Source organism: Oryctolagus cuniculus, chromosome 2 (assembly GCF_051225735.1).
Source record: "Oryctolagus cuniculus isolate XC-2025 breed Fujian yellow rabbit chromosome 2, ASM5122573v1, whole genome shotgun sequence".
In the NCBI taxonomy this organism is placed as follows: domain Eukaryota; kingdom Metazoa; phylum Chordata; class Mammalia; order Lagomorpha; family Leporidae; genus Oryctolagus; species Oryctolagus cuniculus.
In genome coordinates this window covers 178,862,091-178,979,305 of record NC_142868.1, presented here as the reverse complement: position 1 = coordinate 178,979,305, position 117,215 = coordinate 178,862,091, and the positions used below count along the sequence as shown (strand labels likewise).

The 117,215-nt window shown below is 55.4% G+C and overlaps 2 protein-coding genes across 7 annotated transcripts; one reads left to right on the top strand and one right to left on the bottom strand.

Moving 5' to 3' along the window:
- The first annotated feature begins 10,019 nt into the window (after window positions 1-10,019).
- TOGARAM2 (TOG array regulator of axonemal microtubules 2) lies at window positions 10,020-70,901 on the top strand. 6 transcript variants are annotated; one of them, XR_016229513.1, is made up of 21 exons: window positions 14,741-14,964; window positions 24,983-25,115; window positions 25,706-25,819; window positions 27,030-27,317; window positions 30,308-30,477; window positions 31,095-31,285; window positions 36,395-36,441; window positions 37,956-38,125; window positions 39,373-39,523; window positions 40,403-40,564; window positions 43,828-43,981; window positions 44,602-44,707; window positions 45,421-45,656; window positions 47,155-47,313; window positions 50,494-50,611; window positions 50,964-51,058; window positions 52,449-52,665; window positions 53,892-54,108; window positions 64,007-64,093; window positions 69,893-70,066; window positions 70,415-70,551. XR_016229513.1 is itself a non-coding variant. In XM_051839897.3 (20 exons), exons 2-20 carry the CDS (start codon window positions 25,088-25,090, stop codon window positions 70,729-70,731), a joined length of 3,027 nt encoding a protein of 1,008 aa, XP_051695857.3. In that variant the 5' UTR covers window positions 10,020-10,207; window positions 24,983-25,087; the 3' UTR covers window positions 70,732-70,901. The 6 variants fall into 6 exon arrangements, 3 of the variants coding, with proteins under 3 accessions (XP_051695857.3, XP_089182743.1, XP_089182742.1); XM_051839897.3 differs by lacking the exons at window positions 14,741-14,964; window positions 69,893-70,066 and adding an exon at window positions 10,020-10,207 and having other exon boundaries at window positions 70,415-70,901; XR_016229515.1 differs by lacking the exon at window positions 69,893-70,066 and having other exon boundaries at window positions 14,733-14,964; window positions 50,971-51,058; window positions 52,473-52,665; window positions 70,415-70,901.
- Window positions 70,902-73,590: 2,689 nt separating this feature from the next.
- Window positions 73,591-94,216, bottom strand: PCARE (photoreceptor cilium actin regulator). The gene is made up of 3 exons (XM_089326615.1): window positions 92,842-94,216; window positions 90,570-92,793; window positions 73,591-86,356 (listed from the first exon to the last, which is right to left on the bottom strand). The coding sequence occupies exons 1-3, from the start codon at window positions 94,214-94,216 to the stop codon at window positions 86,128-86,130; spliced, it is 3,828 nt and encodes a 1,275-aa protein (XP_089182741.1). The 3' UTR covers window positions 73,591-86,127.
- Between the last annotated feature and the right edge of the window lie 22,999 nt (window positions 94,217-117,215).

Here is a 117,215-nt window from a genome sequence, read left to right as displayed (position 1 = left end):
GTGCTGCTCAGTCCGTCCGTATCACTCCCCCTCCGCCATCTTGTCCGCGTGTGTCTCGATCCTGATGTTCCTGCGAGCTCTCAGGTGAGGCTGCTCTTCATCCTCTGTTCTCGGCTGCGCCCCAGTGACTGGAGTATGGCTTCAGTGGGTCGTGGGATGTGAAATGAACTTGTGAAACGTAATCCTGTAGGTACAGATGAGCCTATGAGTATGTTTTGATGGAAGTAAACATCAAAGTGGGGAATTTTTGAAACTTTGGTGCAAAGAAGCATTTGAGGGGCAGACGTGGGGTCTTGTAGGGTGAAGGCTGCTGCGTTGATGTGACTCAGGTTGTTAGAATCTGACAGGGAGAGTAATGTAAGCAGTCTGTATTCATTCATTTTACAGATGGTTTTTAGTGATTGCCTATCTTGCAAGGTATTGTTCGGTTGCTTGATACGTCAGTGTTGTGGCGCAGTGGGTTGAGCCGTGGACATCCCAAATGAACCCCTGTTCAAGTCCCAGCTGCTCTGCTTCCTACCCAACTCCTGGAATGGAAGATGGCCCGAGTTTTTGGGCCCCTGCCACCCGTATGGGAGACCTAGGATTGTCAGGGTCCTGGCTTTGGCCTGGCCAACCTCTGGCTGTTGTAGCCATTTGAGGGGTAAACCAATGGATGGAAGATCTCTGTCCCTCCCTCTCAGTTACTCTGCCTTTCAAATAAAATCTATTTTTTTTTTCTTCTAAAAATCCATTCATCTGCCCTGGAGGAGTTAGTGACAGATGCCAGCAATGCATCACGACTAAGTAGGCTCGCCATCGTGTGTTAGAAGATGGTAACTGTTAAGGGGGAAAGAAACAATTATGTGGCCTGGCTATGCAGGGTACGGAATTACGTATTGAATCAGGTAGGGCCTACTGAGAAGTAGAGATGGTAGCACAGAGCAGAAGTGTTAGGCAAGGGACATGTGGGGAGGAGTTGTAGGCGGAGGCCCGAGGCCAGCGTTGGGTGGTGTGTTGCATCCTGGGAGGTGGGTTGAGAGGTTGCAGAGCAGTGTCTCCAGGCCTGGGTGCACCCGCCCAGCGGGCAGAAAGCCCATTAGCCGACTTTGGGGTGGTGGCAGAAAGCAAGTGTCTATTTGCGAAGCGCAGAGCCAGGAGCCGGCAGCTGCGGCTTCATTCCCTGGGCTCCCCGCGGAGTTAGGGTGAAGGTTCTAGGGAAGTTGGGGCTGAGAGGGGCGTGTTCAGGGCGTGTCCGAGTCCTGGTTTGGCCAGTGGTGCTGTACTCTTCAGAGAAACGTGATGGTGTTCCAGTAACTTCAGTAAGTAAGTAGGACTTCAGTAAGTCTGGGCCGTCCGTGCAGGTGGTAGTTGTGTCTGCCCATCAGGTCCCCCTGGACGGTACGGGCCAGCAGGTTCGGATCCTTTGGAGAAGAACCGGGTAGGGCCAGCTGCACCTCTCAGGTGAGCGAGTTCCTTTAGGCACCCCAAGGGGAGGGCAGGTAAACCTTGAGCTGGGCGCGTGAGGCTGGGTCCTGGTGATGTTTGCCTGTGCTCTGAGGGAGACTGAAAGGTCCGAGTCGTAGGGGGGCTGGCGTGTTGCTGGGCGTCTGAGCTGCAGAGCGATGCGGTCTGGCCTCTGCGCTGAGGATTCAGTGTTGCCTTCCCTGCTGTGTTGAGGAAAGTTGGAGGGAAAGCTGTGGCCATCCAGGGGAGGGCAGACGGCCTGGCCCGGGAGGTGGTAACGGTGAGACTTGGTTGGTTCTGGGGTTGTTTGGGTGTGGAGCTGACGGGATTTCCCATGGGAGTGGAACAAGAGGACCTGGGTATGATCCCCAGGTGTTCCCAGCCAGAGCGCCTGGACGCTGTAGTGGGGTGAAGGGGAGATCGGGCATCGAGTCTGGCATGTATTGAACTGCTGAGTCCCGCTAGGTTGCACGTGGGCTGGAGACTGCAGGTTGCTGCTCACGTGGATGTGGCGGGAAAGCCCCGAGACCGGGGAGCTTCCCAAGGGAGTGGTGTCAGCAGAGAGGAGCCCCCAGGCCTGGGTCTCCCGGATGGAGCAGGGCAGGAACAGGGGGGCACCCAGAAAGAGGGACGGGGGGTGGGAGGGGCTGGTGTGGAACGCACAGCCCAGAAGGCCCTGGTTTTTATGGTGCCCTGCATGTGGTCATTTGTTGATCCTTCCTTTGAAGGCAGCTCAGGCATAAAATTAGATTTTCTTTTACTCTCATGTGGCGATCTTAGCTTCTATGGCCCCTCAGCACTCTGGTGCTGACAGAGCAGCAGAATGAGGGGCCTGAGTAGTGTGTGTAGACGGATCAGCAGCAGTGTTCACGCTGGGGACCCTGGGAGAAGGCGTGGCGTGGCTGGTGCTCGGGCCAATGGTGCCAGCTGGCTCAAGTGATGGAGCTCCATGGGCCGCGCTCCCAGGGGTGCTGTGGGGAGGAACAGCAATCGGAAGTCAGTGCCTGGAGGGCCGTGCAGGGTGCCGTCTGCTTGGTTGCAGTCTGTCTCGCTTCGGGAGGGGAGGGGTGTGAAGCGACAAGTCTGAAAGTCGGAGCTGGTGTTGTGTAGCAGGTGACGCCGGTGTCCCATGTGGGTACCGGCTTGTGTCCCGGCTGCTCCACTTCTGCTTCAACTCCTTGCTCATGGCTTGGGAAGAGCAGCAGAGGATGGTCCAAGTGCTTGGGCCCCTGTACCCACGTGGAAGACCTGGATGAAGCCCCTGGCCCCTGGCTTTGGCCTGGCCAAGCTCTGGCTGTTGCAGCTATCTGGGGAGTGAACCAGCAGATGGAAGACCTCTCTTGTGGGGAGCAACTGAGACTAGACTAAGTTACTGGAATTAAGACTTATTCTATGCATCTGCTCTCCCACAATATGGCGCTGGGGAGGAGTAAACTTCTACGCAGCTGCCTCTCGCCAATTTGACTGATAAGCTGCAGGAGCTGATCCTGCCCCTGATTGGAGGAGAGCAGCGTGCTCGGCGTGTGGGCAGCAGAGTTGGGATTGGTGGAAGAGGACTATAAAGGAGGAGAGAGACAACATGCACCAGGAACATCTAAGGGGAACACCTGTGCAGCCCCCGAGAGAGCCGGCCGGCGGTGTGCCGCTCCCCTGCAGAAGTGGGGAAAGTGACCAGGGGGAACCACCCTTCCACGGAGGTGGAGGGGCCGGCAGCCAACCCGGGAAGGACCAGCAGCAAACCCGGGAAGGGCCGAGCAGACGAAAGAACAGCACAGGGTCTAGTGTCATTCCTCTGCGAAAGGGGAAGCGACACTCTCTTTTTTAAAATAAATAAATCTGTAACAATAAATACTTAAAAATTGTCTGCTAGGGCCAAGGCATTGTGGTGCAATGCCTAAACTGCTGCTTGGAACAGCCATATTCCTTATCAGAGTGCCTGGTTCAAGTCCCAGCACCTCACTTGCTTTCCAGTTTCCTGCTCATGCGCATGAGAGACAGCAAATGATGTACTTGGGAGACGTGGAGTAGTTCCTCACTCACGGCTCCAGCTGTTCTGAGCATCTGGGGAATGAACCAGCTGACGGAAGATACCTCCCTCCCTCTGTCTTTCTGCCTTTCAAAGAAAAAGTTTTAGCAATATGCCCGGTTTGCACAACAGGTTAAGCTCCTACTTGTGATGCTGATGTCCCATATCGGAGCACTGGTTCACATCCCAGCTGCTCCACTTGCAAGCCAGCTTGTCTACTAATGCCCCCAAGGAAGCAATAGAACATGGCCCAAGTGCTTGGGCCCCTGCCACCCATGTGGGGAACCCGGATGGCGTTCCTGGCTTTGGGCTTCAGCCTGGCCCAACCCTAATTGTTGTGGCCATTTGAGGAATGAACCAGCAGATGGAAAATCTGTTTTGCTCTACTTTTCAAATAAATACATCTAAAAGATAAATAAGTGCCTGCCATATTCTTTCTCGGTAATAATGACTGCAAAAGGTAATGAAAATGTTTTGTCCTGGGCTTGCCCTACTGTCCTTTGGTTTATTGCAGTTAGAGTCCCCTGGAGCTCGGGCTGGGGGTGGGGAGAGCAGGGCCGCCTGGCACGCACGTGTAGCCACTGAGGCCGGAGCTGGGAGTGTGTGGCCCTGGGAGTTGGTTCCCTGTGCTCAGGATGCGGCAAAGCTGGGCAGGGCTGTGCAGGCTCAGAAGCGGGATTTGGCTGTATCTTGGAGCTCATGCAGTTTCCCACGCTCCTGTCATTGAATTGTCTGCATGATGGGTTTCTTCACTGCGAGAAACACCTCTCCTGCGGGCAGAGTGTGCTCGCTGGATGGAGACAGTCTCTGCCCCGGTTTATGATTGGAAGGTGGCTTTGGAACCAGAGGTGCAAGTGGGGTAAGAAGAGCTGGAGGTGACAGCACTGTCTGGATGGCGCTGGCTTGCTACATGCACTTCCTGTCGTGCCAGCTCCCTCCACGCACCCTGACTCTTCTCTGCTCCTTTGTCACCAGGACGGTGAGTGACATTGAGCGGTGAGTGACATTGAGCGTGGGTATTTCAGGTCTCAGACACCACTAAAGGCTGCTGACTGGGGTGTGTGCTGATCATTTAGATGGTTGGTGACCATGGTTATGCCCAAGAAACAAACTTGTTACATTTATGCAAACGTTGACTTGGTTTATTATCTAACAAAAATCACTGTTCTAGCCATTTTTAGGTGTACAGTTCATTGTGCAAATGGCAAGTCAGCTGATGTCCTTTGTAAAAGGCTCAGGTAAAGGAGGTTGGGAAGGCAGACAGGTGCTCCTTGACTTTGCATGGGGTTACATCCCAACCTGTTGTAATTTGAAAATATAACTCAAGGGGGCCAGCGCTGTGGCATAGCAGGAAAGGCCACCGCCTGCAGTGCCTGCATCCCACATGGGCGTTGGTTCAAGTCCCGGCTGCTCCACTTCCCATCCAGCTCTCTGCTATGTCCTGGGAAAGCAGTGGAAGATGGCGCAAGTGGTTGGGCCCCTGCACCCGCGTGGGTGATCTGGAAGAAGCTCCTGGTTCCTGGCTTCAGATCAGCGCAGCTCTGGCTGTTGTGGCCATCTGGGGAGTGAACCAGCAGATGGAAGACCTCTCCATGCCTCTCCTTCTCTCTCTGTGTAACTCTGACTTTCAAATAAATCTATCTATATATATATGTATGTGAGATATATATATATATATATATAAAACTCAAATGCATTTGATGGGACTGGCATGTGGTGCAGTGGGCTAAGCCATCCCTTATCAATGCCAACATCTCATATGAGCACTGGTTGAAATCCTTCTGCAGAGGCTGATGCTGTGGTGCAGTGGGTTAAAGTCTGGGCCTGCAGTGCTGGCCTCCCATATGGGCACCAGTTCGAGTCCCGGCTGTTGCACTTCCTATCCAGCTCCTGGCTAATGTGCCTGAGAAAGCAGTAGAAGATGGCTCAAGTCCTTGGGCCCCTGCACCCACATGGGAGACCCAGAGGAAGCTCCTGGCTCCTGGCTTCTGATTGGCCCAGCTCTGGCTGCTGTGGCCATTTGGGGAGTGGGCCAGCGGATGGAAGACCTCTCTGTGTCTGCCTCTGTAACTCTGCCTTTCAAATAAATTTTTTTTTAAAAATGCTATGTTCACTGAAGAAATCTTGGCAAATACTGGAAGGTATAAAAGGTAATAAAGTAATATGAGGCTAACCATTTGTCTTGGTCTGTTGTGTCCTTTGCATGAACACACACAGATTTTGTGTAAAATTGGAATATTCATTTTATGACTTTTCACCTAGTGTCATGTTGCTAATTATCTTGAAAGGATATTTGTGGCTCTAACTGTTCCACCCATGTACACTTTAACCGTTCTCTTGTTTTAAGGAATGCTATAGTGAGTGATTCTTGGACAGATTTTCCTTAAAATATATTCATAGGAGACGTGTCCAGGAGTAATACTACCGAGTGAAATGACATGAATATTCTCCTAAGACTGAGAAGTGGGTCACGTTACTCCCCGAAAGGTTCAGTTTCCAGTTCTGCCAGCCGTGTTTTATTTCCATTTCATCATGAGTCTGCGTTCAACTCTTGCTTTCATGTTCAGTTCCATCATTGTTTTTTTTTTTTTCCATCATTTTTTTTTAAAGATTTGTTTATTTGAGAGGCAGAGAGAGAGAGGTCTTCCGTCTGCTGGTTCACTCCCCAGATGGCTGCAGCAGTCAGAGTGGGGCCAGGCAGAAGCCAGGAGCTTTGACTTGTTCTGTGTTTTCTGCGGCTTTCATCTTTCTACATCATAAAGCGGAAGATTCCTTGGGGTGGGGGGCAGCTTAAGCTAAACAAGTGTAAGGTTTCCCAGACCCTCAGGCACCCAGGCCGGAAGAGCTGCACCGGGAAGGCTGCCTGGTGGGAGCGCGGAGCCTCCCGTCCTCTGTCCTGGGTGGCCTGACTGTCCCCGGGCGCCAGGCTGAAGCCTGAGAGCCGCGTTTCTCCACAGCCCCTGGATACCTGCCCTGCACCTCCCTGTGCTCTGCGCCCTTGGAGCTCGGACCCCACCCACAGCGCCAGCGCTCTGAACAGATTGCTGGTGGGAGGGAGGCAGGTGAGCTCCCAGTGTGGGCCCGTGGTTGGGCAGGTGCAGGGCTGTGGCCTGCCTCTCCCTCCCCGATTGGTTTCCCCTGCGCCTTTGCAGGGAGGCCTTTCAGGGCTTAGCTCAGCCGCCCTGTGCATGTGCGGTTTCCTGCTGGAGCTGGAGCTCAGCCGGCCCCAACCCCGGCTCTGGCCGAGGCTGTGCGAGGTGCTGTGGTTGTGGCCACCCGTGCCCGGGCAGGGTCGAGCCTCGCTGAGCGCTGCCGGGAACTCACCCTGGGAAGGGCGCAGTCTTCAGGCCCAAAGTGGCTGCACTGGCAGTGGAGCTGGTCTTTCTCACGGCTAATGTCCCTGTTAAGGTTTTTTTTTTCTTTTTTTCTTTTTAATTTATTTTTAAAAGCATTGTGATAAAATATATCTCATGTAAAATTGACCGTTTTCACCATGTTCAGCAGTGTCCCCACAGTTTGGTGGCAGGAAGTAACCTCAAGCCGTGCAGCCATCCCCCCCTCTCCCCCCCGCCGCCCCGGCCCTGCACCCCTCTCCCTTCCACCTCCCAGAATTTGACCTCTCCGTGTGTCCTGGTAAGAAGTACGCTTTGGTTCCTGGTGTAGGGCTATGGAAACATTTTTGTGTGAAAATGTGACCGTGTTACAGGTTTGCTGAGACTGCGTCCTCCCGCTGGTGCCCACTCCCTCTCCGTCTGACTGTCCTCCAGAGCTGTCCCTGTGAATCCGCACACGCCCAGATGCGCCCTCAGGAAACAAGTGCGTTGTCCACCCACCCCACTGACCGTGTCCAGGCTGCAGTGTGCTGATGTATTCTGGAGCTGTTGACAAGCCAGTCACAGTGAAGCCCCCATCTATTTACATCAGGGTAGTCACAGGGCTGCGGAGAGCACATAGCTTTGCCCCCCCGCACCCCACCCCGTGCTGACTTGGTTGGGCAGGAGCGTGTGTTTCCAAGTTCCTTGGGTGACACTGTGGCTGCTACTGTTGTGTGACACTTTTGAGAGCCACTGGTGCAGATTCAGGCCGGGGAGCTGTTGTCTGACAGCACACTGTTTCCAGCTTCTGTCGGGGCTCCGTGCACCTGTGTCAGGGATCCATGCACCTGTGTCGGGGTTGTCCCGGGGGGTCTGGGGGTGGATTCCAGTCACTGGCTACAGGTTCTGCCACATAGCCTAGTGGGATGGCCATGCTAATTTATTTTTAAAGAAAGATTTATTTATTGCTTTGAAAGGCAGAGTTACACAGAGAGGGAGAGATACAGAGATCTTCTGTCTACTGGTTCATTCTCCAAATGGCTGCAATGGCCAGAGCTGGCCTGATATGGAGCCAGGAGCCAGGAGCTTTTTCTGGGTCTCCTACGTAGGTGCAGGGACCCAAGGACTTGGGCCATCTTCCACTGCTTTCCTAGGCCATTAGCAGGGTGCGGGATTGAAAGTGGAGCAGCCATGACTTGAACCGTTGTCCATATGGGATGCCAGCACTGCAGGTGGAGGCTGAACCCACTGTGCCACAGCGCCAGCCCCTGCCTTTGGCTTTTATAGTGCACACATGTGTGTCCCTCATCACCACTGTCTGAAGTGGTTAGAGCCCGAGTGCAACTATTGCACCTTCCTATGCCTCCCTACCCGGTCATCCCTGCAGACCGCCCAGGCTGCACGAATGTTAACATAAACATGACCACTAGGTGCCAGGCTTGCTTTGTGCAAATTTCTTATGCAGGCCTGGATACCTTCCAGAGTAGCTGTGATAGACCACCGCTTCCTGGGCCAGCTCCCACGGAGGGTGTGGATCTGAGTTTTCTGCGGAGCTCCGCAGGGCTCCCGGCCCTTTCTTTTCTGACCTGCGGGTCCCGGAGCAGAGCCCAGGAACCTCCAGCTTAGCAGTGAGGGTGTCTGGCTTCGGGTGGGGGCAGCGCGACCCGGGGGCAGACTGCTGGTCCCCTGAACCTTCCTGGACCTGCCGCCCGCCCTGTGGGCCTCACCTGTGGAGTGCCGGCCTGCTGGGCACAGGAAGCTGGACCAGATGGGCCCCTGCTGGACCGTCCCTGTGGGCTTTGTCTGCGAGCAGCATCCATCTGCATCTTGTCGATCGCAGAGGAGGGGGACAGGATTTTGTTTTTCATTTATTTTCCCCAACTTAAGAACATTTCAAATCTACAGAAGAATTAAAAGAATAGTTAGCTACCTAGATGCAGGCCCCTTGAAGTGAGTGGTTACTGTTTTGCTGTCTTTTGCCTCCTTTATGTTCGTTTTTGCTGACCTGTTAGAACAGAGGCTGAAGAGCTCCTGCCACCTTACTCCTGAATACTTCAGTGTGAAGTCCCTAAAAATCATGGTCTCCACCATAACCACAATAGCATTATTATAATAACAACCCCGACAATAATTTCCCAATGTAGAATATCCAACGCCTGTCATGTGTTTCCCAGTGTCCCCAAAGGGTGTGTTTTGGGTGACTTTTTTCACCCCGAGTCAGGGAGGGTCTGGTCGGCTTCGTCCTTGGTTTGTTTGTCCTGTCTTCTCCGCTCCTGCTGGTGTCCTCATTGGCCAGGAGCAGGCCAGCAGGTGTCATGGAGGAGCCAAGGCCCGGCCTGCTGGCCTCCCTGCTGTGGGCTCAGCACCCACTCTGTCTTCTGTGTCCTCTGATGTCCGGGAGTTCTGTCAGCTCTCTCTGCGGTGGCTGAAGCTGTGTGATGATGGAAGTGTTGCTGTGCTGTCCCGTGTGGGAGTTACTCCGCATGCGGTTAAAATGAGGCCAGGGGGGCTGAGGAACCGAACTTCTGGTTCTGTGCAGGTTTCATTAATTTACATGTAAGTAGCCATGGCCAGGGTGTGGGACAGCACAGAGCTTCAGGTTTGATTAGATTAAGGTTTGGACAGGGTTTTGAAATATTTATTTACTTATTTATTTGAGAGAGAGAGATGGATCTTCTATCCACTGGCTCACTCCCCAGATGACCACAAAGTGCAGGGACGGCCCACGCCCAAGTGTTTGAATCCTGGCCTTACCACTAGTAGCTGAGCGGCCATCTCTGAGCCTCAGTCCCCTGATCTGTAGAAGGAGAACAATGAGAACATCCCCCCCCCCCCCCCCCGTAGGTTGTTGTGAGGATGGCGGAGTTGGCGTGGGAAGTGCTTAGACTGGCAGACCTCCTTCCGGGGGCTGGTTGGTGGACATTCCCTGCATGCTGCTGTAGGGGGAGGGGGGCTCACCCGAGTCTCCGGTTACTGCTCCATGGCACGTGAATCCGTGCTGCTGGAGCCAGGCTGGGCTCCCTGGAGCTAGGCACCTGCTGGTATCCAGGCCCAAGCGTGCTGTCGCCCCGTCCCCGTGTGTGTCTCTGTCCGGCTGTGGTTCCCAGGAACATACTCTTGATATTCAACTGGCGACACGCAGTCACCAAAAATTGATTTATATCCATGGCAACTGTCACCCAGGGAACGGCAAGAAGCAGGAGTCCTCCTCCCACTGACATCAAACAGAGCCAGTGCCCAGAGCCCAGCGGGCCTGGCCGTCCTCTGGCTGGCCCTGGCTTGTCCACCCTGGGAGGATGTGAGGGTCTCCTTCCTTTTGCCTCGCCCCCTGCAGGGCCCAGCGGGCCTGGAGACCACAGACCCAGCCTCGGGACCGCCCAGCCGAGGGGGCTCTCCTGAAACCTGGCTTCTCAGCTAGCAGGTGGGATGCCGGGGGTCTGGTTGCCAGGCACACTCTGGAGGGGGCCTGGCCTTGGACTGGTGGTGGTTCCGTTTCCTGAGAAGGGATTGGTGGTGGGGCGTGTGGGAGCGCACGTCAGTTCTGCGGTGGGAGACAGGTCCTCTCCCGCTGCCCTCCGCCCCTGGGATCCCAGCTTTGCTGCCGTGTGTTTTTCTGCACATGCTTTCCCCTCTCTTTTGGTTTCTGATGCCTTCCCTGGAGGGTCCCTGGATGGGCTGCGGAGAGAGATGCACCTGACCATCGCACACCTTTCTTGAGGTCTGCTTTTTCTCCATGGTCCCAGGAAGCAAAATAGTCTTTGAATGGAATGATAAACTTGTTATTGGATTCTGCTCAAGTTCTGGCCTCGTTACCTTGGCAACTTCAGATTACAGCAGAATTTTGGACTATGTGTTTTAAAAATTCTGGTCTTCAGAAATATTTCATGAACAAACGGGTCTTTGCGGGCTCACAGGCCTGGAAGCGGCCTCCCACCCGGCCCCTTACCGGAGCGTTGCATTGCATGCGGCTGCTGAAGACGCTGAGGTGGGGGCTGTGCAGGGGCCGCCTCAGCGTTCTGTAAGCCGGCGCTTCCCATGCTTCCTTTGCCGTGGGAGCTTTCTTCTTCTTCCCATTCACGTGGTGTCCCACACTGCACCTGGGGAGTGGCCGGGGGGAGATGCCCTGGGCAGGGTTGGGCAAGGGCATAACTCCAGACTGCAGCTGGATTAACACACAGGACCCACCTGGACCCCAGGGACTGCTTCTGCCTCGCCCATGTTCCAGGACCACTGAGCTGGAACATACAGGCGTCTGTGGGGGAGGGTCGGGGCAGGAGGAGACTGATGTCCCTAAGAAACGCCCCGGAAGGCCACTCTCTGGCTTCTTGAGCACCTCTGAGCCAGAGAATTCACTGCCATCGCGGAAGCCAGTTGCTGATAAGCTTACCCCTGGCACACCGTGAGGTAGCGCCTGAGCCCTGGAGCCGGTGGCCAAGCCCAGTCGGCCAGCTGCTCGGGCACGGGTCCCCTCTGTGAATTCACCGCTGTTGAAGTGACGCGGCCCCAGCCCCTCCTTGTCCTCCACCACCACCACCCCCCCGCACAGGCTGTGACTTGCTCGTGTTCTTCCCACAGGCGATGAGGAGTGGGTGGGAACGCGGCCTCGCCTCTCGCCACAGGCGCTGGGGGCGGGGCTGCCCTCCTGCCGGCCTCCTCCGAGGGCAGCTGCTCTTCTGTGTTGGGGAAGGTGCTTGGAGGCCGCCCCATGGACTTGACTTGTCCTCCCCTCCCAGGCGTGCGAGGCTTTGCGAGCCTCTGACCCAGTGGAGTGGCAGTGAGTGCATTGTCAGCTTGAAGGGACAGGAAACCTCCCTGGAGTGCCTTCAGCCATCAGGGGCCTTGGCACGGGGTGGCATTCAGCAGTGGGGCTGGAAAGTTGCTTGATCCCCAGATGTTGCTCCAAACCCCCCAGATACGCTCCTGGACATGGTCCCTTGAGGGTGTCCAATTGTGTGAGCTGTGCTCGGGGTTTTCTGGGGCTTTCGGACGCTCTGTTTCACCCTGTGTACCTGCCCTGCTCCGGGGAGGGAGGAATAGCCTATTAAATTCACCCCTGTGCTGTGCCTGCTGTCCTTTCTCCACTCCTAGGGTTGCACATTTCCTTCTGCTATCATTTCCTCCTGTTGGAGAACTTCCCTTAGCCATTCTTTTCTTTTATTCGAAAGGCACAGAGAGAGAGAGAGAGGAAGAAGGAGAGATCGCCCATCCTCTGGTTCACTCCCCAAATGCCTGAAATGGCCCTTAATGGGAGCTGAAGCCAAGAGCCTGGAAGCCAGCCCGGCTCTCCCATGTGGGCGGCAGGAACCCAGGTACTTGGGTCATCACCTGCTGCCTCCCAGCGTGCGCATTAGCAGAGGCTGGATTGGATGCAGAGCTGGGACGCACACCGGCGCTCTGAGATGGGTTGAGGGTGTCGCAAGCAGCATCTAACTGCCGTCCCAAATGCCATCCAAAGCATGATGGGTTTTTATAGGTGGAGATGTGGGAGCACTTTAGGAAGTGTCTTATTTTTTGTATGCTGTTATAAAAATGAATCAAATACCTTTTCTCTACTGGCTGCCAGATCTTTCCTCACCTGTTGGTTCCTTCTCTCTCCATCTTTTTATTTATATTCTCTCTTTAATTAAATTAATGAATTCATTGATCTATTCACACTCATTTTCCTCCATCCTTCCTTTTTCCTCCCATCCATCCATTCATTCCTCCACTCATCCTCCCATTCACCCATATTCCCATCATCCTTCCATCCATCCATCCATCCATCCTTCCATCTTCCCATCCCTCTTCCCATCCATCTATCCATCCATCCATCCTCCCATCCATCCATCCTCCTATCCATCCATCCATCCATCCTCCCATCCATCCATCCTCCTATCCATCCATCCATCCATCCTCCCATCCATCCATCCTTCCATCTTCCCATCCATCCCTCTTCCCATCCATCCCTCTTCCCATCCACCCATCCATCCATCCATCCATCCTTCCATCCTCCTATCCATCCATCCATCCACCCATCCATCCCCCATCCTTCCATCCTTCCATCCTTCCATCTTCCCATCCATCCTTCCATCCACTGTTGAAAGAACGGTGTCCTCCCTCCAGTTCTCTGTGGCTGTGGGGTGTAAGCTGCTCTTCTCTGACACTTCCTTTTTTGGGAATGGGAGAGGAGGGTGGGAGGGGCATAGCCCGTGTGGGGTGAGCAGTTGGATTTTTTTGGGTGAAGCCACTGAGAGACAGCTGGGCTCAGAAGCAGCAAAGTCAGGTGGCCTTGGGCCTGAGGGACCTATCACAACCACTGACTGTATGTGGGCCTCTGGGCCTCAGTTCTCCTCATCCATGATGTGAAAGGTTTGGTTGGTGCTCTCTGGTTTCGGCTTATGTTGCTTGTAATGATTTGGAGCTTCCCAGGGAACAAGTCAAGCAGAGGGAAGTGCAGCTGGGTGAGGACGGTTCTGGGTCCTTGGCAGTGCCTGAGCGCCACCCTCCCGCCAAGTTCTCGGACAATTAGTGCCTCCCAGCCCTCCAGGCTGGGGTAGAGCAGGTGCACTGGACTGAGAGGATGAGTCAGCCCTTGCAGAGTGCCTGTGCGGAGACAGTGCCTGTCCAGAGACGGTGCCAGCCTACCTCCTGGAAGGGAGGGGGCTTCCAGGCTGGGGCAGGTCCCAGACTTCAGGGCACCGGGCTCTGAGACCTGGAGGTCACGCAGTCTCTGATCCCCCCTGTCGCAAACTACAGCTTGGAAACCCAGGGCAGGCAGGGGCTTGTTGGAGGCCACAGAGGGAAGTTGGTGACAGCATCAGGGCTGAACACAAGTCTCTTGTCTCCTGGTCTCACCACTGAGAACTCACTCTCACTCCTGAGCTGTGTACCTGGGGCGAGGCCTTGCTCTGCCGGACTCATGTTCCCACCTGGCCCTGGGACTCTTCATCCCTGTCTCCCAGGGGCCGTCTCATGCCCGTGACCCCCCTTCCCAGGCTGCAGGAAACGCCTCTCTCCCAGGCCTCTGCGGGGAAGTCGGAGCTCGGGTCCCCTGCTGGCTCCCTCCCCCGGCCGCCCTGCCTTGCATGCAGGGGCCTTGCTCTCTGTCCTTGCCTGCTGGTGCGCCTCCGCCCTGCTGCAGCTGGCTGGACAACAGCTGCTCCTCCCCCAGGGCCTCAGTGGCTGTCAGGGAGGAGCAGAGCCCCAGGCCTCCCTGCTCGGCCCTCCTGAAGAACAGGAGCCCGGCCTGGAAACACCCTTGGTGTCTCTGGGCTCTCTGCTCTCAGCAAGGCTGCGTGGATTGGACAGCGAGGGTTAGGATAGGGTAGGGTGTGGAATGATGGCTGTTGTGTGGATTTCTGGCCAGGGGCCTGGACTCACTGAGGAAGCACACATGGCTGAGAGGTTCATGTTTTTAAAAAAGTTGGGGTGGAGGCACCTGGTTGGGGGGAGGCCACAGTCTTCTTGCTATGTAAGTGCTTCTGGGGGAGAAATGGAAAGGCCTACTATGCGCTAGACAAAGTCACAAGCCTGTTACCTGGGCCTATTTAATATTTCCAGCAGCTCTAGCAAGTCAGCACCATTATACCCATTTTATAGATGAGGAAACTGAGGCCAAGAAAGGTTACGTACTGGGGGCAGGATTCAGACCCAGCTCTGCCTGCTATTGAGGCCTGGCTGCTCCCTCTGTCTGCCCCTCTGCCTTTCAAAGCAGCTAGTGAGCTGGCCCCAACTGGGCCCAGCAGCCAAGTGAGCAAAACCAGGGGCTCAATGCCAACAGCCCTGCCCCAAGGCTTCCTTGCTGTGACCATCACTCTGTCTCGCTCTCTGGCATCCCCAGCCCCAGGGAACAGGTGAGTCACTGGGGAGTGCCCAGCACCCGGGCGAGCCACAGAGGCCACAGAGGACCAGTCTCCTGGCTCTGGCTGCGGCACACAGAGAGCGGTTGCTATGCAGCCTTGTTTATCCAAGGAGAGCCCAGAGCAGCAAGTCACCTGCCGCCCGCCGCCACGGCCGCCCCAGCGCCTGCCTGGACAGGAGGCTGTGGCCCAGTGGACTGGGCGGGGGCCAAGGCGGGCCAGGCTGGGGGCTGCCCGGTCCTTGCCCACTCCCTCCTGGGGTCCACAGCAGCATTGACTTTGGAGGGACCAAGGACCCTGAATTCCCCTGGCGGCAGGGGTTTGGCATCTGGACAGAGAGGTGAGCGGTTGCGGGTCCACCACCCCACTGGCACGGGAAGGGGCGGGGGGTGGTCAGGGCCCTGAAGTCCTTGGAGGGAACAGACAGGGACCGGACTTGGAGCAAGCACACGGCTGTGGTGAGAGGCACCGTGCCATCGTGACCTGGGGGCTGTGTGACCACGGAGCGGCCGGCCCCTCTCTAGACTTCTGTGCAACTCCGGCGGGGGAGGTGGGACTCCCTGCTCTCTGGGCAGGAGGCACTGCCCAGGTCCCGGCTTATGACCTGTGCAGGTGGGCGGTGCTCCACCTCGCCCGTGGCCAGGGCTCCAGGGAGCGCGAGGGCGGTGGTGTCCCAAGGGACAGTGGGGCACGGGGGGGACCCAGTTAAAGCGTTGAGTTTGGACTCTAACACCAGCCACTGACGCTCTTGCTGGCCTCTCAGCCTCAGTTCCTCATCTGTAAAGTGGGGTCAGTGAGTCCTCTCTGGGAGTGGAGACACCCGAGCCGGGCATGTCCCCTGCAGCCTCTGCGGCCCAGGCTGGCTTGGCTGGTTTCCGTCCAGGGAGAGCTGAAGAGGCATGCTGCGGCCGTGGGGGAGGGGTGCTGTCAGCCTGAGCCCTGGGGGACACCTAGGGGGCGGGGGCTGTCCCCACAGCCGTGAGCCAGCTGGGACGGGACACACACCGCGTCGCACGCCCCTGTTCTTCTGTTGGACATCTGGGCCGGGCTCTGGCTTTGGGCCTCTCTCCAGATGCTTGCTGGCCACATTCTTGGGCATCTTTTCCTGGATCGAGTGTGGGAGATCGTCTCAGGGTGCCTACCTAGGGGAGCGGAACTGCCAGCCCTGGGGTCTGTGCATCTGTAGCCTGGTAGACGAAGCTTCCCCGCCCCTGCCAGCCCGGCCTGGGGCCCCCCGCCCCGAGCACACCTCCACACGTGGACTCACCGCTCACTGTGCCCGGGGCTGATTTGGCGGAGTGGTGGCCCTTTGCCTTGCACCAGGAGCCTGAGCCCCCGGCCCGGCCTCTTCTCCCCTCTGCTTTTCCTTCCCTGAGCGCCTCCCTTCCCCCGCTCGCTGCCCCCGCTGCCCCCTCTCCCTTTCTCTTCTCCGCGGCGGGCTACGCTCGTCTGTTACTTCTCTGTCACTGGTCCGTGAGCTACAGACGTAGCCTCCTGCCTGCAGCCCCCAGATTTCCACTTTGGCCCACCTCCCATCACCACCTGGACCTTGGTTTCCGGCAGAAGCCATTGAACGTTTCTGAGGCCGAGCCCAGCCCAGCCCCGTGGCCTGGACAGGCACAGGCAGAAGCCTGACCCCTGTTCCAGGACAGCCCACCCTCTCACGGCACGTGACAGCCGGATGCCAGAGTCCAGGTCAGGACGCCTGCGCCGGGACTGTCGTTGGAAAGGGCGTTGGGTTTCTTCCCCGTCGCTCCCACGCCCGGGTCCCTGCCAGAGCTCACAGACCCTGGCTGGAAGACAGGAGCTCCCGCGCCGAGCAGGGGCACCTGGCGTTCCTGGAGCCCTGGCCACGCCCTTTTTCCTTCAAGACCCCGTGACCTAGACCAAGCACTCGGGCGCTGCCTCGAGGGTGGCAATCTCAAGGGGAGGACAGAGGCTGCCGAGTCCCCGGCCCCATTGCGCATCGCCCTGGCGCTTCCGGCGGGATTTGCTGCAATGGCTCCCAGCCCCACGGGAATATGGGCTCTGCCCAGGGCCTGGAGGGCCGAGGCGGGCGTTGTCAGGGGCCTTGGTGGGCAGCTGGAAAAGGCAGCTCTGCTCCCAGCCCCGCAGAAGGCTTGGTGGCTGCTGGCCACTGTGATGCCCTGGGCAGGCGCTGGCTCCTGATGGCCTTGGGTGCGTGGCGTGTTGCGGGCCCAAGGGAGGCGCGTGTTGAAGCCCTGTCCCCAGGGTGTTTGTCTTGGTGGGTGGGGCCTGTGGGAAGTCATTAGGGATAGGTGAGGCCATGGGGTGGGCCCCTGTGATGGGCTAATGGCCAGATAGCGCCCCCCTTTTCCGTGGAGGGTGTGGGGAGAAAGCCACCACAGCCAGGAGTCCTTACAGGGATCCCAGTTCAGCCCCCAGGACCGGGAGCCCCGGTTCTGTCATGTGAGCCGCCCAGCCGCTGTGGTTGGTCACGTCGGCCCAGGAGGGCTCAGGTTTGGTTCTGCAGGTGCTCGGGGCCTCCCACGAACCCTTCACCCGCCAGCGAGGACACTAGCTGAGTCGTTAGGAACTGTCCAGCCCGAACTGTAGCTACGGGGGAAGCAGGTACGGGCACTTGTGTTAAATTACCAGTGGGCGCTTTGATTCATCTCAGTTCCTGTCTGCATCAACACGATACACGAAGGCGGGGACAGGTGTGGGGGATTTTGGGTTTTATAGATTTATGTACCAATTACGGACCCTTTGTCACCAGGGCCATGGTGGGCTCAGACTGTTCCTTCTGAGTATTAGAAAAACATGCTTTTTAAAAAAAGATTTATGTACTTGAAAGGCAGAGAAACAGGGAGAGGGAGAGGGAGAGGGAGAGGGAGAGGGAGAGGGAGAGGGAGAGACCTTGCATACCCAACAGCTGGGGCTGGGCCAGGCCGAAGCCAGAAGCCAGGAGCTTCATCCTGGCCTCCCACAAGGGTGCAGGGCCCAAGCACTTGAGCCAACTTCAGTTCCTTTCCCAGGCCATCAGCAGGGAGCTGGATTGGAAGAGGAACAGCTGGGAATGGAACTGGCGCTCAGATGTAGAATGCCAGCATCACCCATGGCAGCTTAACCTGCTGTGCCATGGTGCCGGCCCCCAAAGGACGCTTCTTCCTCCAGACTCTTTACTTCCAGTCATCAGAAAAAGACTGAAAAGTGCAGCGTTGCAGTGTGTGCAGTGTGAAAGGCGCCCCCTTAATAATGACAGCCTTGGGCAGTGCTCCACATGAGCGCTAAGTGAAACTGCAACTCACAGACCAGCGTCTCAGCAGAATCCCCTGGGGCTGGGAGGACGCTCCCCTTCTTCTCCCCCGCCCACCCATTCCCCACTGTCCTCCCCCAACACACGCCCTGGGCTGCTGTGATCCGTAGCTGTGTGGAGCACACGAATGTCGGGGAGGCCCTGTCTGCCCAGGGCTGCTGCCCGCCCGCTGTGTCCTGAGGTCACTAAGAGGTGCTCAGCCTGCTTCCCCGCCTCTGTTCTGCTGGGGAGGGGTCTCTTCCCAGCGTTTCCCAGCCTGACCTGCTCTCCCAGTGTCCGCCCTGGCCCGCCCACCACCTCCTCTCGGTCCAGAATACTCAAGCAATAAAGGCCATCCTGTGCCACGAGGCCATGAACTTGCCACCCAGCCCCAGCCTGGCCTCCGTAGCCTCCAGAGACTTGCACAGGGGACAGTCCCCTTTCTGTGAGCCTCTGAACACAGCAAAACAATGACTCAGCAAACAAGGGTTCTAACAGCCACTGTCCAGTGAGCACCTGCTCGGGGCCAGCCACAGCCTGAAATGCTTTTCCTATTTCGTTGACTTTTCTCAGTAACCTCGTGGGACAGGTATTATTTCCATTTTGCACATGAACAGAGGCTCAGGACGTTCAGCCGCGTGTCCCAGGCCACACAGCTGACAGGCGTGGGTTCGAATCCATGCTTGCTGATCCCTGCACATACACTCTGACATGCTCGGTGATGAACAGACACCATGGCCTGACTCTGCCAGGCTCTGTGTGACCTTGATAGAGGTCGTTAACCTCTCTGGGCCTCAATCTCTTACCTACAAAGCGAGGACAATGCTATCTACTTTTTTTAGTTAAGCAGCATGGGATCTGGAATCATACAGAGCAGTGCTGGGACAGGGCACCCTGGATCTCAGGAATGTTAACTGCCTGCACCTCATTTCTGCTCAACAAGACTGTGTGTAGAGAGGGCTTTAACTTTTAAAAAAAATATTGGTTTAATTATTTGAAAAGCAGATTGACAGAGAGAGAGGGAGAGACAGAGATCTTCCATTCACTGGTTCACTCCCGAAATGGCTGCAATGGCCAGAGCTGGGCTGATCCAAAGCCAGGAACCAGGAGCTTGTTCTGGGTCTCCCATGTGGGTGCAGGGGCCCAAACACTTGGGCCATCTTCTACTGCTTTCCCAGGCCCTTAACAGTGAGCTGGATGGGAAGTGGAGCAGCTGGGACTTGAACTGGCGCCCACATGGGATGCTGGCGCTGCAGGCAGAGGTTTAACCTGCTCCGCCACAGGGCCAGCCCCACGTTCTTCCGATCCCTCTCTTGTGGCTTGCCGGGCACGACTCCTCTGGCCTCCCCAAGTGTCCTTGCTCTTTCTCCCTATGGCTTCCCTGCCTCTGTCAGCTTCTCCTTACTGTACCTGCAGACCTGAGACAAGCTACTCAGGAGGGGGAGTTTTGTTTTTAGGCCCCTTGGTTTTGTGCCTGGTGAGGACAGAGGTGGCTCCATGGAGGAGCTGGGGGACAATGCATGGCCCCGCCTGGGGTGACAGTGGGCATTCATTTGTTCTGCCTGGAGTGACAGGCAGGGTCGGGGAGGGTCCTCTCACCCTGCCTGGGGTCACAGTGGTGTCCACTGATCCTGCAGAGTCACCCTGACCATTCACTCAGAAGCACGAACTCATAGACGTGAACTTGAGGGGTCAATGGCACCATCTAGTTTCAGCCTTTTACTCGCTGAACACATCTGTCTCCTCCCACGGGAGGGTATCTGTGCAACCTGGTGTGTCTTGTACGGATGGGGGTCTGGCTCATCGTAAGTTTAAAGATATGATGGCTATATGGTCATGCATGTTCATGTGTGTGCATGTACCTATGCAGGGCATGTGTGTACAAGTATGTATGGCACATATGCACATGTGTACATATATGCATGTGTGTGCCCTGTGTGACTCTGTGTGTGTGTGTGTGTGTGTGTGTGTGTGTGTGTGTGGTTGTTCTCCCCAGGGAAGGAGGCGGAGGGTTCAGATCCGACACTACTGAGCCACTGGAATATATCAGTAATGGCACTACATTCTTTCTGTATATTACTTCAATCATAATAAAAAATGTTTTAGGACTATTTTTTAAGATGAAGAGACTGAAGCTCAGAGGAATTCAATACCTTTCCCAAGTTAATACAAGGGCGCAAGGGCAGGATCCCAACCAGCGGTGTCTGACTCGCAGGCCAACGGCCCAGGTGTCCCAGTGGCACCCGGAGCAGGGGCCTCCTGGGGCATGGGCTCTGGGGTGGGAGGGGCCTGCATCTGTCTGCAGAGAGTAGTGCAGTCGCGCTCGTTTGTAGACTCTGCCGCCCTCCCTCACCGTGGTCGTCCTTCCTTCCGCTCTCCACTCTCTTGGCCTGGGCACCATTGTCCCCACCGCGTCCATCCGAGCTAGAGTCTAAAAGGGGAAGGGGTGGATCACAAGGCAGCAAGGGGAGCGTGGGTGTGGCAGCCCTGGGAGCAGGGTGGGGAGGGGGTCCTGGGCCCACCCTGGGCCTGCCCTGGGCCTGCCCTCTCTGCTCAGGGCCTCTCCCCGGCCCTCCTCGTGCTGCTCCCTCGGGGATAAGTCTCTGCCAGCTCGCTTGGGAGCAGGGTGGACACAGACCGGGCACTGACTCCCTACTGTGGGCTGTGCCAGGCCCAGGGGCAGCTGGGATTCTGTCCTTGGGGCTGACACTGTACAGGGCCAATCCTGGCTTTAGTTTTTTTTCCACTTGAAACTTGAGAACCTGAGTCCCTTCTGTCACCGTCTTCATTGCTGTGGTGCTGGTCACCGTGGAGCCTTTGTAACTACAGTGGAAGTGGAAGGAGTGGCCAACTGTCACCTTGGGCCACCCCCTTCCCTGAAACCACACCGTAAGTGGCAGGAGTGGACAACAGTCTCTCACCTTGGGCCACCCCATGCCCTGAGCTGGCAGGCTGAGGCTGGGGGTGGAGGTGTCAGTCACTGGTGTCAGTGCAGATCACAGGAGTGAGGACAGAATCCAGGTCGGCAGGACCCACGGGCCTGTGCAGCACTTTGGGTCAAGGTGGGCTGTTCTAACAGGGAGAGTGACGGAGCCGGGTGCCTTGTGATCAGATGCCAGGTGGTGTCCATGCTACCCCCTGGGGCTTTGTCCACATTCATGCTGGATTTCTCCTTCTGAGAGCTTGAACGAGGCACTCTGGTATGGGATATGGGCATCCCCTGTGGCGGCTCGACCCACCGTGCCACAACGCCCACCCTGCGGCTGCTTTTTAGAGTTTGGGTGTGCATCTTTAAGTTCCCTCCAGGCCCTGGACCTGGGAATTATCCCAGAAAGCTGCCTCTCCTGGTTGTCACAGAAGCCAGGGTTGCGTGGCCCTAAGTGGGCACTGAGGACACCCTGCTGTGCATCCCTCGGAGGGGCCTCAAAGTGGCTGTGCCCCCTGCGATGCCGTAACAAGTCCTGGACAGGCTTTGGGCTTCCTTTCCGTACTGCCCGTGTCTCTGAGGACACGGAGGGCCCTGGGCTTGGGCAGTTGATGCTTTCACTGACATGGAGGCTGTCGGGGGAGTCTGAGCCCAGAGCAGCAGAGGGGCTGCCGAACGCGGGTAGCTCCAGGCCTCTAGCAGGGGTGGGGACCCTCTGGCCAGCTGGCCATGCAGGGCCCATGAAATCATTCAGTCTGGTGCTGCCAAGGCAACTGCAGGTGGGACTTGAACTTCAATACGTATCTATAGGAGGCCGGCGCTGTGGCGTAGTGGTTAAGCCGCTGCCTGCAGTGCCGGCATCCCATATGGGCACCGGTTCAAGTCCCGTCTGCTCCACTTCCAGCTCTCTGATATGGCCTGGGAAAGCAGTAGAAGATGGCCCAAGTCCTTGGGCCCCTGCACCCATATGGGAGACCCAGAGGAAGCTCCTGGCTCCTGGCTTTGGATGGGTGTAGCTCTGGTCATTGCGGCCAATTGGGGAGTGAACCAGTGATTGGAAAGACCTCTCTCTCTCTCTCTCTCTCTCTCTCTCTCTCTCTGCCTCTCCTTCTTTCTCTGTGTAACTCTGACTTTCAAATAAAAATAAATAAATCTTAATACATATCTATAGTGGCTACTTTTTGGGCTGATAATTTTGTATGGCCCACAAATGGATGTTATAAATATCTAAGTGGTCCTTGGCAGAAAGCAAGCTCCCCCAGACCTGGCAGAGCCTCCTGGAGAGGGACCCTTTTTGGGAAATGGAGGCAGCAGGACACACCTTACGCCTTGCAGTGAGAATCAGCCCTGAGCTCGTCCTAGGAGAGGATCTGAACTATGTGCACCAATCCTGTTTGAGTATCACCATCACTTAGGAATTCAGGAAAAAATACAGTCAGATCCCGGGGACTGCTCCCCTAGAAGACACCAGTTCATGCGGGGTCTGAGCAGGGCCTTGGAGTCTGCCACGTTCACGGGTCTCCAGGCAGTTCTGATCTGCAGCCAAGGCTGAGAACAGGGATGGAGCTGAACAAGCACGTGTTGGACTGGTGTTGCGGCACAGTGGGTGAAGCCACCTGTGAGAAGCTGGCCTCTCATATTGGAGTGCTGGTTCAAGTCCTGGATGTTTGGCTTCTGATCCAGCTCCCTGCTAATGCACCTGGGAAGGCAGTGGAGGATGGCCCACGTGCTTGGGGCCCTGGACCCACATGGTAGATCTGGATGGAGTTCCTGGCTTTTGTCTGGTCCAGCCCTGGCTGTTGCAGTTATCTGGGGAGTGAACCAACAGATGGACTATCTCTCTATGTGTCTCCCTCTCTCTGTCGCTCTGCCTTGCAAATCAATCAATCTATCTACCTTTAAAAAATCAATAGCCTTGCTTCTCCCTGTAATTTCCCTACAACGTATACCTGTGTTTAGAGACAGGGTAGCAGGTGGGGCCTGCACTGCTTGCGGCTCCCACGGTTCGGACCCCAGATTGTTCTCTGCAGTGCCGCTGTGGAAGGGCTGTCTTGCCTGGGTGCTGCCCGCTGGGCGTGGCCAGGCAGGAGTCTCTTCCCGTTGCCTGGGTGAAGGTTGGGTGTCCTTAGCAGCCTCCTCCTCCGCACCTTGCCTGCCCGAGCTGCTGGGTCTCATGGACATATGGACATTCACGGCCACTTTTCACTCCCCCCCCTGTGGGGAGCAATCCGGACTGGACTGAGTTACTGAAATTAGGACTTATTCTGTGCATCTGCTCTCCCACAATATGGCGCTGGGAGAGAAGTAAACAGCTTCCGCACAGCTGCCTCCAGTTCAACCAATTAACTGTAGGACTTGCTCCTGATTGGAGAGCAGCGTACTCGGCGTTTGGGCAGCCGAGTTGGGATTGGCGGAGGAGGACTATAAAGGAGGAGAGAGACGGCATGCACCGAGAACATCTATGGGGAACATCTAAGGGGAACGCCTGTGCAGCCCCCCAGAGAGCCGGCCGGCGGAGTGCCGCTCCCCTGCGGAAGTGGGGAATGCGGCCAGGGGGAACTGCCCTTCCACGGAGGTGGAAGGGATAGTAGCCAACCCGGGAAGAACCAGCAGCAAACCCGGGGAGGGCCGAGCAGACGAAAGAACAGCGCAGGGTCCTGTGTTGCTCCTCCACGAAGAGGGGGAGCGACACCCCCCCCCCCCGTAGCGAAATCCCCAGACAAGGACATCATCAGCAATGATATGAGCCAGGGCCAAGCCAGACTGGGGCAGTGGGGTTGAGTCCCAGCTGCTGCCTTCTGGGGCCTGGGTGGGGACAGTGGCAGGCTGGCTTCCAGAGGGAGACAGGTTCTCTCAGTTCCTGAGCTGGGATTTGTTGCTCAGCCAAAGGGAGTTGGCACACATCCTGCCCTGTCCCCAGGGAGCTGCCAGGGGCTAGAAATACGGGCTCTACTCCTGATTTTATTTTTTTCCATTTTATTTGAAAGGCAGAGAAACAGAGAGATAGAGAGAGATCTGCCACCTGCTGGTTCACTCCCCAAAGGCCTGCAAAAGTCAGTCTCCACAAGGGTGGCAGGGACCCAAGTACCTGAGCCCCCTCTGCTGCCTCCCAGGGTGCGCATGAGCAGGAAGCTGGGTCAGAAGTGGAGGAGCAGCCGGCGCTGTGGCTCACTAGGCTAATCCTCCTCCTGCGGCGCCGGCACCCCGGGTTCTAGCCCCGGTTGGGGCGCCAGATTCTGTCCCGGTTGCCCCTCTTCCAGGCCAGCTCTCTGCTGTGGCCCGGGAGTGCAGTGGAGGATGGCCCACGTGCTTGGGCCCTGCACCCCATGGGAGACCAGGAAGAAGCACCTGGCTCCTGGCTTCGGATCAGTGCAGTGCCGGCCGTGGTGGCCTTTAGGGGACTGAACCAATGGAAGGAAGACCTTTCTCTCTGTCTCTCTCTCTCTCACTGTCTAACTCTGCCTGTCTGAAAATAAAAATAATAATAATAAAAAAAAGAAGTGGAGGGGCCGGCATTCGAATCAGGCACATCGATATGGGATGCAGACATCCCGAACAGTGACGTAATAAATGCTGTACCAAACACCTGTCCTCTGCCTCTGACTTCACCACCGATCGGCTCTGACCTGTGAGAACAAAGGAGTCACCTTTACCCTCAGCCAAGTCACAGGAGAAAGGAAGCGAGGCCCCGGGCAAGAGCTGACAGCTGTCCCTGTAGGCTCGAGGGGGCCTCGGAAGAGGCTGGCAGGGGTCAAGCCTCAGCCACAGGACCCCGAGACAGCCGAGGGGGTCAGAGGCGCGCTTGTTTGCCCAGCTGAGAGTGAGGGCCATGGACTTCACGCAGGCCAAGGCAGGTGCACCCCGAAGGAAATCAGGGGAGCCCATGTCACTCAGAGTTCCTCGTGGGACTTCAGGGCAGTCAGTGTGGGGAGGGGGAGAGGCTTTGGAGAGCAGACACTGATGCAGACAACACCCCGAGTCCCGCCTTCCCTGACACCGTGGTGCCCGCAGCCCAGTGGCGAGGAGTGGGGGGAGGTCTCACTGACACTGACACCCTTGTACCTGACTCTTCCTTCGAAGGCTGGAGGCAGATGGGAGAGTCCGGGGCTCCCATGTGTCCCCGCGGAGCGCCTTCAAACGCTTTGTTTTGACTTCTCTCTGGCCTCCCCACAGGTCCCTGGATGTCACAGGGCACAGCCCTCTGGACCTGCAACGACTGTGGTCACACAACAGCGGCTGCCCCTGTACAGCCCCGCAGGCGCCTTCGCCACCCTGGACATGGGTACCCGTGACGATGCCTCCCCGGGTAAGGGTGCCGAGGGGACCCGCTTGCTGGTGTGTTCCAGGTGGAGGGTCTTCACCCTTAGGACCCAGGCTCTGTCTGGGGGAGGAGCCTGTAGTCACATGGCTCCCTGGCCTGGGGCGGGGCTTGGAGCATTCTAGCAACTTGGCCTGAGCTTTGCCTCTACTCGCAGGGGCAGGGTGTGCTGGCTTCTCACAGGACTGGTGCCGTTCTGGGGCCAGGGGTGTGTGCCTGGGCAGACCATGAGGGCTGGGGCTGGGGCAGGGTGGCGGTCTCATTTCTTTGGCCCATGCAGGCGGCCAGCGGCCCCTTAGCATCAGCAGCCGGGACTCCAGGCCTGGCCCTGCCCTTGTGGGTCTTGAGTGTCACCTGGGAAGGGAGGGCCTGGGCCCTGCCTTGACGGACAGCGTGCTGTGGACTGCAGAGCTGCTGAGCCCTGGAGCGGCGGGGGGCCACTGCAGGCGCTTGGACCTTGGGCCAGAGACCCCGAGGGGCAGAGGGCTCTGGGGTGACAGCATTGGCAACTCAGTCTGTTCCCTCGCCCTGGCCTGGGCGGGCTCTGAGGTGCGGCTGCCCCGTGGCTCTGTCCACAGCCAAGGTTGTGGCTCCTGTGGCCGTGTACTGTGGCAGCGTCCCTCGGACCAGCGCCGGGCCTCACGTGCTGCCGCTTGGAGGCGCCAACCCCTGCCTGCCTGCTCTTGGAGAAGGTGAGACAGTGGCTCGCCGAGGCCCGAGGCTCTCTGGGGGCCTTGGGAAGAGGATGGGGCTCCAGCTGGCCACTGCCCAGCCAGGGCCATGGTCATGGGGGAGCCTCATCCTAGGGGAGGAGCTGAGTGTCGGAGGCCAGGGCTTCTCAGGCCACGGTGGGTGAGAGCTCTGGGTGGCTTTCAGCAGGTGCTTCCAACTCTCCACTTCAGGAGTAGGGGTGGACAGAGGGAGGCCCCGGGGAGCAGGCAGTGGGCCTGTCAGCACGCGCCAGGCTCTGCAGGGCAGGGCCTGGGAGGGCATCCAGCCTCGCTTCACGCCTCGTTCCACTCCGTGACTTTCTCTTTGGCTTTGCAGAGCTGTGGTGCCCTGGCCCTGGCTGGAGAACCTGTTGGTTCCCTCCCTGGCCCTGTTTCCTGCCAGCCTCCTTATGGGCCTGCGGCTGGCCCAGAGTCCGGCTTTCCTTGGGACTGGTGCCAGCTGCAGTTCATTCTCTGCGGCCGGGGCCCCAGGGTCTCAGAGCTTACGTGCGGGGCGTCCAGGAAGAGCTGTGTGTGAGCTGCTGGTCAAGTCCTCCTGCTGTTCCTTTTCCCAGGACCCCTTGGGCCCAGCTCAAACACCACCACTGCACAAGGGCCTCCCACGCCCTCCTTCCCCTGCCGGTGCCCGGAGCGTGGGCTTGTCACTCTCGTACAGCATATCTCAGGCAGGCCTTGCACTGAACTGCCCAGCCTTATTCCTTTCCTGCATTGACAGTCCCTTGATAACAGAGTGTGCCTGCCTCAGCTCTGACTCCCCTCTGCCTGTGCAGGCCTGGCCACTGGTGGATGCTTGCAAATGCGTGTTGAACGAGGTCTTGGATGGACTTGAGTCCACCTGAGAGGGGTCTGCCCTGATGGCCTGCACTGCTCTCTCCAGTCTGTCTGGAATCTCCCAGGTGCCAGGAGCGCTCCACGGACAGGCTGGGTCCCGGCGACTGGCGATGTGGTCCCTGGGCAGGGGCCTCCTGAGTGTTGACGGCCTCCCTCTGTGCTCGCTCCACTTTTGGTCCCTTGAGCCCCTGAAAGGCGGGCATTGTTCAGGTTAGGCCTCCACAGACCCCTTGAGACAATGAATCAGCTCCAGGAGTAGAGGACTGGGGTCCACCAGGCAGGCAGCAGAGGGCGCTGGTGTCAGTGCCACCCCAGGCCTCCATGCCGCTGTCTCCCTCAGCCGCCCTGCAGCCCGTGCCCAGCGTCTTGCCCAGCAGCGGGAAGCCATCACAGCTCCGGAGTGGACCTGCGGACCCAGGCAGCCTCAAACTGGACACCCCCTCACAGGGCTGGCAGGCCAGGAACGGTCACCCCCAGAGCCTCGGGGGCCTGCCTTTGGGGCCTCATCCCCTGGCGCCTCTGCCCTCGCTGGATTCAGAGGCCAGCAGTGTGGCCCGGGACACCACCCAGATCAAGGACAAGCTCAAGAAGAGGCGCCTGTCGGAGGGCCTGGCAGCGTCTTCCCAAGGTGAGCCCTGGCCCCTGCCCACCCGCCCCAGGTCGGGGATCCCAGGTGACAGCAGGTGACCTGAGGGCGTGCTAGGACCTCCGGGGTCGGTCAGTGGGCACCTTCTCTGTGGCGGGCTGGCCTTCTGGGTCACCGCAGCAGCTCCCAGTCAGCTCCCCTCCTCACCACCCTGGTCCCCTCTCTGCTCCCTGGGGACTCTTCTGAAACAAACCCTCCTCTGCCACTCCCTCTGAGTGTGCTGCAAACCACCCACGGCTTCGGAGGACCAGGCCCCCAGCCTCACGCGCGTCTGTGCCACTTTCTCCCTGTGGCCTCTTACTCTGTGGACATGCGGACCGTCCAGTCTTTGGAGCACGTGGGCTCTTTCCAGCCTGGGGTTTAGAACCTGCTGCTCCCCACCCCCTCCATTCCCCACCCCACTGACCCCCACCTATCCTCCTTCCAAGAGGCTCAAAAGCCTCCCTGAGTGGGTCCCCCGGCCCCTCCCCCCAAGTCTGAATTTGTCCCACCTGATGTCCTCTCGCTCTCCTTCAGTTCTCGGCACGGTTGGCATTTGTGTGTGTGTGCACTTGAGTTGAAACCTGAATCGTGCACTTGACCTTAACCTCCAGGAGGGCAGGGCCAGGGTGAGGCACAGCTGCGTGGCACCCAGCAGGCTCCCACGACCTGGTTGTTGCATAGATGAGCAAAGAATTGAGCAGCAGCTGCTGTACACCGTGCACTTCTCTCTCGTCTTCAGCCGGGGGACAAACCAGTCAGCGCCATGCTCAGTCTTAGCCCTGATACTCACGGGCTCCGGGGCTCTGAGCCAGACAGTAAGCCTGCAAGCCTCAGTTTCCTCCTCTGTGAAATGGGGATACAGAAGTCTCCCCTTATCCTTGAAGGGTGTGTTTCAAGACCCCCAGTGCGTGGCTGAGCCCCCACCCCCACCCGAGCCCTGTGTACAAGGTGTCCCAATCAGAGCACCTGGGGTCGATTCCTGGCTGCCCCTCCTGACTCCAGCCTCCTGCTCATGCAGACCCTCAGAAGCGGTAGTGACGGCTCGAGTGCTTGAGTTCCTGCCACCCATGTGGGAGATCTGGGTTGAGTTCGGGGCCCTCCTGGTTCTGGACTAGCTCGGCTCAGTCCTGGCTGTTGCGGACACTTGGGATTTCTTGTTCTCTATCCAAAAAAAGAGCTTTGTTTGGGGCAGAGACTTTGAAATCCATGCACAATTTTTCCTAATATGCATTTTCCGTGAACTTTTCAAGGACACGTCCAAGGCTTTTTTCTGGACATTCTGTTTCTTTTCCCAAAGTTCCAAAGTTTACAAAGAACTGGGGTGGGCCAGCCCCACGTGCGGGTGGGAAGGGGCTATGGCTTCCCCAGGACTGGCAGGTCCCTCGGTGTGTGTGGAGGGCAGGTGTCTTGGCCCTTAGTACAGGTGCTGCTGCCGTCACCACCCTCCTGGAGGAAGCTGACCTGGGAGGCAGTGGTGATGGCTCACATAATTGGATTCCTGCCACCCTCCTGGGAGACCTGGGTTAAGTTCCCTGCTCCTGGCTTGAATCCCTGACCTGGGCCCATTGCAGGCATTTGGGGGTTGGGAACTGTCTCTTTTTCTTTTTTTTTTTTTTAAGATTTATTTATTTTACTTGAAAGTCACAGTTACATGCACACAGAGAGAGAGAGAGAGAGGGAGAGAGAGAGAGGGAGGGAGAGAGAGAGAGGTGTCTTCCATCTGCTGGTTCACTTCCCAGTTGGCTGCAATGGCCAGAGCTGCACCCATCCAAAGCCAGGAGCCAGGAGCTTCTTCCGGGTCTCTCACATGGGTGCAGGGGCCTATGCACTTGGGCCATCTTCTACTGCTTTCCCAGGCCACAGCAGAGAGCTGGATTGGAAGTGGAACAGCCGGGTCTCAAACCGGCACCCATATGGGATGCTGGTGCTGCAGGCAGTGGCTTTATCTGCTATGCCACAGCACCAGCCCCTGTCTCTGCTTTTAAAAAAAAAAGCAACAGTATCATTTTCCCCCCATCAGCACCGATATTTGCAAATATAATCCCCTGGGCCTCCCGCCCTCTGACGGCCTGGGTGAGGCTGCCCTGTGAGATGGGCTGGGGCTGGGTCAGGGAGAACTGCAAGTGTGGTGGCCTGTGTTTGAGAAGATGCCAAAGGTGTCCCCTGTGTCAAGGTAGCAGCACCCCAGTCACCAGCTGAAGAGGAAGAGGGGGATCTGCTGGCCCCTGTCGTGTGCTGGGCACTTGTGTGCATTCTGTGCAAGTTCTGCCATTGACTCTGTGCAGATCCATTCTGCAGAAGAGTGCATGGGAGCAGAGAGAGAGAGAGAGCGTGGCGGGCCAGGGTCACACAGGTCCTGGCCAGGGCCTGCACCTGTCACCTCACTCCCAATCTAGCGCTGACTTTGGATTTCTCTTCCCACTCACATTGCTTCTGAGCTTTCTCTTGATTGCTTTTTTCAAAAAGGTTTTATTTATTTATTTTCACTGTATTTGAAAGGGAGAGAGAGAGAGTGAGAGAGTGAGAGAGATAGAGAGGGAGATCTTCCATCTACTGGTTCACTCCTCAAATGCACACAGGGCTGGGCTCACGGGGCACACTCCAGGTTTTCCACAAGGGTGGCAGGGACCCAGCCACTGGAGCCGTCCTCTGCTGCTTCCCAGGGCCTGCAGCAGCAGGAAGCTGGAGTCAGAATGGAGCCAGGAGCTGAACAGGCACTCACCGCAGGCTGTGGGCAACCAGGCCAGCATCCTCACTGTTGCGCCCTGGCCTCTGAATTTTCAGTGGTGACTGATTGGTTCCTGCTCCTAGATTTCCCAGCAATGGGAAAGGATGCTTGGTACTTCTGGGGTGGGGGTGCAGGTGGGAGGGAGGCCTCTCTCTCGTCTGCCCGCCCCAGCACCCGTGCCCTGCTGCCATCATTGGACTCCCTCCTTTCTCTACCTCCTAGGACTAACTCATTCCCCACCCCCACCCCCACCCCCGAGCAGCCTCCCTGGACCCTGGGGGCGTTCCCCTGAGGAGCACCATCCCGCGTGCCACCGGTCAGAGGCTGCTGAGGGTGCCCAGGCCGATGCCTCCCATCCAGAGCATTCCCACCACGCCTGAGGCCAAGGAGAGGGAGCTGGACCCGCCGCGGAGCTGCCAGGGTGCCCCGGAGGTAAGGTGGTTCCCCTGCTCTCAGCCTGCCCTGCGGCTTTTCACCCCACAAGGTCCAGGACCTCTGAGCTGGGCTGGGAGGCTGCCCGGCGGGGAGGGGCTGCACAACCAGCCTGTCTCAGGCTCGGTGGTCCCTAGGCCTCCTCTGGTATAAATGCCCCAGAATTCCACCTGCTTTGGGCCTTCTGCACTGTAAGCCAGTGAGGGTGGCAGAGAGGAAAGTGTGCTGGGTTGAGACCAAGACAGGGGCCCTGGTTTCTGCTCGGGCCCTCCCTGGCTGTGTGGCCCCGAGCAGTTACTTCCCTCTCTGGGCCCTAGTTTACGCCTCTATAAGACTAGAGGTTTGGACCACGTGGTTGAAGGTCCTAGGATTTTTCTGGAATAAGAGGAATGGAAAAACAATTGCTAACAACAAAAGGGCCAACCAGTCTTCTCCTCTGGAGTGGCGAGGAAGTGAGGTGTTTTCAGGTGTCTCGGGGCTATAGGCCTGGAAAGAGAAGCCGGGGGACCCCTGCCAGCACCCTGCCCCCGGGGGGCTCCTGGGAGAAGGTGCCACCCTGGAGAGGTGCCTGGGAGGTGAGCATGCAGCCCACAGCTCTCGCCTCTCCCCGCCCCCAGGTGCAGATGTCCCCGCAGTACCTGCATTGCAAGGATGAGAAAATGCGGACGTCGACGGCAGGCGCTGTGATGCCACCCATCCCGAAGGCTGGGCTGCCTGCCAGGGCCTCCTCCTCCACGCTGGGCTCCCTTCCTGGCCCCTTGTCCCCAGGCCAGGCTGTCCTCGTGGGGCTGGGGGCCCCACGCACCCGGTAAGAGCCCCCCATCCAGCTGCCCTTGCTGTCGTCTCTCCCTCTGTCCAACAAGACCCGCTTTTGCTCATCGTGGCTCAACTCCATGCTAGGGCCAGACTGTGGGGCGCCGGGCGTGGGAAGGGCAGGAACCTGGGAGCCCACAGCCTTGGGGTAGGGAGTGCTTCTTTGACGCTTGGCTCCCGCGTGCTGGGTGTCCTGGCAGCAGCCAACAGTGTCTCAAGCCTCTGTCTTCTCCCGGGTTCCGGATGACGCATGTGATGGCTGGAGTAATGGGGAAAGCACACATGCATAGCATGGCCGCTGTCTGTTATTACTAACCCCTGTTTCCGTCTGTGCGGGCAAGGGGTTGGCTGTACCAGGTCTGAACTTATAAAGCGGTCCTTGTCACCAGGGAGGCCTGGGGAGTGATGGGGTAGCAGCCCTGGCTGCGGGGCTGTAAGTGGGGCAGGCATCACACTGCTGTCAGGCTGCGCTGACGCTGGGGCAGGTGTGTGAGTGGGTGCATGAGAGAGGTGTGCACAGGTGCTCGCAGCCTCTGACCCTGCTCGGTCAGTGTGGTCACGGTCAGGGTCCTACAGCCACTTTACGGTCCTGTGTTGTTGTTGTTGTTTTAATTTATTTGCAAGGCAGAGTTACACAGAGGGAGACACACACACACGCACACACACACACACACACACACACCCCACACACAGATCTCCCATTGGCTGGTTCACTCCCCAGATAGCTGCAATGACCAGGGCTGGGCCAAGTTGAAGGCGGGAGCCAGGAGCTCCATCTGGGTCTCCTACATGGGTGCCGGGGCCCAGAGAGCTGGACTGGAAGTGGAGCGGCCGGGACTCCAGCCTGCGAGCATAAGGGATGCAGGCACACGGCGCAGCCGTCCTACTTCTTGGGGGACTGCCTTGCCGAGTCGTCCCACTTCTCCCCATCCTCCTCCCTCTCTGACTCCCCTGCTGCTTTCGCTCTGTCCAGGTGCATGCCTGTGTTCTCCAGCGTAGCTGGGTGTGTGCACCTGCTCCTGGGTGAACGATCTCTCCACCGCCCTCGCCTCCCTACCCCTCCCTCACCTCCACACAGGTCGTGGCAGGGCGCCTCTCCTGCATCTCCCGTCTGGACCCTTGCCTTGCCTAGACGCCTCCTTCCCTCCTGGCTTTGCACCTGCTCCTCCCCTTGCAGGCCCTCAGTGGTCGGCCTTTCCATGGCTGCCCATCCTGGGACGTGTTCCCATCCCTGGACTGACCCCCGGGGCGGGCAGCTGAAGGAGGAGTCGCCTTAGTCTGACCTTCAGCTCAGCCCAGGCTACCCCTCTGCACTCTCCCTCCTGGCTTCTCTGCAGGAGCCTGCACCTCCAGACCCCTAGGATGCGTCCTGGCCTGAGCATGGCCCCTGCCCATCCTTGCATCCCCAGTGTGAGCCTTGCACCCCTTGACCTGGCCATTCTGTCTTGACTGTTGCACAGCCACACTGGCACAAGGGTGGCAGCAGGGGACGGGGCTGGGTCTGCACAGTCCCCACCACGTCCAGCCTCTGGACCACCTGCTCAGACCCCTCCATTATTTTATTTAAATTTGAATCAATGAGCTTTAGTTATTTGCATGCACTCTCTTGTTTTTGCATTTTTAAAAGATTTGCTTATTTATTTGAAAGTCAGAGTTACAGAGAGGCTGAGGCAAAGAGAAACAGAGAGAAAGGTCTTCCATCCACTGGTTCACTCTCCAGATGACCGCAACAGCCAGAGCTGTGCCGATCTGAAGCCAGGAGCCAGGAGCTTCTTCCAGGTCTCCCACATGGGTGCAGGGGCTCAAGGACCTGGGCCATCTTCCACTGCAATCCCAGGCCATAGCAGAGAGCTGGATCAGAAGTGGAACAGCTGGGACTTGAACCGGCACTCATATGGGATGCCGGCACTGCAGGTGGTGGCTTTACCCTCTATGCCACAATGCCGGCCCCTACATTTTTTTTTTTTTTTGTTATTCTGCCATGTTTAAACCTCATTCCCTTCCTTTACCTAGAGTGTAATAGGACAGGGGCCGTACCCAAGAATCTGTGTGCTCCTGCAGTGCCCAGCCTGGTGCTGGCATGGCCTGGTTCCACTGCAAACATCTGCCCATTTGCTGTCTGACCACGGCACGGGTTTCTCCCAGCAAACAGCTGAGAAGGATGCTCTGTTACCATTTCGTTCATTCATTTATCCCCCCATCTATTCACTTAAAAGCTACTAAGCACCCACTATGTGCCAGGTGCTATGGAAACAAAGCCAAAATACCCCATCTGTGCTCTTGGAGCGCACAGAGATTTACAAGTAGCAGACTGAGCCCAGTCCAGTGGGGAGCGTGGGATGGGAGGCTCTTGCCCGTCCTGGAGGGAAGCCTGGTGGGAAATGGCCTGCGTCATGCTGGGAAGGCTTCTCGGAGGAGTTTGTAAAAAATATTTTTTATTTATTTGAGAGGCAGAGAGAGAGAGAGAGGAAAGAGGAGAGAGGAGAGAGGAGAGAGGTGAGGAGAGGAGAGAGGAGAGAGAGAGAGAGAGAGCTCCCATCCTGTGGTTCTCCCTGGCTCACGTCAGCCTGATCTGGGCCAGCCTGGATATGGGAATGGGGGACTCAATTCCAGGTCTCCCACGTAGGTGCAGGGACCTGACTACTTGAGCCATCTCGAGTCTCCCAGGGTCTGCACTGGCAAGAATCCGGATTGGGGAGTGAAGCTGGAACTCCAACCCAGGCACTCCAGTGTGGGGCGTGGGCACCCCAAGTGCCATCTTACTGCTAGGCCAGATGCCCGCCCCTTCTCAGAGGAGTTCTGAAGGCTGAAGGAGAGTCTGTGAGACTCAGAAGAGGGAGAGACAGAGAGAGAAGAGGCTGAGGCCCTCCAGGAACTGATGTGGGTGCCCGTGCACCTGTATCTGCAGGGGGTGCCCGTGTGCCTGTATCTGCAGGGGGGTGTCCATGTGCCTGTATCTGTAGGGGGTGCCTATGTGCCTGTATCTGCAGGGGGGTGTCCGTGTGCCTGTATCTGCAGGGGGGTGTCCGTGCACCTGTATCTGCAGGGGGGTGTCCATGTGCCTGTATCTACAGGGGGTGTCCATGTGCCTGTATCTGCAGGGGAGTGCCCGTGCGCCTGTATCTGCAGGGGGGTGTCCATGTGCCTGTATCTACAGGGGGTGTCCATGTGCCTGTATCTACAGGGGGTGCCCATGTGCCTGTATCTGTAGGGTGTGCCCATGTATCTGTATCTGCAGGGGGGTGTCCATGTGCCTGTATCTGCAGGGGGTGCCTGTGCACCTGTATCTGTAGGGGGTGCCTATGCGCCTGTATCTGCAGGGGGGTGTCCGTGTGCCTGTATCTATAGGGTGTGCCCGTGTGCCTGTATCTGCCAGGGGGTGCCTGTGAGCCTGTATCTATGTGTGAGGCACTGTGAGGCAAGCAGGGCCGAGGGCCTCGTGTACTCAGCTGACCATGAGCTTTGTCCCAAGGGAATGTACCACCACGGGCTTTTTGGCGTGGCAGTGGCATCAGATCAGATCTAGACAGGCCACTTTGGGGACTACGGAGTGGCTTGGGCCAGGATCGTTGAGGTGGGGGTGGTTGCAGGAACCCAGGAGAGAAACCCTGGGTCCGATTAAGACAGAGGCAGGGGGTCGCAGTGGTGAGGAGGGGTGGGTGGGGCCTGGCCCAGCTGAGTGGGGGTGCTGGGCACCATGCTGGGGCTCCTGCATCAGCAGCTACACAGGTTCTGGGACCTCCATGGAGACAGGGAGAGGGGTGGGGGCTGCGGGGAGGCCACTGCTGGGCGGGTGCAGCTCGTGGGGCCCTGGGCATGGACATGACAGCTGGTTGGCTGGCGCAGGAGGGGCTCTGGCTGGAAACTGGCTCGGCTGCTGCACCCTGGCTCCCTGGGCTGGGGAAGAGGCGTAGAGCTTCTGTGCAGTTCTCCCGGGGGGCGGGGGGGAGGGGCTGGACCTCGGCGTGGAGAACTCAGAGGCTCTGATGGCCAGGGTCGCTCTGAGTTGTCTCCAGGGAAGGGGCAGTGAGGGGCTTCCTCAAAGCGGGAGGAAGGGGCCGCACCTAGGAGGAGGGGCTCACTGTCGGCTGTCTGAGCCCTGCTCCATGAGGCCACAGGGGCCAGGGTACGCACAGGGGCTCCCCAGCTCCAGCTCCTTGGTCCCCCTCCCCAGCCAGTCCTGTTAGCACGGTGGGCAGGGGCAAGTTTCCGTGGCCCAGACCTAGGTCAGGGGAGCCATACCCAAGAGGCTGTGCCTTTTCCAAGGGTGGCCCCGAGTCCTGGCTGCCCAGGCCCCGTCTGAAGCTCAGTGCCTCAGTGTACCTGGGGTTCCCTGACCTCCACAGCCCCCTAGGATCAGGGTCTTGCTGGCTATTCTGCGAGTGTCCAGGCCAGACCGCAGGAGGTTGTGTTCGGGGCCCTTGGCTGTGGCCTTGCTACTCCGTCCCCGTGTGGGTCCCCGGCCCGCAGAGCTGGTCTTCCTGGAGACCTAAGCTCCTCAGAGTCTCGCCCACACGGGGCCTCGTACTGCGCTGTGGAATGAGTCAGTGGCGCTTGTCACCTCAACAATCATAGTTCCAGCCAGTGCCAGGAAGGTCCCCCTCCCTTCCTGCACTGGGACTGAGTTCCAGAACGAAGCAGTGATTTCCCATCACAGCAGGGGGCGGGGCAGGGTGGGGCTGTCATCAGGAGGAGGAGGAGGACTGTGTCGGGGTCCCGGAGCCCCTGCAGGGTAAGGCGGCTTGCTGAACCTGAACCCGGTGTTGCAACCTGGGGGGCAATTTTCCCACCTCTGCTGCAGCTGGGCGCTCTGTGCAGGCCTGAGAAGTCCCAGTGGGGGTGGCTGGGTGGGGCTTTCTCTAGGAAAGGCAGCCTGGGGAGTAGGCGGGCCCCAGAGGCAGACAATGGAGCTCCGTACGGTTTGCAGAAGGAGCTGTGTGTCCTGTAGCACTGAGCCCTGGCTGTGATCCAGGGACAGCAGCCACCTGTGTCCCCATGGTGGTGCCTCCCTGCGGGGGAGCCGCCTGGGCTCCTCACCCCCCCCCCCCCCCCCGCCAGCTTTTGCTGTTTCTCATAGAACTTTCTTCTCCTCTGTGCTTTTCAGATTGGTTCTGGAGGATGGGCCCCAGGAGAAGACCCCCAAGTCTCTGGGTATGTATCCTCCATCCTGCCCTGTGTCGTGGAGTAGGAGACCCCAGGAGAGCTGAGCGCTGGTGTCCAAGACCCCCTGTTTCACCAGCCCTCCTGCGCTGGGGGCGGCAGCAGGCTGGGGGCGGGGCGGGAGCGGAGAGAAGCAGCCATCAGGATGCCTAGATGAGAGATGGTGCCGTCTCCTCCCATGGATGCGGTTTAAATGGCGGGAAACAGGGCCAACCAGGGTAGGAAGCAAGGCTGGTGGGCGGGGCAAGAGGCTTTTAAGAAGGGCCGAGCCACCCCTTCTGGGTGTGATGATCTAACTCCGTGGAGAGGGGGCTGGGTGGGGGGAGTGGAAGCTGAGCCTTGCACCTGGCCAGGGCTGCACCTGTTCCCAGACTGGGGGAGCCCAGGACCCTGAGCCCCGGCTGCTGTACTGCAGGAGGGGCGGACGCGCAGGGCCGACTTCCGGGCAATCATCCCAGCAGTGGACCAGTTGGCCACGGGGGAGGCTGCAGCCCATGGGCCCCGGGATCAGGGCAGGAAGCTGGGCGCAGGCAGGCCTGGCACGGAGGCTGTGGCAGCTGCTTGTGTGCTGCTCCCGGGGTGACACACGCTGGCACCTGACATGTCCTTGAAGAGCTAAACCTAAGAGCCTGAGTTTGGGCAGGTGGACACCATCACCAGGTGCTGGGGACGGGGCAGGCTGTACACAGGAAGGGCTCTCGTGGGAGGGTCTGCAGCTGGGGCACCCCCAGTCTGTAGCAGTCCTCAAGTCCTGGCCCTGGCCGATTGGCCCCCGGTGGTCTGTGCCCTCTGCCCTGCTTCTGGGGGGTTCCAAGCCTCCTTCCCTGCTCTGCAGGACCCCAGCCTCCTGCAGCCCCCGAGCATGGCCCCCATCCCAGGGGACTCTGGTGTGCAATTTCACCCTAGGAAGGTGAGCTCCAAACTTAGCGAGCGGAGAAAATGAAGGAGTTTAAGGACAGCACCTTTCAGCCGCCGGGATTGGGAGCTGCACCAACAGGGGGCGGTAGCGTGGCTGCTCTGGCAGGGAGTTGGCATTTTCTGCATCACAAAAGCTGCCCCCTGTGACACGAGCGAGCGACTTGGACAAGTACTGGTGCCTTCTCTGGCTCCCTTCAGCTCTGCTCTTTCTCCCAGGCCCAGCCTGGTATAAAACGCCCCGTGGGCCCCCGACTGCTCTGCGTAGCTTGCAGTCCGCGTTAGGGTCCCAGGAAGCAGCCAGACGCTCCCAGGTGACCGCTCTGCCGGCGTCCCGTCCAGGCGCCCCCCCCCCCCCCCCCCCCCCCCCCGTCTGGCAGGAGGAGGGCGTCGGGCCTCACACAGCCCGGTTCCCGCCTGCCCTGCTGTCCTGTGGAGCCCGTGGAGCCCCGTCTTTCCCCACCAGGGAAGCGCTGGGCAGAAGTGAGGGCTGAGGCCTTAGGCGGTTAAGCTGCAGCAGGCACAGGGTGCAGGGCCAGCCCCGGGGGCGCTGGGGGTCCTCAGCTCCCTTCCTGCTCTTGTCTCCTCAGTACCCAAAGCTTTGGCCCCACCCATCAGAGACGGGTCAGCCACCGCCTCTCAGAAGCCGGCCTTGACTTCATCGCAGTCTGCTCCCGCGCTGACAGGCTTCTCCTTCAGCTATGCCAAAGAAGCCCACCCCCTGCGGAAACAGGAGGACCCCAAGGAGACCAGCACTAAGGTACCTGGGAGGCCAGGGGAAGAGGAAGGCGGGGTCTGAGTGGACCCCTGCTGAACACCAGCAAGTTTTTAAAATACGCAGGTGTGGCGCCCCCTAGTGGACAAAGGGAGTTGAGCAAGGAGAGCCAAGGCAGCCTCCTCAAGTACTTACGGCCCAGACCCTGCGGAGGGATTTGGGGTGGGGTTTGAGGAAGGGAAGAGAAGCCTGGATGGGGGTGGGGTGGGGCTGGGTGAAGGGAGGAGCCCGAGGGTTGCTGAGGGGCGGGGAGGGGGAGGAGGAAGGCTGGAGGCGGTGACACTGGGGTCAGAAGGAAGCAGGTGTGGGGACGGCTAGGGGGTTAGGTGACCTTGAGTTGACACCGGTGGCAGCCGGAGCCCGGGAGGCTGACAGATCCCTGGAGCTTCTAAGGTGACCTCGGGGGTGGCTTCCTCCCTGGGTTGGGGTGAATCCAGTGGAGCCTGGACAGTGTCTTCTGTGGGGCGCCTTGCCCGGTCTTGGGGGCAGAGATGCCCAGAGGCCTGCCCCGCGCGTGCACTGTGTTGGAGACAGGCTCAGTGAGGGCATCAGATCCTGGCATAACAATAAAGCTCCTTGCAGCTCCCCCCCAGCCCCCTCCCCAATGTGGGCAGATTCCGGACCTCCTGCCACCCCCTCCACACCCCCTGCAGCTCAGCCTCCAACTTCCCGTTTGTTATTAGCTGTCTTTCATCTTAAGGAAATTCTTTTTTTTTTTTAAAAGATTTGTTTTTTATTTATCTATTTGAGAGATAGAGTTACAGTGAGAGCAGAGACAGAGAGAGGTCTTCCATCCACTGGTCCACTCCCAAAATGGCTGCAAAGGCTGGAGTTGGGTTGGTCTGAAGCCAGGAGCCAGGATCTTCTTCCTGGCCTCCCACACAGGTGCAGGGGCCCAAGCACTTGGGCCATCTTCTACTGCTTTCCCAGGCCATAGCAGAGAGCTAGATTGAAAGAGGAGCAGCTGGGACTTAAACTGGTGCCCATATGGGATGCCGGCACTGAAGGCGGATGCTTAACCTACTACACCGCAGCGCCGGCCCCGGAAACCAAACTCGTGCCACGTCCCCCTTCACATCCTCTCCGGAGTCCACTCCAGCAGGGCCCAATCCCCACTGAAACTGCGCCCGCCGAGGTCACCATGACCTTCACATTCCCGAATCTCAGTCCTCAGTCCTCGAAGAGGGAGAATAGGTGGGTCCCTAAGGCTAACGGCCTTGACCTTGTGCCAGATCCACGTCACCATCTCCAAGTCTGCCCAGGAGAAGATGCGGCTGAAGCAGATGAAGGAGGCGGAGGCGTTGCGGAGGGCCAAGGAGCCGGAGCCGGAACGGGCGCTGGCGTCCCAGAGCCTGGGTTCCCGGGGCACCGCAGTGAAGGAAGGTACTGGGGCTGGGGCGGGGTCCCTCGGCTGTGGACACTGCCTGGCCAACTTCTTTTTAAAATTAATTATTAGCATTATTTAAGGATTTGCTTTATTTCTTTGAAAGGCAGAGAGAGAGAGAGAGACGGTGGCGGGGGTGGGGGGGGATCGTCCATCTGCTGGTTCATTTCCACAAAAGAGCTGGTCCGGGCTGAAGCCAGGAGCCAGGAACGCCATCCATTTCTTCTATGTGGGTGCAGGGGCCCAAGCACTTAGACCATCTTCTGCTGTTTTCCCTGACCATTGGCAGGGAGCTCCGTCAGAAATGGAGCAACCGGGAGTTGAACTGGCCCAATACGGGATGCTGGTGTTGTAGGCAGTGGCTTAGCCAGGTGTGTCATGTGTTGTAACCTATTGTTTTTAAATTTTATTTTATCGTCCATCCTCTGGACTTACTCCTCAAATGCCTGCCCCCAACAGCCAAGATTGGGCCAGGCCAAAGCCAGAAACTTGGAACTCCATCTGAGTCTCCCACGTGTGTGGCAGGGACCCAAGTATTTGAACCATCACCACTGCCTCCCAGTGTGTGTATTTGCAGGAAGCTGGACACAGGGAGTGGAGCAGCTGGGACTTGAACCAGGCACTCCACCATGGGATGGGGCTGTGCCAAGGCGAGGTTTAACCATTGCACAAAATGCCTACCCCTGCTTGGCCAACCTCGGAGGTTGAGGGCTCTGTCCTTCAAGACAAGGCCGCCTACAGCTCCTCACCTTCCCATCCTGAGACTGGACAGGGAGCTGCGTTTGCTCTCCCGGAGCCTGCTGATGGGGCTGTGTCTCCAAGGGGCCTCCGGGGCTGGGGCGGGCCGAAGTAGCTCAGGACTCTCTCTGCCTCCACAGGCCTCCTTCCACTCCGGGGCAGCCGGACGCAGTCCGTGCCTGCTGGGATGAGCAGTGCATACAGAAACATGGGCATCGCCCTGAGGAAGCGGGCCAACCGGTCCTCACTGCCCAGCATCCTGGTCAGCAAGCAGGAGCCCAGCTTCGCCCGCCACGCTTCAGGTGGGACCCAGACCGGCTGGCTGGACGCGATCCCTCTGCCTGGGCTGCCCTGGGCTGCTCTGCTTCTGCCTGTAGCCTGTGTTGGAGTAGGCAACAACCCGAGCTGGTGGTCACCTTGCCAGAAAGAGGACTGAGGCTCAGGCTCATCTGGGGACCAGGCTGGGGACCCAGGACATCACGCCTGGAATCGTGGGTGGCTGGCAGGCGTGGCCGGCTGGTGCGGCACGTCCTAGAGTCGTCCGCAGAAAATAGCATGCATAGGGAATCTCTCTCGGGTAAATAGATGATTTTTTAAGTAATTCTTTGTTGACCGTCAGGAGAAGAAGAGGAAGACAGGCAGATTCAAATCCAGCTTCCGGGGAGGTGGTGAGAGTTTGCGAATGCTGGATTTTTTCTTATCTCCTACAACCTAACCTGTCTGAGACCTGACTTCTATGCACTCACTCACCCACCCACCAAACATGCTCGGTTTTAACTACGAGACACAGATGACAGACAACACCCGCTCGAGAGCCATCAGCCAAAGCCTTAGTCGCCATGGCCACCTCCACCTTGGGTGACCTTGGGTGACATTGAGAAGAAGAAGGGAGGGGTCTGGGCAGACCTTTATTTCCCACCTGTTGCTTTGTAGTGTGTGGGGCTGGGTGGGGCTGCTCATAGCCTGGCATTGGAGGGTCCTACAGTTCCATGGGGGCACCTCAGGGGAAGTGCCAAGGGACAAAGTGGGGACCCTGTTCCCTGTCCACCAGAGGAACTTCTATTTTGTCTTACCTTTTTATACCCTGGGCATACATGCAAGATTTCATGTGAAAAGATTTTGCTACTGTAAAACTTTTTTTTTTTTTTTAAGATTTATTTATTTTACTTGAAAGTCAGAGTTACAGAGAGACAGAAGAGGAAGAAAGAGAGAGAGAGAGAGAGAGGTCTTCCATCTGCTGGTTCACTCTCCAATTGGCCGCAACGGCTGGAGCTGCGCCGATCCGAAGCCAGGAGCCAGGAGCTTCCTCCTGGTCTCCCATGTAGGTGCAGGGGCCCAAGGACTTAGGCCATCTTCCAGTGCTTTCCCAGGCCACAGCAGAGAGCTGGACAGGAAGTGGAGCAGCCAGGTCTCTGGCGATGGGATGCCGGTGCTTCAGGCCAGGGCGTTAACCCACAGTGCCACAGCGCCGGTCCCTGGAAAACTTTGGAAAACCGTCCACCTAGTTGAGAGCGGGATGTGGTGGACATCGGTGGCCGAGCAGAGCATGATTTTTGGCACCGTCCCTAATATCCACTCACTTCCTTTTCCAGCCCTTCTGTCCTTTAGACAGCGCTAGGCAGAAAGTCTTTCCTGTGTGCTGATATCTTCTAACAACGCCCCGGGGAGCTGGCTGTCATTCATTGCTAGAGTGTTTCATTGTGAGTGTAAATTTCTCCCATACTCAGTGACAGATAATATTAGTCTACCAGTTACGGCAGTGACATCCAGTTCCCTTGAAAATAAGTTTATTTAGGATTTGAAAGGTAGAGAGCTGGCAGAAGGCAGTTGTGAGAGTGGGAGCTGAACGACTGATCCTGGGAAATACTGCTCTATCTCCACCCACTGATTCTGCAGGCCGCAGAGCTGAGACCCAGAGACACAGGCTCACCCAGGGTCACCCAGGGTCACCCAGGGTGGAGGTGGCCGTGGCAACTAAGGCTTTGGCTGATGGCTCTTGAGCGGGTGTTGTCTGTTACCCGTGTCTCATAGTTAAAACCAAGTGTGTTTGGTGGGTGGGTGAGTGCAGAGAAGTCGGGTCTCAGCCGGCACCGTGGCTCACTAGGCTAATCCTCCACCTTGCGGTGCCGGCACACCGGATTCTAGTCCCGGTTGGGGTGCCGGATTCTGTCCCGGCTGCCCCTCTTCCAGGCCAGCTCTCTGCTGTGGCCCAGGAAGGCAGTGGAGGATGGTCCTGCTTGGGCCCTGGGAGACCAGGAGGAAGCACCTGGCTCCTGGCTTCGAATCAGCGCGGTGCTCCGTCTGCAGCAGCCACTGGGGGGTGAACCAACGGAAAGGAAGACCTGTCTCTCTGTCTCTCTCTCACTGTACACTCTGCCTGTCAAAAAAAAAAAAAAAAAAAAAAAAAAAAAAAAAAAAAGGTCAGGTCTCAGACAGGTTAGGTTGTAGGAGATAAGAAAAAAATCCAGCATTCTCAAACTCTTACCCCCTCCCCGGAAGCTGGATTTGAATCTGCCTATCTTCCTCTTCTTCTCCTGACTGTTTACTAGAGAGAGATTCCCTATCCATGGCTTTACTTCCCAAACGCCTGGGATGGCCAGGGTCAGAGGTCAGGGGTCTGGATCCAGGAGCTGGGAACTCAACCCAGGTCTCCCACGTGGTGGCGGGAACCCAGTTACTGGAGGCATCACCACGGCCTCCCGGGGTCTGCACAGCAGGACCAGAGCCAGGAACTGGACCCCGGCGCTCTAAGTGGGGGGGGGGGTGCTGCAGGTGTCTTTTTTTTTGGACAGGCAGAGTGGACAGTGATGAGAGAGAGAGAGACAGGTCTTCCTTTGCCATTGGTTCACCCTCCTAATGGCCGCCACAGCTGGTGCGCTGTAGCTGGCGCACCGCGCTGATCCGATGGCAGGAGCCAGTAACTTATCCTGGTCTCCCGTGGGGTGCAGGGCCCAAGGACTTGAGCCATCCTCCACTGCACTCCCTGGCCACAGCAGAGAGCTGGCCTGGAAGAGGGGCAGCCAGGACAGAATCCGGCACCCCGACCAGGACTAGAACCCGGTGTGCTGGCGCCGCAAGGTGGAGGATTAGCCTAGTGAGCCGCAGCACCGGCCCAAGGGTGCAGGTGTCTTAACCAGGCTAAGTGCAGGCTCCCTGGTCCGAGTTTTGAATAGCAGCTCTATTGTCCTGTGGAGCCCTTCCCTGTTCACGTGGAAGGATGGGGAGTAGGAGGAGGGGGAGAGGCTGGTAACACGGGTTCCGGGTGGGAGGGCGGTGAGTAGGGAGGGCTTTCGTGACTTGCTCTCTTGGCCTCACCCTTGCCACAGATAGGGCAGGACTGGAGGTGGACCCTGGCCAGTTCGCTCATAATAGTTGGGCCGGCAGTAGCGGGAGTGGAGAAAGTCCACAAAAGGCCCAGCATCGGGTGGTGCCTGTGCTGTCGGGCTCAGTGCCGCGGGCTGGTCTCAGCGTGGAGGGCTGGGAAGGCCTGGACGGGGCGGCCGCTGGGGCGCTCGCCTCTCTACCTGGGCGAAGCCTGCTGGTTCTCTCTGCTCTGTCACTGCAGCCAATTCCCTGCCCGCGGTGCTCACTCTGGGGTCTCCCGAGTGGGAGGAAGAGGAGGAGGACGTGGATGGTGGAGCCCTCAGGGAGCTGCGGCCTCTCTCCAATCCTGAGCTGGGTTTGACGGACGCGCTGCAGTGCCTCGGTAGCAGTGACTGGTGAGGACTGGACCCGGCTCCGTCCACGCGCACTCCTGCCCCCAGCCCCCGCCGGCTCCCTCCTCTCCCAGCCTGGGCTCTTGTACCATGGAGGGATGAGTGTGTGTGTGTGTGTGTGTGTGTGTGCACGTGCACATGTGTGGGATGTCTCCAGCTCCCATGTGAGCCCTGAGCCCTGTGCTGGCCGTGCCAGTGCCAGACATGACACGTGAGAATTCCACTCCAGGACCTGGGGCCTAAGCGAGCTCACAGCCCCTTATTTCTGTAAATCACAGGAATCTGCTCTGAGCTGGGGGCGGGGAGGGGCACATGACCTTAGCCAGGAACAAAGCAGCAAGTGTGTGGGAGCACCCTCCATCCCCCCGTTCACGCTCCTTCTCTCCAAGGCACAACTTTGTGTCAAGGCCCCAAGCACGTCCTGGGGTGGGCTCCATGGAGGGCCGTTTTCTGAGCCGTTATGGCTTCAGGACAGGGTTACCCCAGGAGGCCTTGCCTCCGAGGCCGGGACCCCCCACCCTGCTGTGGGCCGAGGGGGAGGCAGAGGCGGGGAGGGTGAGGAGCAGGTGCCCCGGCCTGCAGAGGGCGTGGGTCCCTCCCTGCCCACCGGCCTTGCTTCTCAGGCAGGTGAAAGAGAAGGGCCTGCTGAGCGTCCGGCGCCTGGCGGCCTGTCACCCCGACGTCCTGGCTGGGAGGCTGCACGACGTGTCCCTGGCGGTGACGGGGGAGGTGAGGCCTCTGCGCAGCCTGTGCACCGCGCCCCCGTCCGTCCCCGCCCTGCCGCTGCCCCTCCCAGCTGCCGTGCGTCACTTGGCAGCCATGGAGGGCCCAGTTGTTCCCTGGAACCCGGGCATCCTTGCTTATTTCTGGGTGAGAGGTAACCACCCATTTCCCAGACCCAACCACTGAGGGCTAGGTTTTCCTTATTTGTAATCTTCGGGGTCTGAGACAGAGTGTGCTGCTTCTCTGTCTGTACCACCTCTTACCCCCCGGGGAGGGGAGGGGGGTGGTGTGTCCTGGGCCAGGTGCATTTCCCAAGGCCTTTCACTCGCCAGGGCTGGCCGGGGCTGGGCCAGGAGAGGCAGCACGAGGCACCTGACTCATTCCATCAGTGCTCGGCTGGGGAGTGGCACGTGCTGACACCCGGCCGGGGCGGCTCCCCCATGGCTCTGGATGCCCGCTCTCCACTCCTCAGGACAGCTGGGAAGCTCCAGTGGGGCGTTTTTTGCAGAAGCTCTCGGCAGCCTATGCGTAGCCGCGTTTCCTGCGGTTATTGATATGGTGGGAGTCGCGACTGTGCTGATGGTGCAGGCAGCTGCTCTCCCCCGCGGCTGTGGGACTCACTTCTGGGCCTGGGCTGTGGGAGGCGTGGTGGGAGGAGGCGGCGCAGCTCCTGAGCCCCTGGCCAGGTGGGTCACGGAGAGCTCCCTCCTCTCTCCAAGGTCACCAACCTCCGCTCCAAGGTGTCCCGCCTGGCCATCAGCACCCTGGGGGACCTCTTCCGGGCCTTGAAGAAGAATATGGACCAGGAGGCTGAGGAGGTGGCCCGCTGCCTGCTGCAGAAGATGGGGCACACCAGCGAGTTCATCCAGAGAGCTGCCAACCGCTCCCTGGGGGCCATGGTGGAGAGCGTGACCCCGGCCCGTGCCCTGGGGGCCCTCACCTCTGCGGGCATCTAGTACGGGCTGCTGCAGCCCCCGGGGTGGGAGTGTGAGAGGAGGAGGGGCGAGCGGCTGCGCAGGGTCCCAGGGGTCGGAGTGCAGGAGGTGCGTCCCCCGCCCCCCCAGGCTTCCTCACCAGGACCCCCCGTTTTATGTGCCAGGGAGCGCAGGAAGTGGCTGTAGCAGCGGCCACCCAGGGACAGGGCTGTGGGGCTCCTCCCCTCCCAGGGGAGCCCCACTTCTTTCTGATGAAATCGGGGCTGGTGAGGCGAGCAAGGTGCAAAGATTTAACCCTTAGGCTGCGGCTTGCCTTTCTCCACCCGTCCACCCTGAGCAGGCAGCCACCGTCCCGAGGCCCGAGGCGGCTCAGCAGACCCCAGGGCCTGTCAGCAGAGCCTGGCTGATGGGTGGAAGGGGGAGAGCTCTAGAACTACACTACACCACCTGGGTTCACAGCCTAGACTGTTCCTTCACAGCCTTGCGCCTCAGTTTCCCCACCTGTATAATGGGCACACTGATGGGAGGAGTCGGTGAATGGATTGGTGAAAGAGCCCTTGGAACAGGTCTGCCCAGCATTCACTGGGTGCTCCTGTGGCTGTGACCCTCTTGGGAGCGGTTCACCCTCCTTTTCCTCTGGGTTCTTCCCTTGGCCTCTGCTTCCTCACCTGCAAAATTATGGCACCACAGTAGCTCATGGGGCTGATGTAAGATAGTGGGCTGGGGTCAGTGCCTGGCACGGGGGAGGACGAGGCAGCCGACCAGGGGCAGGGGCCTGCACTGGAGTCTGCAGGGGTCCTGGCTCAGATGCCACTCTGCTGGCCCCCAGGCGGCGCTGAGTACGGAGAGCTCTGATGCCCTTCTGTGCTCCACCTGGCTGGGGGCTGTGATGGAGAGGCCCTGTTGGAAGGAGGTGACCCTGATGGGTTTCTCTTATCAGAGCCCAGGGGGCACTGTGAAGGTGATCAGTCACCCGTCAGCCCCTCTCCCTTCCTTGTTTCAATTCAGCTCAGCAGAAACACAGCAAGTGCCTGCTGAGGGGGGGGCACGTGTGGGGCTCTAGGGGTGCAACAGGAGCTCCCAGGGAGCAGGCAGCCTGGTGCAGCTGGACTCCCCAGGGCCAAAGGCTGTGCTGTCCCAGGGGAACATCTGATGCCGCGCCTGGGGCCGGGGACGGGAGAGGAGGTGTTGAGTGAGTAGGAAGTTTGTAGGTGGAGGAAGGACAGGGACGCGCAGGTGGACAAGAGGAAGATGCGTGCCCAGGGGGCCTCGGGGCGCGGAGGACGGCCGCGTCTCGGGTCGCCGCTGTTCTTCCCGCCCTCGCTGCTGCTCTCCTCTCCTCTTAGGCAGGGAGGGCTCCTTCCTTGGGGATCCCCCTTCAGCCTTCCCAGGACAGATTTCAGAGCTCATGGCCGGCACGGAACGTGGGCCTGTGATTGTGGGTCCACGTGTGCCACTCTGGGGACCCCCACCCCCCTCCCACGCCTGACCCTTGGCCGTGGTGACGCTTGCTTTCAGCCACCGAAACCCCTTAGTCCGGAAGTGCACCGCTGAGCACCTCTCCGCCGTCCTGGAGCAGATAGGCGCTGAGAAGCTTCTGTCGGGGACCAGGGACAGCACGGACACGCTGGTGCACAACCTGGTGAGGCTGGCCCAGGACTCCAACCAGGACACCAGGTAGGGCAGGCCCGGGGCCTGGGGGCAGATAAGGCAACAGGCAGCCCTGTGCAGTCCAGCTCCCCCTATCTGTGCAGGGACCGTCAGAGGGACAGGAACTGTGTCTTCTCCAGCTGTCATCCATCTCTCTCTAAGGTCCTGTTCAGGGAGGGTCCCGTACGCCCTGCCTGCACGTGCCTTCCATTCCCCTCCACCCGCTGCAGTGTGGCTCTCCTCTCCCCCAGCCAGTGCCACGACCTGCCAGTCTTAGAGAAATTGATTTAATGAGCATTCTCTTTGCTATTCTCACTACCAGAGTGAGTGAGAAAGACTAGCTCCCCTGTTATCTTGGAGCTTGCCTCCTAGCTGGAGGAGACAGGACATAAAGAAGTGGTTAGGATAATTTTAGATACAGATAAGAGATCTGGAGGAAAAAGCCAGGGTGCAGTGATGAATGGGATGGGAGCCTGGCAGAACTTTTTGAAAGAATGATGCTTGAGTTGAGAAGAGAATTTGGGTGTGAGATCCCAGGCAAAGGAGGTGGCACAGTGACCCCTGGATGGGGACAAGCTTGTCCAAGGAGCAGGTCAGTGCGGGGACGGAGCAGTGGGATGCGGGAGAGTGGCAGGTGCACCCACAACGTGGAGGGCTCCGAGGGCCTGCTCCCACTGTCGGATTTGGGCATCTGTTTGGATGCGAGTGAGGCTCTTGCTCCATCTGTACCACTGCTGGGGGCAGAGAGAACCCGGCCGGGCTCCAGGGGCCACACCCACCTGCCCTCACGCCTGCAGGTGCTCCCAGAGGGTGTGTGCAGAACCTCCCATCTGTGCCCCCGACCCAGTGGGGAGGTCTTGGCAGTAAGCCCAGATCCAGCGTGGGACCCAGGCCCCTCCATCCCCACCACCCTGCCACCACGTGGCGCTCTCTACTACATGACGGGTACAAGTGCTGGCTCAGTGTTGTGTCCAAGTACCTTCACCCTGCCAGTGTTTCTGTCTCTGCTGATCAACCTTTTGATTAAAAAGCAATCTCTGGCTGCCCAGGGGAGGCCGGCGGGTGGGGGAGGGGCAGGGGCTGGCGCTCCGACGGGGAGGAGGGTACCAGGTGGCTTTGGGTGTGTTTTGAAGACACAGCCAACAGGATGCGGGTGAGGAGGGTTTCAAAGAGGACTCAGGTTTTGCAACCAACCCCAGTGGGAGCAGAAAGGAGCGGCGTCGGTGGGGAAGCCGCCTGGCTGCTTTGTCGTTTTTAGCAGGGGGACGGAAGTCGGGATCTTCCGTCTCTCCGGGCGTAGCGTCTGCCTCCAGTCTGATCTTCCCTCCCTTTCGGTGACACTGGCTACACTTCCTTTCCCTTCTTGGAACCCAGTGCTTCCTGTTACCACGACTGCACCTCCTGGCCCTCTTTATCCCTCTGGGGCCATTTCATCTCTCCACCTGCCTGTGGTCTGCGTGGAGGTGGCTGCCCGCACGCCTTTAACTTGCCGTGGCTCCAGCCACGGGTGGGCTCTGATGCCCGCCAGCCTCTCCCTGCAGCTCAGACCCTCACTTGGGCATCAGTGCCTTATCTTTCACACCTCCACGGGACCCGTCAGCAGATGTCCTACAGTCATGTACAGAGTAAAGCGTCCCCTAAAGGAAACCCTTGCCTTGCTTGAAGGCAGCGTTAATTACCAAGTCACCCAGGATGCTAAGTGGGCATTCCCACACTTTAGGGAGTCTAAGACAAGTGCATGTTTTTTAAAAAAGATTTATTTATTTATTTGAAATTCAGAGTTACACAGACAGAAGGAGAGGCAGAGAGAGAGAGGTCTTCCATCTGCTGGTTCACTCCCCAATTGTCTGCAACTGCCGGAGCTGTGTTGATCCAAAGCCAGGAGCCAGGAGTTTCTTCTGGGTCTCTCATGCAGGTGCAGGAGCCCAAGGACTTGGGCCATCTTCTACTGCTTTCCCAGGCCATAGCAGAGAGCTGAATCAGAAGTGGAGCAGCCAGGACTTGAACCTGTGCCCGTATGGGATGCTGGCACTACAGGCGGCAGCTTTACCCACTATACCACAGGGTCAGCCCCAAGCGCGTATTTTTGAAGTCAGCGTGTATCTTGCAATCAGAGGCATCTCAGTTGCTGCTGTGTGGGCAGCCACTGTAATTTGGGCTTAACTATGGGCATATTTGCACACTCGGTCATTGTTGCTCATAGTATAAACTTCTGAATTGAAGTTCGCATTGAGGGAACTGTACTATGAGCCTTTGCTTGTCAACTTTTGGTTTAAGAAGTCATTTTGCATGCTCTGTGGAGAACGGCTGAGTCTGCTGTTTAAAATGTCTCATTAATATTACACTATTACCTGGTGTTGAAATGAAGGTTACTGCATCTGAGAAAAAAGCAGGGACACAGCAGTGAGCGCCATTAGACATCAGTGAGGCAAACTCCTGCTCATCGTTTGAGTCCCAATGCAAGGCCCACCTCTGTTATGAAGCCCTCCTGGATTTCCTCCCCCGCCCACCACTGTTCTTGGGGAGAGTTGACCTCTCCCTCCTGTGCTGCTGTCCAGTTGCACCCTTCCTCAGACCTCCAAGTGTCCCACACCAGAAAAAGGTCAGTACATTTTGGTATAGCCATTCCACGAAACACTGTGTAGCCATTAACAAGGATGCTTACGGGGTGGTCATTTGGCATAGCAGTCGGATCTCTGACTGGGATGCCAGGGTTCTGGTTCCACTCCTGCCTCCGGCTTCCTTCTGATGTGCACGCTGGGAAGCGGCAGATGGGGGCTCAAGTACTTGGGTCTCTGCCGCCCGTGCGGGAAACCTGGATCGAGTTCTCAGTTCCCTGCCCAACTCTGCCTGCTGGGGCAATGACCCAGCAAGTGGAAAATCTCTCTCTGTCTGTCTCTCTGCCTTTCAAATAAATACATAAATAAAATAAATAAAAATAAAGGATGGTTCCAAAGAGCTTTACATGGTGTGAGGGGATGGTTAATAATGAAGCAAGGAGAAGCTACCTGTAGATGCATTCTGATCTCAGCTAAAATGGAACGTGCGTAGACTGTCTGGGTAATGGGGTTGTGGGTGATTCCGTTCTTGCAGGGCTGATCTGCAACGGAAGGCCTGAAGCAGCCTCCCAGACTCCCTTGCTGTAACTGGGAGCGCATCTGCTGTGCATCTGGTGGCTGTTTGCTCTTGCTCTCTCTCCGATGGCAGGTTCTACGGTCGGAAGATGGTGAACATCTTGATGGCAAACGCTAAGTTCGATGCATTTCTGAAACAGTCGCTCCCGTCCCACGACCTGCGGAAGGTCATGACGGCCATCAAACAGCGGGTGAGTGGGGGTGGGGTGGGGTGTGATTGGGTGGGGTATGAGTAGTGGGGTGTGATTGGGGGTGGGCGGGGTGTGTGGGGTGGCCGTCTCTTGGGCTCGGTGCATCAGAGCCAGGCCTGGCAGCCGTTGAGTGGGTCCCAGATGGCTTTGACTTTGTCTGCCACTCCTGACTGCCGGGACAAGTGTGGCTTCTGTCCCCTGTGTGCACACTTGGCCTGCTCCTCATTGCTTCTGTTCCTTGAGCCTCCCTGGGCCTCTACCTCCGTCTGTTACGTGGGAATTTTGACCAGGTGGGAGGGGCTGTCCCCAGGGGCTGCTCCTTTTGGTTCATGTTCTGTCTGCATTTTTCAAGGGAACAGAAGATAATGATGAACTTCCAGCTGCCAAAGGCCACAAGGTGTGCCGGAGCCTGGTGGTGTCTGAGAACGGGCTGCCCGGCGAGGAGGGGTATGGCTACTCTTGTCTCTCCAGGCTCCGTGTGCAGGATGCAGCCGACGGAGGCAGTGGGCTTGCCCATGGCCAGCGCTGGCTCTAGAGTGGCTGTGTGAATCTGTGTGGTAGCTGAGACCCGGTTGGGTCTGCCGTTCCCAACCACGTCTCAAGGAAGCCAAACTGAGGGTTGAGGCGCACCTGCCAGCAGAAGCCGGTTCCTGCCGAGCTGGCCGAGGGGGTGGGATTCCGCTCCTATGGGCAGGGCGCACTGTCTGTTGGGCCTTTGTGTGAGTGGAGCATCTCTCCACTCACTTTTCCCGGCAGATTCTTTCACCACCATGGTGGCCAGCTTAGGACAAGTTCAGAGGCAGTGCTGGAGCTAAGGCAGGTGGGAAGGCAGGGACTAAGTTGGAAAGCAAATGGGAGTCCCACAGTCACTCTGGGGCTGGAAACTCAAACCCTTCTGTAGTGTCCCAGGAGGATCAAATCTGCACTCCCTGGCAGGACGCCAGGGGAGCCCTCCATCCTCCCTTGCAGTAGAATCTCCCGATCTCCCCAGTCGCGTTCCCTGCCCCTCCACATGCTCTCTCCCTGCCGTGCCTTCTATGCCTAGAACACGCCTGTTGAGTCTGCAAGACCCAGTGCCCCCCCCTTTCTCCCAGAAGCTCCCCTGGTCTCAGGGTGGGCATGCTGCCCCTGCTCTTCATACCCCCATCAGCCCCTCTACTTCTCTGCCTCCCATCGGTCTGTGCACCTGTAAGGCAAAGCCCGTGCTCCGCATCTCATTGCTCTCTGCCCAGCACAGCTCTCGGCACTCAGGAGGCTGAGAGTGGACTCGGAGTGATTGACACAGCGCATGGTGATGAGCTCTGTCCCTCGGGCCTGGGGGCAGGGCACCAGCTCATGACCCAGGCTCTAGCTGGGGGTGGGACTGCTCTGTAGGGGTCCAGGTGGAGCTGCCCTCACCCTGGCTGGATGGGCATGCGAGCCAAACACAAGAGGAACAGGCTTCTCCACGCTGCCCCAGTTACGGGAGGAGTGTGAGCGGGGCCTTGCTCCCTGGCTCAGGCAGAGGTGAGCACCAGGCAGGAAGGTGGGCATGAGCTCCACGCCCCGCACGCCCCCCGTCCCTCTCATTCTTCCGGTGTCTTCTGCAAAGGGGCGAGACGAGGCAGGGAGCAAGCCCTGTCCCGTGACCAGGGGATAGGTCCCCAGGCCGTCATCTTGTCCCCTGGCTTCCAGAGACGTCCAGAGCTTCCAAGGGGGACTTCCAGCGCCTCCAAGCAGTAGGAGGAGAAGTTGGGGGTGGACTACACTGCAGGTGACACTGTTGTGTCTGCCTCTCCTGCATGTGGGAGGGGCCGTGGGACAAGAGGCGTCTTCATCCTCTGGGTCTCTTCCCCAGGGGTCAGACGCTTCCTCCACACAGGCTCAGCTCCAATGGCCCGCGACTGGTGGGGCCGCGTTCCTCTCTGAGGGGCGGCACGGAGCGGGTGGAGCAGCTACGGGAGCTGACGCGGCTGCTGGAGTCCAAGGAGTACCAGTCTCGGATGGAAGGCGTGGGGCGGCTCCTTGAGCACTGTAAGACCAAGCCAGAGCTCATCACCGCCAGCCTGGTCCAGGTGGGTGCCACCCGCCCCTCGTCTCTCTCCCGTGGGTGCAACTTCAATTTGAAAGACTCAGAGGAGGGTTGGGCATTGTGCTGGTCTCTTGAGATGTAAGGAGCTCAGTAAGTGCGTTCTTTCCCGTTGGCCCTTGTGATGCCAAAAGAGTACCTGAGGGGGCCGGCGCTGTGGCATAGCAGGTAAAGCTACCTATGGAATGCTGGCGTCCCATATGGGTGCCAGTTCGAGTCCCTGCTGCTCCACTTCTGATCCAGCTCCCTGCTAATGGCTTGGGAAAAGCAGTGGAAGATTTGGGCCCTTGCTACCTGAGTGGGAGTCCTGGAAGTTCTTGGCTTCTGGCTTCAGCCTGACCCAGCCCTGGTAGTGCTGCCTTCTGGGGAGTGAACCAGTGGAAGGAAGACCTCTCTCTCTTTCTCTCTCTCTGTAACTCTCTCTCTCTCTCTCTCTCTCTCTCTCTATATATATATATATATGTATATGTATATATATACATATTTTAAAGACTATCTGAGGCAACCAAGGGGCCAGGGCATTGCTTCCCACTGGGCACTGTGGAAACCTCTGAGATGTTCTGAACCTCTCATCCCTCGGGAGGACTGATGGAAGATGGAGGTGGAGGGTGCTTGGCTGGGCCCTTGGGTGCCTCTGGTTGGTTACCTGCATAATGCTTGGTCGGACAGGTGAGGGGCTGTGATGCCTGGAGAGGTGGGTTAGGAGTTGGAATAGCCTTTCACAGCCTGAACCTCCGGGCAGGTGCCTGCCTCTTCCTGGAGCGAGGCTACCGACAGCCATGTTGTGAGGGAGAGGACTGGTGCGGAGTGCGCAGACCCGGGTGCCCATCCCAGTCTCTTGCTGGCTGTGTGATCTGAGCCAAGTCGTTTAACCTCTCTGTGCCTCAGTTGTTGTTTGTGGGGAGGCGGGGCTGGTAACTCGGGCCTCCTGGTTAAGCTCGTTCAGGACAAGGCTGCAGAGTGCCTAACGTGAACATGACGCTCTGGACGCAGCGGGAGCTTGATGCGGGTCTGTTCCTCCCTCTTGCCCGCTGCCCCTATTGAGGAAGTGAGCTGTCCATCACCGGGACTGTTCTGGGACACACTGGACGACTCCTAGCCAGGACGCAGGAGGCGCTTGGCAGGGCTGGGTAGGCTCTGAGGTCCCCGGCGCTGTGGGACACCTGCCCCGCTTGGGTTTCCATGGGCTTTTGGTTTCTGTTCCCTTAAAAGGTCTTCGATGCTTTCACGCCAAGGCTTCAGGATTCCAACAAGAAGGTGAACCAGTGGGCGCTGGAGTCCCTTGCCGAGATGATCCCCTTCCTCAAAGAAAGCTTGCAGCCCATGCTGCTGTCCGTCATCGTCGCTGTTGCAGACAACCTCAACTCCAGGAGCGCGGGGATCTCTGCCGCCGCCGCCTCCGTGCTGGATGCCATGATGCAGCACCTGGGTGAGCATCAGCGGGGGGAGGGCTCCCGGCTCCCACGCCCTCCCTCAGCAGAGTGGCAAACAGCCCTGGGCAGCTCTCAAGCCAAGCAGTTCCCTGGGACCCCAGGGCTCACAAGGCTCCTGGCCGGCGGGGTTTTCCCTGCTCAGCCTACCCCGGTGTCCAAAGAACACGGAGGTGGAGGTGATGTGGAGATGGCCCGCCAAGGGCCACACAACACTGATGTTTGAGTCAGGAGTGCTGGGAAGGCCTAAACCGGGCCAGGGCGTGGGGTGCAGGGTTAGTGGGGAGGGGTGGGGAGGGCAGAGGGGGTGGAGGTCAGGAGAGGCGAGGGCATTCCTGTGCCTTATGTGCCTTGTGGTGTCTCAGCTTCTTGGGCATTAGGGGGAGGTTTTGCTACACCTACTTCTATCATTCCCTTTTTAAAAACCTTTTTTTATACTGTTGTTCTGAAGGAAACACCTCCACTTGTTTTCCCAAATATTTATATTATTTATTTGAAATGCAGAGTGATGGAGAGAGAGGGGGTGAGAGAGAGAGAAAGAGAAAATGTCTTCCATCTGCTGGTTCACTCTCCAAATGGCTGCTATGGCTGGGGCTGGGCCAGGCCCAAACCAGGAGCCCAGAATGCCATCCAGGTCTCCTGCATGGGTGGCGGGGGCTCAAGGACTTGGGCCATCTTCCGCTGCTTTCCCAGGCACATCAGCAGGGAGCCAGGTCAGAAGCTGAGCAGCCTCATATGGGACGCTGGAGGTGCAGGTGCAGCTTACGCCGTGACACTGGCCCCTCTCCCATTCCTTTCCGGGACGGTGAGGAGGTGATGCTTGGCATATCCACTCACAGATGCAAGTGCAAGTTCAGAACTTGGGCTGTGCTGCTGTAGCAGTGGAGTGATGAGCTTTCACGAGCAAGTGAGGAGGTTCCTGCCTGACAACCGCCTTGGTTTGCCTCGTTGGGCACATTCTGATGAGCACAGGCCGTGTCTTGCCTTTAGCACCTGCAAGCATCGCCCGGGGATGCCGGGAACACGGCCTGGCAAGCTCTCCTCCCCCCCTCCCCTCCCGCTGCCGAGGCCCAGCCCAGCTCCCCGAGGCTGGGACAGCCGCCCTGTCCTTGGCTGGAGCCTCCAGGTGAAGTTTCGGTTACAAATCAAAGGCCTGGCCAAGCCCTTCTCTGCTTCTGGAGTTCATAAATATTGTCAATTTCCGCGTTTCATCTCAGAGGGAATTTATGATTTGCTGAGTTTGTTGCTGTAGAACAAACAATATAAATCCCGCTCTAAATTACAGCTTGTTCTCTGCGCGGCCTGGGGAAGCGAGATTGCTGTTGCCAATAACCAAGGCTCTTGGTAAATCACTGCGGGCCCTGGATTTATTGGGAAAACCTGCACCAAGCAGAACGGGCTTTAGCTATTTGAAGAGGATAAGCACTCACACCTGGGGAGAGGTTTTTTTCCTAACCCTTCCTCCTCCAGCTGTTTCAGGTTCTGATTTCTCCTTGAGCACCGTGGGGTGTCAGGAGGTTTGGGCAGCAGAGCTGGTGTCTCCCATTGCCCGGAAAGTCGGGTCCCCTGCATGTGGAAAGGGTGGGGGCTGGGATGCCAGTCCCTCATCTGCAGCTGTAACACAGTACCCGAGACGGAGCCCTTTCCAGAGAAAAGAGGTGGCAGGACGTGACACTCATGTCTGCTTGGCCCCAGCGGGGGCTCCAAGGGGGCTGGACGGTATGCGGAGAGATCTTGTGGCAGACAGGAACCCGGAGACCCCGAAGGGGCCAGTCTGGGAACGGACTCGCAGAGTCCAGCAGTGACCCTTCGGTGAGCGAGGTCCCCAGTGACCTAATCACCTCCCGCCAGGCCCCACCTCTTAAAGGTTCTGCCACCTCCCAATACCGCCACACTGGGGACCAAGCGTCCAACACATGGACCTTGGAAGAACAAAACACATCCAAGCTACAGTGGCCTGCTTTGGGGATCTGACTGCACCTCAGATGGGGCCACAGCCCCCAGGACGATGCCTGAGGTGCTTCCTCCCTTGGGGGTCGGGGTCTCCTTGGACATGGCTGATGACGGCCCCTCCTGGTCCACCTGCCAGGAGCTGTGGTGCAGGTACGGGGGACTGTCTTCCTGCCTGATGCTTAGGTCCATGCTCGGGCTGGAAGGGAATGGTGGCCTTGGTCTCCAAGGGATGACTGGAGTCTGATAGCAGGAGTAAATCCACTGCCTGGGCGCCACGTAACTTCTGGCAGGAGTGATAATGAGCTGTGTGGGCCAGGAGGCTTTCCCGTGGGCCACACCCTCTCAGCTCAGCCAGCTACTTCGGTGTTGAAAGTCTTAGGCCCTAGGAAATGACAGCTGATTTCTACAGCCATGCAGGTCAGAGCCAGAGGGAGAATTCGCCATTGCTGGGGGATGCCCAAGGTCGCAGCAAGGGCCCTCCAGGAATGGCTCTCACCCGCCGGGCATGGTCGGAGCCTGGCCTGCAAAGGGCAAAACAGGTGCAAGTAACAGAATCTCCAGCTATGCAGGGGACTGGGTGGGTGGGGTGGCAGAGACTGGAGCAGGGGGATAGAAGAGAAGGGGCAGTGGGCTCTCCAAACCACCCATGTTGAGCTGCGGGTCCCAATGGTTCCTTGGGGGGCCTTTAGTATCCCGGGCCCCTCCTGGAAGTGGCTTGGAGCCCTTGGTGAGAGGGAACTCTCTCCAAAGCTTATGTTTTCAGGCCCTGCTGGAATTCCTGTGGAACTCCACGGGGAACCGTGAAATACTTTAATGTGGAAAGCCACAGAGCGACTGCTTGGCGTGTCACCGTGTTTCCTGCTAACTGCAGGGCCACAGGGATCAAGAATCGTGCCTGGGGCTCTCAGATGGCGCAGACAGACCTGGAAGTTGGCTATTTGGGGGACCTCTGGGTCCCTCCTGGTTGTGGAATGCGGTGGTAGACCATTCGCCCAAGTCATCTTCTCGGAGTCCAGCATGGGTGAAGTTGAGTGTTGTCTTTGTCAGCAGAGTAGGTGGGGGCTTCTGCCCGTGCCCCCTTTTGGGGGCGATGAGGAAGGAGACACGTTGATGAGGAAGGAGCGTGCCACCTGTCGCTGCCTGCAGTGGGGGCTCTCTGGGGACGAGGCTCCGGGGCGTCTTCTGTTCTCAGCAGCAGGACCTGGGGATGGAGTGAGTTCCTGGCGGGTGGATGGGCTCTGTTCTGGGTGAGTTATACAGACCCCCAGTAATGAAAACATCGGGCTCTGACAGCACGTCCCCACCGGGTCACAGCTCTGTATTCAGGCTCCTCGGGCCGCAAGGAGCGCTCCCAATTCAGCCCAGCTCCCGGCCCGTGCTGGGGAGAGGAGATAAGCTTGCAGTGGGGGTGGCTGCAGATCCAATTTCACTGTTCTGCTGGCTGACTTTAAATTCATTGCCTAATATGAATCATATTATCAACATCACATTGTTAGGAGAATTTAAAAACCCATCCGTGATACCTCTCCAGTATATCAACTGCTTAGAAATGTTATTTTCTATTTTTTATCTATATGCATACAAATTTCCCTAGCTAAAAATCATAATGTACATACAATTTTGACTTTGCTTCTTTCATTTAACACTATCTGGTTTCCCAGGTATTATACAATCTTTCACATGCCACCATGTAGTCTTTTAAAAAGTTAACCAACTCAGAAATACAGAGTTTACTTTCCTTACTATAAAAGTCATGCTTACTAATTATTGAGAAAATGGCAAATACAAAGTATTTGAAAAGCCCTTTCTGATAGTGACTTCCAATTCCTTAAAAACAATTATTAATTTTGTGATTAGAATTTTAAAAATTTATATATTATCTTTTTAAGTTTTTTTTTTTTTTTAAGTGTAGAGGCAGAAGGCCTGGGTGGTTCCTGTCTGCTGTTTTATTCCCCAAATGCCCACAGCAGCCCTGGGCCAGGCCAGGGGCCAAGGCTGGGAGCTGGGGACTCAGTCCAGGTGCCCCACGTGAGGCAGGAGCCCCATCACTGGAGCCGTCACTGCTGTCCCAGGGTCTGCATCAGCAGGAAGCTGGAACGAGGAGCTGAGCGGGATCCTGAACCCAGGCGCTCTGACATGGGAGAGGGGCTTACCCGTGTTCTAATTGCTGGGCCTGATGCCTGCCCTCATTTGTCATTGAAAATGTTTTCTCTGCTTATTGGTGCACATAGTTGTGATTGTATTAGTCATCTGAATTTGAATCCTGCTTTAAAAAAAATCAGAGCACGGGCATTTACATGTGACTGTACACTTGAGTCACTTTTTTTGTTTTTGTTTTTTTTTTGACAGGCAGAGTGGACAGTGAGAGAGAGAGACAGAGAGAAAGGTCTTCCTTTTCCATTGGTTCATTCCCCAATGGCCGTTGCGGCTGGCACGCTGCAGCCGGTGCACCACGCTGATCCGAAGCCAGGAGCCAGGTGCTTTTCCTGGTCTCCCATGGGGTGCAGGGCCCAAGCACTTGGGCCATCCTCCACTGCACTCCCTGGCCACAGCAGAGAGCTGGCCTGGAAGAGGAGCAACCGGGACAGAATCCGGTGCCCCCACCGGAACTAGAACCTGGGGTGCCGGCGACTCAGGCGGAGGATTAGCCTAGTGAGCTGTGGCACCGGCCTCACTTGAGTCATTTTTAACAACCCCATCACATGGCTGCACCAGAACTCACACCTCTCAGGGCAGGTGCATTCCCGCTTTCGCCTTGAGATGCACAGTTTGGGCAGCCGCGGGGAATCTGGCTGTGGTGCCATTGTAACTTTCAGAGTCCCTTGCTTGTTGTCAGGAGTTCCAGTTTGACTCTTGCATCTCGTTGCCACCATACTTGACTTTCACACTTTCTTAAAACCTCATCTCTTGCTTCCGCTTCCCTGTAGCCTGAGGGTAGCATGGCCTGGTGACCTGAGAGCTTGGCTGAGTGGGACAGGTGTGAAGCCCCATGGACCCTGCCCTGTGCAGGGCAGCTGGGGTCTCTGGCCTGCCAGCTGGTGGTGACCGCTTGCTCCCCACTGCATGACTGAAAACAAGCTCTTCCTTGCGAGGCTGACCTGGTGCAGAAGAGGAGCCTATGGACACTCCAGGCAAGGCTGAGGGAGCAGCGCCTTTGACTGTCCACAGTTAGAGTCCAGCCTCTTGGTTCTCTCTGCCATGAAGGTTGCTGGCCTTCAGGGCGATCTGGGGGTAATCATAGTAACAATTGCTGCTACTTAACACAGGCATCATTTACACCGTTATGTTACCTTACTTAGTCTTTATTTATTTTTTCTTTTATTTGAAAGTATACAAACTTCATGCATTTCATAAATACAAATCTAGGAACATAATGATTCCTCCCACCCTATCTTCCCTCCCACCCACACTCCCGCCCCCTTCCTTCTCCTTCTAGTCCCATTTTTCAATTAACTTTATACACATATAATTAACCCTACACTAAGTAAAGAGTTCAAGAAATTGTATGGGGAAAAAAACCTGTTCCTCAACAGTCGAGAGGAGTGCTATTCAAAGTCATTGCATCTCCAAGTATCAATTTCACTTCTGTTGATTACCTTTTAGGTGCTCTGTTAGTTAGCACAGTTCAGAGAACATATGGTATTTGTCTTTTTGGAACTGGCTTATTTCACTAAGCATAATATTTTCCAGTTGCATCCATTTTGTTGCAAACAGAAAGATTTCTTTTTTCTTTTTCTTTTCTTTTCTTTCTTTTTTTTTTTTTTTTTTTTTTGACAGGCAGAGTGGACAGTGAGAGAGACAGACAGAGAAAGGTCTTCCTTTGACGTTGGTTCACCCTCCAATGGTCGCTGCGGCCAGCGCCATCTTGCTGATCCGAAGCCAGGAGCCAGGTACTTCTCCTGGTCTCCCAAGGGGTGCAGGGCCCAAGCACTTGGGCCATCCTCCACTGCACTCCTGGGCCAGGGCAGAGAGCTGGCCTGGAAGAGGGGCAACTGAGACAGAATCCGGTGCCCCGACCGGGACTAGAACCTGGGATGCTGGCACCGCAGGTGGAGGATTAGCCTATTGAGCCGTGGCGCTGCCCCCCCCTTTTTTTTACCACTATGTAGTATTCCATGGTGTACATAATCCCATACCTTTTTTTTTTTTTATCTGGTTCTCAGTTGATGGACATTTGGGTTGATTCCATGTCTTAGCTCTTGTAAACTGAGCTGCAATAGCTATTTAATCTTTTTTTTTAAAAAAATATTTATTTATTTATTTGAAAGGCAGAGCTACACAGAGAGAGAGAGGTCTTCCATCCGCTGTTTCACTCCCTAGATGGCAGCCATGGTTGGAGCTGCACTGATCTGAAGTCAGGAGCCAGGAACCTCTTCCAGGTCTCCCACATGGGTGCAGGGGCCCAAGGACTTGGACCATCTTCTACTGCTTTCCCAGGCCTTAACAGAGAGCTGGATTGGAAGTGGAGCAGCCGGGTCTCGAACTAGCACCCATATGGGATGCCGGCACTGAGGGAGTGGCTTTACCTGCTATGCCACAGCGCCAGCCCCGCTCATTTAATCTTTATCACAACCATGTGACAAAGGTATTAGTACCACCCCTGTTTCATAGATGAGCAAACTGAGGTAGGCAGAAGGAGGACAGGTGGCTGGTCCAACGTTACCCAGAAACAATGTGGAAGACCAGGATTGAGACATAGGCGATCCACACCCTCAGCTCCCACACTTAACCACTGTGCTGTATTATCTGTCATTCAGCTTGAGAGTGACCCCAAAGGGGAGCCTTCACTATGAAAGTGCCTAGAGCCCAGTCCTAGTGCTCTAGGGTTCATAAACCAGCTTGGGCAAGCTGCGTCTCTGTCTTGACATTGCACTGTACTCCACGAGCATTTATTGAGCACCTATTGTGTGCTATGCCCCACGGGAGCACAGTTTGGTGCAGGTATCTTTGGGTGTCCATTTCAGGTGTTCCCCGAGTTCACTTCTTTGTGGCTCCAGGAGGCCGTGTCAGAGGCCAGGAGTGGGGAACCCCAGCTGTGACCAGGAAGGGTCCTACACTGAGCATTGCAGGAGGTGACCAACAAAGGGAAGTCCATGCCTTTAAATATGGTCTCATGGCGGATATTGGGGTGGGACAAATAGAGCGGCTGGACACTATACAGGTGATGCTGATGGAAACACTTGTTCTCACACTATCACAACCTTGCCTGGATGCCCTGAGACTACTTCTTGCCAACTGCAGTATCCTAGGTGCTGGCGACTCAGTCTCCCAGGGTGAATTCATGTAAAGGCTCTGCCTTAGCTTACCTGTGCGAACAGCAGGAATGAGCTGCATGGGTTTTCTCTGCTGTATCCCTCCCAGCCCTCAGGAGGGGGACGAGGGAAGGAGGCTTGAGCTCTTTCTAGGCTTGTTGCTTGATGGGAAAGGCAAAGCGATGGGTGCACATCTAGGGAGTTCTGGGCTCTGGGTTGGAAAAGTGAAACCATCTGGAAAGACTTCGTCAGGCAGGTCTCTAAACTCTGTCCCCTGCAAAGAGGGGTCTGGCCTTGAGCAGTCTGCTCCTGGATGCCAGGAGCTGTGGTTTGAATGTCTCCTTGTTGAATGTCTCATGTTGAAGTCCAGGTGCCAGTGTGACAGTACTGAGGCGATTAGGTCACGAGGGCTCCATCCTCACTAATGGATTCAGGCTGTTACCGGGTGAGAAGGTTGGTGTCACAGGAGTGGTTCCTCATTGAAAGGATGAGTTTGGCTCCTTGCTGTCTCGGTTACACGCTCTTCCTTGCCCTCTGCCTTCTGCCATGGGCTAGGGCAGCACAAGGGCCCAGCACCGTGCCCTTGATGTCCCAGCCTCCAGAACCCTGAAGCCGGGCAAACGTCTATGGGTTGTAAGTCGCCCAGTCTGTGGTGTGCGTTATAGCAGCAGAGGACAGACTGAGACACAGGGCACTGTGGCTGGTGCTGCTACGGTGACGCCTGTGCAGTCTCCCAGGCTCCTCTCCCTGGCAGGTGCAGGCAGACCGCATAGCCCCGTCCCTGAAAAACTGCATTCTCTGACTTGTTCTGCCTCTGACTGCTGGGACTGCGCGAATGTGGGCGGCTGGGTGGGTGGGGGCCCCACGAGTCAGGTGATCTGGAGGTCCAAGGAGAATGATCTGATCTTGTGCATTTCCTAGGTTAGCTCATCTTGCCTGGGAAAGGGCCACGGGTATCTTTGTGATGAACGCAGGGCTTCAAGTTTAAGCGTTGGACAAAACGTGGGGAGGAGCGGGCAGCTTTGCAGTTCCGTGCAGGTGGGGTCCTGCATGGCTGGCTTTGGAAATGCATCCAGGAAGCTGGAGGTCTCTCAGCCCCTGGAATGTCCCCACCCTCTTGGATTGTGGCCTCCCGGTTGGTGGTTCCTCTCTGGAATGAGCACTCCTACCACTTCAGTTCTTTCAAGATACGAATAGGGAGCTGCTCAGTCTGGGTGCTTCACCCGTGGGTGTGGCTGGGTAGCTGGGGGAGCTGTGCTCCTGGGGCTGGGGGAGGGTGAGAAGGCTCAGGAACAATTAAGGAAGAGTGTAAACATCACTCCAACCTTTTAAAACGTGAATGGGGCACGTGGAGGGAGAACTTTGCTGTCTGAGGTGTGTTCATGCCGGACCTGGGTATCGGACTGCTTGGGGTTAAAAGCCACAGGAAAGGGGCCGGCATTATGGCGTGCGGGGTTTGGGTTCGAGTCCTGGTGTTACAGATGCTGGTGCGGGTCCGGCTGCTCCACTTCTAATCCAGCTCCCTGCTAATGTGCCTGGGGGATGGCCCAAGTGCTTGGGCCCCTGCACCCATGTTGGAGACCTGGAGGAAGCTCCTGGCTCCTGGCTTCTGTCTGGCTCAGCCCTGGCTGTTGTGGCCATTTGGGGAGTGAACCAGCAGATGGAGGACCTCTTTCTCTGCCTTTCCCTCTCTCTCTGTGACTGCACCTTTCAGAAAAAAGAAACGAAATGGAAAAAAAAAAAAAAAAAGCCAAAGGAAGCAGGCCAGGTGGGGAGGTTGTGCCTACACTGGGAAGTAATGGACGCCCTCAGCACACGACTGCCCCCTCTGACCGCCCCCACTCCACCCTGGGCTGGGGCGCTTCTGCTCCCAATAGGATGAGCTGCCGTCCTGGGACGCGGGACAGAAAGGGCTGAAGGCCGGGCAGACCAGGAGTCGCCGCCCTGGCTCCAGGCCCCAGGCTCTGGTTTCCTGAGCACCGTGGCTCCCACCTGTGGTCAGTGGTCACCTGGTTCGATGTCTGTCCCCTGTCAAAGGAGCCTCTTGATGGGTGGGGAGGACCGTGTTTTGTGTAGTTCCCAGCTCCATGCCGGTGACGCGGGGGATGTGGGTAAGTTCAGAGCGAGAGTAAGTGACTACTTGGTGTGGTCCTGTCCTGTTGTTAGAGTGCGAGGTCAGGCTTGGAGGGGAGTCATTACTTCTCAGTTCTAACTCCAGCCCTACCACGGCTCGGTGCCTCGATTTCCCTTGAAACTACGTCTGTATATGTACAGGTTCATCCACGCCTCCCTCCATCTCTCTCTTTGTCAATCATCCATCTCTCTTATCCATCCATCATCCATTTACACCCCCCTCTCCCTCCCTCCCTCCCTCCCTCCCTCCCTTCCATCTCTCTCTCTCTTTCTGTGTATCACCCATCTACCCTCTTGCCGCAGACTTCATGGCGGCTTTGAGGAGCAGAGACAGGAGGACTCAGATGCGTGGGAGTCCATGAGGCCTGCTTGGGAACCGGCTCATTTCAGCTCGCTCACTCTTCCCCAGACACCACATATACATTCGCTGCACAACGTGGCTCCATTGTGACATGGAGAAATAATTCTGCTCCCCAGTGGGCCTCTTCCCGATGCAGCCTGTGGGGCCTGGCACCATGAGCACAGCCTCACGGCCACTGATTCTCTCTCTTTCTTTCAGACCCCCTTTGCCTCCTGCAAGCGTTTGCAGGGCGGGCGCGTTTCCTGAGTGGCCGTGCGCTGCTGGACGTCACAGATCGCCTGTCGGGTGAGCGCCCCAGCCTACCCTGACCCCAAACTTCCGGTCCACTTCTCTTCTTTGGCATGAGGTCAAACCACCAACTTGCATTAGATCTCAAATAATCCCCACAGACCATTTAACATTTGACAATCTGCTTTTAAAGTTTATGTTTACTTGAGAGAGAGAGAGAGAGAGAGAGAGAGATATCACGCCCCTACTGTCTGAAATGGCTAGCACTGGGCTAGACAGAAGCCGAGAGCCAGAAACTCCGTCAGGTCTCCCCATGGGTGGCAGGAGCCCAGTTACCTGAGCTGTCCCCACTGCATTAGCAGGAAGCTGGAGTCAGGAGCCCGAGCCCTGGGTGGAATCCAGGTACTGCAAGGAGGGACGTGAGCATCTTAACTGCTAGGCTAAACACCCACCCCAATGTCGGCTTTTTTTTATTGGTGACAATCGCCACATTGCCAGAAGCAAATCTTTGTTTTGGTAAAAACTGGGTTGGGGGGAGGGATTTGTACGTAGCCCAGGCAGTTTTGAAGACGCTGTCGTGGGCCTGTGACCACAGGCAGCAGCACGGAGACCACCAGCAGCTCTGACCGCGGGCAGTTCCCTGCCGTAGTTTCATCCTCGTCCTCGCTTGCCCAAAGCAGCCCCTCCTGCCCGATCGCAGAAGGACCCGGCTCAGGAGGCCTCAGGCAGGCTGAGTCTGTTCCCAGGCTCCAGACAGGCCCCCTGAAACAGACAGGTCACACCACGCCCCTGTTGGAATCCTTGCCTGGCTCCTGCGCTGCCCTCAGGACAGCGTCCGAGACCCCTGCAGGGGCACACAGGCCCTGGGCCCTTTCTTCCCACCCCAGCTCACACGCGCTGGGCCCTGCCGTCCTCCTAATACCCCACAGGGAGGGTGTGGGCTCCACAGCCGTCCTTTGTATGGCGGTAAGAACAGAGCTTAGAAATGTCCCTGAGGCTAGGAGCAATGCAGGATGTGACCCAGGAGCCTGGCTGCAAAGCTGTGCTCTGCCGAGGCCCTGGGGGGGTCCCTCTGCCTGCTGGGCACCAGCGGGCAGCCCTCGCTGCTCTCCCACCACTCACACCCGTGCGTGGCTCCCCTGTCCGCAAAGCTCTGCGCCATGCTCTTCCTCCACTGGGCAATGCTCTCTGGCCCTGTCATCACCTCCTGTGTCCCCCTGGCCCCGTGCACGTCTCCAGAGCACACCGCATGGAGGCATTGGCCTGTCCCCCAGCCCCTTGCACCACGGCACCCGGGTTGCTCGGCACCTGGCCTGGTGCAGGCTCTCGGTACCGCAGCTCCTTCTGGCATCTTCTCTGCTGCTTCTCTCTCTCCCGGCCTTGCCTGCATCCTGGTGCAGTGCTCCGGGTGTGCCTGGCGTGGCTCACTCCTCCCGTCCAGGTGCCGGGCCTTCCCAGGGCAGGCAGGGCTGGGGTGGCCGGGCGTGAGGATGCAGGCACGCACTCAGCCGGCCCTGAGAGGACACAGGAGCTCCTTTGTGTGCTCACGCTCAGCCATCTCTGAGTGAGGCCGCCGCCTGTCCTTACGGGGAAATGCATGGGCCTCACTGGGGACTGCTCGCTCATCGCAGATCCCACATTTGTTTCCAAGACCTCTCTAAAATGCTGGTTTCCCGGTAGCTCTTTGGCTAACGTGGCATTGGCCAGGCACCAAGAAGAGCATGTCCCTCAGTGCCAGGTGCAGCTTGGTAGGAGTCGATCTTCGGCTGATTACCTCTCTGCCTCTTCACTCCAGTTTCGTGGGGTTGGCTGTTCCACAGTCGCTCCCAGAAGGGCCTCTGTGGCCTTGGCCAGCTTCCGAGACCCCTGCCAGCCAGGTGACCTCATGTCCCTGCACCTGGCAGTGCAGCTGAGGTGGCCCGAGCTCTGTGCAGGGCAGAGGCGGATCCTGGGGTGGGAGGAAGCTTCCTGGGGGCTGGAGCGGGCTCAGGGAGGAGGCATGGTAAGAGTGATCAGAACACCTTGACTTCTGGGCGGGGGGAGGTTTGTAACACTCGCTGATCCCCAGGGGAGGCTGTGTAGATTGGGCTGCAGGAACCTTGAGGGTGTGGCCTGGCAGCCAACATGTGTACTCCCTAGAAAACACCTCGGAGACAGCACTGGGCTGGGCTGTCTGCTCACAGGGGCCCAGGTCGGCTGTGATTCTCAATACTTCAGGCTGGCTCTGAAATCTGAGGGGACCCTGGGGACTCCTGGTGGGTTGGATGACGTTATGCTGAGGAGGGAAGGCAAATTGGGGGTTCCATTAAAAGTAAAGCAAAGCTGCAGACCGGCCCCTGAATGAGGAACTCCCCGGGGCTCAGAGGGACAAGGGGTGTTGGGAGGACTGTGAACTTCGGCCCCTGTCCTCAACCAGGCAGGGTCTTGAGCCAAGCCTCACTTTGCTCCCCTGGGAAGTGGACGTGCACCCTGCCTCTCAGGGGTGTGCTCTGAGCTGGAGCTGGAGGCACGGTGGGCGGGGGAGAAGCTCTAAGCCCTGGGTCCCCATAGCTTCCGGGGCACAAGCCCTTCCGGTTCCTCTGGCTGTCAGTCACATAGCTCCACTCTCAGTCTCATTTGCCTTCACCTTCAGCCCTGTCCTTGGCAGGACCGTGGGCAGAGGGGGCTGCTTGGCAAACAAGCGCAGTTTGCGCGAATGCACTTAGGGCAACCTGCCCATGGCCGGAGCAACTCTGTGCCGTGACCTGGGATAGCCTGCGATGTTGGCTGCAGCTCTGGGGATGGAGAGCTGGCTGGCAGGTGGAGCTGCCTGCTGGGTTCTCTTGAGTTTGCAGAGGGTTGAATAGCCCTTGCATAACCAGCCCTTGGGGGTTATCACGGGCACGGAGGGTCTGCACATTCGTGCCTCGTGCAGGGCTGCTGGTCTCATCGTGAGTTCGGGCACCCAGATGCTGGGAGGCCTGTGATGGTTTCGTTCCCCGCCAGCTGTTTTATCTGCCACAAAGCTTCCCTTGAGAGAGTCTTGACTTCCCCCTGCACAACAGCTTTTCTGTGCTTGGGTGGCCTTTCCCAGGAGGGGCTGTGGATTCTTTCAATACTAACACTACCTGAACGTACATAACACACACAGAAGACAGGACTCCAAAAACTCACAGAGGAGTGGAATCAAAATATAAGCTTATTGAGGCTGGTGCTGTGGCATAGCTGGTGGAGCTACCGCCTGCAGCACTGGCATCCCACAGAGGCACTGGTTTGAGTCCCGGCTGCTCCACTTGTGGTCCAGCTACCTGGTGATGCACCTGGGAAAGCAGCAGAAGATGGCCTGTCGCTCCCCCTCTTCGTGGAGGAACGACACTGGACCCTGCGCTGTTCTTTTGTCTGCTCGGCCCTTCCCGGGTTTGCTGCTGGTCCTTCCCGGGTTGGCTGCCGACCCCTCCACCTCCGTGGAGGGGTGGCTCCCCCTGCCACTTTCCCCGCTTCCGCGGAGGAGCGGCACACTGCCGGCCGGCTGTCTCGGGGGCTGCTCAGGTGTTCCTTCAGATGTTCCCAGTGCATATTGTTTCTCTCCTCCTTTATAGTCCTCTTCCACCAATCCCAACTCTGCTGCCCACACGCCGAGCACGCTGCTCTCCTCCAATCAGGAGCAGGATCAGCTCCTGCAGCTCATCAGTCAAACTGGCGAGAGGCAGCTGCGTAGAAGTTTACTCCTCCCCAGCGCCATATTGTGGGAGAGCAGATGCATAGAATAAGTCTTAATTCCAGTAACTTAGTCTAGTCTCAGTTGCTCCCCACAGTTCCCCCTTTCTTTTTATTCTTTGGCGTTGATACGCGCCTGTCTTCGGTGCCCCGCAGCACACACTCTGCTCTGCTTGCTAGAGTTGCCCACAGGTGCTTACAAGCCCTACCAATCAGGCAAACCGAATCCGGGTCCTCTCTTCACCATGTTGTGAGGAGGTTTTTAGGCGCTGATGCGTGCCTGTGTTCGGTGCCCTGCAGCACACACTCTGCTCTGCCTGCCCACAGGTGCTTACCACCTTACTAATCAGGCAGACCGAATCCGAGCCTTCTCATTGCCATATTGTGGGGAGACTTATTGGTGTTGATAACGTGCCTGTCTTCGGTGACCTGCAGTGCATAAGCTGCTAGCCACCCGCAGGTGTTTACCGCCTTACTAATCAGGCAGACCGAATCCAAGCCTTCTCATCGCCGTGTTGTGGGGAGGCCTTATTTTTCTCTATTTCTCTATCTCCAGGTATTCCTATCTCTCCTATTTTACTTCTATCTGCCAGCATTCCTATTTCTCTCATTTTACTTCTATACTTCTGTTTCTCTTATCCCCGCGGCTTCCCGGCGCCTCGCCCCGAGGCAGCTTCCCAGCTCTGCGCGGCTTCAGCCCGCACTTCTCTCCTCTGCGTGGCTTCCCAGCTTCGCGCGCACTCCGGGGTCTCCCCGCCCTTTGCGCCTGCACCACGGCCTCCGCGCCAGCCCCAAGCTCTCCTATCTACTTGTGCCCCGTGCGCTCTCTCCGCTCCTGCCCCGCACGCTCTCTGCGCTCGGCGGCTTCCGCGAATCACGGCCTAGCTCACGTTTCTGCTTTTGGTTTAGTTTTCAGTCTAAGTTCCCCGGGCTAACCTGACGAATTCCAACCTAGCTTACGTCTCCGCTTTTTGGTTTGGCTTCCTGTCTTTTGCTCCCTGGGCTAATCTGACGGATCCCAACCTAGCTTACGTCTCCGCTTCGGCCTACCCCCGTGGCTTCACTTTCCCTAGCTTATATTTTTCTCTACCCGGTACTTTTCCTAAGTTTCTTCCAACAATATTTCTCTCATTTCTCCTGGCTTCTCCCCACAGTCCGTATCCGAGTCTAAGTTTCTTCTAGCTTTCACTTTCACTTTCAACCCTAGATTTCTCCTGGCACTTTTTCCGTCCGGCTTTTCCCTAGGCTCTTTGCTAGTCTCTCTCTCCGGTATTTTCCTGCTTCTTCCCTCCTAGGTTTCCTATCTGAGTCACGGCACCATTATCCCTCCTAGGCTCATATCCAAGTCACGGCACCATTATGTCACTCCCCCATTTGCGGAGGAACGACACAGGACCCTGCGCTGTTCTTTTGTCTGCTCGGCCCTTCCCGGGTTTGCTGCTGGTCCTTCCCGGGTTGGCTGCCGACCCCTCCACCTCCGTGGAGGGGCGGCTCCCCCTGCCACTTTCCCCGCTTCCGCGGAGGAGCGGCACACCACCGGCCGACTCTCTTGGGGGCTGCTCAGGTGTTCCTTCAGATGTTCCCAGTGCATGTTGTCTCTCTCCTCCTTTATAGTCCTCTTCCACCAATCCCAACTCTGCTGCCCACACGCCGAGCACGCTGCTCTCCTCCAATCAGGAGCAGGATCAGCTCCTGCAGCTCATCAGTCAAACTGGCGAGAGGCAGCTGCGTAGAAGTTTACTCCTCCCCAGCGCCATATTGTGGGAGAGCAGATGCATAGAATAAGTCTTAATTCCAGTAACTTAGTCTAGTCTCAGTTGCTCCCCACAATGGCCGAGGTGCTTGGGCCCCTGCACCCACGTGGCAGACTTGGAAGAAGCTCCTGGCTTCCTACTGGCCCAGCCCTGGCCATTGCAGATGAAACAGCAGATGGAAGATCTCTGTCTCTCCTTGTATCTCTCGTAACTCTGCCTTTCAAGTAAATAAATAAATCTTTATATATAAAAGCTTATTTTGATGCAAAAAAATTTGAAATCCATGTGTAATGAGTCTTCAAAAAGGATATGAGAAATATTTGTTATTATTTATTATGCATGGATTTCAATTTTTGTATCCAAAATAAACTTCTATTTTAATTGAAATTTCCTCAAATGCCCACAGTGGCCGGGCGTGGGAGAGCAGCAGTTGAAGCTGGGAGCCAGGACACTTGTGCTGACACTACTGCCTCCCAGGGTCTGCAGTAGCAGGAAGCTGGAGCCAGGACTTGAACCCAGCTGCTTGGATGTGGGACATGGCTGCCTGAACTTCCGGGCTAAGTGCCACAAACTTTTTGAAGTATGCTCCTCTGTGTTTTTTATTGAATCTTTAAAAATCTTCAGGGCTTGGTTCAGGAGGGTTGTTCTTTCTTTGCAGCTTTGGAAAAGGCTCAGAAAGGTGGGCTGGCTTTCTCTGGCTCTTGCAGCTGGTAGGCAGCAGAGCCAGGGTTGTCACCGGGCGTGGCTGCCTCTTTCCTCTGCCCTGGGCTGCAGGGACCCATTGTGATCTCCCTGGGCAGTGTGTGCTTCTGCCTGTGTGCACACCTTCCTCCTCGGGCTCCCAGAGGCAGAGCTGGCGGCTGGGGAGACGGCAGTGGGAGAAGAGTGCGCCCTGCTCAAGTGACCATCCCTCTCTTCTGCCCGACAGCGCTGGTGGCCTCGGTTTACCCTCGGAAGCCGCAGGCTGTGGAGCGGCACGTGCTTCCTGTCCTCTGGCACTTCTTGAACAGTGTGCCGGGGAGCAGCGTCCTGCCCAGGCACGGCGGCAGCGTTGGCGCGGTGGTGTGCCGGCTCACTGGGAGCCTGCGGGAGCAGATGGGCTCCCGCCTGCAGGACTTGGCCGCCGGGCAGCCAGAGCACGTCTTCAAAATGCTGCAGCACCTCCTGGATGCGACCCCCACGGCAGGCAGCGGCAGGGTCGCCAGCAGAGAGCTGCCACTCGGCGGCAAGGCAACGGGCAGCTGACGGCCCTTCCAGCTGCGGGAGAGATGGGTCTGAAACGGGCGATTAATATTTTTATCTTATTTTATTTTTCTGATGTCATCATCTCCCGGCCTACCTTCCCCCTTAGAGTTCCAGATGTATACAGTATATTTTGAAGTAGAAATAAAAGAAATGCTATTTTTCTAAGGTTTTATTATCTTGCACTGGAAACAATATTTATTCACATATTGGAGACACAGAATCTCTGTCTTTCTCTCACACAGTGTTTGCATCACTGATTCACCCTCCAGCAAGAGTAAGAGAGGGAGAGGGAGGGGGAGGGGGAGGACCCTTCCATCTGTTGGTTCAGTCCTCAAATGCCTGTAGTGGCTGGGTCTGGGAACTGCAATGCTGGGAGCCAGGCACCCATCCAGGTCTCCCACAAGGGTGAACCCAGTTACTTGAACAGTCACCGCTGCCTCCCAGGGTCTGCAGAGCAGGAAACAGGATTCAGGAGCCAGAGGCAGGAATCAAAGCCAGGTAGTCTGGGCATCTTAACTGTTAGGGAAATAGCCACTCTTATCTTGTACCTTTTTTTTTTTTTTTTTTTTGACAGAGTTAGAGAGAGAGACAGAGAGAAAGGTCTTCCCTCCATTGGTTCACTCCCCAGGTGGCCGCAACAGCCAGAGCTGGGTAGATCCGAAGCCAGGAGCCAGGTGCTTCCTCCCGGTATCCTATGCGGGTGCAGGGGCCCAAGCACTTGGGCCATCCTCCACCGCCCTCCCATGCCACAGCAGAGAGCTGGACTGGAAGAGGAGCAACCGGGGCTAGAACTGGTGCCCGTACGGGATGCCGGCACCGCAGGTGGAGAATTAACCAAGTGAGCCAGGGCGCCGGCCCCTATCTTGTACCTTTTTAACCTCAGAGAAATTTCCAGTAGCTGGGTTGGGCGCCAACATAATGAAATACAAAAACGGCAACGCTGGTTATGGGGGAGATGGAGATGAGAGCTGTGGAAGAAAAGGGTTGCGTAGATCCACCCATTGCACTGCATTTTGGGGCCGAGTCCCCCGTCTGTGGGCATGGGATGGCTCTCCGGGGGCCCCAGGCTTCTGAGCTGTCATCAAGTCAGTGCCTGATCAGAAGTGAGCACACCAGACATCCCTGGGGACACCGTGCTTGTGCCTTGCCAACTCCGCAGTGCAGCAGCCTGGTGCTGTGGCAGCCGCCTGCAGGGAGCTGCGGGCTCAGCCGGAGACACAGGGCCGTTGATGCTGTCTGGCTGAATGCCGCCTCCTGGCTCTGGAAGTTGCCATTCTGGCTGGTTCTGAAAGGACCAGAGGTCGCTTCACCCTTGGAACACCCTAAGTGGAAGCACTCAGTGGCTCTTGAGCTGCTAGGCGGTATACAGACATCACACGGACCCTGCATTTGCATGGGCTGCTTAAGTCGGCCGTGATGCAACACTGGAGGGGAGGGGGTACAGTGTGGGGAAGCAGGGAGGAGGTGCCGGCTGCTGGGGTAGCAGCCAGGGGGATGGGGCCTTGCGGGGCACTGGAGGTCTGGGGCTCAGGTATGGACACAGTAGTGGTGGCTTTGCCTGGGCGGGGGCCAGTGATGGGTTAACAGCCATGTGACCAGAGATGATTGGAACTCAGCGGTTCTGCAGACACACAGGCAGGCCTGGTAAGGCGATGGCTCCCAGGACAGCGCCTTGTCCTTGCCAAGGAAACTGCCCCATTTGGTGACAGACACAGTGAGTTCTCCGGCCGTCTCCACCCCTGCTCCGTGGTCACTCGTCCCCGAGCTGTGACATCAGCTCTATGTCACTGTTCTGAGCCTCCCCTGAGGAAGTCCAACTACAAAGACACTACAAAAGGTCTGTGGGAAAACGCAGTTCAGTTAAGTTTAGGGGCAGTTGTTACGGTGCAGCGTGTTAAGCTGCGGCCGTTTGCGACGCCAGCATCCCATATTAGTGTCAGTTTGAGTCCTGGCTGCTCTGCTTCTGATCCAGCTTCCTGCTAATGCATTCTGGGGGAGCAGACGATGGCTCAAGTACTTGGGTGCCTGACACCCATGTGGGAGACCTGGATAAAGGTCTCTGGCCCAACCCTGGCCATTGCGGCCATTTGGTCAGTGAATAGCAATGGAAGATATCTCTCGCTCTTGCTCTCACTCTGTTTCTGCCTTTCAAGCAGATTAAAATAAATAAGATTTCTTAAAAAAGATTTATCTTTTGCACTTGAGAGACAGAATTACAGAAAGAGAGAGGGAGAGACAGAAAGAGGTCTTCCATTCACTCTTCAAATGGCCACAATGGCTGGAGCTGGGCTGATCCAAAGCCAGGAGCCAGGAGCTTCTTCCAGGTCTCCCATACAGGTGCAGGGGCCCAGGCACCTGGGCCATCCTCTACTGATTTCCCAGGCCATTAGCAGGGAGCTGGATCAGAAGTGGGGCAGTGGGACTTGAACTGGCTCCCGTACGGGATGCCGCCGCTGCAGAGAATTAACCTACTAGGCCACAGTGCCGGCCCCATAAATAAGCATTTTCAAAAGAAGAGATAAGTTTATGTTGGTGCAAACCCTTTTGAGATTTGTGTGTGTTTTTTTTTTTTCATAAAATGCATTTTCCTTGAACTTTTTCGAGACCCTCATTTACTCCTTGTGAGTGCCCACATCTGAGGAAGCCACTGCCCACTGTCTGTGTGGCCTGTGAAGCCAGGCCAGGCCCCTCCCTGTGCCCTGGTGTGACACCCAGCCCTGCCGAGTCATCCTGGAGCCTGGGCTTTTAATAGGTGGCTTAAGTGTGATTTTGAGTAATTCCAGCCCGGTGTGAGCTGCTTCTCACCTGACTGTGACCCCGGCAGGGGCTGCCCCACGGTCACCTGCTCCTTGTTGATTTGACTGAAGCCGGTTAAAGGCCTTCGAGACAGGGACTCATCCAAAGATGCCCGGGAGACGGCTATTAAAAGTTGGTAAAGTTTTACACTGTTTAACTGGTTGTGTTTTCTCTCCCGGCAAACTGGCTTGGTTGGGAGGCTTACATTCTGTGCTTGTTAAGATGCTAGAATGGATCAGAATATTTCACGGTTCTTTTTAGAACCTCAGGGACCCTGGGACCTAGAGCTTGGCGGGGATTTTGCAAGTGCACCTTAAGCTCAGTTCTGTGGTCTTCCACGCCCAGTTCCTGCCTTCCACGCCCAGCCTGAAGCCCAGAGCTTCCCAGCCCGAGGCATCTGTGGCCAGCTTCATGGGTGGAGGGGTTGAGGGTGGAAAAGCAGAGGATGAATCTTTGCATTGTCCCGTTCTCCTTATCTCAAGTTTTCCTCTAGGGCTGGGCAGCTGAGGGCTTTGCCGGCCCCCCCCCCCCCCCACACACACACCTGGCGCTGTGTGGCTGGGGAGGATGTGGGTGGTCCTGCTGCACCTTCGGGGAGCGCCAGGCTCAGAAAAGGGGAGAGGGCCGGCGGCGCCGCGGCTCACTTGGCTAATCCTCCCCTGCGGCGCCGGCACACCAGGTTCTAGTCCCGGTCCGGGCGCTGGGTTCTGTCCCGGTTGCCCCTCTTCCAGGCCAGCTCTCTGCTGTGGCCCAGGAGTGCAGTGGAGGATGGCCCAAGTCCTTGGGCCCTGCACCTGCATGGGAGACCAGGAGAAGCACCTGGCTCCTGGCTTCAGATCAGCGCGGTGCGCCAGCTGCAGCGCGCCAACCGCAGCGGCCACTGGGGGGTGAACCAATGAAAAATGAAGACCTTTCTCTGTCTCTCTCTCACTGTCCACTCTGCCTGTCAAAAAAAAAAAAAAAAAAGGGGGGCGGCGCAGGAGTGACCTTGTCTGGGCCTGCTGGGGAAGCTCGTTCCCAGAGCCAGGCTGCGCTGCGGCTGGGCCACCCCATCCTGTCCTTGGCTGTGTGTGTGTACCAGGACCTGCTCTCTGGAAGCTGGGGTTTGGGGTAGGAGTTCGGCCTCCCCTGGGATTCCCCACCCCCACCCCCCAGCCAGAATCCTGGAAAGCATGGAGCCGAGTTTCTGAGATTTCAGCAAACTCTGCCTGCGGGCCCTGCCTCTTATCTGATTTTCTGTTTTTCATTTCCTTCCTTCCAAGATAATAACAGTTCTTCTATTCTCTGCGCTTTGGAATCAGCTGGCAAGATTTTAAAAAAAAAAGTACTCTTATCAGGCCATTCTCCCAAGGGATTTTAATTCAATTGGTTGAGGGTGGGCATAGGCAGCTATTTCTTTCTTAAAAACTTAAAAAAAAAAAAAAAGCCTTTGGGTGATTCCAACAGGTGGCTAGATTCAGAAACCACAGGAAAACGGGGCTCCTGGCCCACCAGCTCCCCTCCCCGCAGCTCCGGGCTGTCCTGGGTTAGGACAGGGCCTGGGGCACAAACCCAGCACCGAGTTCAGGAAGGCCTGGCAGGTGGTGTTGGCTTTGGATCCTCTGTGCACCTGCCTGATTCTCACCATGCTTATGGAGCCTGTGTGGGGCGGGGCCTTGCTGCGCCTCAGCCTGGCTGCCGTGAAGGCTGAGAGAACTCTTGGGAAGTCCCTAGCACAAGGCCAAGGGCGCAGGGAGCCCCAGGTCAGTGCTGGCCGCAAGGTTTTGTGGCCATCGCTTTAGGAGCTGTTAGCAGCGGGGCTTGTGTGGGCTCTGCCGCCTCCGGCGTCGGGAAGGGAGGGAACAAGCTGGGGTTCTTGGAGCAGAGCCTGGCTCAGCCTGTGCTGGCTGCTCTCCTCTGGGACCTGAGGGCTGGGGTCTCCCCTTTGGAGCAGGTGCCTGTCCCACCGCAGGAGAAAACCCGGATGCTCCTCTCCCTGCAAGGCTACTCCATGCTGCCTGCTCCTCTCCCCTCCTGCTTCCACTTGCCCTGCAGGAGGCAGGGTGACTATCGGGGAGCAGAGCTGCCTCCTGCCGGGGGCCTTTCCCCTGCACTGCGGCTCAGTGCTGCCACAGGAAGGGAAGGGGGCGATGGTGAGGGCGAATCGTCCTCCTGGGTGGAGAGAAGATGGAGGCCCAGGAAGAGAAGAAGGAGGGGAGGCAGTCTCCAAGGTCAGTGTCTACGCAGTTCCTGGTCTGTCATTCTTCTCGACGTCTTATAGGGAAAGCAGTGTTTCTTCTATTTCCTGATGGGGGAAACCTGGCCTCGGAGGGGTGTGGTGAGCGGCCCTGGCCAGTGGGCAGGGTCACCTGGAGTCCTGGGTGAAGGGCACCTTCCTAGCGAGCAGGTGGGCCTGCATTTCCAGAAAGCTCCAGGTGATGTCGCTGTTGCAGGGCGCACATCCTGGAAGTCAGACCTAAGACACAGCTGGAAGAGGGCTGGGGCTGGGGGCTCAGGTCTGTTAGACCTCAAAACCCTGACCTTCCTACCTGGGATGCTCTATGGCTCCCAGATGGTTACTCCCCTGGGGCACTCTGCCCCTGTGAGAGGACCAGCCTGAATCCCACAGCTCCCCGGCCGCAGGCTGGTCCCAAGGCACAGAGGGTGTGTTTGGTGGGGTGTGACCATCACGACCTGCTGTGGGCACAGCCGCAGGAGCAAAGCACAGACCTCCCACGGCTGCTGCAGCGAGGCAGCAGCCTGGCAGCGTGTGTTTTAACAGAGACCCAAAGGCAGGCAGAGAGGGGAGTACTGCCGCGTAGGTGGTTAAAATGGCGTCAGGTATGCAGGATTGGAGGCTGCAGGGAAGGTGCAGGCACAAAGCGTGGACTGGGGCCGCTGATAGCAGCACCAGCTACCGGGTGAAGGCGCGGGTTTCCAAGTCAGAACCTCAGCCGCTCTTAGCAGCCACCACTGAGACCCTGTGCCGCAGTCTCAGTGGTTGTGAGGGGCCCTGTTTGGCTCATACCTGGGAATCGGCATCACCCATGTTGTCGGTGAGAAGACTTGCTTGGGGAAAGTGGTGGTGGTGGGGGGGGACAGGGAGACAGGGACAGGCGCTTGTTAAAACCTCAGCTTTCTGGTCTCAGCAGTGCATTTGCCTGGGGAGACGGGGGCCAGGACATCTGTCAGTCATCACACAGCCTCATGACTGCTAAGCTGCAGCAGGTGGGAGAAGAAGTGTTCCCAGCTGGGCTCCTGTTTGGAGCTGGCCTCTGGGGTTATTTCAGGGACTGTTCCGGCGTGGCTGTGGGCGGTCGCCTGGTGTTTTGGACCAGAAAGCTGTAATGTTTGAAGGTTTGTTTTGTTTTAACCACGGCTTGGTAATTACCTCTCTGTGGGTTGACAGCTGCTATTAGCATTACCTTGAGTTCTCCTTGACAGTTTTTACATCCAGAGAGTGATCTGTGTCGGAAGCTAAGAACTAAACAATAGCTTTAAAAAGCCACCAGGCTTCATCAACACAGCCGATCCTGTCCTTTTGCAAAGCAGAAAACAAGTGCCAGCTAAATAATTCTCGTCCAGGCAGTTCGCTCCCCGGGACTGCGTCATTTCTTTCTCAGCCATGGGGGTTCACGCTTGGGGGCTCTGAAATGAAGAGCTGTTTCCCGAAAGAGCTGTGCCCGCTCCAGCGGCACCCGCGCCTGGAAGCCCACTTCAAAGGTTGGTGGCAATGAGGAGCAAAGAGTTTTTTGCAAAGTGTTTATTTTTAAAAACGTTTTAAAGATTTATCTTTATTTGAACGGCGGAGTTACAAAGAGAGAGGGAGAGAGAAAGAGATCTTCCATCTGCTGGTTCACTCCCCAAATAGCTACAACGGTTGGGGTTGGGCCAGGCCGAAACCAGAAAACAGGAACTCCATCAGGGTCTCTCACATGGATGGCAGGGCCACCTTCTGCTGCTTTGCCCAGGCTCGTTAGCAGGGAGTGGAATTGGAGGCAGAGCAGCTGGGACTCGAACCGGTGATCTGACAGGGGATGCTGCTGTCACAGGCAGCAGCTTCACCTACTGTGCCACACTGCCGGCCCCTCGTCTTAGTGTTAGAAATAGCAGTATGTGTGTGGTGTGTGGTGGAGGAGTAGTTGAATTTTATGGAGAGGATTATTATTATTTTTAATTTATTTTTAAGGTGTCGCTCCCCGTCTTCATGGGGGAACGACACTAAATCCTGCCTAGGCTTCATATCCGAGTCACGGCACCATTATGTCGCTCCCCCTCTTCGTGGAGGAGCAACACAGGACCCTGCGCTGTTCTTTCGTCTGCTCGGCCCTCCCCGGGTTTGCTGCTGGTTCTTCCCGGGTTGGCTACTATCCCTTCCACCTCCGTGGAAGGGCAGTTCCCCCTGGCCGCATTCCCCACTTCCGCAGGGGAGCGGCACACCGCCGGCCGGCTCTTCTCGGGGGCTGCACAGGTGTTCCTTCAGCTAGATGTTCCCCATAGATGTTCCTCGTGCATGCCGTCTCTCTCCTCCTTTATAGTCCTCCTCCGCCAATCCCAACTCGGCTGCCCACACGCCGAGTACGCTGCTCTCCTCCAATCAGGAGCAAGTCCTACAGTTTATTAGTTGAACTGGAGGCAGCTGTGCAGAAGCTGTTTACTTCTCTCCCAGCGCCATATTGTGGGAGAGCAGATGCATAGAATAAGTCCTAATTCCAGTAACTCAGTCCAGTCCGGATTGCTCCCCACAGATCCCCCTTTCTTTTTATTTTTTGGCGTTGATACGCGCCTGTCTTCGGTGTCCCGCGGCACACACTCTGCTCTACTTGCTAGAGTTGCCACAGGCTCTTACAAGTCCTATCAGGCAAACCGAATCCGGGTCCTCTCTTCGCCATGTTGTGAGGAGGTTTTTAGGCGCTGATGCGTGCCTGTGTTCGGTGCCCTGCAGCGCATGCTCTGCTCTGCCTGCAGGGGACTTACAAGACCTATCAGGCAAACCGAATCCAAGCCTTCTCATTGCCTTATTGTGGGGGAGACTTATTAGTGTTGGTTTGTGCCTATCTTCGGTGACCTGCAGCTCATACTCTGGTCGAGCTGCTTGCTGGCGCTTACCGCCTTAAATCAGGCAGACCGAATCCAAGCTTAATATTGTTGTATTGTGGGGAAGCCTTACTGATGTTAATTCGTGCCTGTCTTCGGTGACCTGCGGCGCATAAGCTGCTAGCTGCCCGCAGGTGCTCATCGCCTCACTTGATTAGGCAGACCGAATCCAAGCTCTCACATTGCAGTGTTGTAGGGAGGCCTTTTTATTTCTCTATTTCTCTATCTCCGGGCATTCCTATTTCTCCCATTTTACTTCTATCTTCCAGCATTCCTATTTTTCTCACTTTACTTCTAAAACTTCTGTTTCTCTTATCCCTGCGGCTTTCCGGCGCCTCGCCCTGCCGGCGGGTTCCCGGCTCTGCGCCGCTTCAGCCCGCGCCTCATCTGCGCGGCTCGGCTTTGCGCGGCTTGGCTTCGTGCGCTCCGCGGTCTCCACGCTTAACCCTTTCGCGTCTGAACCACGGCCTACGCCAGCCCGTTCCCTATCTATTCACGCCCCGTGCTCTCTCTGCACGCGGCGGCTTCCGCGAGTAACACAGCGTAGCTCACGTGTCCGCCACTAGCATTCAATCTAAGTTCCCCGGGCTAGCCTGGCGAATTCAACCCAGCGTACGTCTCCGCCCCATGATTTGGCTTCCCGTCCTTTGCTCCCCGGGCTAATCAGACGGATCCCAATCTGGCTTACGTCTCAGCTTCTGGTTTCAACTTTTCGCCCCCTATTCCCGGGCTAACTTGAGAATCCCAAAGTGGCTTTCGTGTCCGCCTTGGCCTGCCCCCCACGGCTTCAATTTCCCTAACACTTTTCTCTACCCGGTATGTTTCCCCAAGCTTTCCTCCAACAATATTCCTCCCTCATTTCTCCTGGCCTCTCCCCACAGTCCGCATCTGAGTCTGTTTGTTCTAGCTTTCACTTTCGCTTTCGACCTTAGAGATTTCTCCCAGCTTCCCCCCGTAGTCCGTATCCGAGTCTATGCCTAGGCTTTCAATAGCTTCTTCCGGCACCCTTTTCGTCCGGCTTTTCCCTAGGCTGTTTGCTAATCTCTCTCTCCGGTATTTTCCCAGTTCTTCCCGTTTCTTCCCTCCTAAGTTTCCTATCCGTCCTAAGTTTCCTATCCGAGCTAGGTTTCCTATCCGAGTCACGGCACCATTATGTCGCTCCCCCTCTTCATGGAGGAACGACACTAAGCCCTGCCTAGGCTTCATATCCGAGTCACGGCACCATTATGTCGCTCCCCCTCTTCATGGAGGAACGACACTAAATCCTGCCTAGGCTTCATATCCGAGTCACGGCACCATTATGTCGCTCCCCCTCTTCGTGGAGGAGCAACACAGGACCCTGCGCTGTTCTTTCGTCTGCTCGGCCCTCCCCGGGTTTGCTGCTGGTTCTTCCCGGGTTGGCTACTATCCCTTCCACCTCCGTGGAAGGGCAGTTCCCCCTGGCCGCATTCCCCACTTCCGCAGGGGAGCGGCACACCGCCGGCCGGCTCTTCTCGGGGGCTGCACAGGTGTTCCTTCAGCTAGATGTTCCCCATAGATGTTCCTCGTGCATGCCGTCTCTCTCCTCCTTTATAGTCCTCCTCCGCCAATCCCAACTCGGCTGCCCACACGCCGAGTACGCTGCTCTCCTCCAATCAGGAGCAAGTCCTACAGTTTATTAGTTGAACTGGAGGCAGCTGTGCGGAAGCTGTTTACTTCTCTCCCAGCGCCATATTGTGGGAGAGCAGATGCATAGAATAAGTCCTAATTCCAGTAACTCAGTCCAGTCCGGATTGCTCCCCACATTAAGGATTTTTTTTAAAAGAGCTATTTGTTTATTTGGAAGTCAGAGTTACTGAGAGAGAGAGGGAGAGACAAAGAGAGATCATCCATACACTGGTTCACTCCCCAAATGTCTACAATGGCCAGGCCTGGGCCAGAATGAAACCAGGGACTTCTTCCGGGACTCCCATGTGGATGGCAGGGAGCCAAGGACTTGGGCCATCCTCTGCTGCTTTCCCATCCCAGGCGAAATAACAGGAAGCTGGATTGGAAGTGGAGCAGCTAGGACACAACTGGTGCCCATGTGGAATGCTGGTGTTCCGACACTGGCCCCAGGATTATTGTTTTTAAAGGTTACTTTGGGCATTTTGAGTTTCTTTCCAAACTTGTTTAGGAGGAGTGGAGAAAATTGCAGCTAGTCTTCGTTTGGACATGAAAAAGAACCTCCTATTTGTAAATGCTGGGGAAAATGGGGGAAGTTTTCCCAAAGAGGACTGTGGTGTCTCCGTGTAGGGCGGTCTCTCTGGAGTCATTCAGAGACTGCTTGCAGCAGGTGTTGGCACTAAGAATGGCCGAGGGCTCGCAGGCCTGTGCTGGCATTAGCTGGCGATGCTTCGGAGAAATGCATTTACCATCTCCCAGCCTCATTTTTCCTTTGTAAACAGTACTAAAGTAATACTTGCTTTGTTCATAATATCACTGAATTTCCCCCTTGAATATTCAATGAAACAATGTAGATAATTCTGTTCTGAAAGAGTAGAGGGTTACCTAGAGAGAAAAGGCAGCATCGCCCTTGACCCTGGCCATGGCCTGAGTTTTCAGGAGCCACTGAGAGTCGGCGCTGAGCACCTGTCCCACTGACAGACGGCCTCTGACTCAGTGTGGGAACGGGTGAGACTCCGGCTTTATGTGTGTTTTTCCCATTCAGTGCACTTGGCATCTGTACTTGTGATTGCAAGCAAAATGTTTAAAGTCTTTTCTTTTCACTTCGGAAGACACAGAAACCTTCAAAGCAGGAAGTCGATTCCGTGGTGACTCTGACAGCTGCTTTCAGCTTCCGCTACGGATCAAGGCCCAGCTCTGAAATGAGGGGAAACACTACCGACTCCTCTCTTTATCAGAATCTTAAAGTGCGGAGCTGAACGTTTAACGAGGTAGTGAGTTCAGCTCTCCACGAGGGCCCACGGGGATGGCTGGGGAGGGACAGGTGTGCATTGTCTTGTGGATGACAGGGTAAGCAGGCCGGCATGACTGGCACCGCCTTACAGGTGGCACAGGTGTCAGGACTCAGGCTCCCGTGCCCCGGTTCCGCCCACCAGGGGTGTGGCCGCCTCTGACAGCCAGTGGGCAGTGGCACCTTCACCCAGGCCTCCTTTCTTCCTCTTCCTGTCTTTTGTTCTCTTTCCTCCAACATCAGCTTTTCAGTTTTGTCTGAGGATAGGGCTGAGTCCTGTCCACGCTACTCCTGCAGCCGGAATGGGTTGCTGGCTGGTGAGCTAGGCTTCCAGCGTGTCTGGGGTGACATCATTCAGAACCTGGGGCGGGGCTAGACCAGCAGCACGCCACAGCCGTCCCATGCAGGGCCCACCGACTATTGGTGAAGTTACTTTCTGAAGTCCACGGGTTTAATCAAGCCGAAGCACCCAGAGCCCTCCATAAAATTGAATTAGAGTGCTGAGCGGATTAACTGTTTACTCCTCTTGGTGTGCAATGCATCTTTAATTACCTTTCATAAAAACGTCTGGATGGATTGATGGAACTTTATTTAAACTTTAGGTAGGCACAGGGAGTGGATGATAGTGCAGCGTAACATGTTCTGTTAATACAGGCTGAGGGCGCATTTCCTTTATGGCAATTCCACAGCATCCTTGATGTGGGGCTGCTTAAAAATATATTACCTTTAAAAAGATTTCTTTGGAAGGTGGAGTGGGTGCTCGGCAGTCTGTAAACACTCAACCGACAAACACCACAACACGTAAAATTCACTCCCACGATATATGCAAAACACTGGCTTATTTTAGAAAAGGAATATTTCTCCAAATCCCCTTCATCCACATTGCAGGATTTATGAACCAAGTCTCATCAAACGTTAGCCCTTCACAACGAAAGGAAAGCCTCTTTGGTCTGTCTGCCCTGCGTGTTCTATCAGCGTGGATTTTTCTAGGTTCTAAACCGGGCAGGTGATGCAAGAAGGACAAGAGACACCGCTCAGCATAAACAATGGCACCGAGCCAGGCTGCATTTCATCTGGGAGACTGTATTTATACTTGCAAAAAACTATCACTGTTCTGCCACAATATTAGATTTTTTTTTCTCCATGGATCCTTTTGATGGAACCAGAAAATTGTGTTTTCCTCATGGGGCCGATCTGTTTGCTACATTACTGATGTGCTGGGGTGGGGGGAGGCTGGGCTCCTATCCCCCTTGCCCCCATAGCCCTGGGGTCCACGTGGATACGGAGGGTGAATGGAAGGCTCCACACTCCCGGGAAGGCTTTGGTCCAAACACCAAGTGGGAGTCACGGCACCCCTCGGACTGAGCTGTGGGATCTCCACCTCGTCTTACGCCCCACACTCCTTCTGGGTTTCTAACTCTGTGAACACAATGTACAGCCCCACGTCCTTCATGGCTCCATGGTGTTGCCTTAATTAACGATAGCAGCAGCCATAAAGACAAGAGCTGTCCTCCCTTCGCCCCTGAGCTGAGGGAGTGGAGTGGCCAGCAAGGATCAGGTTCTTGGGTGGACGGGGGGACAGTGGGCAGGAGGGGCCACCTGAGAGGCTGTGGAACGGAGCTCGAGCACGTGGCCACCAGCCACGCGCCTTCCAAGGCAGAGCCATCGCCAGGTGCCACAAACTGTCCGTTTGGTGGTTTCATTTCTTTTGCACGTAGTCCAAGTCCCATGGGACTTCAGCTAAGCCTGGTGGCTAGTGCAGCAGTCACAAAGCGCACCCTTGACCCACCGCTCCTGTGCCAGCTCAGCGCTGCCTTCCCTTTGCCTTTCGTTGCCCCCAGCTCCTTGGCCTGCGTGACCCCACCCCATCTGCCCTGCTCCCGGAAGCTGACGAGAGATTCCCACAGCTCTTGGGTCACTGGGCCACACAATGGCCACATTGGCTGATTGCGGCCTGGGCCTCTCATGACGTCACGTGCAGGGACGCTCTCGGTGGATGTAGAGGGGTAAGGAGGCCTCCTGGGCTGCCCCAAGCTGAGGGCAGTCGCCCAGGGTGCTGCTGTCCCCTCCTGTCGCCTGCACCATGGCCGGGGGCGTGTGTGCTGCTGCTTCCTGGCCTAGCCTGCAGGACAGGTGACTTCTAGTACCGGGGGCCTCCTGCCACGCAGAGTCCTTGGGGGCAGCAGCGGTCCATCCAGACTCTTCCAGGAGTTGTCTCTGACCCCTCTATGTGGGAACAGCTACTGGTTTCCAGGTGCCACCTCCAGCTTCCATTGCCCCCGCAGGGGGCACTCAGCCCCCTCAACCCAGCCCCGCCCTGTGCACGAGGCCCTCTAAGGAGGGAGGCCTCCTTGGTGACTCGGCTCGCCTCCACCCAGGGCTCATCCACTCTGCCTCATAGCCTGGTCACCCCCATGGTGACACCCCCCAGGCACCCCCACTTTCATCCCCTTTGTCCTGTTTCCCTGCAGCTGAGGGCTACCGTGCTGCTTTGGGCCACCAAGGATTATGCTCCTAAACCGTAGCACAGGTCAGGGTCCGCTTCCAGTCTGCCGCAGAGCCGGCTACCTGTGAGCTGGAGCTCAAAACTACCCATGCTGCTTGCCTCCTGCTGGCTCCCCCAGGGTCCTCCCTGTGCTACCCACGCCGTCAAATCCCCCATTTAGGGAGAGCACCAGACAGCCATCAAGTAAGTTTCCTGAGCCTGGCTTACTGCCACACACTTGCCTCACCCCCGTCCCACCTCGGTGGCCGCAGCCCAGTGGTCCCCAGCTGCTGCACCTGCTGGCCTGGCTGAAGTCAGGGCAGCCCCGGAAGTGAACGTGAGCATGTGGCTGGGTATATATAGATGTTTCCCCTAGGAGCCATGGGTTGTGGCCCCTCTTGGTTGTTTAACCAGCTATACTTTGGGTGCCTTCACCCCCATTTTGATAACTGGACAAGCCAGGGTAGGATTCATTTACTCCCTCCTGGGGGAGGGAGCCTGAGTGCCTGGGACCCAAGGTTCCATGTTCTTGAGCCCATGATGTATTTGAAAAGAAAGGATTTGAGGCCTGTCATTTCCCAAGTTCAAGAAGTCTGCTTTGCAGCAGATCTGGAGGTCCTACTCCATGCCGGTGGGTGAGAATTCTCGTCTTTTGACAACCCACTGAGCGGGCACTGAATCACCCAATTACTGCAAATTCTTTCCCAAACAGAAAGCACTCCACAGCCTCCCATGGAAACATTGCAAGAGCTGCAGCGAATGTCGAGCTCTTTGGCGGAAGCAGGTTTTTGGCATGAACGACCCTTCTTCGTTTTAAAATCAACTCTAGCAGAAGTTCTGCTGATGACCTGGGAGCACGCTTGGCCAAGAAGCCCCGGGGGCGGGGAGCGGGGAGGCAGCCAAGCGAGTTCGTGTGGGCTCCGACGCCTACAGGGTGCGGGGACCAGGCCAGCCTGTCTGGGAGGCTTACTTTACCCACTCAGCAGAGAAACATGTGGATGTGTAGGACGGCGCTGGGGCTGCAGGCTGCAGCCTCCCGTGGGCTGGAAGCTTTCTGTCGTTAACAGCAGGGCTGGCTTTGGGAAGCAAGAGGGGAAGAAGGGGGAGTCCCAGTGTTCTCATCGCCACCCAGTCTCTTGTGTCCGGAGCTACTAGCCAATTAGCTTTTTTTTTTTTTTTGACAGGCAGAGTGGACAGAGAGAGAGACAGAGAAAGGTCTTCCTTTTGCCGTTGGTTCACCCTCAAATGGCCGCTGCGGCCGGCGCGTTGCAGCTGCGGCCAGCGCGTTGCGCTGATCCGATGGCAGGAGCCAGGTGCTTCTCCTGGTCTCCCATGGGTGCAGGGCCCAAGCACTTGGGCCATCCTCCACTGCACTCCCGGGCCACAGCAGAGAGCTGGCCTGGAAGAGGGGCAATGGGGACAGAATCCGGCGCCCCGACCGGGACTAGAACCCGGTGTGCAGGTGCCGCAAGACGGAGGAGTAGCCTATTGAGCCACGGCGCCGGCCGCCAATTAGCTTCTAAACCAAGATCTTAACGAGCCTGTCATGCTGTGCCCTGATTTAACCTTAAAAACACAAAACCTTCCAGCCATTTGTGCAACTGGGTGTGCTTTGGCAGATGGAGTGATGGGATAACCATGGGCAATGAAACGTACTGAAAAGAGCATCGATTCCAGATACACCCACGCATGGTTTTGCTCCACGTCTTCTCAGCCGTATGACCTCAGGCAGGACTCTCGGGGGAGCCCCACCCCCAAGAATCTTCAGCTTCCTTATCTGCAAAACTGGGGAATGTGGTCTAGCTCATTCAGCGTTGTGAGGATTTAATAATTCCATGGAGCTAGCCCAACCCCCAATCAAGTGTGCCGATCAAGTGTGCAATAAATGACCCCTCCCCCCAAAGGAAGGCTGGCACTTGAGGCATTAAAGAGTTTTCGCGGCAGGGTCCAAAGTTCTGCTGGACTTCTGCACCCCAAGGCAGGCCGGGATCTCAGTCTGAAGATGGCGATTGTTTAAAACCGGGCAGCGCCCCTGCGAGGCCGTGCCAGGACCCCTCAGGGGGAGCTGTCCACCCACCATCTCTGCCGCCTGGGGTGACTGGCATCAGTGTGACCCCACTGGCCAGCCCGTCGGGACATCTCCTTCTGCCTGGGGTTGTGGCTCCGGCTGGGGTTTGTCCTGGACACGGCCGGTGCGGGTCTCCGGCTGCAGCCCGTGGCCCAGCACACAGAGCTCTGGGGGAGATGCACGCCTGCTGCCACCGCCCTGCAGTTCTGGGCCACAGGGGCCGCCCCAAGGCTCTGCGTCCTGCTTGGGGCTCTCCTCACCGCTGCTGCAGAGAGAAAGGACGAGGACCGATCAGACGCTGCTCTGCTGGTCCTCCTGGCTCCTCCCCCTCCCTCCCCACCCTCCCAGGCACCTGTCCTATCAGGCCGGCAGAGGTTGGGCACCGTGGGAACCGAGCTCTGGGCTCTGGTGCTCGGGCTGACAGGTGGGGTCCTGTACCCTGCTGCCCTGAATAAAGCAACTTGTTCAGGAGCTCCGGAGCCGGGCTCTTACTTTGGTTCTGTCTCTAAAGCGCTTCTTGTTTAATAAAGGGCTGAGCTTAGCTGGTTGGATGAAAAACAACAACGAGAAATGGCGAAGACCAAGCCAGCTCTGCCAGCTGCCACGCTTTTCCTGCACACAGCCAAATAGAAGCCGCTTGGCCCAGCCTCAGCCCAGTATTTGGCTGGAGTGAAACGCCCCAGCTGCTGGGTGGCCGCGGGCAAGGGGGGCTGTGAGTGCGGAGGGGCCCCCGTGTGGTCGTCAGTGTGACCGCGCATGCTTTGGGAGCTTAGCAAGGAGGGTTGTCACAAGCACAGGTTAAGCCTCGGCTAGAAGGGGGACCATGCTGGCTGTAAGCTTTGCAGGCTAGCCTTGGTTCCTGGGTGGAGGCTGGAGTCTAACTGCCTGAGTCTAGCTGCCTATGGCCTTTCCAAAGGCCAGTTGTGTGCCCTGCAGCTTGTCAGAATCCCTCTGAGTCTCAGTGCCCTTCTTTGTAGCACGGAAATAATCGTGGCACCCATCTCGTAGGGCGCTCACAGGCATCCATACTGGCTGCAGCGTGCCAGGAAGCAGCCAACTGAACCCTGGTGCTGCTTTGCAGGATGAACTGGGACCCCTCCATTGCACCACAGGTGGGCACCGGGGCTTGGAGAGCTGGGCCTCCATTACAGAGCTTGCTTGCCTCAGGCCCAGGCCAGGAGCCTCGCTCCCCCCATCCTGGACCAGAAGGCCTGTCTCTCTCCTCTGATAGCACGGTCTTGCCCATGGCATGAGCTTTACAGCCAGTGGGCCCAGCTCTGCGCAGGTGGGCTTACCTGGGGCGCCGCCCCAGCAGGAGGGCAAATTTGCATTTGGATCTGAACAAGATCTGGGACCAGCACATGTCACGGCTGTCCAGGGAGGACCAGTCTCATCCACATCAGCTTCTGGCCCCATCCCAGATCCCTGAAGGTGTTCGAGGGCCACAGCGATTTGTGGGCCACAGACCCCACCGTACTTATTTCTCCTGGAGCCCCTGTGGAGCAGGGAAAAGCATTTTTTCCACGACCTGGCTCTTTGCTTCTCCCCAGCCGGAGCGGTTTGTGGGAAGCAGAGGTGCATACCCGCAGCCTAGAACTGCAGCTCCCCCAACCCCTGTCAGGGGTTGCATCTGTGTGCAGCTTGGCCCAGCAGGCTGAGTCCCAGTTGTCAGCACATGGCTATGTTTCCACCTCTTGCTGGCACAGCTGGGGAGGCAGGCTGCCCCTCTGCTGCCCTGCTGGTCACTGGGCAGCCTGGCCCAGGCGACAGAGCGGGGACTGCAGTGCAGGCCAGGCAAAGACCAGACGCTCTGCGTTTGGGGCTTGGGTCTGGGCCCTCCATGACTACACACAGCATTCGGAACCTCGAGACTGGCATCTGTACTCAGGGATCCAGTGCACGCACCACTGTTGGAGCTTGCAGCTGAGCTTCCTGGGGACCATTCTCCATCCCCAGGGCCCTGAGATCAGGAGGGTATAAACAAACATCAGGGGGCCACCACTGTGGCACAGCAGGTTAAAGCCCTGGCCTGAAACACCAGCATCCCATATGGGTGCCAGTCCTAGTCCCGCCTGCTCCTCTTCCTATCCAGCTCTCTGCTGTGGCCTGGGAAAGCAGTAGACAATGGCCCAAGTGCTTGGGCCCCTGTACCCGCATGGGAGACCCGGAAGAAGCTCCTGGCTTCAGATCGGCACAGCTCCGGCCATTGCGGACATCTGGGGAGTGAACCAGCGGATGGAAGACCTCTCTCTCTGTCTCTACCTCTCTCTCTAACTCTGTCTTTCAAATAAATAAACGAATCTTAAAAACAAAAACAAGCATCAGGCTCTTTTCTACAAAGGGGCCTTGGGCCGAGGGTGGGGTGACCAGAAGGAAGTCAAGGCTGCGTGCAGGCCAGTTCACCTGCAAGGCTGCCGTGGCTGCAAGACGCGGTGGGTGTGGCTGTGTCCCTGCAAGTCCCTACTTGGGAAACGGCCCATTCTGGGCAGCCTCTGGCTCCCAGGCACAGCTCCCTAGTGCTGTTTCCTGGGGAGCAGGCTGGCAGACAAAGCAGTGGGCCCTGTGCAGGGGCTCGTGCCCCTGTGGCTGGGGCTCTCCTGCTCTCGGACGCCCACTTTACGCCTGAACATTTCCCATTACTTGCTCACAGTTCGGAATGGCTTAGAGATGTGGTAGTGCCAACGGCAGGGGAATGGGGGTGAGTCATTAGATGACCTTGCACGCGACCTTGGGAGGGCTCCTGCTTATGAATCCTCCTCTTTCTTTCAAGCCACGAGCCCCCCGCCCCCAAGTATTGTAATTTAGGACATAAAACAACCTTTTAGGCTGCTGTGTTCCGAGGAGAAGCCTGAAGAAAGGGCATTATTTTCTTCTTGAACAATTTTATGTTACTTTATTATTGTTCCTGCTGTTTTAAAATGTTAGTGTTTTTAATTAATGCCATTTTATTGTCCCTGTTCTCGCACGCTCTTCTCCTGAAGGGCACAGTTTTAGAAATCTAATAACTGAATAAGTGGCTAGTGTGAGGAATAATGCATTAACATTTATAGAGGTTCTTACACGGAAGCCACCGTGCTGTAGGAAGCTCATTTTAGATTTAAGAAAAGAGCAGTGCTACATTAAGATTCTTGCAAAAAAATAATCAATATTTCATTTCTTTCAATTGGCCGGGGAAGTTTATATAACTATTAGAAGGCGCAGCTTTCCTGAGATAGTATCTTTATTTAAAATTGACTGCTGCGTACTTTGTAAAAAAAAAGTGCCCCGTACGCCTGGACAGATTTTGAAGCCTGCAGTCACGTGTCAGCCTGGCAGAAATGAGAACTCTCAGCCGGCAACGCTGAGGAGCAGGGCCTGGGTTGGCTGAGCTTTGTCTGCTCTGCTATCAAGACACGTTGATAAGAGTTCGTCTCTGTTAGGCACCAGGTTTACATTTTCTCCCATGTCAGCGTTCTAGAACAGGCCCATGTCCCTGTGTGTTCTGTAAGATACACGCTGGCGGGGACGAGTGCTTCTCTCAGCGCCCCGGCACCTGTGTGTCCAGGCCCTGCTGAGGCCAGTGGCTCGCCGCTCACGGCAAGGCACACACGGCAGGCTCGGCGCTCAGTGTTTGCGTGGAGGCGGAGTGGAGGCAGCGCCTCGCTCACGTGCCGCACGTCCAGGACCAGCCGCCCCCAAGGCCTGCTCTGCGGACCCCTGGGCGTCTGCGAGCCCCTTTCAGGGCTCCCCTGAGCTCACAGCCCTTCCCCCACAAGGCTAAGATGTTTCTCGCCCTTTCATTATTCTCTGTGGCTGTGGGGTGGCTTCCCACGTCTGGCTGATGCCCGAGGCCGCCTCGGCCTGGTGACAGAGGAGAGCTGAGAATGATCTTTCTAGTAACCCGGACTTGCACCAGGGCCGCTCGTCACAAAATCGCTGATGTGGAAATACGCTTTTCCTGGGAGTGTAGTGCGTGTCAGCGTAGAATGGGCATATTTTTTAAAAAAAAATATTTCTACACATTTCTCAGTTTTAATTTCTCCTATGCAAAAATTGGTAGATAGAGCCCACACAGAGGTTTTTTTGGGTTCTCAGCACTCTTTAAGGACCAGAGTTTGAGAACCCCCCCCCCGGGGGGGGGGGCTGGCCCTCGGCAGTGACCCAGCAGCCTGCGGGCTCCAGACGGGGCAGGGCGGGGCAAGTCCTCCCCCCAGGGCTCCCCACTTGCCAGTTAAGGGGCCTGGATCATTGCAAACTTTGTTTCTGCACAGAGCAGGGCTTCCTTCCCATGGAGCTCATCTTCAGGCGCCCACGTGGGTGGCAGAGAGCTCAGTGGCTCGGAGTGAGGGAGGGCACTGGGATCCCCTCCCTTCCCCACACCTCTCCCCCACCCCCATCACCTCCTCTCTTGGAAACTGCTGGCCCCCCAGCTGCTCAGGACCCATTCGCTCTGCTCCGTTCCAAGGACCTGAAGGGCAGGGACCCAGGCTGCTCCTTACCTGCTCTGGCTGAGCTGGGAATCCCAGGGGGTGCCGGTGGGGCTGGAGCCAGGCAGCTGGAGCTGGAGCCCTGGCTGGCGGTGGGCAGCGGGCCTTCTGATGAAAGGCTGGGGATTGAGGGCACACAGAGCCATTCTCCTCTGGGACCCCGAGCATCCTGGTGGCAGTGATGGTGGGGCGAGCAGGTGGGCTGTTGAGAGAGGTGATCTAGCTTCAAACAGGGAGGAGGTGGCCGGGCAGAAGATGGAACGTGCGTTGCCTGGTGCTTCGGCCGTGGCTGCTTGACTGCCTTCAGAGTCTCCCCTTTCCTTGTGCCCCTGAGAGGGGGACCCTGGGGGCGACGGGGAGGGGGCCGAGGACGGGGAGTTGGCTTCTGGGTGCTGCGTGGGGGGGCTCGCTGGGGGAGGGCTGGGCAGCTTGTGCGGGGGTAGGGGGGAGGTTCGCCTCTTTGTTGGGGGTGGGCTCAGCACCCTGGGGCTCACCGGAGGGCTGGGAGCTGCAGGGCTGAGTGGTGGGCTGGGGGAGCTGTGCGCCGCGGGGGGACTCTGGGCAGGCCTGTGAGAGGCAGGCAGGCTCCGGTGCTTCTTGTCTGCTTGGGGTGCCCAGTGGGCCCTAGGGGGAGAGGTCTTCCTGACCACCGCGGGGCTTCTCTCTCGGCCCGGCCTCGGGGCCTCAGCAGATCGTGGTCCTCGTGGTGGTCTGGCCAGGCTGGGTTCTGAGGTCCTGTTTTGCCCAGACGTGGGGCTGGAGCGGTGCCAGGCGCTGGCCTTCTGGGGGTGCTTGGCGAGGCTTGCAGCCTTCTCTGCTTGTGCGTGACTCTGGGCCCCGCTGGCTCCCTCTGGGTTTGGCTTGGGTGCTGGCGGGTGGTGCAGGTCCAAGGCGGGCCTTCTGGGACTGCAGCTCACCTTGCTGCCTGCTGGCCCCGTGCTGCGGGGCCTGGAGGGGCTGACCGTGCTCTTGCTAGGCAGCACGTCCCTGGGGCCCATGGAGGCTCTTAGCTTCGGGGAAGTGCACGTCCCTCCTGGAGGGCAGGCCCTTCCTAGCCCTGTTCCCCGGGGCTCTGTGGGGGAGCTGCCTGCAGGCACAGCGCTCCCTGGGGGCTCCAGAGAAGCGAATGATGTGTCCATCAGGATTTCCAGGGGTGGTGGGGGGAGAGGCTCTGGGTCCCCCTCGCCCTCCCAGCTCACGTCCTCGCTGTTGGGTTCTTCCGCTGGAGGCAGAGGGGGAAGGGCAGGTGCGAGGGGCCTCCAGGCCATGCCCACTCCAAGAGAGTCTCTGCCTGCTGCTGGAGAAATTTGAGGTTTAGGATACAAAGGGGCAAGACCCCTGTAGATGGGAAATCTAGGAGGCATGATGGGGACCCCCCACTTCCTGAGGAAGGGGCTAGACCCAGGGCTCTTGCTGTCCCCCGGGGGCCTCAGACTCTCGGTGGCACTGAAAGTCTCAATGAGTTTCTTGACCGATGTCCTGGAGGCACAGCCCCTGGCATTCCAGTCCCTGGGCCCCGGGGCCTCGTGGTCCCTCTCGCTGGACCCGGTGGCGTTTGGAAGCTTCTCGGCTTTCCTCTGCCACGGCTGGTCCGCCTCGGGGTGGGGGCTGCACCTCTGTACAATGCTCTTGTCCTGGCTCGGCAGGATGCTGAAGTTCTTGGTGAGGGAGGCCTTGAGCTTGCTGCTGGTGGTGCTGGGGCTGACCCTGCAGCTGTCGCCGGGCCGCAGCACTGCTGCTCTGGGTGGCAGAACCCGCCCCTTGCTGTGACCCTGCTGCTCGGCGCCCAAGGCATAAAAGGCCTCCAGCCTCTGGCCGAGGTCCCACTGGATCCTGCGCAGCTCCTGGAGGGTGGGGTCCTCCATGGGATTCTTGAGACAAGCATCCGACTGGGACCTCCGCTGCCTCTCGGGGGCCCTCCTGCTGCCACTGACCGTGTTAGGCCTTGGTGGGACCGCTGTCGCCTCGTCTTCCTCCTCAGCCCAGTCCTGGTGGGCAGAGGGCACAGGGACAAACTTGATCCTCTCACTGATGGCTTCCTTCATCTTCAGAATCATTTCCTGGGCCTGGGGGCTCCTAAGCCTCCTGCAGTGTGGCTGAAAGGGGCTTTTCGGGCTAGCAGGTGATGACCGTGGCCTTGACGGTGGAGCCTTTTCCTGCCACGTGCACGGAATCGTGCCGCCCACTTCCTCCTCCTCCTCTGGGCTGCTGTCCTCAGGCTCGCTAAGGGCTGGAGCTGTCCACTCCCAGCCCTTGGACGGATGTGCTTCTGCTGGGCCCTCACCCCTGGGGGGCTTGCCCAGCCTGCTCTTGCCTGGCTCCAGATGCCTGGGGCTGCTCTTTCCCAGGCTTGTGCTGCAGGGCGCAGGGCTGCTTGCTTCTCGCTGGGCAGCTGGCTGAATCTTTGCCCTAGTTGGTGTTGAGAGTGGGCAGTCCTGGGGTCTGTCTGAGCCCACCCAGCAGGGGTTTTGCTGCCAGGCTTGTCCCGGCAGCCTGGCCTCCGTCTGGGGTAAGATCCTGGACTTCCATTCTGCAGGCTCTGGCGTCAAGTCCCAGCTGCCTTGCCTGCCCAGCTTGTCCACGGAATGCACTGACTCACTGTCGCCGCCGATGCCGCTGTCCTCGGAGCACAGGGGTAGACCCTGCAGCCCAGGGTCTCCACGGCCACCGGCCAGGCTCTCCAGTTGCCCCAGAGCCCTCAGCAGGCGTTCCTCCACCCCCCTCTTGGTGCTCAGCTTGGTTTCCAGGTGGCTTGCCGTGGAGTGTAGGGAGTGGTGGCAGCCCTCCAGGGAGCTGCCGGTGAGCGAGGCCACCGTGCCGTGGAGCGCCTGCAGCCGGCCCACCGTGTACTGCAGCAGCTGCTGCAGGAGATCTGGCTGCTCCCGGGGCTCTCCCTTCCCCAGCGGCCACGCCAGGTCCTCCCGGACTTCCTGGAGGAGCTCCTCTCCGCCCTTGGCAATCTCCCCCAGGAGCTGGCTGACCTCCTCGAAGCACCGCAGCAGGAAGCCGAGCAGGGGCTGCAGCAGCTCCCGGGTCTGGGTGGCCCGCTGCACCAGGCACACGATGGCCTCGTACTTGGAGAGGCTGTGGTGCAGGTAGGCGTAGGCGTGCTGGTGGGCCTTCACCAGGGGCTCGGGGAAGTCCACTTTGCCTGCCCACCCAGGAGCAGGCGGGATGGGTTGGCAGCCAGGGCCCTGTTTGCTGGACCCGTGGCATTTTAGCTTCTTTTCCCATTCGGTGGTCTCCTGAGTAGCACTTCTCTCATTGTCCCCACCTTGCATCCCGTGGCAGGCTGGTGTCTGGAATGAGCCGTCTCTAGCCACGTGGCTTTGGGCTTTGTTCAGCTGGGCTGGGGAGCTTTGGCCGCCTGGGATCAGTTCTGCCTTATCTTTCCTGTTGCCTGAAGCAGGGTCTCTCATGAACTGACCTTGAGCCGTGGTTTGTGTCCTGTGTTTCGGCTGCGCCTCTGCCAGCGTTGGTCGGCAGGACAGGTCCCCCCCAGAGTCATAGCAGGTGGAACTTCTCACCAGCAAAGGGATGGAGCCTCTTTCACTGTCTCCCTGGCGTCCTGGCAAAATGCCTTTGGGCTTTTTCAAAAACTGGATGCCACTCTTTGCCACGCTGTTTACAATGTGTGTGTGTGAAGGTGTGCAGCCCATGGTTTCAGCTTGAAGTCATCCTCCACCCCCAACCTTCACGGGCTTCAGGGTCCTATTTGAAGCAGGAGCAAAAGGAAGTGGGTAGCTAGTCCACCTGGGCCGGTCCAGACTGGAGTCCTTTGCAGTTCCTGTGCAGCGTCGTGCGCTTGGAGCCAGGCTTCTTTACTCCTGTGACCCTCTGTGCGGAGGGGCCGGGGCCTGGCATCCTGTTGTCTTTCTGAGTTTCGAAGCCTCTGCTGTTAGTGAGCAGGTACAGGCCTGTGTTTTGCCTGTGTCCTGACAGATGCGGACGGCGAGTGGAGTTTAAGCCTATTAGGTTAATCACGCCCCAGCCAGTCAGCACCCACAGTGTGTTCTAATACAGAACTTCTCAGCATTTACTATCTTGGGAAGCGGATTATGTCTGCACGTGCTCATGCTTTTAATTCTGTTCAGACGCCTGCCATGGGAAACCTAGAGAAATAAGCCGTGATTGCAAAGGATCCCGAAGAGATGCATTTGTAGGGGAGAGGCTTGGGCTGGCCAGTTACAGACCCCAGGAGGGAAGCGCCCTCCCCGGTCTAGCAAGGGCAAGCCTGCAGGGGGTGTATGGGCTTGGATGTTGTCCAAAGGACCCAGGGCTCCCCAGACAGCACTGAAGCAGCACTCTTGCATGAGTAGCAGCCACCCATACACACGCTCCCTTTATACGCCCTTTGCTGCCAGCAACATCTAGAGCAAGGGCCCGGAGCAGGGAGAATGGAGTTCAGATGCTGGCTCCTGCTCCTTTTAGTGGGAGAAACTTTGAACGCCTTTTTGACTCCACTGAGGCAGAGGTCTCCTCTGACATGCAGACAGTGGCTCCTGGCTCACCAAGATGTCGAGGGGATGAAGTCGATGAACCGTTGGAACTGCTTAGTCTGGTGCCTGGCACTCAGTAGGAACTCCAAGGCCTCATTGTAAAACTTCATTAAGGCCGGCGCTGTGGCACACTAGGTTAATCCTCGGCCTGCGGTGCCGGCATCCCATATGGGTGCCCGGTTCTAGTCCTGGTTGCTCCTCTTCCAGGCCAGCTCTCTGCTGTGGCCCAGGAGGGCAGTGAAGGATGGCCCAAGTGCTTGGGTCCCTGCACCCCATGGGAGACCAGGAGGAAGCACCTGGCTCCTGGCTTTGGATCGGTGCAGCATGTCATCTGCAGCAGCCATTTGGGGGGTGAACCAATGGAGGGAAGACCTTTCTCTCTGTCTCTCTCTCTCACTGTCTAACTCTATCTGTCAAATAAAAAAAATTTCATTAAACAGAGAGATTCCTGCTGTTTGAAGGAGGAAGAGAGGCTTTCATTTCATCATTTCTCATTTTTGGACGTCCTGGTTGGTGCCAATTTAAAGAGTTCCAAATAGAGACAAACATTGCACTGAGCGTCTCTGGGCATCTCCTAAAGTTGCGGAGTTTGGAGTTGATGGTCTGTTTTCAGAGTCTTCATTTGTTCCTTCAGCACAACAAGTGGGAATGACCCTAGGGGGCTCAGGATGTGTCAGACACGAGTGGACTCGAGCTGCCTCCTGCGCTGCTGGGGCTGCGTGCAGAGCTGGTACCCCCGCCGCCTGACGCCCCCGAGTGCGTTATTAATACAGAGCTCCCGCTCTGTTTATTTGAAGCAGAACCCAGGGGAGACACAGGCTGACTCAGGGCCTGGGGGCGAGCTGTGCCAGGCAGCTTGGTGCTGTTCCGTTTGTCACAGCCCTGGGCTGGCCCACGAACAAGGCACTGCCTGGGAAGACTTCTTTCCCCTTCAGTCAGAGCGAGACGCTCGTCTGCAGGATGATTTATGTAAATGTTTCTCCCTCCAGGATTTGGGCCCCTGCTTGGCTCATCTTTGGGTAAACCTTTGATCTAAGTGGCTGAAATTATTTCCGAACCAATGATCACAATTAAAATAGTAGCGTGGAGCCCCCACGGTCAGACAGCTCTGGGCCTCGGAGACTGGCTTTCTGGACTATTCCCAATAACCTCAGGTTGCTTAGTCCCTGCCATTCATTTTTCATTGAAGTCAACTTTTGTTTTGCTTTCTTTTTTAGACTGGGGTTTTTTTTTTTCAAACAAACACTATTTTGCATGGGGACATGAAATGGTACAATTGCTTTGGAAAACTACTATTCAAACATTCTGCTATGAGCCATCCATCCTACTCTTGAGAGAATTAAATACATAAGAGAGAATCAAATACACAAGAGAATTAAATACAGACGTCTGCAAAGAAAGTGTTCCAAGAATAGTTTCATAGGAACTCTCTTCATAATAGTTTTAAATTAGAAATGATCTAAATGTCTATCAATTGGGAAATAAATTCAATATAATCATATCGTGGACTACTACCCAGCAATAAAAGGAACAAACTAGCAAACTACATAACAACAGGAATAAGTGTAAAAATTATTATGATAAGTGAAAGAAGCTGGACATCCAGGGTATATACTGAAAGATTCCATTTATACGAAGTCCAAGAACAGGCAAAAATAATCTATAGTTGCAGAACTCATGAAAGTGAGTTGGGAAGAGTTATTGACAGATTTTTGATGTGAAAGAATTTCTGAGGTCACTGGAAAGTTTAATATTTGACTTGTGTGCTGGTTGTCTTTATCCATGTGTGTGTGTGAAGGTATGTACACTTGTGTGCTGGTTGTGCATGCAAAGCTTATGTATTTATGGATAAATTCCTTGAGCTACAAAATCAGGTTGTGCATTTTATATATGTTAAATACAACACACACACACACACACACACACACAGAGCCTAACAAAGGTGCAGCATTTTATTCTTTGCTTTGTGCCCGGCAGAGTCCCAACCACACTGCTGTCGGTCTTGGGAAAGGGCGTCCATGCTGCTGTGTGCGGTTGCAGAGATCAGCGCAGAAGTCAGCAGCAGACGTAGCAAGCATCGCCTCGCAGGGTCTGTGCCCAGGAGCTTGGGGGTGCAGTCGAGAGCTGCCGGGGTTGCCAGGGGCTGGCTGAGCGGCTCCCAGGTATGCCTTTCCCATGCTTGTCTCTGGAAGGCCCCAGCTCCTCCCCATGTGGGCCTCTCCCCGTCGCCGTAGCACTGCTTGAACGTCCTTCATACCTGGCAGCTGGCTTCCCCCAGAGTGAGGCTCCGAGAGACAGCAAGGAAGTGCGACACTGCTAAGAGGATTTGTCCGGCTCCCACCACTCTAAGGGAGGACCTGCTCCGCTCCTAGTGCTCACCGCCAGCTATGCATGCAGCCCTGTTATCAGAGAGTTAAACGCAATTCTTATCTTCTTTATCATCATCTATATGATGCAAATACTATGCAGACAGCAGTAATAATTGGAGAAATTATAAAAATCATCCTTTCCTTGCAAACTAGCCCAAGGGAAACATCACACATGAGCTCATCTGAGAAACCCCACACTTTTCTTTACTGTCTCCACATTCCGTTCTTTGGAAGCCAGTCACTAGGGATGGTCGCTCTCAGGGAGACAGGGTGAGACTCCACCTTCAAAAAGTCACCAAAGTCAATCCAATATGGACACATCAACGGTCAAAGCATGACACCCAAAACATAGTAATGTTAGCAAACACTGGTTTGTCACTTCTTGCCCTTCAGTGGGTTAAATAAATCCCTTTCCACTTTGTTTCATGTAGCCCTGAACTAAATGATTCCCAAAAGGTGGTTACAGTGCATTATCAATTCTGATCCAATACTGGGAGTCATGTAAGCATTTTCTAGAATTTTACATAGAAGTTTACATAGATCATATAGTACTTGATTTTTAGTTTAGCTTCTTTCTTTCAACATGGTTGTACTGAGTTATTCATGTTCTGTGGATTGATAGTTCATACTTTATTATTGTCGAGTAGTATTCTCTCATGATTAGCATTTAAAATCTTTTATTATTAAGAGGGAAAGAGAGAGAACACTTTCATTAACTGGCTCACTCCCCAAATGCCAACTATTGTTGGAGCTGGGCCAGCTTCAGCCATCCCCTGCTGCCTTCCAGGGTCTACACTAGCAGGAAGCTGGAATCAAGAGCTGGGGCTGGGACTCAAACCCAGGTACTCCAATATGGGATGCAGGTTTCTTAACTGGCATCCTTACCACTAGGCTCACCCACCCCTGATTAGCCTTAGATTAACAGCTTGACACTTCTAAGAGGCTTTGTCCCACTTCCAGGCAATCTAGAGTAAAGAATGAGCCAGCCTACCTCTAGCACTGCCCACCAGCTTTGAATACCACCCTGTTAACAAGAGAGAGTTAGATGCAAATTTTCTGTTCTTTGTCACTGCCAACATGACACAAAATGTTATGTAGAACTTCAGTAATAGTGGGTGAAATTATAAAAATCACCTTTCCCCTCCAAACTAGCCAAAGGGAAGTGCAAAACGTTAGCTAATATCAAATATTATTGTACCAAATCTTTTTAAAAAGATTTTTATTTATTTATTTGAAAGTCAGAGTTACACAGAGAACGAAGGAGAAGCAGAGAGAGAAGTCTTCCATCTGCTGGCTCACTCCCCAAATGGCTGCAATGGCTGAAGCTGGGCCAATCTGAAGCCAGGAACTAGGAGCTTTCTCCGGGTCTCCCACACGGGTGCAGGGGCCCAAGGACCAGGGCCGTCTTCTACTGCTTTCCCAGGCCACAGCAGAGAGCTGGATCAGAAGTAGAGCAGCCGGGACTAGAACCGGCACACATATGGGATGCTGGCACTACAGGCGGTGACTTCACCACCATGCCACAGCGCCATCCCCGTATTGTACCAAATCTTGCAAAACCTTATCTAAGTCACTTTGTATGGTTGTGAATGGAAAAGATATCATTCAAATCTCATTTCTTTTGCTTTTTTAAAAAATATTTTTTAAAAGATTTATTTACTTATTTGAAAGGCAGAGTTAGAGAGAGAGAGAGAGAGAATCTTCCATCTGCTTGTTCACTTCCCAAATTGCTGTGATAGCTGGGACCGGGCCAAGCTGAAGCCAGGAGCCAGGAACTCCATCTCGGTCTCCCACTGTGACACGGGGGGTGTTCTAAAAATGTAAAACCTCAAGCAGTAAAAGTAACGTAAAGATGTGTGGGTTGTGTTGATTGAACATTAAGGAAACCTTTGGTACCAGAAGACATCAGATGCTGGACACCTGGCGCCTTCAAGATTGGGTCCTTGAACACAAGTAAATACATTTAGGAGATTTCTGAGGGAGTGAGTACTGATACAGACAGGAGATTAAGTGAGGATAACTTATTTAGATATCATCTTTTAGGAACAGTGTTTCTCTTTAAATTGGAGAGGCATTATATTCAAATAGAAACTTGTATATGAATGCTCATAGCTGCACAGTTCACAACAGATAATGATGGAAACACCCCAAACGTTCACTGATGTGCGGATTACCAGATGTGCAATACAATGGCGGATAACGCAGCCTTAACGGGACGGAGCTCCGACATGGATGAACCTCGAAAATACAACGTTAAGGGAAATAAGCCGGACACAAAATGTCACCACCACAAACTTTAATTTCTATGCAATGCCCAGAATGGAGGCGGAGGCAGATCTGGGCTTGTCAGTGACTGGGCCGGTGGGAGAGTCCCTGCTGATGGGTATGAGGTTTCCTTTTGTGGTACTGAGAATGTTCCAGAACCCAACAGAGGTTTTGGCTGTTAAACATCATGAATATACTAAATGCCATAGAAATGTATACTTGAAAATGGTTAGAATAGGCTGGCGCTGCAGCTCACTAGGCTAATCCTCTGCCTGCAGAGCCGGTACCCTGGGTTCTAGTCCTCGTCGGGGTGCCGGATTCTGTCCCAGTTGCTCCTCTTCCAGTCCAGCTCTCTGCTGTGGCCCGGGAGTGCAGTGGAGGATGGCCCAAGTGCTTGGGCCCTGCACCCGCATGGGGGACCCGGAAAAAGCTCCTGGCTCCTGGCTTCGGATCAGCACAGCGTGCCAGCGTAGTGGCCATTTTGGGGGTGAACCAATGGAAGGAAGACCTTTCTCTCTGTCTTTCTCTCTCACTGTCTAACTCTGCCTGTCCAAAAAAAAAAAAAAAAAGAAAGAAAGAAAATGGTTAAAATGGTAAATTTTCGTTGTGTGCACTTGATCACAATAAAAAGCAAAAATATACTATGTAAGAAATATAAATCAAAATAAGCTCAAAGGAAAATAAAAATGAATCTGTTTCTGCCTCAATGCTGGACACATAATTTGTAACCTGATTTTTCTCTCAATGTATTGTAATTTATATTCATATCTTCAAGCATTCTTTCCAACATTCTTAATGGCCACAATATTCCATCTCTTAAGGAAAGATAAGTTTCTTTGGCAAGACACTTATTAGTGAACATTAAGGTTATAGCTACTATAAATATACTACAATATTCTTGTAGGTAAATCTTTGCTCACTATTGTCATTGTTTTCTCAGGACAAATTCTGGGATGCAGAATTGCTTAGTGAAAAACTGTAAACATATGAAAAATTGCTAACATTTTATATTTTATGAACAGAAAAATTGAGCAGAGTTCCCAACACCTCCCACCCCCGCCACCCCTGCCTGATGCCTCTATTATTCACAGCTTCCATTATGAGAGGGCATTTGTCACCGCTCATGAGCCAGTGTTGAACACAATTATTAACTGAAGTCCCTGCTTTATTCAGATGTCCTTAGTCTGTATCTTGGATATTTTGAGGAATAGTGGTCAGGTGTCTTATAGCATGTCCTCCACTGGGACATTCTCTCACAACTAGACTGGGTAACGGGCCTGGGAGGGGTCACGTGCCATCTCCAGAAGCTGATCTCAAGGGTGCCCACAGTCAGTGATTGACGACTGTTGCTGTTGGCTTTGGTCACCTGCTGCTCGTCAGGGTGCCCAGCCAAGGAGAGGCTCCGCCCCTCCTCAGACTGTACGCCGCTGTGTGTGCAGCCACACATGAGGAGTGCGAGTTATGCTCCCCTGAACACAGCCATTTTTGATGCTTTTGCTGCAAATTGTGTCATTGTTCTCCAGAAAGATTAGATGAGTTTTTGCTCAAAGCAGCCGTGTGAAAACATACCCACTTGATGGCAGGCTTGTGAGTATTGGATGCTGTCCTTTAAAAACTTCCCTGCTGATTTGAAAAAGGAAAATGACATCTCATTAAAATTTGCAACCACTGGTTTATTTGAGTTTGTATATTTAAAAAATGTATATGTTGTGATGTATAAGTATATGTTTTGATGCCAACAGCCAGTTAAGCCATTGCTTTCTGCACTCCCAGATTGGAGTTCAGATTCAAGTCCCAGCTGCTCCACTTCTGAGCCAGCTTCTAGCTAACGCACCTGGGAAGGCAGTGGATGACGGCTCAGGTACTTGGGCCCCTGCCACCCACGTGGAAGACCCAGATGCAATGCCTGGCCCCTGGCTGTGGCCTGGCCCCTGGACCTGGCTGTTTTAGTCATTTGGGGAGTGAACCAGGAGATGGAAGATTGCTCTCTCTCTGTCTTTTCCTTTCACTGTCGCTCTGCCTTTCAAATAAACAAATAAATACATCTTAAACATATTTGATCATATAGATATATGTTTTGTTGATCATTTGCATTTTTCTCTCAAGGATTTCCAATACATTTTTAAAAATTGGGATGTTTATTAATTTTCAGAATATTAACATTTTGGCCAATGTGTTACTAGTACTTTTTTTTTTTTTTTAAGATTTATTTAAGTACATATTTGAAAGGCAGAGTCACAGAGAGAGGGAGAGAAATCAATCTTCTATCTGCTGGTTCACTGCCCAAATGGCCACACCACTCATGGCCAAAGCCAGGAGCCTGGAACTCCACCTGGGTCTCCCACATGGGTGCACTTGGGCCATCTGCTGCTGCTTTCCCAGGGAGGGGAAGCGGAGCAGCCCGGCCTTGACACTCAGGTATGGGATTTTGCTGTCCTACGTGCGGGCTTGATGAGCTATGCCACAATGCCCACCCTCGGTGTGATGCTTTGGTACATGCATACCTTGTGAAATGACCACATCAGCCTAATTAGCACACTCGTCTCCTCATGTACTTATTGTTCTTTGGGGTGAGAACATTTATGATCTGATCTCAGGGATTTTCGCGGACGCAGCACGTTAGCTCCACTCACCATGCTGTGTGTGGGCGCTCAGTCTGACTGAAACTTTGCCACCTTTGCCCAGTGTCTTGCCATCCACGTGCCCAGCGGGAGGTGAGGAGGGAGGGCAGCAGGGGTGGCAGTGAGCACTCATGTCACCAAGCCGGTGTGAGCTGGTTTCAGTGGTGAAACCATACGAGGCTGGTTCTTAGTTGTAGCTCACAAGGTGACACAGGAAATGGGGATGAGCGGATGCCCCACCCCGAGGCAGGGTGGGGAAGGTTGGTGGACCTGTTTTCCTTCTCATCGGACTCCTCAGATGTCTTCCATGTGCCTCTAGGGCCTTTCCTCACAGCCATGGCGGCCACCGTTGTCGGCAGAAGCCACTCAAAGAATCACCGACTTCCACAGCCGAGGGCTGCCCTTAGTACGAGACTGGGTAGAGGTGCAAGGGGACAGGAGCAGGCAGAACCCTGGGAGAGGGGAAAGAGGAGAGCAGCTGGAGGCTCCTACCTGGGTGTGAAGAAGAGAGGCAGAGAGAGAGAGAGAGAGGTCTTCCATCCAGTGGTTTACTCCCCAGTTGGCTGCAATGGCTGGAGCTGCACTGATCCAAAGCCAGGAGCCAGGAACTTCTTCCAGGTCTCCCATGCAGGTGCAGGGGCCCATGGACTTGGGCCATCTTCTACTGCTTTCCCAGGCCATAGCAGAGAGCTGGATCGGAAGTGGAGCAGCCAAGTCTTGAACCGGCACCCACATGGGATGCCGGTGCTTGAGGCCAGGCTGTTAACCTGCTGAGTCAAAGCGCCAGCCCCTCATGTCTTCTTTTTTTTTTTTTTTTTTTTTTTTAAATTTAATTTAATAGAAAAGGCAGACACACACACACACACACACAGAAAGATCTTCCACCTGTGGGTTCACTCCCCAAACGTTCACAAAGGCAAGGGCTGGGCCAAGTTGAAGTCAGGAGCCAAGAACTCAATTCAGGTCTCCCGTGTGAGCAGCAGGGACCCAAGTGCTTGGGCCGTGATCACCTGCTGCCTTGCAGGCCTGTGCACCTGCAGGAGCTGGATGTGGACTTGAACCCAGGCATTCCAAAGCCCAGTGTGAGTGAGCCAAGCTGCCTGCCCCGTTTCCCACATCATCTGGATACGGTGGAGTGAGAGTGCCTGCTGCAGACCCCACAGGGCATGGTGGCACGAGAGGGCACCTGCAGTGTCCTGAAGGCTGCCACGCAGCATAGACCTCAGCAGACAGCGCGGGAGAGCCAGTGAGCTGGCCCAGGACGAGGCGTGGGAGAGCCGGTGAGCTGGCCCAAGGTGAGGCGCGGGAGAGCCGGTGAGCTGGCCCAGGGTGAGGTGTGCGAAGCAGAGAAGGACAGCGCTGCACTCTCACTAGAGAGAAGTTGAGAACCCCTTTGTATGCCACGGGCCACCCACTTTTAGTGGAGCACCTGACATCCATGGTACTCAGAGCCAGAGAGGACAAATTAGGACTGAGAAGTGGACGGACCTCTTGGCTAGGCCCTGGAGAGCTTAGATTGAATTTCAGGGGAGAAAAAAGGGATAAGGGGACAGAAAAAGAGAGTTTTAAACTCAATTGTGGCTGAATTATAAACTGGAATTGACTAAGAAAAGACTGAATTTGAATGAGTTTATCTGAAAGTGACTCGATTAAATTTTCTCTGCTTTGAGGCAGAATGGAGGCTCAAGGCGGAAATTACACTCAATTACAGGAGAATGGAGAAAATTACATTTTTGCACACTCAAGTCGGTGACTGTGAAATTTATAACCGGCTCCAATAATTATAGGCAGCCAGGTGTCAGTAAAACCTCATTCTAGACCCAGGAGTTATTATGTGCTGTTCTTCCAAGCTATTACCTGATCGGTGGCGGGGGCTCAAGAGGTCAACATAATGTCTTATCATCAGAAATCATGATGAGACCATTCACATTCTTGCTGAAAATGTTCTCTTGTGTCAGAGAGCAAGGTCCAGCCTTGGGAGAAGGAGAGAGCACATTTGTCCGTGCTCTGAGAGATCTGACCCAGGTCCTAACCCTAGGACCAGAAGGGGGAACATCGTGATGACTCTGGACGTGGGATTTCTTCTCTGCCCCTGTAGCCCTGCCCTCCACACCCATGTCCCCACGCGTATCTGTGTCCTGGGAGCAGATCCGTGTGGGTGGAGCTGTACATCAAATACGTTTCGCATCCTTCAAGAGTGCCCAGGTTTAGTCCCCAGCTGGCCACACTGAGTAGTAGTGGGAACTTTGGGAGATGGGGCCAAGTGGCAGATCCTTCGGTCTTTGGAGACGTGAAGCTGTTTCCTGTGCAGCCCTTGGCCGTTCTGGAGAGAGGGCTGTCATCGAAGGAGCGAGTCTGGCTCCTGGTGTGAGACGTGACCTGCTGCCCTGACATGGGCTCCCCCCCCACGGCTCCCCACCGCCCATCATATGTTGTGAGGTCCTCGCCAGCTCTGAGCTGACGTCACTCCCATGCTCCTAAACCTCCCAAACTGGGAACCAAGTACGCCTCTCTTCTCTTTGTAAGTCGCTGTGCCAGGTATTTCATTGTGGTAAGCAGAGGGCATCACCAGGTGGGCGGGAGTGATTAGGATGTTGATTCCCACATCCTCTCTACCCTGGCCTCGTGGATGACCACAGCTCCCGCCAGGGACCCCTCTGCACATACCCACCCTCCCCACGCTCTGACATAGCTCTCTCCTCTCACTCGCAGGCTGGGGTGGTAACGTGCTGTTAACACTGCCAAGGAGCACTGCCCTTGCCCTTGGGGTCTCCTTGAGCTCTGCCCACACCCTTGAAAGTCATGCCTTTGTTGAACTCTTCTCTAACTGCCTGCTGAGTCTGCTTTGATGTTCTTGACTGATGTACTGGGGACCATTCTAGAAAGATCTGTGCTGCGTGCATGGATATGGAGAAGTGAGTCATCTGTAGAGCAGAGAATCTATCTCCTTCTCCCAGTTGAGTCAGCAGCCCTGAGTGAGAGGACTCAGGAGTTCTTATGCGACATCCTGGTCTAGTACACGCTCCAGCATTCGTGTGTGTGTGTGTGTGTGTGTGTGTGCATAATTGTGAATATACTTTGAGATGAACTCTTTAGGGTCTTCATTACAAATAGAAATTATTGCTATCTGTATAAAAAAGCATAACTGAGAATCCTAGAGACTATAGGTTGGCTAATTTTTTTAAGAGTGAGTGTTACTCTTCTATATTAAGGATTTTTATTATAGAGACAAAGGCTCAGAATTCAAGATCAGGTTGCAACGGGGGAGGGAGAAGCCCTTGGCACCTGCAGCTCCTATTCTGTCACAGCCAGCCGTGTTATTTCGGTAGGAACAGTGATCCTCTCCAAGCTCCCAGCCAATGGTATCGGGTTTGGGCTCCCTGCAGCTCCAGCCTCCCTCACCTATGCCCGACACAGTGACACAGCTCAGCTGCTTCAATGTGCCTTACGCCGTTAACACGGCACTTTTTATTTTTAAACAAATATGTGATTCTGACAACTGGAGCTTCCTCCTGGAAACTGGGCAGAAACAGCTGGGGGTCAAAAAGACTTGCAGTTTATGAAGAGCTGGAGCCATGCACTGAGCTAAGTGGTTCTGTCTTACTTTTATAGTATGGAGACTAGAAAAATGCTACTGCAGGTTACCCTTAGCTAAAATGAAGGCAGTTGGACTTTCTCTTTCCAGAGACTCACCGCAAACCGAGGTGCTCCAGGCCTTGGCATCACAAAGCTGTTCTTTCTTTGGGCATGAAGTGACGGCTGGTGTATTTGCAGAAGAGAAACTAAAGAGTGACTCAGCATTTCTGCGGCTGCCCTCTGTTCCTAAGGGTGTAGGAACAGAGAGCAGTTTGAAAGCACACGGGGCCACATGTCTCTCGTTAGCCAGAGAATTCCTGCAGTGTTGTCCTGGCTCATGTGGCAACTTGGCCTCCAAAATGGAGCCTTGGTAGTGACAATTCCAATAGCCAAAACCACTTAGTTATGAGGGTTCTTCAAAGAGTTCACAGAAAATAGCATTAAAAGACATTTAAAAAATTATTTATGTATTTATTTGAAAGGCAGAGTTATAGAGAGGCAGAGAGAGACACAGAGAGAGAGAGATCTTCCACCCACTGGTTCACTACCCAAATGGCCACAATGGCCAGAGCTGGGCCGATCTGAAGCCAGGAGCCAGGAGCTTCTTCCAGGTCTCCCACGTGGGTACAGGAGCCCAAGGACTTGGGCCATTTTTCACTGCTTTCTCTGGCCATAGCAGAGAGCGGGATCAGAAGTGGAACAGCCAGCTCTCAAACCAGTGCTCATGTGGGATGCCAGCACTGCAGGCCGCAGCTGTATACCTATGCCACAGCGCTGGCCTGGAGACATTTGTTTTTGGTGCAAAACTGTGGGGAGCAACCCGGACTGGACTGAGTTACTGGAATTAAGACTTATTCTATGCATCTGCTCTCCCACAATATGGCGCTGGGAGAGGAGAAAACAGCTTCTACGCAGCTGCCTCTTGCCAACTTGAGTGATGACCTCCAGGAGCTGATCCTGCTCCTGATTGGAGGAGAGCAGCATACTCGGCGTGTGGGCAGCCGAGTTAGGATTGGCGGAGGAGGACTATAAAGGAGGAGAGAGACAACATGCACCAGGAACATCTAAGGGGAATACCTGAGGAACACCTGTGCAGCCCCCGAGAGAGCCGGCCGGCGGTGTGCCGCTCCCCCGCAGAAGTGGGGAATGTGGCAGGGGGAACCGCCCTTCCACGGAGGTGGAAGGGACGGTAGCCAACCCGGGAAGAACCAGCAGCAAACCCGGGGAGGGCCGAGCAGACAAAAGAACAGCGCAGGGTCCTGTGTCGTTCCTCCACGAAGAGGGGGAGCGACACAAAACATTTTGAGATCCATGCGTATGTGGGGTCTTCAAAATGTACATGGAAAATTCATACTAAGAGACAACCATGCATGGGTTTCAAAAACTTTTTGCACCAAAATAAATATCTTTGTTTTAAAAAGGTATATTTAATTATTTGAAAGGCAGAGATACAGAAAGAGACAGAGAGAGGGGAGAGAGAGAATCTTCCATCTACTGGTTCACTCCCCAAATGCTGTAATGGCCAGAGATGGGCTGATCTGAAGCCAGGAGCCAGGAGCTTCTTCTGGATCTCCCGTGTGGAAACAGGGGCCCAAAGACTTGGGCCATTTTCCATTGCTTTCCCAGGCACATTAGATAGGAAGTGGAGCAGCCAGGACTCGAACCAGGGCCTATATGGGATGCCGGAACTACAGGTGGAGAGTTAACCTTTTATGCCACAGTGCTGGCCTCATAAACATATCTTTTAATTTTACGTTTCCATGGACTTTTTAAAAATAGTTGTCTTATTTATTTATTTATTTGAAAGACAGATTGCAGAGAGAGAGGGAGAGACACACACACACACACACACAGAGATCTTCCATCCCCTGGTTCACTCCCCAAATGGCCAGGATTGGGCCAGTCCAAAGCCAGGAGCTTGGAACTCTACCTGGGTCTTCTATGTGGGTGGCAGGGACCCAAGTTTGGGCCCTCTTCAGTTGCTTTCCCAGGCATGTTATCAGGGAGCTGGATTGGAAGTGGAGCAACTGGGACTCAAACTGTCACTCACACAGATGCTGACATCGTAGGTGGTAGCTTAACCCAGTGCACCACAACACAGCCCCCCCACCCCCGTTTTTGAAGTGCCTTCATATCTCTGGTGGGCCGTCACTCCCTCAGTTATTACCTTCCCGGATGTCATGACATGAGATGCAATCTGTGTCCTATAGGCTCCAGCACATGATTGGAGCTTATGTCTTAATGGTGCTTCCAACTTTGGAACCAATCTTTGCTTCTCCCACTTGAAGAAGAAGTTGGCAAAGCTTCAGGAAAGCTGACATGGAAAGAGCCCTGGATTGGGATTCAGGTTGACCAAGGTCCCTAACGGCTTGCTAGTGACTTGGAGACATCTTTTAGAGCTTTCTGGGCTTCTTCCTTACTGTAGAGGGAAGAGGCCAGACCCCATTGATGATTCCTCTTCTTTTGCCATTGCTACTGGCGCTCTACAAGGTAGAGTAGGGTTATAATGAACAGTCTCTGGCCCTTTAAATCCGGTATCCATAGCGCCAGAGCTCGCGTCATTATTATGTATTTGGTGTCTGTAGGAACACTGGCTGGTGCACTTGGAAGGAGAACTCCACCAGAGGGAGCCAGCCAAAGTTGCCATCACCACCCTGGCCTTTTGTGATTGGAATCTGCACAGGGGCCCCAGGGAGCCCGTGATGTAAACACCACACACTCCCGTACACCAGACAACACTCTAAACAACTAGTACTCTCACCGAATGAGGGATTGAACATCCTTTTCCTTGACGACACTGAGGAGACAGTCGCGAGATTTGGGTAAGTCTCACTATAAAACCTGCCCACCCAGCCCCCTGGTGGAACTCACTCCTGCTAGGGCAGTGCCGAGTATCCTCATGAAGCGCTGTGTGGTCTTAGGCAAATGAACGTGAGTCTCAGCCATGTTCATTTTGTTTGTGTTTTACAGAAATTCGTCCTTTTATAGATAATAGCCTGACCAGAGAGTCAGGTCAGTGCTACAAAGCTGTTAAAAATGTTCCACAGTCCACATGTTTTCCTTGTGATAATCAATGGATCCATCTGATAGGTTCTTACTAACTAAAACCCATAGCCTATGTTAGGATTCACTCTTGGTGGTGTTCGCTCTGTGGGTTTTGACAAATGATGTGCCTGGGGCCACGAATCCACCACTATAGGATTGTGCAGAACCGTTTCACTGCCCTGAGAAACCTCTTGTGCGTCATCTACTCCCCCTTCCCTCCTTTCTCCAGTCCCTGCAGCCACTGATTATTTAACGGTCACCATAGCTTTGCTCTTTCTAGAATGCTGTATAATTGGAATCATATGGTATGTAGCCTTTTCAGACAGGTTTCTTTCACTTAACATTTAAGCATTTAAGGTTTCTCCATGTCTCTTCATGGCTTGAGAGCACAGTACTTCTTGTCACTGCATATTATCCCATTGTATATATGTACCAGTTATCTACCCGTTAAGGGAGGTCTTGGTTACTTCCAGCTTGGGGAAATTATGAATAAAGATGCTATTCATCTGTAGACTTTTGTGTGGACCTAAATTTCCAATTCACTTGGTTAAATGCCAAGGAGTGATTATTGGATCATTTGGTACCACTGTGTTTAGCCTTATAAGAAACTGCACAACTGTCCCAGAGTGACTGTGCCATTTTGCATTCCTATCATCAACGAATGAGAGCGCCTATTGGGTCACATCCTTACAAGTGTTTGGTGTTGTCAGTGTTTAGGATTTGAGCCATTTTAATGGTATGCAGTAATATCTCATTGTTTTTTTAAATTTGCAATTCCTTAATGACATATGATGTGAATACTTTTTCATTTGCTTATTTACTAACTGTAAATCTTCTCTGACCAAGTGTCTTTTTAGGTCTTTTGTTCATTTTTAAAAACTGAGCAAAAAGTTTTGAATTTTAGGAGTTCTTTGTATAATTTTGGATAACAGTCCTTCATCAGATGTGTGTTTTATAAGAATTTTCCTCTTTGTCTTACCTTTTCATTACCTTCACAGGGTCTTTTACAGAGTGGAAGTTTTTAATTCTAATGAAGTATAATTTATCAGTTCAGTCTTTCATGGATTATGCCTTTGGTGTCCATCCTATCTAAAAAGTCACCACTATACCCAGTCACCTAAATTTTACCTTATGTTATCTCCCAGAAGTTTTACAGCTTTGGCTTTTGCATTTATGTCTGTGATTCGTTTTGAGTTTACTTTTGTGGAAGGTGTGAGGTCTCTATCTGGACTCATCTCTTTGCTGTGGCTGTCTCATCGTCCCCCCTTTCCCCACTGAGTTGCCTTTGGCCCTTTGTTAGACATCCACTGGCTGTGCTCCTGTGGGTCTGTGTCTGGGCTCTCTGTTCTGTTCCTTTGGTTTCTTTGTCTCTTTTTTGCCAGGGCCACACTGTCTTGATATCTTTATGCCCAGTGGTGTCAATCCTCTGAACTGGTTCCTCTCCTTTAAAATTGTGTTGGCTACTTTCTGTCTTTCCACATAAACTTCAGAATTGGCTTGTCAATCTCTACTAAACAGTTGCCTGGGATTTTGAGTGGGATTGCATTGAATCTACAGAGTTGGGAATAGCTAACATCTTACCAATATTGAGTCTTCCTGTCTACAAACATGGAAGATCTCTCCATTTATTGATTATTTTCATTAGAATTTTCACCTTAAAACTTTTTAACAGGGACTGGCATTGTGACCCAGTGGGTTAAGCCACTGCCTGAGAGTGCCAGTTTGACTCCCAGCTGTTCCACTTCTGTCTAGCTCCCTGCTAATGCACCTGGGGAGGCAGCAGAAGATGGCCTAAGTCCTTAGGCTCACACTCCCCACAGATCCTGGCTTTGGTTTGGCCCAGAGCTCTGGCCACTGTGGCCATTTGGGGAGTGAACAAGTAGATGAAAGATCTCTCTCGCCCCATTCCCCCTTCTCCTTCTCTCTCTCTCTCTGTATCTCCCCCCACCCCCCGTTACTCTGCCTTTCAAATATATGAAATAAATCTCAAAAAGAACCGCTTTCTAACAGACATATAAAATTGTACATATTTACAGGATACTATATGATATATGCATACATTGTATAATATCTCCATTCATTTAGAGCTTTGGGTCTTTCATCAATATTTTATAGTTTTCCTCATGTAAATATGTACATATATTGTTAGACTTATACATGTCTTCCTCTTTTTGGTGCTAATATAAATGTATTATGTTTTTAGTTTTAAACTGTTTGTTGCTGTCTGTTGAAAGCAATGGATTCTTGTAGACCCGTCCACTTACAGAAGGCCTTCTTTGCCTTTTTCTCACTTTGTTACCTTCTGTCTCTCAAAAGAGAGGAACTCAGGAATAGATGTTAGACATTTTTAAAGTCCGTAGACTTATTTGTCAGGCCTATAGGAAAATGTAGATGGTATAGACAGTCCCTGTAAGTCCCTCTTCACAGTTTGCTCTACTATTGATATTGTGCATAAGTGTGACACATCTATTATTTTTTTATTTTATTTTATTTTTTTAACTTTTATTTAATGAATATAAATTTCCAAAGTACGATTTATGGATTACAATGGCTTCCCCCCCATACCGTCCCTCCCACCCGCAACCCTCCCCTTTCCCACTCCCTCTCCCCTTCCATTCACATCAAGATTCATTTTCGATTATCTTAATATACAGAAGATCAGCTTACTATACATTAAGTAAGGATTTCAACAGTTTGCTCCCACACAGAAACATAAAGTGAAAAATAATAGATGATTTTTTTAAAATGATGATGAAATCAGATCAGACCTATTGTCATGTTTAATCCCAGTGAGAGTCAAGTTGGGAGTTGATAATTTCTTTCTTTCTTTCTTTTTTTTTTTTTTTAACAGAGGATCAGTTTAGTATGCATTAAGTAAAGATTTCAACAGTTTGCACCCCCATAGAAACACAAAGTGAAATATATTGTTTGAGTACTCGTTATAGCATTAAATCTCAATGCACAGCACATTAAGGACAGAGATCCTACATGAGGAGTAAGTGCACAGTGACTCCTGTTGTTGACTTTACCAATTGACACTCCTGTCTATGGCATCAGTAATCTCCCTATGCTCCAGTCATGAGTTTCCAAGGCTATGGAAGCCCTCTGAGTTCTCCGATTCTTATCTTGTTTAGACAAGGTCATAGTCAAAGTGGAGGTTCTCTCCTCCCTTCAGAGAAAGGTACCTCCTTCTTTGAAGACCTGTTCTTTCCACTGGGATCTCACTCACAGAGATCTTTTGCCAGAGTGTCTTGGCTTTCCATGCCTGAAATACTCTCATGGGCTTTTCAGCCAGATCCGAATGCCTTTAGGGCTGATTCTGAGGCCAGAGTGCTATTTAGGACATCCGCCATTCTATGAGTCTGCTGAGTATCTCACTTCCCATGTTGGATCACTCTCCCCTTTATTTATTCTATTGGTTAGTGTTAGCAGGTACTAGACATGTTTATGTGCTCCCTTTGACTCTTAGTCCTTTCATTATGATCAATTGTGAACTGAAATTGATCACTTGGAATAGTGAGATGGCATTGGTACATGCCACCTTGATGGGATTGAATTGGAATCCCCTGGTATGTTTCTAACTCTACCATTTGGGGCAAGTCAGCTTGAGCATGTCCCAAATTATACATCTCTTCCCTCTCTTATTCCCACTCTTATGTTTAACAGGGATCACATTTCAGTTAATTTTCAACACTTAAGAATAACTGTGTATTAATTACAGAATTAAACCAGTCATATTAAGTAGAACAGACAAAAAAAAAAAAAAACTACTAAGAGGGATAATGTATTAAGTTGTTTGTTAACAGTCAGGGCTATGCTGATCAAGTCACCGTTTCCCATAGTGTCCATTTCACGTCAGGAGGTTTAAGAGGAAACTTTTAAGAGGATGCAAGTCAAGGGGTGCTCGAGTCCCATCTCTGATCTTTGATGGTCTAAACTAGAAGTCTATGGAAGGATTTTTTTTTTGGGCAGGCAGAGTTAGACAGTGAGAGAGAGAGAGAGAGAGAGAGAGAGACAGAGAGAAAAGTCTTCCTTTTTCCATTGGTTCACCCCCGAAGTGGCCGCTACGGCCCGCGCGTTGCGGCCGGCGTGCTGTGCCGATCCAAAGGCAGGAGCCAGGTGCTTCCTCCTGGTCTCCCATGCGGGTGCAGGGCCCAAGCACTTGGGCCATCCTCCACTGCCTTCCCGGGCCACAGCAGAGAGCTGGACTGGAAGAGGGGCAACCAGGACAGAATCCGGAGCCTCAACTGGGACTAGAACCCGGGGTGCCGGCGCTGCAGGCGGAGTATTAGCTAAGTGAGCTGCGGCACCGGCCTGGAAGGATTTTTTTTAAAAGATTTATTTATTTATTTGAAAGGCAGAGTTACACAGAGAGAGAAGGAGAGGCAGAGAGAGAGAGAGAGAGAGAGAGAGAGAGAGAGAGAGAGAGGTCTTCCATCCAATGGTTCACTCCCCACACGGCCGCAACGGCCAGAGCTGTGCAGATTCAAAGCCAGGAGCCAGGAGTGTCCTCCAGTTCTCCCATGCAGATGCAGGGACCCAAGGACTTGGGCCATCTTCCACTGCTTTCCCAGGCCATAGGAGAGCTGGATCAGAAGTGGAGCAGCTGGGTCTTGAACCAGCACCCATATGGGATGCCTGCACTGTAGGCAGCGGCTTTACCCACTATACCACAGCGCCGGCCCCTATGGTAAGATTTAAAAAAGCACTTATCCCTTTTAGGCCTCTGGGCCTTCTCATTAAATAACCATCATGCCTGGTAACATAAGATCATTAGACTTTAACTTTTGGACATTTGTATCAGTAGCATTTTACATTTTCATAACTTAAACTTTAGTACCACTTCACATCTTGACAATATAATATAATGTAATACAATGTAATATAATCCAAAAAGCCTGATTAGTTGGTATCCCTACAAGTTGAGAGACATATATCCTTTGATATTTCCAGGAGCCCAACTGAAAATACCAAAGTCCAAAGAATTTGGAATTTTTATTTTCATTTTTTTGGATTAGCAGATGTTCTGCACCAGTTGCTGTTTTGGATCAAACTGGAAGATTCCTGCTGGGGAGTGTTTCTAGAGAGGAGCTGCCCTGCTGGGGGAGAGCTGCCACGCGGGGCCCTGGCTTTTTCATCTGTCACACGAGTAAGGTTTTGTGCACACACACGAGGAAGAAAGCAATGAGTGTGGGAGGTCAAAAACAGCAACACAGACCCCACAGGGAAGTTGCCCTGAGGTCCCAAGCCCTCTGTGTGCACTGGAATCGCTGTCTTTCAAGAGCTTTGTTGTTTCTGGAGGGCGGAAGGACCCTGTGGGGACCCTCAGGAGTGGGGAAAGCGCTGGGGGGACTGAAGGAATCCCGTGACTTCAGTGTCTTCTCACTGCTGGAGGAGGGCGGGCGGGCCTTAAGTGCCCACCTTTCCCTGTGGACTTAGCTAAGCCCCATCAAGAGGCCTCTGCAGATCCATACCACTTGCTCACTCTGGTCATCACTGAGGAGGCTGCAGGGACCTGGGGACGTCCTGATGTGACGGACAGCTCCCCTTCAGAACCGTGGCCACGCCTTCCCCACAACACACCTTCCTTCTCCACGGCTCTGGCCCCCACCCTCTGGCGGCAGCTGCACACGGATCTCCCTGGCTGTCATCCCTCTCACAGGGACGGGGCCCGGTGGAGGTGTAGATCCAGGCTCTTCCTTTTCTCCAAGCGTCTCTGCCTTTGATTCCTGCCTTACCCCAGGAACTCAGCACCTTGTTTCTGACTCTCCGGCATATCCTTCTTTTTAAAAAATATTTATTTATTTGAAAGTCAGAGTTACACAAAGAGAGGGGGAGAGAGGCAGGGAGGGAGAGAGAGAGAGAGACAGAGAGAGAGAGAGAGAGGGAGAGGGAGAGAGAGAGAGGGAGAGAGATCTTCCATTGGCTGGTTCCCTCCCCAAATGGCCCCAATGGCCAGGGCTTGGCCAGGCCAAAGCCAGGAGCTTCCTCCAGGCCTCCCAAGTGAGCGGCAGGGGCCCAAACACTTGGGCCATTTTCGCTGCTTTTTCCAGGCCATTAGTAGGGAGCTGGATGGAAAGGAGAGCAGCCAGGAGAGTGCCTGTATTGGACGCCGGCATTGCAGGCAGCGGCTTTACCTGCTTCACCACAGCGCCGCCCCCTCCCGTGTACTCTGCATCACACCTGGATGCGCTGGGCTGGATCTCAGGTGTTCCTTCTCAAACGTTACAACGCTTTCATAGCTATCTTTGCAGCATTTTTTGTTTCCTCTAATGTAAGTTCTACCTTTTCTACATAGGCTGACACTTTTGGGGAACAAAAATATCAGCTACCTGGTTAAATTTTAATGTGAGATGAAAATTTTAAAAATATGGGACATACTGGTACAAAAATTACTTGTTTGTATGAATTTTAAGTTTATTTGGCAACATATATTTATCTGTCAATTCTACTTCTATGGAAACTTTTTTTTTAAATTATGTATTTGAGGAACTGGCGCTGTGGCACAGCGGGTTAAAGCCCTGGCCTGAAACGCTGGCATCCCATATGGGCACTGGTTCTAGTCCCAGCTGCTCCTCTTCCAATACAGCTCTCTGCTATGGCCTGGGAAAGCAGTAGAAGATGGCTCAGGTCCTTGGGCCCCTGCACCCGCGTGGGAGACCTGGAGGAAGCTCCTGGCTCCTGGCTTCAGATCGGCGCAGCTCTGGCTGTTGGGGCCACCTGGGGAGTGAACCAGCGGATGGAAGACCTCCCTCTCTGTCTCTACCTCTCGCTGTAACTCTGTCTTTCAAATAAATAAAATAAATCTTTAAAAAAATAAAATTATGTATTTGAAAGGCAGAGTGACACAGAGAGAATGAGAAACAGAGAGAGAGAGAGAGAGACAGAGAGAGAGAGAGAGAGAGAGAGAGAGAAAGATCTTCTATCTGCTGGTTCATTCCCCAGATGGCTGCAATGGCTAGTCTGAAGCCAGGAGCCTGGAGCTCCATCTGGGTTTCCCACATGGGTGCAGGGGCCCAAGCACTTGGGCCAACCTCCCAGGAATTAGCAGGGAGCTAGACTGGAGGTGCAGCAGCTGGGACTTGAACTTGTGCTCATATGGGATGCTGGCATTGCAGGTGGCTGCTTAACCTGCTGCACCACAGCACTGGCCCCTAAATGATATGTCTTGTATTTAGCAATTATGTGCATGTGTTAATTACTCTTTTTGAGCAATTAGTATCAGGCCCTGTGCTAAGTTATTTTCACATACCATCTCATTGAATTCTTACAAGAAACATGAGATAAACTACTATGATACCCATTTTATAATACAGGAGCTGAGTTTCTGAGAGGCCAGGTTATTTAATTTTATTTATTTATGCCCCAAAGCTAATTATGAACTTGAACTTCAGTCTGCCTGTAAGGCGACCAATTAGATCCAGTTTGCCTGGCACTGTTCTTTTTTTTTTTTTTTTAAGATTTATTTATTTTTTACTTGAGAGTCAGAGTTACACAGAGAGAGGAGAGGCAGAGAGAGAGAGAGAGAGAGAGAGAGAGAGAGAGAGGTCTTCCATCCAATGGTTCACTCCCCAATTGGCCTCAATGGCCAGAACCAGGAGCTTCTTCTGGGTCTCCCATGCAGGTGCAGGGCCCCAAGGACTTGAGCTATCTTCTACTGCTTTCCCAGGCCATAGCAGAGAGCTGGATCGGAAGTGGAGCAGCCGGGACTAGAACAGGCGCCAATATGGGATGCCAGCACTTCAGACCAGGGTGTTAACCCATTGCGCCACAGCGCCGGCCCCTACTGTTCTGTTTTTAAAGCTTAGACCCCCTTCCAGGAAATCTCTCAGTCCTGACTTTAAAACCTCAGGTTCTTGGGGCTAGAGCTGTGATGTAGTGGGTGAAGCTGCCACCTGCGGCACCAGCATCCCATATGGGTGCTGGTTCACGTTCTAGCTGCTCTACTTCCCATCTAGCTCCCTGCTGATGGCCTGGGAAAAGCAGTGGAGGATGAGTCCAAGTGATTGGGCCCTTGCACCTGCGTGGGAGACCTGGAAGAAGCTCCTGGCTTCAGCCTGTCCCCACCCTGGCTGTTGTGGCCATCTGGGGAGTGAATCAACAGATGGAGGATGTCTCTCTCTCTCTCTCTGTCTCCCTCTCTCTCATAACTCTTTTAAATAAATAAATGTTTACAAAACTAAAATATAATAAAATTTACAAAGGTTATAGAGTCCTTAAGGAGAGGGATGTAGCTAATGGTACTTACTAACACTGAAAATTACTTAGTACGTGTTTCACAAA

Bases quoted from the DNA above. Each gene is read 5' to 3' on its own strand.
- TOGARAM2 (XM_051839897.3), top strand. From the start codon at position 25,088: ATGGGTACCCGTGACGATGCCTCCCCGG. The intron at 27,318-30,307 runs GTGAGCCCTGGC...ACCCCCGAGCAG, and splicing joins CCTGGCAGCGTCTTCCCAAG to CCTCCCTGGACCCTGGGGGC. The intron at 39,524-40,402 runs GTACTGGGGCTG...CTGCCTCCACAG, and splicing joins GGGCACCGCAGTGAAGGAAG to GCCTCCTTCCACTCCGGGGC.
- PCARE (XM_089326615.1), bottom strand. From the start codon at position 94,216: ATGGGCTGCACACCTTCACACACACACATTGTAAACAGCGTGGCAAAG. The intron at 92,794-92,841 runs GTGAGGGCCCAG...GGGAGTGGACAG, and splicing joins GCTGGGCAAGCCCCCCAGGG to CTCCAGCCCTTAGCGAGCCT. The intron at 86,357-90,569 runs GTAAGGAGCAGC...TTCTCTCTGCAG, and splicing joins TCCCAGCTCAGCCAGAGCAG to CAGCGGTGAGGAGAGCCCCA.